The sequence below is a fragment of the Magnolia sinica genome, chromosome 6, assembly GCF_029962835.1.
Source record: "Magnolia sinica isolate HGM2019 chromosome 6, MsV1, whole genome shotgun sequence".
Taxonomy (NCBI): domain Eukaryota; kingdom Viridiplantae; phylum Streptophyta; class Magnoliopsida; order Magnoliales; family Magnoliaceae; genus Magnolia; species Magnolia sinica.
Window position 1 is genome coordinate 17,730,124 of NC_080578.1, and position 144,179 is coordinate 17,874,302.

General features: G+C 40.7%; 5 protein-coding genes and 1 long non-coding RNA gene across 10 annotated transcripts in view; 3 read left to right on the plus strand and 3 right to left on the minus strand.

The window, feature by feature from the left end:
• Positions 1-15,298: 15,298 nt before the first annotated feature.
• On the minus strand, positions 15,299-17,429 carry LOC131248437 (uncharacterized). Its single transcript, XR_009172230.1, has 3 exons — positions 17,178-17,429; positions 15,661-16,121; positions 15,299-15,542 (listed from the first exon to the last, which is right to left on the minus strand). It is a non-coding gene; the product is annotated as an uncharacterized LOC131248437 (long non-coding RNA).
• A 10-nt stretch (positions 17,430-17,439) lies between these two features.
• LOC131248436 (homeobox-leucine zipper protein HOX32-like) lies at positions 17,440-20,679 on the minus strand. 3 transcript variants are annotated; one of them, XR_009172229.1, is made up of 4 exons: positions 19,132-20,679; positions 18,482-18,538; positions 17,791-18,189; positions 17,440-17,589 (listed from the first exon to the last, which is right to left on the minus strand). XR_009172229.1 is itself a non-coding variant. In XM_058248717.1 (4 exons), exons 1-3 carry the CDS (start codon positions 19,321-19,323, stop codon positions 18,145-18,147), a joined length of 294 nt encoding a protein of 97 aa, XP_058104700.1. In that variant the 5' UTR covers positions 19,324-20,679; the 3' UTR covers positions 17,440-18,025; positions 18,121-18,144. The 3 variants fall into 3 exon arrangements, 2 of the variants coding, with proteins under 2 accessions (XP_058104700.1, XP_058104699.1); XM_058248717.1 differs by having other exon boundaries at positions 17,440-18,025; positions 18,121-18,189; XM_058248716.1 differs by having other exon boundaries at positions 17,440-18,189.
• A 419-nt stretch (positions 20,680-21,098) lies between these two features.
• Positions 21,099-73,672, plus strand: LOC131248439 (cytochrome P450 704C1-like). Of its 2 annotated transcripts, none has more exons than XM_058248720.1 (6): positions 21,099-21,183; positions 68,887-69,102; positions 69,176-69,460; positions 69,880-70,215; positions 71,379-71,582; positions 73,372-73,672. In XM_058248720.1, exons 1-6 carry the CDS (start codon positions 21,127-21,129, stop codon positions 73,549-73,551), a joined length of 1,278 nt encoding a protein of 425 aa, XP_058104703.1. In that variant the 5' UTR covers positions 21,099-21,126; the 3' UTR covers positions 73,552-73,672. The 2 variants fall into 2 exon arrangements, with proteins under 2 accessions (XP_058104703.1, XP_058104702.1); XM_058248719.1 differs by lacking the exon at positions 21,099-21,183 and adding an exon at positions 57,970-58,295.
• A 5,160-nt stretch (positions 73,673-78,832) lies between these two features.
• LOC131248441 (cytochrome P450 704C1-like) lies at positions 78,833-90,991 on the plus strand. Its single transcript, XM_058248723.1, has 6 exons — positions 78,833-79,160; positions 86,052-86,267; positions 86,341-86,620; positions 87,028-87,377; positions 88,571-88,774; positions 90,603-90,991. Exons 1-6 carry the CDS (start codon positions 78,867-78,869, stop codon positions 90,780-90,782), a joined length of 1,524 nt encoding a protein of 507 aa, XP_058104706.1. The 5' UTR covers positions 78,833-78,866; the 3' UTR covers positions 90,783-90,991.
• Positions 90,992-126,527: 35,536 nt separating this feature from the next.
• On the plus strand, positions 126,528-132,087 carry LOC131248438 (cytochrome P450 704C1-like). Its single transcript, XM_058248718.1, has 6 exons — positions 126,528-126,906; positions 128,420-128,635; positions 128,708-128,992; positions 129,808-130,143; positions 130,536-130,739; positions 131,392-132,087. The coding sequence occupies exons 1-6, from the start codon at positions 126,610-126,612 to the stop codon at positions 131,569-131,571; spliced, it is 1,518 nt and encodes a 505-aa protein (XP_058104701.1). The 5' UTR covers positions 126,528-126,609; the 3' UTR covers positions 131,572-132,087.
• LOC131248440 (uncharacterized) overlaps positions 131,210-144,179 on the minus strand; it is a 20,336-nt gene continuing 7,366 nt past the window's right edge. Inside the window, exons 4-6 of one of the 2 annotated variants that reach the window (XM_058248722.1) lie at positions 133,076-133,199; positions 132,548-132,700; positions 131,210-131,558 (exon numbers count right to left, since the gene is read on the minus strand). In XM_058248722.1, coding sequence (XP_058104705.1) covers positions 132,566-132,700; positions 133,076-133,199 — 259 coding nt within the window. In that variant the 3' untranslated portion in view covers positions 131,210-131,558; positions 132,548-132,565. The remainder of the gene's footprint in view (positions 131,559-132,547; positions 132,701-133,075; positions 133,200-144,179) is intronic. The other variant, XM_058248721.1, reaches the window with a different exon arrangement.

Consider the following 144,179-nt stretch of genomic DNA (forward strand, 5'->3'; position numbering starts at 1 on the left):
ATATGAAATTTGTTTTTACTCTTCATTCGTATCTTTGTGACCCTATGAATAGATTTGATGAAAAATAAACATTATGGTGGGCCCTACAAATTGTTTAACGGTGAAAATCATTATCTCCGCTGCTATTTATGGTGTGGTCCACATGATCTTTGGATATGATTCGTTTCTTTGATAATTCTCTAAAATGATCTCTAAAAATAGATGAACGGTGTAGATATAATAAATACATCACTATGGGGCCCATAAAACTTTGATCTCCTTTGAATAGTCAGTGCTTGTCTTTGCACAACACGTGCCTACAGCAGCTGTATCGCTGGTGTGTGGTACACCAGCCATTCCACTTCCATTATTTTAATGTAGGGCAAGAGCCAAAAAATGAGCAAAATCCAGATCTCCAGTGGACCACACTACAAAATAGAGCGGGGAGAGTGATGCCCATCTTTAAAAACTTCTAAAAGGCCACAAGTTTTGTGTTTTTCCTTCTTCCATGTCTGTGTTAACTTGTGAACAGGTTGGATTTCAAATAAGCATCATGGTGGGCCTTAGGTTTCAACAGTGGGGATCACTCTCCCACCACACTAGTGAATTTTATATGCCTCATTCTTTGTCTTATACCCTAAAATGATATCTCAAAATGGATGGATGGTGTGGATACAACACACACATCATAGTGGGGCATATGGAACTTGGTGACGTCACATCAGTAGGAGTCTCCCTACTCAACTAGTTGGTACCTAATCCGCGTCCATCGCGTGCTACCGCAGACCTTCTCTAGCTGGGAACGGGCAAGAGCTTTGAGTGGCCATCGTGATGTATGGGTCTTATACACACCGTCCATCCAATTTTTAGTATCATTTTAGATTATAAACCAGAAATGAGGCTTATCCCAAGTTCAAGTGGACCACACCACAGAAAGTTGTGATAATAATTTTCACCGTTGAAACTTTTATAGGGCCCACTGTGATGTTTATTTTCCATCCAACCTATTCATAAAGTTACATAATCAGGATGAAGAGAAAACACAAATATCAGCTCCATCCAAAACTTCCGTGGCCCCTGAGAAGTTTTGAATGGTAAAAGTTTAATTCCCTTTTTGTAATCCACTTGAGCTTGTATTTGTCTCAATTTTATGTTTATATCATAAAATGATATGAAATAGTAGATGGACGGTATAGATAAGACCCATACATCACCGTGGCCACTCAAAGCTCTTGCCCGTTCTAGGTGAAGAGACAGGCGGGTTAGGATGCAATCCGCGTCCTAGCCAATCCACCTCCAAGATGAACGCTATGGGTGATGGTGACGTATGTGTCTTATATAATCCGTTTTTACTGGGTCATATAGGGTATGAGTCCAAAATGAGCAATGGAAGCTGATTGCCGATGGATGGCCCTTACCCATGACGTGGCCCAAGTCCTATGGAGCCTACCATAATGTATGCATTTTATCCATGCCCTCCATTCACTCTGTGGGCTCATTTTATTATACGAACCCAAAAATTATGCACATCCAAAGCTTAAGTAGACCACACCATATAAAATAGTAGGGATTGAACATCCACTATTGAAAATTTCTTGAAAGCCATCGTAATATTTTATTTGCCATTCAACATGTTCCAAAGGTCATATTGTAAACAAAGAGAAGACAATCCTCTTTTGATTTCATTGTATTTGAGACAACCCTAAAGAGTTGAATATGTAAAGATCTACAATCATCTATACAAGGTAAATGATAAAAACAGAATCTATACATGGAAATTAGCTATACAAGGCATGTTTCCTGTCTAACATGAAAATTAACTATACGAGGCATGTTTCCTATCTAACGTGGAAATTAGCTATACAAGGCATGTTTCTTGTCTAACACATATAGACCTAGATGAGAGTTTGATCCAAAACTTTTGTAGCCCCAGGAAGTTTTCAAGGGGGGACGTCCAATTCTCCTTCTTTTTTTTTGTGGTGTGGATCATTTTTGATCTTAGTCCCTAAAATGAGTAGGAAAATAAATTAATGGAGAACATGGATAAAAACATGTATCATGGCGGCCCCCACAAAAGTTTAGGGCACATGATGCCCGGGAGAGTGCTAATGACAATGACATTGATAAACCTTTTTAAGGCCTACAGCTATGTTTATTTGTCATCCAACCTGCTAATAAAGTCACACAAATATGGATGAAGAGAAAACACACAATATTGGTTTTAGCTTAATCTAAAACTTGTGCCCTAAAAAGTTTTCAATGGCACACATTGAATTTCCACTGTTTCCTTTGGTGTAGTCCACTTGACTTGAGGGTATGAGCCAAAAGTAAGATAGGTCCCAAACTTGAGTAGACCACAAAGTGGGGAATTAAATGGTAACCGTTCAAAACTTCCCAAAAGCTGCATAAGTTTTGGCCAAGCTGATATTTTGTTTTCACTTCATCCACATCCATGTGAAGTCACACAAATATGGACGAAGAGAAAACACACAATATTGGTTTTAGCTTGATCTAAAACTTGTGCCCTACAAAGTTTTCAATGGCACACATTGAATTTCCACTGTTTCCTTTGGTGTAGTCCACTTGACTCGAGGGTATGAGCCAAAAGTAAGATAGGTCCCAGACTCGAGTAGACCACAAAGTGGGGAATTAAATGCTAACCGTTCAAAACTTCCTAAAAGCTGCATGAGTTTTGGCCAAGCTGATATTTTGTTTTCACTTCATCCACATCCATGTGACCTTATGAATATAGGTTGGATGACAAATAAACATCACAGGAAGTGCTAAGAAGGTTTCAACGATGGGTGTTATTATCACCGCTACTTTTTGTGGTATGATGCAGACATTAGTGGTGCACCCTTTAGAGTGTATCAGAGAAGGAGGCGCCGCCGACAGAGTACCAGATCGGAGGAGTTGATGTGGATGGACCATGGGTCCATTGGACCCATTTTCTGCCACACTATGAGTGCATGAGCGGCATGACCGCACCCCGACCATAGATCCATGGGTCGGATTTCATACCTTACCACACGGGTGTTCACTCCGACCATAGATCCATAAGTCGGATTTCACAACCTACCACATAGGTGTTTTAATTTTAGTCTTTTTTGTTCTTTTTCTTGTTTCAGGGGCTTTATTGCAACTTTCTTTATTTTTCGTCTTTTGTTATTTTTCTTGTTTCCATGGGCTTTAGTGCACTTTTACTTTTTTCCATAGCTTATATATACATTGTGAGAAACTATATTTTCATTATTATTGAATGAATAGAAATTTGTCTTTTTTCTTCCTCTTTATTCAAGATATTAGGGTTTCAAAATTGGCCCTTGGGTGTTGAGGATTCCACCCCGATTTCAGATTTCCTTCTTTATAAGATCTTCGGGGTGCAGGAAAAGGTAAGAATCATCATCCTCTTCTTTTGACGGCAAAAGGACATATACCTTCTTCATCTTAAACCCCTCATCACCCCTTTCATTCATCTTTGTATATCCCCTTTCTAGTTCGAACGAAAAAGAGGGATATACAAGGAGGTGACGAGCCAGCTGTCAAGGAGGTGGGTGTCCAGTCTTACATCGGAAACGGAGAGCCTAAGATCTTGGTTTATATGTGGGGCTTCGACCTTAAGGGTAAGACGTGTTTTGCGGGTGGTTCGTTAACCGCTTTCGCCTGCGAGAACAAAGCCGTGAAGGTGGACATTGTGCCAGCCAAAGCGGACAATATCTTACCGGAGGGGCCGGGGTGTTACAAATGGTATCAGAGCGAGGGCGCTCTCTCTCCCGAGGTGGGATGAGTCCCTGCCCAGCCGGGTTGGTGACGAGCCAACTGTCAAGGAGGTGGGTGTCCAGTCCCACATCGGAAAGGGAGAGCCTAAGATCTTGGTCTATATGTGGGGCTTCGACCTTAAGGGTAAGACGCGTTTTGCGGGTGGTTCGCTAACCGCTTCCGCCTGCGAGAACAAAGCCGTGAAGGTGGACATTGTGCCAGCTAAAGCAGACAATATCTTACCGGAGAGGTCGGGGTGTTACAAATGGTATTAGAGCGATGACGCTCTATCTCTCGAGGTGGGGTGAGTTCTTGCCCAGCCGGGTTGGTGACGAGCTAGCTATTAAGGAGGTGGGTATTCAGTCCCACATTGGAAAGGGAGAGCCTAAGATCTTAGTGTATATGTGGGGCTTCGACCTTAAGGGTAAGACGCGTTCTACCAGTAGTTTGTTAACCACTTCCGCTGTGTAGGAACAAAACCGTGAGGGTGGACATTGTGCCAATCCGAAGCGGCCAATATCAATCCTTGATTGGAAAGACGCGTTTTGCGGGTGGTTCGCTAATTGCTTCTGCCTGCGAGAACAAAGTCGTGAAGGTGGACATTGTACCAGCCAAAGCGGACTATCTTACCGGAGGGGTCGGGGTGTTACAGGCGCACCGCCCCCTGCATCCCCGATGGCTCTGTATAAAGGTCATATTTTGTTAAGTTTAGTCAACTCTCTTTCCTAGGTTTTGTTGAGTCCCCCATATAGATCTAGGTCATATAAGGTAGTTGCGTTGCACTGGTATCATCGTTTTTACCCCTTTCTTGTACATAGATATATGACCATTCACTTGTCATTCCTGGTGTATGCCCATGAGCACTGGTCGTGGGTTCGGTCTCCATTATACCATGTACTCCGATTAATTTACTAAGGCTATGGAGGGTTTAACTAAAAGAATGGATCAACAATTTCAAACCTTGAGGGATAATATCGCGCAACAGTTTGCGCATCAGGATGGTAGGTTCACACGTCTAGAGGAGAGAGTTGTGCGTCTAGAAGCTGGTATTCCAACCGCTACTATAGGTGGAGCCTAAGCGACCACTGACACTGGAGTTGTCGATCAGTTCTAAGTTGTGAACCCTGATTTGCCTAGGGATGGTTTGGGCTCAAATCAGGCCCGTCAGCCTAGCAATAAACATGATGGGGTGTATCCACTACCACCCATGCACAATCGTGATCCTGTTCTTTATGCTCAATGGGAGGGCCATGATGGGGTGCATAGTCAGCACCTCCAAAGATATCATGAGCATGAGGATTCTGCTTCTAGGGTCATGAAGGGCATCAAGGTTGATTCCCCAAGTTTTGATGGGAGATTAGACCCCAAAGTTTTTTTTACTGGTTAGCAGACATGGACCACTTCTTTGAGTGTTACGGTCTGCCAGACCCACGACGAGTAGGGTTCGTTAAGATGAAATTGGTGGGCCAAGAAAAACTATATTGGGGGAATGTGTAGCGTCGCTGTGAGTGATCTGGAGAAGAGCCAGTTCTCTTTTGGATTGAGATGAAAGAGTTGTTGCGAGAGAAGTATGTTCTCCTTTCTTACAGGCAAAAGTTGTTGGATCAATGACATATTTTGCACTAAGGATCCATGATGGTGATGGAATACATCGCAAAGTTTGATGAATATATGATGAGGTGTGATGTGGATGAGGAACCTGCTGTGGTTCTCTCCCATTTCTATATGGGCCTCAGGCTTGAGCTTCAGCAGGGAGCTCACGCTTCACATGGTCACCGGTCTGAAACATGCTTACCAGATGGTGCAAGAACTAGAGCACTGTGTGCGCTAATCCAATGTGAGGGGGATTGATTTTTGACCTACTATGCCTAGAGTAGCTCCGTAGGGAGTGAGACCTTAGGTCGGAATCCAACTCAAAGCTCAACCTAGTACACAACCAGTCAACAAAAATTGAAGTAATAATATGGCTGGACCAAGTACTAGGCCCACGATGCGAGGGCAGTGCTGCCGCTGTGGTGGCATGGGTCACATCGCTGCCGAGTGTTCAAATAAGGGTGGACGCATTTCCTTTGTTTTCAAACACCCTAAAGAAGAAGAAGTGGTAGATAAAGTTGATGGTGACCGGGGTGATGATGAGATCATTATCCCCTCCCTTGACCCAGTTAGTGATGCCGATGATGATATTGTGTAGACTATCCTACTTGCAGTGGTGAGGTGCGCCTTGACCCAGATAAAGGAAAGTGATGATTGGTGCAGAACCACCATTTTCCACACTTACACCAAGTGCGGAGAAAAGAGCTGCATAGTGATCATAGACAGTGGGAGTTGTGAGAATGTAGTTTCTTCAATTACTTTGAGTCGCCTGGGGTTGAAGCCAGTCCCTCACCCCAACCCATACAAAGTTTCTTTAGTGGATGCGACATCCGGCCCTCCCTGTAACCCAGTGATGCCTTGTTCCAATTGAGTTTGGACCATACACGGACAAGTTATGGTTTATGTGGTCACGATGGACATTGGCCATATCATCTTGGGAAGGTCATGGCTCTATGACAAAGATGTCACAATATTCAAGCATACGAATAATTGTATATTTAAGCGTGAAGGAAAGAAGCTTGTCTTGAGCCCACTCCCTCCCAAATCGTCAATAGGAGCGAAAGATGTTGCATCCCCAAGCGGTCCTAAGAGTTAAAGGGCGCCTCAGTTGAAATCTCTCCACATCATAGATGTTAAGGAGTTTGAGAGAGAGACTAAGGCGGGGACTGCGGTGTATGGCCTACTGGCTAGGTAGAGTACACCTGAGGTTGCTATAGGAATACCACAGGAGGCTCGTCTGGTCCTAGAGGAGTTTAGGGATGTCTTCCCTAGGGACTTTCTAGACAAGCTTCCACCGATGCGAGACATTCAACATGCAATAAATCTCGTCCCAGGGGCGACCCTACCAAACTTCCCTCACTATAGAATGAACCCCACCAAGCATGTTGAGTTGACGAGGCAAGTAGATGAATTGCTTAAAAAGGGATTCATTTGTGAGAGTCTGAGCCCCTGCGCCATGCCCGTGCTTCTTACGCCCAAGAAAGATGGCACGTGGTGCTTGTGTGTTGATAGTAAAGTCATAAACAAGATCACTGTCAAGTATCGATTTCCCATCCTGAGGCTTGATGACATGCTTGACATGATGAACACCTCTACTATCTTCTCAAAAATTGACCTCAAGAGTGGTTATCACTAAATTTGTGTTCGCCCGGGAGATGAATGGAAAACTGCCTTCAAGACGAAGGACGGGTTGTACGAGTGGCTTGTTATGCCCTTCGGGTTAACCAATGCCCCAAGTACGTTTATGAGGGTAATGACCTAGGTGTTACGACCCTTTATGAGCAAGTTTTTGGTTGTGTACTTTGATGATATCCTCATCTATAGTACGTCCCCTAGCCAGCACATCGAGCACTTGAGGCAGGTCTACAACACCTTGCAAGCAGAAAAGCTCTATGCAAACCTCAAAAAATGTTCCTTCTTGACCTCCCATGTTATCTTCCTAGGGTTCGTTGTATCGTCGAAGGGTATGTCTGCTGAGAAAGTCAAGGCCATTGTCAATTGGCCTGAGCTGCGTACCATACACGATGTGCGAATCTTTCATGGCCTAGTAAGGTTCTATTGGTGGTTCATCCGTAGATTTAGCTCGATTATGACTCCCATCACAGATCGCATACGAAAAGGGGAGTTTCAATTGACAAAAGCCGCGACACGGGCTTCTTCGGAATTAAAAAGAAGATGACGGAAGCGCCAATTACGCGTCTACCTGACTTTACCAAAGCCTTTGAGGTAGCGTGTGACGCATCATGAATTGCCATAAGCAAAGTATTAAGTCAAGAGGGATATCCTGTGGCCTTTTTCAGTGAGAAGCTGAGAAGCTGAATGAGGCTAAACAACGTTACTCCACTTATGACAAGGAGTTCTATGTGGTTGTGCAATCATTGCGCCATTGGTGCCATTATTTATTACCGCAAGAATTCATCTTGTTATCTGATCATGAGGCCTTGAAATATTTGAGCTCTTAAAAGAAGTTGAGCCCTAGGCATGCCAAGTAGGCACAATTTCTTCAATAGTACACGTTGCTTAAGCACAAGACTGGAAAAGAGAATAAGGTTGCTGACGCGCTTAGCCGTCGAATCATGATGCTGCAGTCCATGAGCATTGAAGTTACAGGCTTTGAGCAACTCAAGGATGAGTACTCAAACTGTTCTAATTTTGGGATCATTTATGTGTCATTGTCTAGTGACCCGCCCTCGAGGAGTGTGGAGTTCGTCCTTACAGATGGATATTTTTTTAGAGGGGACAAGCTCTGTATCTCATGCAAATCCCTTTGCTCGTAAACTAGAAAATGGCAGCGTCGAACACGTCAACTACCGAAGTAGATGAAGCAAAATACAAGTTTATATACTCCTTTGCCAGTTCTACATGCCCTGTGGCAAGATGTTAGTATGGACTTCATGCTTGGGCTTCCCAAGACTATTCGTAAGCATGACTCCATACTCATGGTTGTTGATCAATTTTTTAAGATGGCCCATTTCCTATCCTGTTATAAGACCTCTTATGCCTCCCACATTGCTAAGTTATTCTTTCAGGAGGTTGTGCGACTCCATGGAGTACCTAGATCCATCATGTCTGACAGAGATACTAGATTCACTAATTATTTTTGGAAGACTCTCTGACATCTTTTGGGTACGAGGCTCCAGTTTTTTTCAGCATATCATCTCAGTCAGATGGTCAAATAGAGGTAGTGAACCGTAGCCTAGGGAATTCGTTAAGATGTCTGGTTGAAGACCACAACAGGACCTGGAACATTGTTCTTCCCACAACAGAGTTCACGTATAATTCTTCAATGAACAGGTCCACAGGAATGAGCCCGTTTAAAATTGTTTTAGGTCTTAGACTCTGAGCCCCCATAGATTTGATCCCCATGGCTACCCCACAGCGTCCGTCAGAGTTAGGAGAGTCTTTCGCCTAGCATATACATGCATTGCATAGTGAGATCAGGAGGAAGATTAATTCAAGTAATGAATATTATAAACTTTCTGCTAACACTTATAAGAGATTTAGGGAATTTCAACTTGGAGATGACGTCATGGTTTGTATTAGGTCTGATTGGTTTCCACCTGAATCAGTGAAGAAGCTTTATGCCTGTAGCATAGGCCCACATAAAATTATGAAAAGGTTGGGGTCTAATGCTTATGTTGTTAATATCCTTACTACCATGGGCATCAGTTCCACATTTAATGTGGAAGATATAGTTCCCTTTCACGAACCATTACCTCTATCCACTGGTTCCCCTGTTTCTTCCTAGACCCCCCTATATATGGACATTGGTCACAACCTAATCTTCCTGTACCTATCTTACATTCTCTTCCACCTACACCGAGAAGAGACGAGATCGATGAAATTTTGGACTCCGAGGCGGTTTCCACTCGTTCTGGGGGTTTTCAGAAATTCCTAGTCAAATGGAGGAACATGCCCATTATAGATAACTCTTAGATCATAGAAGCAGAGTTGCAGCGTATTGACCCCGATTTGCTCGAGAGATACGAGAGGTCACTTTTGCCAGTGGCGAATTCTTCCTACCCGGGGAGAATTGATGTGGACATCAGTGGTGCACCCTTCAGAGTGTACCAGAGGAGGAGGAGTTGCCGACAGAGTACCAGAGCGGATGAGTTAATGTGGATGGACGATGAGTCGATTGGACCCACTTTCTGATGCGCTACAAGTGTAGGAGAGGCATGACAACAGTTTGACCATAAATTCATGGGCCGAATTTCATACTCTACCACATGGGTGTTCACCCCGACCGTATATCAATGGGTCAGATTTCACACCTTACCACACATGTGTTTTAGTTTTAGACTTTTTTATTCTTTTTCTTGTTTCAGGGGCTTTATTGCAACTTTCTTTATTTTTATTTTTTTGGTTATTTTTCTTGTTTCCATGGGCTTTAGTGCACTTTTGCTTTTTCCATAGCTTATATATACGTTGTGAGAAACCCTATTTTCATTATTATTGAATGAATAGAAATTCGTCTCTTTTCTTCCTCTTTATTCAAGAGATTAAAATTTCAAGATTGGCCCTTGGGTGTTGAAGATTCCATTCCGATTTCAGGTTTTCTTTTTCTAAGATCTTCGGGGTGCAGGAAAAGGTAAGAATTATCTTCATTCTTTTCTTTTAACGCCAAAATAACCTATATCTTCTTCATCTCGAACCCCTCATCCTTCACCCCTTTCGTTCCTCTCTGGACATCCCATTTCTAGTTCGAACGGAAAAGAGGGATGGTTAATCAGTAGAATTAGATCCAAGCTTAATCGTGGATTGACTCATGCTAGATCTAAGATATCCACATATCCCGAGGTCCTCCCTTCTTACTGTTTACGTGATCTTATGCTAGGAGCAGGATCATGACGGAATAACATCATCTTTGTGTTGAGATTTACCTAATCTCTTTGATTGAAAACAGTTAGTTAATTGGTATATTTATTTGAATATTCTTTAATCTGATTATACATGCATCTAGGGTTAGGTCATCACATGTCCTGTATCATGGTATCATCCACTTGAATCTTAGATCCGCTCATTTTAGGGCTTATACCCCAAAATAACCTCAAAAATGAAAGGACAGCGTGGATAAAACTCATATGTCATGGTAGGTTCTATAGTAAACCGAGAGGAGCAGAAAGCTTTTGTGTATTTGAGACAACTCAAAGGGTTAAATATATAGAGATTACAGCATCTATACAAGGAAAGTAATAAAATCAAAATCCTCTACCTATGGAAACCAACTATACAAGGTATGCTAGCTATACAAGGCATATTTCAGTCTGTCTAACATCTATTGAGCCCTGTCTTGGCCGAGTCTGTTCAGGTGGGGGAAGGACACAATCCACTTCCCCCAAAATAGGCCCGCCATTAGGTGGGCCTCACGTTTAGCTTGTTTTTCCCACAAAAGGCTGGTAGATTTATTGCTGATAAGCAGATTGCCTATGACCTCGATTGAAGGGGTCCACCATGATATTTGTGAGAAATTCATCTAATCCATCCATTATGAAAGCTCATGTAGGTCAACAGTGATGAATGTTTATACGTCATCTAAATGGTTCATAAGGTCATTACCACTCTAATGAACTGAAAACAAAAAAATATTAGCCTGATTTAAAACTTCTACGGCTCCACGAATGTTTCACCAGTGAGCATTCAATCCCCATTGTTTCCTGTCTTGTGGCCCGCATGAGTTTTGAATCTACCTCATTTTTTGCTCATGTCCTAACTTGAGCTGGCAAAATAGATGGACATGATGGATTCCTAAAAAAATCATGGCGGCCCCACCTAGTTTTGGTCACAAGCAATCCACACCACAAAACTTTGGATCCTTGAATTCAACAATCCTGAATTTGCTAATCAACATTCCAATTGAATTGCCTGTTAAAACAGAGCCTAAAATGCTCCAGATCTTTGAGCCCTCCATGTTGTATGCGAGAAATCCAGTCTGTTCGTCAAGTGATGACTTTATTTAAACCATGCATACAAAAGATCAGTGACTAGAGAAAAAAAATTCATGCATGACAGACCATTTGGGGAGAACGTAACATTGCACTTAACCTTGTTAACTTCACGATTTGTGGCCTGCCTGAAGTTTGTATCAGGTTGATTTTTGTATAATTCCCTGCACCGTGGCAAGTCACACTAGATGAATGGTTTTGATAAAAGATATACACCATGTTGATGCAGAACTTCCCATCCCATTGTCCTTGTTGTGTGACCCACTTGAGCTGTAGATCTTTCTGTTTTTTTAGCTCCAGGGCCTAGAATCAATGAACATACCTAATGGACGAAATGGAGTTCACATATACAACATGGTGGCTCCAAAAGAACTTGGGTGCTGCAAATGATTCAGGTCCCATCACCTTCCTCGCCAAACTAATCGAAAGCAGGTGGGCCACACTCGCAAAAAGGATTAAGAAGGACACCTGTCCTAATTCAACATAGATATGTTGCCATCTAATGATTAAGTTAGCTTGTCTTTTGACAGCACATAGTAGTGATCTGACTGATTAGCAGGCTGCAACCCTAATGCCTGTGTGACATTCATTGCTTGCGTCAGTTGTGACCCTTCATGTTAGGACCTAGCCAAAAAATCAGACTGACCCATAACACAAAAAAAAAAAAGGGAATGGGAGGCTAAAGGGAGAACCAAAATATTGGACTGCTACAAGAATAAAGTGTGCCAAACGGAAACATCGGCGTGCATTTTGAACTGTTTGGCCTGGCCTAATGGGACTACCCTATTTATTTTTATTTTTATTTTGTCTAGCCCAAGCCTAGCCCATTGAAAGCCCTACTCATTTGGTGGGCTTTTTGCATGTCAGTACATGAGATCTGTGTGAGGACAATATAGATTAATAAGATCTATTCAAGTGCCTCAATACATTAACACCTCATTTGGCACCTTAGATTTATTGGTAAATTGGTGTATTTCAAATCTAAATAGCTGCTTTTTGCATTTCTCAACATTGGATTTAGAGGTAAATGGAATTGGAGGTTTTTAAAATATATATTTTTGGTGTGTTTTGAAATCTTAGCAAAATGTCGAGATTCCACTGAAATCCAAAGGAAATGACTTTTATGCTCTTTCTAAGAGTTGGAGACTCACTTGTAAGAAAGGTGCCTCTAGGTTACACTGGACACATGGCATGCTAATGATATTCAAAACAATCCAATTATCATTTGCAACACTAAAATCACATCAATAGAATGACCTGAACAATCTAAACGTTGGGCATCTAAATGGATGGTTAAAAATTGTTAGGGAGTCACTTGTTTGTGATCCTTGCATTGTGGCCTACTCAAGGCTTGGAATTTCTTCTTCTTTGGCCAAAGTATATATTTTAATGGGCTTATTACAATTATTCTATCAAATCTCTCTCTCTCTCTCTCTCTCTCTCTCTCTCACACACACACACACACACACACACACACACACACACACACACTAATTTGAGAATGTACTGATGAATTCCAATGCCTTCTAAATATAAGCTTTGAAACCAAAGATTTGGATTCCAATGCATTTCAACTAAACACAAAATGAGCATTCAGAATGATTTAATTGAGAATATGGTCTTTGAGGAAGTGGAGTTACAAACATGATTTGTGTAGCTGAGTCTAATTAGCTCAGATAGGACTCATATGATGCTACTGCTGCTCATGAGGATGCGGCCTACGACAATGCTCTGTGGGGAGAGATCCATCCATGACACTCATGATACTATTAGGTTATGGAGTTCTAGCTGCATGGGGTCATGACCCTGATAGAATGGTAAAGAACAAAGAACTTAAGATTGCCTCATAAACAGTGACTCTTTCCAAGCACAAGTGATCCATGATGGGCTATAGCATTTCATTTAATTTTTTCATAAAGGCACCTTCCACTTCTAGTGATCTAGAGTGTTCATCTGCTGGGCCTGACCATAGATGGGCAATTAGACTGAATTTCACCTATTGTGAACAATATGAGCCATTAAATGCTTACAAATTGCATATGGACTGTTGATGGCATTTTGGTTTCAACCATCTGTTTGCTGGTAAAAAATCTGACCAATGGGTATTTCTTTTTGTTGCATTGCCCATCATGGTGACCCCACCACTTGAATGTTTCGGAAAAATGAAACAAGACCCAACATGGGTGAGTTCTGGCCCACACTGATATTTCTTCTGTTCATGTATGTAGGCATGTGAAGGTTGGTCCCCTAATGAAGCTGCGGGTCCATTTTCAATGCCAGTTAGATGACCGAAAAAACCAAAACATAAGATCTTGTTCAATCTCTACTTTGGAGGATTGGATTGCGATTGAAACCGTTCATCCTGTTCAGTCCACCACTGATTTATCAATGTCATGTATGTGTATCATGTGCCCTGGGTGGTCTAGTCCTATGCTCAGTAGTGGGCTCCATCCTTGGTGGTGTGAAAAAAGAAAAATATGAGCTTTTTGACTTGGAGTTCTTGCAATACAAAAGGGATAAAAGAAGAGAAAGGAAAAGAGAAATGAGTTTTTGTAGAAGAAGACGATTAAGAGCTCTCAATAATCAAAATCTTCATCTGGGGTTCATGAGAATTAATTTATAGTGTGAGGTCCTTTCTTTCTTGGAATCTTTGTTTCATTTTAAATTGATGAGAAAATTCATCTCTTTTGTTTGCCTGTATCCATTTTTGGTGATGAAATTGTATATCCAAAAGCGATCGTTCTTTTGATGCTGAAATCATTTAGTTGGGACTAAAGAAGATTTAAATAATCAATTATTATAGTATGGTAGATTTGGCTGAAATAGCTCCCATGGTTTTTTTCCTTCAAATGGAAAGGTTTTCCACAAAATATTTCTCTCTTGCACTCTACTTATTTAATTATTTGCCTACTTGTGTAGGAGGTGATTATCATCCCTTAATCCTTCTATATTACTCTAATTTACACAGAAAGAAAAGGTGTGTGGTTTCCTAACACAGAATCCCAATATCACACTAATTGGAGAAACCATTTCTAGAAAATCTGGGTGATGGTTCATACTTCCATGTGAATTTATATAATTGGAAGGTTGGTATTATCCAAGTTGCACATTTTGGCCATTTGATGAACGGTTATAGTAGGCCAACAAAGGAAGATAGCAAGCTACGGTTTCTCCACCAAACTTTCTTGCTTCGTTTAACAATGGATATGCAAGTGAGTGTCAAAATTATAAGTATCCATCTACTTGGAAGATTTGTTACAATCATGATTTTCATGCATTGGTAGCACCTATTCATGAAATCAACGTTGGATTTGATATTCAAGGTTGGATTTAGCACTAAGTTGGACTTTGTGACAATTGAGCAATGAAGGGAATAGATTTTTTGAGGCTTTCAATGTGTCGAGCGCGCTTTGTCACTATGCTAATCCATCATGTTAAAATGCCTATCCTTGAATTTCCAGATTTCTACGATTTGAATATAAAAATCATGAAATGTCCAAAGTTGTAAAAGAAGAATATAAAGGAAGAACAGAGAATCACCAATGAAAAATCGCGTTGCTTGTCATTTACCTTGTACAAGGAGAATATTTTGTTACTCTAGTAGGGCATGAAGTATGATACGCAGTCACTTATAGCTTAGAAATTACAGAGGTGGAATACATATAATTCAAAATAAACTAATGAGTACCACAATCTAGTCTATTTAATTTAAATATCCACTACACCAAAATTCCTCTTTTGGAATGGTTTAAAACCGTTCTAAACTATTTAGGAACGGTTCTCAACCGTTCCTGAAATAGGACGTCGCAAAAAATTAGGGACGGTTGAAAACCGTCGCAAATTCCATTTCTAAATTTCCAGATGGTCTTTTTTCTTATTTAGGAACGGTTTTAAACCAAAAAACCGTGCAACTACGAGCAAAAGCCTGCATCAATAGGAAAGATTCACCAAAATGCACAAAAAAAATGTCATGCTTTTTTGGGGCTTACTAATAGAACATCATCATTCAAAAAAATAAAAAATAAAAATAAAAAATATAGAACAAATACTTGAAGGGTTCCGATGCCAACTGCAGACCTCATCCGTCCATCTTCACCTTCACCAGCTTCCGTAACTCCCTAGTGCAAGGGATAATCCCACCCTTCCGGCAACAAGTAAACGGTATGCTTGAACCATGATCATTGGGTTGCTTGCTTTCATTGAGAAGACAAAATTATGGAAGTCCAACTTCCGGCAAATCCTGGCAAATTCAAAAGCAGATTCAACCTGTTTCAAGATAATGGACAAGCATGACATCAACAACATTGAATATTGGAAGGAGGTACGATAAAGGCTGAACACAAGCTCAAAAGCCTTTACAGAATGGGAGGGCCTAGAAATTTACCATTCCCCTTGGAGAATCACCATAGTAGCTCATGATACGGTCAGAAAGGCTTCTGTGATTTGTTCCAATGTGCATTGCTCTTCCATACTTCTTACATTCCCAACCAATGGAGAGAACCTATTTAACAAGGCAAACAATGACAAATTCAGTGCCAGAAAACAATTAAAAGGCTGACATGTAAATATGCCATGTAAAAGTGCGTTGTGTGGTCGACCAGCTCAATATATGTAGTGAGAGTTGTCGGGCAAAAATTTGCATGCAATTAGTTTTGGAATTGCCAAAACTATGCATTATTGAAGCACATGGGACTCTCCCTCTCCGCATGCATGGCACATGCCAATCTACTGCTGTAAACTCCAACCAAGACTAAATGAGTGATTTGACCTGCTCAATATGCTCAAGCTCCTTCTGATAATCATCTTCTGTGTACTCCAGCTGCTCAAATTGGGCTCGCCTGTCAGCTGCAAGCAGCTGTCTCAGTGAGTGAAGGAAGCCAATGATCTATGAATAGTTGATGACTAGTACACATTCAGAAATACAAATGAAAGGGGAAGCATTAGGTTCAATTTGATGTCCACTAATTCAATTAGTCGGATAATCAAATACGTGTAATTTCTGGTTCCTGATACATCCCAACTGAGACTCATAAATTGGACAGTTTAATTTGACTTGTATCCCATCTTCAATTTCAAAGTATGCAATTTGAAAGTGTCCATGTATCATCCATCAGACAACCAGAGTATCAAAGCAATAAGAGAATATTGTGCCAGGCTTGCTTAGAAGAGCATGATAAAAAATAAGAAAAAGAAGAAAGCAACATAGACATGCTTAGGCCCAACCACTATAAGTGAATTGAAGAGTTTACATTTAAACTATTCAACTTCATCATTTCTGAAATCTGCGGGAAGATCTAAAGATGGCCTTTATGGTTCAAACTTGAAGTGATGATGCATAATGCCCACTTATGTTTCCTTACACAATGAGAACTTCAATATCATAAGTAGTTAAAACATTCAACTGAAGTAGTAATTTAAACAAACTATGTTATTTATTTATTTATTTTCCCTTGAGCAAGCAGTATCTGATGATCATAATGTTAGAAAGAAGCCACCCATCAGGCCAATCCACTCATGAAACAGGTCATAATGTTACAAACAAAAACATGGCTTAGAACAATATGGGTATTTTTAAAAAAAAAAAATTTTTAAAAATTTGGGAATTGAAAAGGTAGAAAGTAAATGGAGGGTGGGCCCTTGAAATGAGCTCCCTAATCTGATTGAAGGGTGCAATTCAAAAGTCTAGATAGGCCCTTACATGAGCTCCCTAATCTGATTGAAAATAAAGGCAATTACCAAAGATTGGTATGATTTTTTTTTATTTGTTTTTTGTAAGGTTCAGATTGGTAGAATCTGATCTGCAACAATATTAAAAGAACTGTTAAAAGAACCATATGTATCACATTTTAAGCCCTCCAACAGGATTCAGTATTCAACCAATAACATGGGTAAAAGAAGTACCTGAGTGCAATAACCAAGTTTCTTATCTATTCCCCATCCATGTTGTTGCCCACCAAAAAGAAAAAGAAAAAATGTATTGATTCATGGGAAGATGAAGCTGCAACAACCTAAAACAAACAAAGAACTGTTAAAATAGAATAGCCATCCACAACAAAGAAACAAAAACAAGGAAATGTATTTGTTTCCTTTTCTTGCAATGAATCATTAAGGTACAATTTCAAAGAAAGGACAAATCTTCTTTGGTATAAGCACGAACAAACCACATTGAAAGTGACTCCAACACTGATTCCAAGCATAAGAATTGGTCGGAAAAGCAATGCCAAGTCATAGTCTATGACGGGCCTATCTAGAGTTGGATGCCTTGGCTTAAGATTGTAATAGACAGTTGAGGCTGCTGCTCCCATGATCGTACCTGTTCAAACAGAGGCCAGGACCTCAGCACTTGCATTAGGCAGTTCAACAAATATCTCCAGCCTGAAATTTGGATTGAAAAATCTTCCATCTATTTTTTATGGTCCATTTAGGACTAGTTACCTAGAATGGCTCAAGCAACATACAAATGAAACACCTACATAAAAACCCAGTACATTTAGGTCCAGTGGGGACTGAGTACCTAAAACCGGTTGCATTGACGGCAGAAGCCATGTCTTGCATCTGGAGAAGAGCCTGACAGGTTGGCAGATATAGATCAAACAACTAAATGCAGGCAGTCTAGGAGCATAAGCATGCATGTAATAACTATAGAGTTCCAAACAACCAGGACCCCAGAAAGAAAACCTGATTTTTGGCACGTAACATACAAGCTTAGTGACAACTCCAAAAGGATGCACTAGCTGAAGCAGATCACTCTGAAAAACAGAAACAGGTGCAAAGGCAACAACTATGAAGACAAATTGCAATTAGAGTTTCGATGCTCAAAATAAAAAGAGATGGTTTGAAATACCTCAGATATTTCATGGCCAATGTTTCAGACATGAATAACCTTAGAAGGCTCTGTCATCTTAGCAGAACCCTGCAGCAAGCAAAATGGCAGAGAATCTAAGAATTTCACTATTTAGTATTTACATACAGGTAAAATATAGTATTGACGGAAAACCATGAAATGTCTTAACTGGCTGAAAATAATCAAAATGCATTTAACCCAAAACCTTGAAATGTTCACTAAGTCTAGCAAACAAGGGCATAAAAACTCTCTATAGATGCTTTCTAATCAATTCAAAATTTTCAAAAGTGGTCATTGCCATTTTTATTTTTTTTTCGGAAATAGGATTCCAATTTCCAAAGTTAAGAAAACCAAAACTTACCTTTGTAGGAGTGGTAACCACAGACTCGCAACTTGTGTCTGTAGTGGCTACAGAAGCCTGCAGAAAAGTATCTATAATTAGAGAACTCCACATAAAGAAACCCAATACATACTAAAAGAAAGAGGATCCATAAACTGGCTTCTTATTCTACCATATACCATAGTCAAGAGAATCATGATAATTTTTCCGCTATAAAGAGAAAACAATCCTTATTTGCCATTATCTATCTTAACAGGAAACCTCTTGATCATGGAATTTAGAAGATCTCACGTGCTATAAAACCAGAAAAGAAAACCATCCAATTGATTCTGCTTATAAATTTTCACAAATAATGCTTATGGTAACTTGTAATTGGCCAAAATAATTTGCACATATTGAACTCAAAACTAAATTTCTCTGCGAGTGGGGCAAAGTTCCTCTAAATCTCAACACAGATAATATGAATCAGCGTAACTGTAACATGCTTAGATTGAAGAAAGAACTAAAAATTGTCTAATGATGGTTACAGAAAGTACCCTTGCATGAGTAGAATCCTAAATGCTTGAATCAATGAGTAGAATCCTCTGGCACTGTAAATAAGGTCTGGAGAAAAACAGCGAAAAGAAACAAAAAGAAGGTAACAGGTAAAAGCCTGTGATGAGAGAATTTACATTTTGCAGTTGCTGCCGCATGTACCCGTTCTCATAAACCAGCTGTGAGACCTGTTTCTGCAGGTGATCATTTACCTCCATCAACAGCTTGTTCATAGCTGTCAGTTTCCTGTTAACAGTCTGAAGTCTAGAAGCCTCTTTCCTCCGCTTCTCGCAGCACCTGCAAAAACCAAGACCATCTTCAAAATCCATGTGGGTTGTCAATTGTCATGTGACCTAAGCCATGCATCAGGAGGGGCCTGAGGGTCTGCTTGACCTGGCCCAAAAATCAGCCTGTTCACCTCATTCAGGTGGGTGAGAATGCAGAGCCTAATCAGTTGACAGTCTGACACCTTCTAAAATTTGGAAATGGGACAATGATCCACCATCTGGAACATTCAGAAGGAGGGTCCCACTTATGGTAGGCGGCTGTATCTAACCACTTTCTGTCATTCCGATTCCCATGCATCACCAACCATCCATTTCTCTGTGTATTGGGATCAAAACCAAAGGTTTCAATGAGACGGTCATGTAGACAATCAAGCAAACGTGTTCCACAACTGAGCTAAAAATGAACAAATCCCCATAGTTGGCGGCCAAACTGGTAATCACCCAATGGACAGAATCATTCAATCACCATAATTTTCGGACATCATCCACAGGTAAGAGAAGGGTTTGCAACTTGAGGAACTTCCATGAATCCCTCTCCAGAACAGCTTTCCTCTTGGGAGGGGGGATGAGATCTGATGGTTTCAACCATCAGGGATTCCCAGTTTAGATTTGTCCCGTTGGCCGTTGCACCTAGCCACAAGGGGGATCCTGATCTTTGTAATTTGTTGATGAAACATGCAGATTCACACACCTGGATACCGCAGGTCACATACTCCAATGTGATAGGCCTAAAATGAATTCGGGCCATTTATTAGACAGGCTCCACTTGGGTACATGAGCTATTGTACCCAAAATCAGGCCAGTCCATGAATCAGGTGGGTCAATCCTGTAGCGATGAACGTGGACAGTTTGCTAACTTTTTAACCATCCAATTTTGGTATGCAGGTAGCCCACCAGGAAACTTTAAGGTGCCATCGCCATTCTTTCAACAGAACTGCTACTGACTTGTTCCCACCACAGTTTTTTTTTTTTTAAAGGTAATAAGAATTAACAAAACTCACTAGATTATAATCTGTGTTTCTTTGTTCTTTCTGGTGAAAGTTCAAGCTAACAAATGATTTCAGACTAAGCATAACACAAAATCAGAGTTCCTCACATACTCAAAATGAGAAAGTCACTACGCCTACAATGAATTTTGATGTTGAGACCCACCTAAGATCTCGGAACAAAGTTGAGCTTACCAAAGACATGGAGAATGGCGACAAATGCTATGAACCCGATGCTCATGATGAGGACGGTGTTGGGTGTCATCTTGCGGCCCGCAGTGTCATCCGTGTAGAACTGGAGCATGGTGTTGACACTCGCCCCTGCTGTTGTCCCACCCCCGCCAGCCCTCCTACGCAAGCTTGCAGCTGCTGCTGCACTGCCCCTTGGAGGTGCCATTTCTATTTAGGTCTGCAAGAGACTAGAGCGGAAGGAAACATGGGTGGTAATTTCCATTTCTAAGGATTTCTCACGGAGTTTCCCCGAATCCACGGGGGATAAAATAGAAATAATTTCTAATAAATTCGCATATAAATTGATTAATGATAATAAAAATGAATTACAATCCTTTAATTAGTGAACTTAAACCGAGCTGTGGAGAGAAAAGGGGATGGTGTTATATTTTAAAATATTATAAAACTACATCTGTAAGACCTAATGGGCTCAGCCGGTCTGATGGGCTGGTGTACGTGGTCTAAGCTGAGCTCAGCCCTCGGGCATGATACTTCAACCCAAGCCTAGCCTGAAAGCCCAATGGGCCAGTTTGGTCTATTGACTGACCTATCTACTATTTCTTATACCACAGGCAGGATGAAATTCCTGTGTGGTGAGGATGCCGACGTTTTCTGGCAGGAAAGATGGATGGACGATGATGGGACTTTCCAGCCGAAAAGCCCTTTCAAATTCACAGCCTTCCAGGTTAGCAGCACATGCCCTCATGTTCCTAACATTAGCTTCGACTGTTCTGTTGGTCATTGTGTTTAGTTTAAGAGGTCTGACAGCAAGGTTCACCAATTTAGCCTAGAGATGAATAAAGTAAAGTATTCTAATAGCACAATTAAATCCCAATCACAAAAACTCTAAATTTAACATGGAAAATCCTTTCAGAAAAAAAAAAAAAAACTACGGCACAAAGCGATAGATATGTACCATAAAAAGCAGAAAATTACAAGAGATAGGGTTTATCCAATTCGAACAAGGCTCGAATCACCCAAACTATAACCCTTGAAACTCTAAGAACGAATTAGAAAGCTATGAGGTACCCCTATTCCTGATTACACACATGCGCGTGCGCACATACAATATATATATATATATATATATATATATACACACATCCATATATAACCTTTAGGTGAATCACAATCGAAATAGGAAATAAATCCCGCACTTATGCAATACTGTATAATTCTGCGCACATGTTCGATAAGATTTCGATGGCATCGACGACCTGTCGATGGTATCGAATCCCTTCGATGTCATCGAAATAAACACCAAAACGTCCTAATGACAAAACATCTATTTTCCAAATTTTCTCGATTATACTTCAATGGGACTTCGATGTCATTGATGACTCATCGACGGCATCATACCCATTTTGATGGTATCGAGTAGGACACCTAAAGTGTCCAGCAATAAATTATGCAATTTCTGGATTTTTCCGATGACATCGAGTAACCTTCGATGCCAACGAAGCCCGCTCGATGGCATTGACAAACAAGTTGATTTACAAATTTAAGACATCAATCAACAGTAGGTGGGCCATGAGCAAAAATTTTCCATGGTTGGACAAATCTAAACCATCTGATGGATTTGATTTTCTAAACAAAGCGTATTGTGAATTCGTGGTTGTAGCTGGTCATTCATCGTATAAGCCTCTACAAAAAGGATAATTTATAGTGATTTTTGTTACACTATTTAAATGGTCTGGATTGTCTGGTCAGTGTAATTAGGTGTGTGACCCTTGGTGGGTTTCCCCCAGTGAATGAACCATTTGCATCATCATACACATAAACGGTCGTGGGCGTGGAATGATGGTTGGATCACCTTTGTGGATGTGCTCAATCAAAACTGTCCAAATTGCAGTCCCTCCCCTGAAGATGGGGCACATCCCAATAGCCACAGAAATCAGATGATCCTAACCTATCAAATACACATGCCCATTGAATTCAAACCATACATCAACAATATTTTTGTTTCTATCCATCCATCTGATGGTAACCTAGATCCTTTGATGGCTGAAAAAGTGGGCCCCACCTGTAAAATAATAGATGGACCACAATTCAGTGATCAGGTTGAAATGATAATCTTGGCTATTGATAGTTTCAGTTGAATTTGATTCCAATTTTTCCAATTCGACAGTTCGATCTGTGATTTATCATTCATGGATGTTGATAAGATCTTTCCATTTAGCAGCACTTTAGGATGGCATAGCCTTAACGTCAATGGCGAGGTTCAAACGAGGAAAGGCTTAGGTGGATCATCTCTCTTAATGTGGGTCCCATGATGCAAGCACGTCAGGTGGGCCTGAGTGCCACTTTGGCCAACTTAGAGGTCAGCTATACGCATGGGAGTCTTAGATGTTGTCTTGGATTTTTTATTTTTAATTTTTAATTTTAACGATCCCATGAATGTCCACCAATAGGTAGTCGGATCATCAAATAGGCATGACTTTTGGTTCATGATACATCTAAAATTTAATTTAATTTACTTGTATTCGATGCATGCAATTCTTGAGAAAATTTTAAATGCTCGTATATTGTTCATCACACTCTGCTAGAGCATCAATCTTTTTAATTTATTTTCTATTTCCTTTTATTTTTTATTACTATCATTTTAAATTTTTGGTAATTTTTCATGCTACTCTTCACCAAAGCTTTAGAGAGCGGATTAGGTGAGACCCCGTGATGCAGGGATGAACGTGATGAGGTCAATCACTGTCTTCCTCAAGGATAACTACTCCGAATTCACGGAGCTCCTCTGGACTCCTCATAGAAACTTTTCAAATCCACGAGAAAAGAAAGCAAGAAAATAGAAATAAATTCTAATAAATTCAAAATTTAATTGATGAATGAAATAAACGAGTTCACATCTCTTTAAATAGGGATAGCAAGAAATGAGAGAGAAATCAGAAGCAAATTATAAGTAAAACTCCCTAAAATTTGTAACTTACTATAAATAGTATTCTCCTAATTATTCTAAGCACTTTCATGTTGGACACAACTCCTAAAGTCCAACGGACGAAGAGTTATAATCAAACTAAAGCTTACTATTTATAGTAAAAACGGAACTAAACATGAAATTTGGGGGTCGATACGATGGAATCTCACAAATTCGGCATGGGTTGTGTCAGGTTGGTTAGCTAAAGTAGCTCGTCCTACCCCAAAATCATAAATAGTACGTCAAGTAACTCGTTTCGGTTTGCGAGATATGTTTGTTTTAAGGTTTCGACAATCTTAATGACTTCTGCCTCTGATCGGGCCTTCTCTGGTCCATCTTGGACATGAAAGTGTCCGCGACCCGCTCTACATTAGTCCCTCCACTTCAAAAGAACTCGTCCTCGAGTTCTCGTGCTGATTCCGTTCATGATAGTACGTCTGGTGCACCGTAACGATACCCGGATCAAAAGTTATGATCAATTTACAGTCCACTGCCTTTTGGTCCAACCATGTTAGGAATGTATCTGTAACACTTTCTATATTAGACCCCTCCTCTTACAAAAAACTCGTCATTGAGTTACTCAAGGGATTTGGTTCATGATTCTGAGATAACTTTTAATGCTGATGTTTATTAGCCATTTTCTTGTACTTGGCATTAGACTCTTTAGTTAACACAACATGTGTACTCATGCTCTCCTTGACTTGGATAGTATGGATTAGTTTCTGCACTTCTACCTTTAAGATCTCACATTCCTTCTGATAATGTGAGCAATTAGGCAGACTTATCCCTCTGACAAGATTAATGTGGTTTTGTAAATCTCGTATGTGAGGCAATTTATAAGGGAGTTCATCGAGCACAATTGCCTTGAACTCCTGTAACACTGGTTTCAAATCCCTTAGGATGTATATTCTTTCTTTTCAATTAATGCATATATATCTCTTGTTTTCTAAGATTGTTTAATAAAAGCCTGTTCAGTTGTGAGAGACTGTTCCTCAACTTTAGAAGTCTTGGGTTGGTTCTCCGTTCCCATAAAGATGAGGCCAATCTTTCTACCATCTTTAGTAAATATAAACGTGTTATCCCGACCTCTTTGCGTAGCAATAACATCAATATTATTTTTCCATGGTCGACCAAGTAACATATGACAAACTTCTATATCGATTATGTCACAAAGTACTTGATCTTATAATTTTTACTAATTAAAAATGAGATAATGCATTGTTCAGTTACCTTTGTTTTGTTGACCTCATTGATCCATCCAACCGTGTACGAAGATAAATGCTTTTATTTTTCCAGTTGCAACTTTTGCACTATTATTTTCCACACGAGATTCTCATTGCTTCTGACATTGATGATCACATTACAGACTTTTTGACTTATAGTGCACCTCGTTCGAAAGATGTTGTCTCGCTGTAATTCTATTTCTACCTTTGGCATGTATAACGGCTTCCTCATGATCAAAGTGGTGGCCTGCGATTTACAATCATCTAATGGTGCTTTGTAGAAATCGGGGTTGTGTCGTCCAGCTACCATGGGCGGTTGAGCATCACTTTGAGCTTAGGGCGGAATTAGTGCATCTGCAATACGGTTGAAGGTTGCCTACAACCCTTGCATAGTCAACTGTCTCTTCTGGTGGAAAGCTTCCATTTTTTCCGAAAGATAATGAATCCCTGTATCACCGTCTACAAGATTTTTGTTCATACCTTCGTTGTTTGCCATAGGCTTGAGGAGAATTCTCGCTTTGATACCACTTGACGCGGGGATGAACGTGATGAGGTCGATCATCGTCTTCCTCAAGGATTACTATTCCGAATCCACGTAACTTTTTTGGACTCCTCACAGAGACTTCTAGAATCCACAAGGAAAAGAAATTGAAATAATTTTAAGATATATGAAAAAAAACTTCTTGAATAATTGATTGATAGATATAAAAATGAATTTACAACCCTTTAAATAAGGATATCAAGGCTTAAAGAAGTTTAGGAATTAAACTATAACTAAAACTCCCTAGAATTCGTAACGTACTATAAATAGTAAATTTACTATTTATATTAAGTGGTTTAACCATATTATTCTCCTAATTTTTCTAAACACTTTTCATACTTTTCATGTTGGGCACAACTCTTAAAGCCCAACGGATGAAGAGTTATAATCAAACTAAAGCTTACTATTTATAGTAAAAATGGAATTAAATATTGAATTTTGCCGTCGATATGATGAAATTTAGCAAATTCCGCGTGGGCTAGCTCGTCCTACCCCAAAATCATATATGCTACGTCGAGTAACTCATTCCGATTTGCGAGATATGTCTGTTTTAAGGTTCTGACGATCTTGATGACTTCTGCCTTTGATCGGGCCTTCTCTAATTCATCTTGGACATGAAAGTGTCCACGACCCGCTCTACATCACCCCGGCCTCACCCAAGAAGGTACGACCCTTACCACGGGGCCCACCTTGATGTATGTATTATCTATCCACTTAGTCCATCCATTTTTTGAGATCATTTTAGGAAATTATACCAAAAATTAAGCCGATCCAATTATCAAGTGGACCATACCATAAGAAACAGTGGTGATTGACCTCCCTACCATTAAAAATTCCTAGGGCGCAACTTAATGTTTCCGTAGTGTTTATTTATTTATAAGGTCACATAAGCCAGGATGAAGGGGGGAAAAAATATCAGCTTGATTCAAAACTTTTGTGTCCCATTAATGGTCATTCAACACTTTCCTTAATGATATGGTCCACCTGATGATCGTATCTGTTTCATTTTATGGATAATGTTATAAAATGATCTGAAAAACGGATGGACAGCGTGAATAAATAATACATACATCAAGGTGGGCCCCACGGTAAGGTCCACACGTCTTGCGGCCTAATCATATCTCAAAACTTAAAAGGGGAATTACTGAATACTCTGGCAGAGCAGGATGGTTGATACGCGGACAGCTGGGATTTGTGTGCTTGGCATGGTTCACCTACTTGTTTACCTACTTGTTTCTACCATGGTTTGCCATGGTTCAAAAACATTTCACATGACAACCCTAGCCATCCCCTTTTCTCACCGTTCGCTCTTGAGTGGTGACCGTTAACTTTCCTTTTTCTTTTATCCATCTTGGATGACATTTCATCCATTGGGCCGTGCATGATAACGCCCACTGCTTACATAATCCGAATGCACTGCTCCAGAGCTTGTTCAACAAAAAGCTTTGTATGGCCACTGTAATTTCTGTGTGGCATATGCTCTGTACATCTTTGTGCCAGCTCATATTAAGACACCTACTAATGTAGAGTGGGTCGCGGACACTTTCATGTCCAAGATGGACCAGAGAAGGCCCGATTAGAGGCAGAAGTCATCAAAACCATCAAGACCTTAAAATAGACATCTGGCAAACCAGAATGAGTTGCTCGACCTATAGTAGGGTTGCCCACGCTGAATTTGCAAAATTCCATCATATCGACGGCCAAATTTCATGTTTAGTTTCATTTTTAATATAAATAGTAAGTTTTAGTTTGATTATAACTCTTCTGCTTTAGGAGTAGTGTCCAACCTAAAAAGTGCTTAGAATAATTAGGAGAATAACATAGGATACTATAAAAGTAAATTTACTATTTATATTAAGTTTTTAGGGAGTTTTAGTTATAGTTTGCTTCCGATTTCTCTCTCATTGCTTGGTATCCCTATTTAAGGGTTGTGAACCTGTTTATTTCATTCATCAATTAAAATTAAAATTTATTAGAATTTATTTTTATTTTCTTACTTTCTTTCCTTGTGGATTCAAGAAGTATCTGTGAGGAGTCCAAAAAAGCTTCATGGATTCGGAGTAATTATCCTTGAGGAAGACAGATATCGAGCCTGTCACGTTCATCCCTGCGTCACCCACCTACAAACCATGGTTATCCAAAACTCAAGTAGGCCATACACCAAAGAGGGAAAATTGGTATGGGATGCCTATCATTGAAACCTTCTCAAGGCCCACCGGAAATTTGGAATATTAGGCTGATATTTGGTTATTCCCTTCATCTTGGTGGACTAACCTTATGAACAAGTTGGATGGCAAACAAATAATATACCAGGCATGATCAATAGTGGACACTTCCATCTCCATTGTTTTGTGTGTTGTGGCTTATTTGACTGTAGTATCAGCTTGATTTTTGAGCTGATGTCCTAATATAAGCTTGCAAAAGAGATAAGCGAAGTGGATGTCATACACCATGGTTGCCCATAGATCTTTTCGTTGCACAAGCTCATTTTCTAGGCAACCCATGCAATAAGAGAAATTATGGGATCTATGTGTACGTGGCGTCCACCCTGTCCATCATTTGTGCCTCTTTATGCTAAGACGTCAGCTCAATAATTAGGGAGATCCAAAACTGAAGTGGGCCACCATTGAAGTCTTATTAAGGCCTAGAGAAGTTTAGAGGGTCAGGCTGATATTTGTATTTTCCCTTTGGATTACTGGGCGGGAATCACCTTACGAAGGGGTTAGATGTTAGTCCCGTCCTAATTTTTTTCTGTGATGTGGCACACCTGAGTTTGGAATATGCGTCTAGGTGGACCTTGCCACAAGAAACAGTCATGATTGAATGCTCAGCATTAAAAACTTCATGGATTCCACCGGAATCTTCATGGCTGTTTAGGGCACGTTTGAATTTAGTTAATTATTACCATTTCTTGTTTGAAAAATAGGAGAGTATTTATGCCTTGAAAACCGATTTAAAAAGACTTATAAATTTGTGAGCCGACTGTAACATATGTGGCATATCAACTCTTTTATTTTGGGGCATGCGACAAAAATTAAATAGATACAAATATCAAGTAGCTCGCACCAAAGGAAACAATCGTCTTAAAATATTTACCGTTAAAGTTGTTCTCTTTGTGGGTCCACATTGATGTTTATTGGTCATCTAACTGATTTATAAGGTCACACAAACATTAAAAAAGGAAAAAAAAATATATAAAAAACTTCTTGGGGTCTCAAAAAGTTTTTAATTATAGGTGTTCAATTCTCATTGTTTCATATGGTGTGGTCCACTTGAGATTTGGATCTGCTTCATTTTTAGGCTCATGTCCTAAAATCAGATGGCAGGCTGATAGACGATGTGGATAAACCACATACATCATGGTGGGCCTCACATTTTGTAACGCCCCGAAAATTGGCACCTGAGTACATATACTCCGATCCCAAGTTCCTAGGAATTAACTTAATAAAATGCACATGCGTCCAAATTCAGATTCAACTTTATTTCACACATAGATAATCAGAGTTACACAATTTAATTTAATAGAACCAAAGCGAGGCGAAGATAATAAAAATCAATAAACATAGGGTTAAGAGTCAAAATACAGTTCTAATAGTGATGGTCGCCTAAAATGGGGATTATACAAGTCACAATGAACAAACAATAAAATTTACACATAAAGCACGAGTTTTAACATATACATGCACAAAATTAAGTAAACGAAAGGACTTTCAACTTCGTCCGACGCTCCCAAGGTATTACGACGAAAGTGTAAGCCGATCCAAGCCTATCCACCGGATGCCTCGCTAGTATCTGCATCAATAATATTGCCTTTAAAACACCATTTCAGGTGGGAGTTAGTAGCTAAATCAACGGTTCCATTAGTTCTAAGTTACACATGTTATCAACCCAATCAGTGCAGGTAATGATAAAATAAGAAAACAAATATTTTCTAAATACTCTTGTTAAGTGTGCATATGAAGATATGATATGATGCATGCTCTCACCATTCAACACTCCCTCAACATGCGACTTCGACCACCTGGTTCGCAAATGACAACACTTCCTCAATATGCGACTTTAACGTCTGTTTCGCCATATTCTAAACTAATGCGATGCGATAAATGATCATGTTAGCCGATTAATTATTAAGTTCAATTCATCCAGCATATTAGCGAAGCTAGGATACCGATCTTATATCACGAGTCCTTATTTAGATTACGTGCCTCGTTGTCACACGTAGTGACTCCTTACCAGTGTCCATTGATCCAAATTTAGGTGTCACCCGTTTATCTCACAAATCAACAATTCTAAAGGTACGGTATGATACCTAAATGTATGAGGATTAACCTGGTATGGTCGTCACCCAAATCGGGTATGATCAGTCAGTACAGCTGACCAACACGCTGCCCCGACTGACTGGAGTGCTATTTTCGAAGGGGGTCCGGATTAAACGGCTCACCCCAACCCACACTCGGACCAAAACCCGGATGAACAGTTATCGGGCGTTAAAGAGGTGTGGGCTTATCACATAAAACTAAATTACTACAAGGAAAATGGCCTATCACCCAATTTCATTCACACCCAGGTCGTTCGAACGGTACTTTGGCACAGAATCATCGGCCAGGTATTTTGATGGAGGCCATTCGAACAATGATTTATCACCTCCATCAGCGCTCACTGGTCATTATGGGGAGACTCATCACCTCAGCATAGGCCGACAGCTCGGACACGGTGTCCCATACCACTATGCCCGGCTCATGAGTCTTAGTTGTTCACTGGTCACTACGGGGAGGCTTGTCACTCTAGCGTAGGCCGACAGCTTAGACACAGTATCTCATACCACCATGCCCGGCTTATGACTCTTAGTGGGATCGTATTGCACTAACGGTTATGAATGGACACGTCCATTGGGAACCAGGTATCCTAAATTCCATTTAGTCGTGTCATACATTGTGAATAAACATGATCAGCCAGCTAGTGAGCTAATTTGATTGACCTGAGAGAACCATGACGCAACCGGCATTGGGTGCAAGGATCCCGTGTAGCCCGGCTACTGTCGGTCATCCGTGTTTAACCTGGATTGATTGAACAAGCCTAGGGTGACCACCTTAACTTGGGTCACCCCTTAGTTTGGGCGATTTACCGACTGACCCAATATCTTAAGTAATTCTAAATATCGCTAAGAGCTAACAATTCATTAGGAAATCACATTAAGATTTCATATGTAACCTAAATTTAACAACACAACTACCTATGCATTTCATTGAACATGTGAGCATCAATAACATAACACCATCACTTAGGCACTTCATCAAACGCGTGAGCATTAATAAAAACCAAATATTCACCTAGGCATTCCATCAAATATGTGAGCATCAACAAAATAACACATTCATTCACTTAGGCATTCTATCAAACATATGGGCATCCATAACCAAGTAATAATATGTGTTGTGATCAAATCAATGTGTGAACATGTTAGCGTACACCAACCTATTTATAAACAATAAAATCATTAATTGAGACCCTTAAGGGTCGATAAATGGAAACCTAGTGTAACACCCCGGGTTTTCAGGGGCTATGTAAGAACTTGACTCCCGAATTTTCAGGTGTCACGGGTGCCTTAATGGGCTTCAGATTTGAATTACATTTAGATGATCTCATAAATAATGGAGAGTTTAGCCATGCATGAAACATAAATTAGTCATAAAGTAGTATCAAGTGCCACTAATTATAAAAATATTCAAACCACAAATCCAAAGTCATCGAAATAGGAAACTAGTCCCACCCATACATGACCCAAAGTGATTAGAGCCCTAGCCCATACCCCAAGGTAGCCCGAACTCAGACTAGAAGGATTCACCAAAAGTCTGGAAGCAGGGAAGCTCCTCTTCCTCATCCATGCTCACCTCGCTCAGCTCGTCGAGCTCCGCCTCACCTGCATCTAGTAAAGAGTCTGGTTGATGTTTTAAAACACCGTCCCAGAGTGGGAGTGAGTAGCTAATTCAGTGGGTACCATTAGCCATAAGTTACATCAAATAACAATTCCATGATGAATTTAATAAAAAATATAAATTCATAAATTACTAACTAGTCTTTGTTAATGCGTATGCATAAGTTATGTATGATGCATGACCTCACCCACAATACTCCCTTAAGCGACTTCGTTTCACGGTCGCGCATGACTAACACTCCCTCATTGCGACCTCAACTGCCGAGTCGTCAAATCCTAGCTAATGCGATACATGAATAATATTACCAAGTATTTAGTTAATTCCGTTCATCCAGCAGGTTGGGGAAACTGGTACATCTCGACGATATCAATGCCCTCATCCATTTACGAGGCCTGGACCCCTCATTGCGCGAGGCTAGGACCTCGCGATCCTTGATCTCATTGGGGCCCCCACCCCTGATTGTAAGCACGTGGGGAGTGCTGGAAAGCGGGATCACTCGCGGTCATTACGGGGAGGCTCGTCACCCCAGCGTAGGCTGACAGCTCGGACACAGTGTCTCATTCCACCATGCCCGGCTCACGAGACTATGGATCAGTTTGTAGCTGTTGTCAGTGGGCGTCAGTGGGCAAGGGGTGTTCCAAATTCCAAACAGGTGTGAGCAAATATGGTTAATAAGCATGGTTGGTCAGTCGGTGGACTAGACTGCTCAAGTTCAGGCGAGTACATAACGCACAACATCGGGTGCAAGCAACCCGTATAGTCCCACTACTGTCGCACATTCGTGTCCGCCCATATCAGTCAGTCTGGTCACAGGGCGGTCCAACCAATGGGTCCACCCTCACAATTCTCAGTTCCTGACCAACCCAGAGAATGAGTTATATTCAATATCACTTCAACAATTAAGAGTTCATCTTCTAGCACAAGTGAAATCATACGCACAATACATCGAGCATGAAGTTTCAAGTTGTTAATATAAATGCAAATACTCTTAATAGCATGAGTTAGACGTGTGTGCGTGTGGTGCTGGATTACCGAAGAGACCAAGGACAACACACCACTCATGGTATAAGAATACAATAAGAAATAGTATAATCATACATGTTATAGGGAAAATCATGCAAGAATCAAATATGAGATAATCATGCAATACGAATTTCATGCTCAAAAATATTGAAAACCAAACAAATAGCAATTTATCGTTGTATGGATGTTGGTGAACCTAATATGTAGGTTTTTAGCTAGGTTTTTCCCAAATCATTCATGCACATCACTCTAACATCCACAATCATTAAATTTATTGTAAAATTGGTACTTGGTCACCTAGGGATAATGGTCCGCACCTTGTGACGAACCGCTCGATTTATGGCGTCCGTAGGGTTAGGGTGTTAGGAAATCATCATTGAAATACCTAAATAAGCATACAATCTTGTAAGAATTGGAAGGATTAAACATAAGACCTAAATCTACAAACATAACTCAATACTTACATTCAATCATCGCCGAATTGACACCAATGAAGGACAATGTTGCTATAGAGGAGATGAGAGGGTGAAGGTACACAAACCCTCATGCTTCCAAGCTCTCCCTCTCTCTTTCTCCTCTTTTCTCCTCTTTCTCTTCTCCCTTTCTCCCTTTTTTTCTTGTTGAAATTCGTATGGGAGGAGGGGGTGCCCAAAAGAAGCCCTTATATAGTGTCAGATTTGGTGTAAATGGCCCCAAGGGCTAGGTTTTTACTATACTAGCCCTATAAAAGGGTCTTTCTAACCTCTAGGGCCCACTATGGGGCGTACATATTGATATACACCATAAGATAGTTAACCCTAACGATGATCTACGTATGGATATGATCGACTCGCCATTTGGATGCGCCGATCGACAGATATGATTAGAAGTTTGTTCAATGGTCACCGATGGTCGATTGGGGTCGCAGCTATACGAATATGAGTAGAGAAATATCCTTACTCCATGTGTGAAGTTTGGTCATAAACCGACGGTCTGAAATTCTCAACTTTGCATAAGAGTGGACGACCCAATTCATTTAAATTTCAGTTTCTTTCTTTAGGGTATTTGCACTTCTTATGCACTCGTCTTTTGTTTCAAGTTGAGCGGTTGTTGACAGTACCCAGGTTCGACTCCCGTGATGGACGTCGAGACCAGTAAGACGGACATTATTCTATAATTTTGGAACCAGTGGCCCACCAATGAGTGGTCTAGAGTTTGTTCTGAAAATTGGAGCATTTTGGAATGAATTAGGTATTGAGATTTCTTGTGGACAATGATTAGGGTTTGGATTAACTACATTCATAGTGTGACCTATTTATAGATAGTGAAAGTGGAGATTTGGTCATGATTACTCTAAACCGTCAGTTTTAGGTTAAAAGAGTAACAGGGTTGATTTGGTCTATTAGTTAAGATTCGGGCCTTATCCGACTTGGCTTTGGTTAGATCTTTAATTTAGTTATGATTATCTTGATTAGTTAGCGATGGGTCGATTAGATTTGGGTCTTATGTGAGTAAATCATGGGGCTAAACTTGATATTCAAGTGATCGGGCAGATTTGTTGGCTTCCTACGATTGATTAATCGAACTTGTTCGGTTCTTTACTAGAACCACCCATGTATAAACTAACATTGAGTGCTAATGGTCAGTAAGTGATATTATAAGTTAATTACAAGAAAAATTTCAAGGATTTTTGGAAATCCAAAATAGTGAAAATTCAGGACGTTACACCTAGAAATAATGATCCGCACCTTTAAGAAGGGATCTTCGATTTTGAGCTCCTAGGGTTATGGATTTGAGAAAAATCACAAATTCCTATACATATACCAAGAGCTATATGAGATTTATGTAATTCATTATAGAAAAACCTAGTTAGAAAGTAGAATTTGTTTCTTACCTCCCAATCGCGAGTGAGGCGGATTCCGAAGAGGAAAACGATTGATGCTAGCGTTTGATTGAAAGAAACTAATGAAGGGAAGCACCAAAAACTCCTAACTCTTACTCTCACTCTTCTTTTTTCTCTTTCTCTCTTTCTCTCAGTTGAAAAATGCAAATTCGTATGGTGAGATGGGGTGCCTAAATAAGGCCCTTATATAGTTCCAGAAGTTGTGCAAATCGCCTTAAGGGCTAGGTTTTCATTATACTAGCCCTATGAGAAAGTGTTTCTAATCTCTAGGGTCCATTATGGGGTGTACATGTCGATATACACTATAGGATAGTTAGCCTTAATGATGATCTACATATAGATATGATCGGTCTGCCATTTGGATGCACTGATTAATGGGTATGATCAGAAGTTTGTTCAACAGTCACCGATGGTTGATCGGGGCCGCGTCTATACAGATATGTGTGGGGAAATATTTTTAATTAGTACCTCGACTTTGGCCATGAATTGACGGTAAAAAAGTTACAACTTTGTGAAAAAACAAATAGACTTATTTCACTTAAGTTTTATATAAGGTATTCACACAACCCAAGCACTCGACTTGTGAGTCCAAGTTGAACGATTCGAGATGCGATCTCAGTTCGATGTCCTACGATGGATGTCAAGCCCACTAAGACGAACATATTTCTATAGCCTCGGGTTTAGTGGCCCACTAACAAGTGGTCTAGAACTTGTTTGGATAATCAGGGCATTTTTGGAATGAATTGAGTAGCGAGATTTCTTGCGCACAATTATAAGGGTTTCAATTATCTAAGTTCATAGTATGGCCTATTCGCAACTAGTGAACATAATGATTTGATTATAATCACCATAAACCGTCGGTTCTTAGGCTAAAAGGATACGGGGTTAGTTTGGTTTGTTAATTAAAATATAATTACTAGTTATCACGGATTTTAGTAGGTCTTTATTTAGTTGTAATTGTCTTAACTAATTAATAATAAGTCGGCTAGATTTAGGCTCTATGTGAGCAAATCATGTAGTTAAACTCGATGTTTAAGTAACCGGTCAGATTCGTTAGCTTCCTATGGTTGATTAATCGGATTTGTGCAGTTCTTTACTGGTATACCCGTGTATAAACTAATATTGAGTATTAATGATTGGTAAGTGATAATATAAGTTAATTATATATATATATATATATATATATATATATAATTTCAAGGGTTTTTGGAAATCTAAAACAGTGAAAATCCAAGACATTACACATTTATTTGGCGTCTATAGTCAATTTCAACGTAGAAAAGGCTGGGTCAAACATCAACCTTGGGAGCGATGTGGTAATTAGCTAATTAAATAATTTTTACTTATTTACAAAGTATTTATAAGATATTTGCCAAATGAAACAATTTTTATTTTCCATCCTATCAATAAGGTCATCAATAGAGTTGGGCATGGGACGACTCGACTTGTCCGACTCGTTCAGACCTGACTTGATTCGAACTGAATGGGTAAGTTGGTTTGAATCGAGTAGGCTTCGCCCAATCCGAACTCAAACTGAATCGAGTCCGAGTTACCCAGTAACTCGATCTGGTCAGACTCGACTCAACTCGTATTTAAGTATATATAATAATTTTTAAAAAATCCTAATTTCTAAGTATCTCTAACCCTACTCGCCGCACTCGACCCGATCCCAAGCTCTCTTCCTCCCTCATCCTCCTCCTCTTCCAAGACTGGCAACCACCCACCACCCTCCTCCTCCTCCTCTCTCTCTCCTCTCCACTCCCTCCCTCCCTCTTCTTCCAAGCCCGATGGCCACCTACCACCAGAACCACCTCCTCCTCCGCTCTCTTCTCCTCTCCACTCCTTCCCTCCATCATCTCTCAATCCAATTTGGTGCCAACTCGACTTGACTCGGTATTTTTTACCGGGTCGGACTCGATCCGGATTAGTCTAGGCTAGACCTAGACTCAAATCGGGTCAGGCATGCTAAACTTGGTACCAAGTCGGGTCGAGCTTGGGTTAGGCCTATTTCAAAACCGGATTGAGTCGGGTCAGCCCTAACTCGGTCATACTCGACTCGATGCCCAGCTCTAAATGAAGAGACCACATAAATATCATCTTGATCCAAAGCTTTTGTAGTCCACGAGAAGTTTTTAACAGACAATCACCACCATTTCCTATACTATATTTCATTTGGGATTTGGAATTGCTTTATTTTTAAATCATATCATAAAATGATCTTTCGATACGGATGTGACGCAGGGATGAACGTGATGAGGATAACTACTCCGAATCCACGGAGCTTCACTGGACTCCTCACAGAGACTTCTCGAATCCACGAGGAAAGAAAGCAGAAAATAGAAATAAATTCTAATAAATTCGAAATTGATTAATTGATGACTAAAAACGAGTTCACAACCCTTTAAATAGGGGCACCAAGCAATGGGAAAGAAATTAGAATCAAACTACAACTCAAACTCCTAGAATCCGCGACTTACTATAAATAGTAAACTTACTATTTATAGACGGTCGTGATGTCTACTAGTGCACAAGGTTTTCAGCCAAAAATAGTAAGTGTCCTATTTGGCTTCACCAAACCGTTCTCCTAATTATTCTAAGCTCTTTTCACATTGGGCGCAACTCCTAAAGCCCGACGGATGAAGAGTTATAATCAAACTAAAACTTACTATTTATAGTAAAAACGAAATTAAAACAGGGAAACGACCGTCGATCCAGGGGTTTTTCACAATTTCGGGCTGCGCAACCCAGCGTAGCAGGGTTGGTTGGCTTCAGTAGCTTGTTCTACCCCAAAATCATATATTTTACGGAAGATAACTCATTCCGGATTGCAAGATACGCCCGATTTAAGGTTCGATGGTTTGGATCACTTCTGTCGTCGACCAGGCCTTTTCTGATCCATCTTGGCCATGTAACTGTCCGCGACCCGCTTTACATCAGTCTCCTCCACTTTAAAAGAACTCGTCCTCGAGTTCTCATCATGCTCTGGTTCATGATACTCGATCAGGTCCGCGAATTGAAAGTCTGTGAGATTGCCATGTCATCTGGAAGATCAACAATATAAGCGTTGTCATTGATCTTTCGGATGATTGAGACGGGTCCAATCTTCTTATTTTTCAACTTGTTGTACGTCCCAGTCGGAAATCTCTCTTTGCGCAGATGGACCATAACGCGGTCGCCCACCTCGAACACTTTTTGTCGCCGATGCTTGTCTGCTTGTTCCTTATACTTCTCATTCGTGGCATGTAACTTGGTCTGCACTTTTGCATGGATGCCCATGATCTTGTCTGCCATATGTTCTGCTGCAATGCTCGTGCATGGTTGCTTGGGTAGAGGGACCAAGTCAAGTGTGTGGCGAGGCACTCGTCCGTAGATAATCTAGAATGGTGATCTCCCTGTCGAGCGGTTCACCATGTTGTTGAATGCAAACTCTGCTTGGGACAAGGACAAATCCCACTGCTTCGGTTTTTCTCCTGAAATACAGTGAAAGAGGTTTCCCAATGTGCGATTCACAACTTCGGTCTGCTCATCAGTCTGTGGGTGATAAGCATTGCTGAATTGAAGTCGTATATCGAATCGATTTTATAAAGTCCGCCAAAAGTGGCTAATGATCTTCGTGTCACGATCAGAAGTAATGGTCTTAGGGACCCCGTGTAGTTGAACGACCTCCCTGAAACTAAATTCGCCACGTGTGTTGCATCGAGGGTCTTCTTGCATGGGATAAAGTGCGCCATCTTTGAGAAACGATCTACCACCACGAACACCGAATCCATGCCGGGTTGTGTTCGTGGGAGACCAAGCACGAAGTCCATTGATAAATCCTCCCAAGGACCGTCAGGCACAGGTAACGGGGTGTAGAGGCCCGTATTATGAGATTGTCCCTTGGAGGTCTGACAAACATGACAACGTTGTACAGCTTTTTTCACATCGCGTACTAATTGCAGCCAGTAATACCGCTCTTCCACAAGAGCTCGCGTCTTGTCTCGTCCCAGGTGTCCACCAAGGCCACCTTCATGTAGCTCCTGAATAATCTGCTCCCTCAGAGAACTTTGGGGGATGCACAATCGATTCCCTTTGAAGAGAAAATCATCCTGCATATGAAGGTCACCCAGTGACCTTCTTGACACTTCATCCAAGAATTTTTGAAGTCCTCATCCTCGGCATACAGCTCCTTGAGACAGTCGAAGCCGACTGCCTCGTTGCTCATTGTAACTAGTAGTGATGCACGACGGCTAAGTGCATCAGCCACCTTGTTCTGCTGCCCTGACTTGTGCTTCAGAATGAACGTGAATTTCTGTAAAAACGCAACCCATCTAGCATGCACACGATTCACGTTGGTCTGACTATTAATAAACTTTAATGCTTGATGGTCAGTGTACAAAACAAACTCTCTTTGAATCAGATAACTCCGCCAATGTCGCAGCGCCTGAACAACTACATACAACTCAAGCTCATAAGTCGACCACTTCTTTCGGGCTTCGCTGAGCTTCTCGCTGTAGAAGGCTACCGGCCTGCCTTCCTGTGATAATACTCCCCCAATTTCGACGTATGAAGCGTCACACTCAACCTCAAATAGTTTGTCGAAATTAGGAAGCACCAAGACCGGTGTGTAGACAAACGATGCTTGATCTCATGAAAGCTCTTATCAGCTTTATCGGTCCACTGGAACAGTCCTTTTTTCATGCAATCTGTTATAGGTGTGACTATGGTGCTAAAATCTCGCACAAATCGACGATAGAAAGTCGCTAACTCGTGAAAACTCCTCACCTCATGAATGTTTGTCGGGATCGGCCATTCTCTAATAGCTCGCACCTTTTCATTGTCCACACGAATGCCTGTGGACGTTACAACAAATCCTAGAAATAACAGGCTGTCAGTTAAAAAACTACACTTCTTCAAGTTGAGGTACAACTTGTTAATTTATAGGACCTGTAGCACCTGCCTGAGATGTTTCCTGTGCTCCGCTTCATCCTAGCTATATATCAATATGTCATCAAAATATACTACCACAAATCGGCCAGTGAACGGTTTTAGAACTTGATTCATCAAACGCATAAAAGTACTTGGTGCGTTCGATAGGCCGAAGGCCATGACCAGCTACTCATATAACCCTTCCTTGGTCTTGAATGCCGTTTTCTACTCATCACCGGGTCGAATACGAATCTGATGGTACCCGCTCCTTAGATCTAGTTTAGAAAACACCTTGACCCCTTCTAACATATCGAACATGTCGTCCAACCATGGTATTGGGAACCAATATTTGATGGTAATTTTGTTGATTGCTCGGCTGTCGACACACATGCGCCAGCTTCCATATTTTTTTGGCGTTAATAATGCTGGTACGACACATGGGCTCATGCTCTCTCTCAAGAGACCCTTACGGATCAATTCCTCCACTTGCCCCTGAAGTATCTCACACTCCTTCGGACTTATCCAATAATGAGCGCGATTGGGCAGGCTAGCCCCAGGGACGAGGTCTATGTGATGTTGGATGTCCCTCATGGGGGGCAATCCATCAGGTAAATCCTCAGGCCAGACTTCTTTGAATTCGTTTAGCAACAGTCTTAAACTTAAAGGGATGTTTGAGGGTTCCTCTTCCTCGCCCTTCACTACTACGGCGTATACCTCGCCAGTTTCCTTGGATTCCTCCATGAAATCCCGAATGGTCAAGAGGAAACTCCTCTCCGCTTTAGAGGCTTCAGGGTGGTTCTCTGGTGCCATAGGGGCAATGATTATTTTTCGACTATCCTTAACGAATACGTAGACATTATCTCGTCCCCGATGGGTCGCATCACGGTCCGACTGCCAGGGCCGACCAAGTAACATATGACAAGCTTCCATATCGACCACGTCACAAAGTATTTGATCCTTATAATTTTTGACAATTGAAAACGAGATAGTGCATTGTTCAGTTACCTTGGTCTCATTCACTTTTTTTTATCCAGCCAATTGAGTATGGGGAAGGATGTTTCATCGTTGGTAGCTGCAACTTGTCCACCATTACTCTCGAGACGATGTTTTCGCTACTACCACTGTTTATGATCACATCACAGACCTTTCCGTTGACGGTGCACCGAGTACGAAATATATTGTGTCGTTGTGGATGTAATTCCTTTCGTGGGGCATACAGTAATCGCCTCACAACTAGAAATTTGCCACGATCCTCGCCTGTCACTTCATCGCCACCTGCTATTTCTTCAGTGGTTTGTTCATGTTCATCAAAGCGATAGTCTTCTTCTGCTGCCTCATCTTCAGTGCCCCCTTCGTTTATAGTCAAGTGTGCTGCGGGACGTTGAGGACAAGTGTTTGATAAGTGGCCTGGTTGGCCACAGGGTAGCAATTGTTCGATCTTGGCCGAATATAAGGATTTGGAATCCTACTCGGACCCGCTATTGTGGGTGCTGCACGTTGAGGTCTGGATGAGCCGCTCCCCGTATCACGGTTTGCGGTTGTAGGAAGTTGAGGTACTGGATCTTTTCCTCGTGACAGCACTGAGTCCTGTGTGGGACCCGTCATGGGAGGTCAATTTGAAGGATATGGACGAGCAGGAGCTCTTGCAAGTTGTGTTTCTGCCCTACCCGCCAATTGAACTACTTCATCCACGGTCCCGACTGGGTACATCTGAACTCGGTCCTGAATTATCGGTCGCAACACACCTATAAATCGTGCCACCTTCTGTGACTCAGATTCTGACAGATCGTTTCGTGTAGCCAACCGTTGAAATTCTTCAGTGTAATCTGTGACAGTTCGATTTCCTTGTCTGTAATTTTGATATTGCTGGAATAATATTTGCTCATAATCATTGGGGAGAAATCGTAATCAAAGAAGACGTCTCATCCGTGGCCATGATGAGATGAGCGCCTTGTTCTGGCGGGCTCGTGAGAGTTATAATTGTTCCCACCATGCAGAAACACCAGATTTTAATTTAAACGCTACCAATTTTACCCTTTTATGATCTGGCACGTCCATGTAATCAAAATATCTCTCTACTTCGGCTAGCCAATCAAGAAAATCATGACTCGTTTTCCAAAACCCGAGTGTTAACCTTAAAGGATGGTCGTATAATATTTTTCTTTTATCGGAGTAAGCAGATGAGCGTAGAGTGGACAAGTAGCATAAAGGGAAATTTCAATTTTCATTTAGAATATACAAGTGCCTGCCAAAATGACTTATACAAACCAATGTCTCCAATATTAACAAATACAAGAATTACATGATCTAATACATGAGAAATAATAGAAAGCATATAAATATAAGCCGCAAGATCACACAACTCCTCCAAGCATACAGTCATGCATTCCTAGTGATCGTACCCTGCTCCTTATCAAGTCTGAACATGCATATCACTTAAGCCACCTGTATTTCCTGTACGGTTTTATATTTGTGGATGAGTGGCCAACTCAGTGTGAATTTCCCTCAAGATTACACACCGCCGCATTAGGTAAGAAATAGTATAAAACATATAGACAACCAAAACGAGTAAATGCCGTCTTGTTAGATGCATGGATGCATGAATGTAATGATCGACCGGGTAAAACATCCAGAGGTCTATGCCGGGTAAAACATCCGACAATGTCCTGAAAAACATCGGCAAACATTGGGTCAATGGATAAGATCGGTCATCGCCAACATTCTATCGCAGGGCATGATAATAGTCAATATCATCAACATGACGGTCATAAGCGCAAATTCGAGTCGCAGGCAAAGTGATCCAAGTCAATATCGTCATCGAATGACTGGTCATAAGCGCAAGCGTAATCGCAGGGCCGAGTGATCCAAGTCATCGAAATATGCCATGTATGCATGATTAGCCAAGTCATTATTAATCCATTTACAACCACCCAATTTAGGTAAGCTCAAAGGTCACTATGGGAAGCACATGGCCCAGCGTAGGCCGGCTCGGGCATAGTGTCCCATTGCCACCATCCCCGGCCCATGAGACTACCACCTTAGGATGTTTAATGGAACCCCATCGACTAGTGACCAATCACATTACAATATATGGGGCTTACCATCGCATGGTTGCACAGAATAAAACATCGAACCCATATAGGGAAATACTAGAACAAAGCCACATAGGGCGATATCAAAGTAGGCCACATAGGGCGAGTATCAGAACTGTGAGATAAAAGACCATCCTTGAAAGCCATTTGACACAACAACCTTAGATGGTAGGCCCACATCAATGGTCCATCTAGACCACCGCTCAATAACCACCAAGTCGAAGGTCCATTACGATCACAACTTGTCAAGTTACATCCCAAGTATGGGTGTACATTCATATGTGGGAATTTTCCACTAATGTACCAATTTAAGTTCCATAAGCAATCCACAAGCATGAACAGTTATACAGGATGATCATAAAGCATATAATACAACAATTCAATTTTCACTAGATAACACATGTGATTATAAAGAGAGATATTAATTATGAACTTAAATAACAACTATAACTTAAGCTAATGAGAAGATGGAAAGCTCAAAGGGAAGAATCATCACCAGACAAGTTGTAGGGCATCCTTTGGAGCTAGTGTCTCTGCGTCACTTGAACAGATTCCTAGAGAAATCCCTTGCATTAGCTAATAAGTTCTAAGATTCTAGGACGCCCTAGTTGGTCGAATGGCCCAAATCATGATGGTTTGGTGTTTTATTTGGGAGGGTACAAGCCTAATAATACTTGTCCCAATAAGTGGGCACAAGATACAGTTACCTAGTTGGTGGGGTCCATTTCAAGACGGGCAGATAAGCATTTATATCATGGAGGGACCCCCATATGTGGCCCACTGCCATATAGATGAGCTTGCCCACTATATACATCCCATAGTATATCTGTGTATACATTATGTACAATATATTTGCATCATGCAGTATACATGTATACATTACATACGTAGCACATGGCATATATATACATATATATATATATATATATATATATATATATATATATATATATATATATATACATACCTTATATATCCGAGGTATGTATCGATGCCATATAATGTATACACCACATACATAACATCTCACGGGGTATACATGTACACACAGTATACAGTACATATGCATCACACAATGTATCCCTATATCCGTTATGTATTTGATATTGAAACCTACAGTACGTACGTACATATATATGTGTATTATACATGTATCACACGAGTTCTATGTGGACGGTGTGGATGTGTGTCCAGGCACACCACATTCAGACCCCGGGACGGTCTGTATCCAGCGTGCACAAAAGTGGGTCCCACACATGTAAGACTCACCATGCAAATATAAATATACGTGCGTTCCTTCACACTTGTGACATGGGTTCTGAATCCGAACGGTCCATAAGATGTGGAATCCCAAGAAACCCTGGGAGGTAAATTTTCATCCCGATCTAAGATTCTGGTGGGCCATAGCAAAGATAAATGCACTTTCAAGGGAAGAAACTGTTTGCATTAACCATGGCCCACCTAAGTTTCGGTTCAACGTAAAAATGGGAACCAGGGGGTTTTATGAGGTTCTGCTCCAAGTGGACCATTCAGATTTTCCAGATTCATCAGCCATGGGGAGATCTTGAAATTTTGCAGTGGCTTACGTGAACTGACATATTTTCACTCCCTGGTGCATGCATGCACCGCCAATTTACTTCACGTGTGGGTCCTGCGTAAACATGGGTGTCAAATCAAAACGGTCCATAAGATGTGGAATCCCAAGAAACCTCAGGGCGTGAGTTTTCACCATGACCCAAGATTCTGGTGGGCCATAGCAAGAATAATTTCAATTTAAAGGAAGAAACTGTTTTCATTCCTTGCGGCCCACCGAAGTTTCGGTTTAAAGTAAAATTTAAAACCAAGGGGTTTTATGAGGTGCTGCTTCATGTGGACCATTCGGATTTCCCAGACTCATCATAGCTGATGAGATCTCAACTTTTTGCAACCAGTTTACGTGAACAGCGTTCGGCGTCCTCTGCTTCCACGTCCTGGTGCACGCACACCACTTATGCACTTCACATGTGGGCTTTTTGAGGGACGTCCAGCCCAGGGATCTTTGCAATGCCCTTGATGGACGGTTGAGGTGGATCCTGACCTCAGGGTGGGTCTATGACCAGTGCAAGCCATCAGTACATTGGTGGGGCCTACAGTCAGCATAGGGCCCCTGGTTGGTGCAGCCCACTGTCATTTTGGGTGAGGCCCACCTGCAATTTGCAGGGCCCAACGCCAGACAGCCCAACAGCCTTCAGACGTGGAAACCGTCTTCCAACTGCATGTTGTTGGAGTGGTTCCTAGCCCTGATTTTCAGCATGAACGTGGTCCGATCTTGACCGTTATTTAATCCCAAGCTGGGACCATTTGGGTCGTGGATCGACTTCAAGCAGGGCCTGATGAAAACCTTATCTGGAATGCAACTCGGCAGCAGCTGAAAGAGCTGGTTCCAGTCCATCTTCACCACCATTGACGAGCCATGATTGCTCAATTGGGAAGACAACCATTGCTTGGCTTGTCTTCACACAACCAGGGCTCTTGCTAGGCTTCATTCTCCACTGCCATCAAGGCCCGTAGTCTGTCTGAAACCCAACCATTGTTTGGCCGTTTCCAGCTCCCAAACAGGGAATCCTATTGTTTTTCTTAACTGTTTCACAACCATTGAATGGCTGGTCTCCAACCCGAACCCGAGCTAGTTTCGAAGCTCTACAGAGAGCTCAAAATAAAGCTCCAAATGGACCTGTTTGAAGCACGCTTCCTGTTCCAAAACAGAGCTCTGCATGACTACATTTGGTCCTGGTTTTAGCTCAGAACCAAGGCCATTGATTGGCCTAGTTCCTGCTTGAAACAGGGTTTCAGTTGGGTTGGATTTCAGCCCAGAACAGGTCTGAGACTGGGTTGTCTTCTAGCCTATCTCTTGGTCTGATTTTAGCCATTACTTGGCTAATCTCTGACCCGAGTTACAGCCATCGTTCGATTCCAGGTGTGCACCACTACTAGCTAATGCTACAAAGGAGAAAAAAATGAGAAACAACCTAAGGAAAAGCTATCAGGAAATGAGAAATGGACAAGACAAAAATGTTTTCCCCCCGGAATGGTTGTAGCCTATCTCACCTTCCCATACTCTCAGCTCCCAACTCCCTGTTTGCTACAAAGGAATAAAAAATGAGAAACAACCTAAGGAAAAGCTATCAGGAAATGAGAAATGGACAAGACAAAAATGTTTTCCCCCCGGAATGGTTGTAGCCTATCTCACCTTCTCACATTCTCAGCTCCCAACTCCCTGTTTCTCCTACACTCTCTCCTTCTCACTTGGTGCGAATTCAAGGGCTATACTAACCTCATTTTATAGTCAGCGAGAGAGAGATGGACGGCTGTGATCGTCCTTATCGTGGACGGCCGAGCTTAGCCCTTCCCAAAGGGGAAGTCGGTTTCTCTCTCTCTCTCTCACTGCAGGTTCTTGGTCGGGTGATTTATAGGCTCAAATGGACGGTGGCGTTCAATCTCCTTCGTCCGTTTACAAATGGTCAAACGGCTATACCGTTTTAATCGTGTGGGTCCCATGAAGGATTTGAACGGTTTACAAAGCTCGGAAAGCGATCAGGGTGGCCCACTTATAGGGTTGAAGTAGGTCGGTTTAAAACAGAGAGAGAAAGGCGGGAGATATTTCTTATTTGCAAAAGTGCTTGGTCCTAGTGTGGCTCGTGTACCAACGTCCTTAGTGCACATGCACCATGTAGGGGCCCGCTGAGATGTCAGTATAATAATCCATACCGTCCATTCTCATTGGGAACCCTAGTGACCCTGGCCTATTTCAGGTCAATGGTGAGACCCAGGTGGGCCGTGCCAACCAGATCTTAACCCTTAACGGATGATTATAATTGTTCTGGTGGTCAGATTTACCCCATATCAATCGTCAACAGTTAAAGTGGCCCTATGAGTTGTCTACCTCTTCAAGATTTCTTACTGCCCATATAATACTTATAATTTTATTTTATTTCATTTATTTTGTTATGTGTATACATGTATTTATATCATTTTTATATTTATTATTATTATTGTCTGCACACTATATATATAATTCATGATGTGGGCCACACTGTAGGTCATTAGGAGTTAGGACTAAACCAATCCAACGATTGGATTGCCTAGTATTTTATTATTGATAACCCTAGGGGTCCTAATGAATGTTTTAGGTGAGATTTGGGAGTTGAATAGAAAAGATCTTTCTACGGGGCGTTCCGATGAATGGTGGATCTTGTGATTTTGATCCCTACATTGGTTTCATACAGATCAATTGTACTAAATAGGTGTATGATGAGATGTCATCACACTTAAGATTATACAAATAAGATTTTCATTTATTTAAATACAGTTTAACTTGTGATAGTCAAATGGACAGATTGATTCTAAATCTTATTATGATGTTGTGAGTTGTCATAGTCTAAAATCTAAGGGTTTAAGATGGATATATAGATTGAGAGTTGTTGGATAGTGACGTGTAAGGTAAATTATGTGGGTAATTGCATATATGTAAGCTAATTTGGATCTACGTGGTGACACCCGAGTACTGAAAGTATGGGGTGTTACACTCGATCCAACGAAGCACTTTTGGTAATAAACCGTTAAAACTAGGAAGTTCAGCCTTACCTCGATAGTCTCTTTCAGCACGATCTAGAAGATCACCTCCATGGATTGGTTGTCGAGCAAAACCCTCATTAAGGTCCTCGTCGCTAGAATTTGAATCATCTGTTGTAGCCCTACGGTTTGCCACTGTTAGTGCTTTACGAAAATCGGGGTTGTGTCGTACAGCAACCATGGGTGGTGGAGCACCGCCTAGGGCTCGGGGTGGAAGTAGCGCTTTCCTATAGCCCTTGCATGGTCAACTGACTCTCCCGGTGGAAAGCTTCCATTCTTTTCGAAAGATAACGAATCCCTGAATCACCGTCCACAGGATTTTGATTCATACCTTCGTTGTTTGCTATCGACCCGAGGGAAATCCTCGCTCTGATACCAATTGACACAGGGATGAACGTGATGAGGATAACTACTCCGAATCCACGGAGCTTCTCTGGACTCCTCACAGAGACTTCTCAAATCCACGAGGAAAGAAAGCAGAAAATAGAAATAAATTCTAATAAATTCGAAATTGATTAATTGATGACTAAAAATGAGTTCACAACCCTTTAAATAGGGGTACCAAGCAATGGGAAAGAAATTAGAATCAAACTACAACTCAAACTCCTAGAATCCGCGACTTACTATAAATAGTAAACTTACTATTTATAGACGGTCGTGATGTCTACTAGTGCGCAAGGTTTTCGGCCAAAAATAGTAAGTGTCCTATTTGGCTTCACCAAACCGTTCTCCTAATTATTCTAAGCTCTTTTCACGTTGGGCGCAACTCCTAAAGCCCGACGGATGAAGAGTTATAATCAAACTAAAACTTACTATTTATAGTAAAAACGAAATTAAAATAGGGAAACGACCGTCGATCCAGGGGTTTTTCGCAATTCCAGGCTGCACAACCCAACGTAGCGGGTTGGTTGGCTTCAGTAGCTCGTTCTACCCCAAAATCATATATTTTACATAAGATAACTCATTCCGGATTGCAAGATACGCTCGATTTAAGGTTCGATGGTCTGGATCACTTCTGTCGTCGACCGGGCCTTTTCTGATCCATCTTGGCCATGTAACTGTCCGCGACCCGCTCTACATCAGGATGGATGGTGTGCATGTAGTCACGTACATCACAGTGGCCCCATAGTAAGGGTCCCACCCACCTCCGTGGATATGGGGTTTCACCTAATCTGCTCCCAACAAGTTCATCACAGTCAAACGATGACAGGTTTGTTCTAGAAGATTAGAAAATCTCTTGCAATCTTTTAAGAGGTCTGCGATCATGCTTTGTACTTGTTGTAATGCAATAGGTTGGAATGTTGGAATTGATGGTTTTTTTTTTTTCTTGTACCCAAACGGATTTTCTGATTGTGCTCCCATCGTACGAAGGATGCTTGGAGAAAAACTCTTGAATTGAATATTTTGGTCATTTATTATTATACAAAGGTAATGTTGACCGTTCAAACTTAGGTATTATCAAGAGCCAAATTATCTATGAAGGGTCTGACTCAATATTTAGGTGTGGCCCACCAAGTAAGTGGATCAACATGACCTTCAAGAAGGGAGATCTTCATGGTGGACCGTACTGTTTTTTTATATGGAACCGATGTCCTCCACTAGCGACATGTCAGACGGAAAGAAGGCAAAGGTACCACCCTTTGGTGGCTCCCAGATAGATGGCTAAAGTGAAGATTATCATCAGCTGTTCAAATCCAACGGTCAATATTAGGCGTTTGATAATGCTTCTCTATTAGAGTGGTTCTCGGGGCTACGCTCGGTGAACATTTAGGCCCATAATTTTCCTGACGTCCACACGACATCATTCATTGAATCTACCAAACGGTTGAGATTAAAACACTTTTAGCTGGCGTACCTCAAAACACCCGATCAGACTCGCGTTTAACTCCAATTCCATTGCTAGATCTACCGGTATCTCCCCCACTTTCCCTCATTCCCTCCCCTCTAAAAATGAAATTGATTGTAATGATATGAATGGCCTAGTCATGTATTATATCTACCCTGTCCATCCAATTTGTTATATCATATTAGTACATTAGATTAAGATGTGAGTGGATCCAAAACTCGAGTGTGCTACACGAGAGAAAACAATTGAGATTTAGTGACTACTATTGAAATATTCATTCGGCCACAAAAGCTTCTTATCAGGCATAATTTTTTCTGATTTTACTTCATCCCAACATGAATGATCTTATAAAAGGTTTGGATGACATATAAACATCAACATGGAGCCCAAGAAAGTTTTAAATGGCAGGAAAATCATTCCCCAATTTTCCATCTTGCATGGCCTACTCAAGTTTTGAATTCGCCATATTTTTAGTAGTATGTCCTAAAATGATATGGCAAAACATACAGACCGGATGAATTTCTCCAAGACATCACGGTGGACCCCGGTAGCATCCGAGCAACCACTCCCTACATGCAATGTCAGTGACCAATCCGCTCCTCAATTATCTGGACGAAGATTGCGTCCGAAAAGGATTGGCTATTTCCCATGTGGGTGCTCTGGACCCCAACATGATGTATGCGTCTCATCCATGCCGTCTATCCATTTTTTCAAATAATTTTATAGTATTAACCCAAAACTGAAGTACATCAAAATCTCAAGTGGGCCACATAGTGTTGATTGAACTCTTATTGTTAAAATTTTCCTGGGGCTACAAAAGTTTTTGATCAAGCTGATATTTGTTTTTTGCCTTCATCCAGGTCTGTATGACCTAATTTACAGGTTGGATGTCAAATAAACATTACAGTTGGCCATAGGAGGTTTTCAATGAGACTCAATCACTACTGTTTTCCCATAGTGTGGTCCAACTGAGATTTTGATCTGCCTCATTTATGTGATGAATTATTTAAATGATGTGTAAAAATGAATGGACGGCATGGATAAAATAGGTAGATCATGGTGGGGCCCATTTAGCACCAACCACTAGCCACCTAGATAGAGGCAGCGTCACTGGCCAAAACGGCCGGAGCTTTGAGTGGCTACCGTGATGTATGGGTTGTATCCACATCTTCCATACATTTTTCTCATATCATTTCATGATGTAATCCCAAAAATTAGGCAAGTACAGGACACAATGGGTATTAAATTCTTACCAATGAAAACTTCGTACGGGGCCAAAGAAGTTTTGGATCGAGCTTATATTTGTGCTTTCTCGGAATCTAGGTCCATGATGTAACTTTATGAATGGATTGGATAGCAAATAAACATCACAGTAGGCCTTAAAAAAGTTTCAATATTGAGAACCATTATCACAGCTGCTTCACAGTGGGTTGGAAAGAGTTTGAAATGGATGTGGGATTACGTGGTGTGCCAGACTTCCTACGGGATTCCCACTAGGTGGGGCCCACTATAGTATTTATGCAAAATCCACCACGTTCATCAGTTTTGCAAGATTATTTTAAGGATAGGCCAAGAAATTATCTAAATCCAAACCAGTTGTTAGCATTTGAGTATGTCCCGATAATCATCTAGCCAAAACATTAAGCTGATCCACCACTCATCAGGTGGGCAACATATGCACTTTGTATCAAATCAATGGTCAATGATTGTCCATTGATTTATGTGGTATGGCCTACATGAAGAATTAATCAATCCTATTTATTTATTATGTGCTTTTTTTCCTGGTGGGGCCAACATTTGGAACAACTTGGATGCTCTGCAAACTTGACAAATGGATACTTTGGACGTGATAACTATTATAATAAAGTCAAAGAGCGGTGTGGATGTCATGTAAACACTGTTGACCCAGGAAGGTTTCAAAAAAGGAATTTTCCTACCCAACTTTTACTTCAGTGAGGCCTGCTTGAGTATTGCATACTCCTTACTTTTCGTCTCAAGTCCTAAAATGAGCTAAAAAAAAATTGGTTGAACGGATTAGATTTTTCACAAACATTATAATGGGCTTCCTATGCTTAGGACGCAGTAACTTGCTCCGTACTGCGAAAGGCAGGGAGCGGATTGCGTGCAGACGCAAGGAGGCTGGGTACGGCCAAACCCATGTTTGTGATAAATCTACTCCGTACAGCCGTTTTTCAATATCATTTTAGCATGTTATGCTAAAAATTAGGTGTATACAAAATTCAAGTAAGCCACACTAGAGGAAACAATGTAGATTCAATGAGAACCGTTGAAACATTCTTGCGGCCAGGTTTCAAAGGTAAGTATTTATTTCCCCAGATTTCCCTCTCGTGTGGCCCACTTGAGTTTTGGATCCACCTCATTTTTTATTTTTTATTTTTTTCGTCTTGCCTAAAAATGAGCTCAGAAAACGGATGAACAGGGTAGATTTACCACAAACATGGTGGTGGGCCTCATCCAGCATCCTTGCGCGGGGACTTCAAGCGGAAGGCTTTATCGGGAAATTCGCATACCATAACCTGATTATAGGAACGGGCAGGAGCTTCGATTGGCCACTGTGATTTATGGGTTTTATCGACACCGGCCATCCATTTTTCCTTATCAATTAAGGGCAATATCCCAAAAATGAGGCAGATCCAAAGGTCAAGTGGACCACACCACAAGAAGTAGTTGTGATAATGATTCTCATCGTTGAAACTTTTTAGGGCCCACCATGATGTTTATTTCCCATCCAACCCATTCATAAAGTTACATGGACCTGGATTAAGATAAAACAAAAATATCAGCTTGATCCAAAACTCTTCTGTTACTCAAAAGAAGTTTTCAACAGTAAGAGTTCAATACCTATTGTGTGGTCCACCTATGTCTTGTATTTGCCTAATTTTTCAGATTATACATGAAAATTATACGAAAAAAATGTATAAATGGTGTGGATATAACTCATACATCGAAGTGGCCACTCAAATCACATGAGCAGGGTAGGACGCAATCCGCTTTAGCATAGAGAATCGGAGTGGATTACGTATTAACAACGCATGCAGGAAACTAACAGCGCATGTAGTAAGGTGGCTACTGGGATACTATATAGGGTCCACCATGATGTTTTTGAGAAATCCACCCCATTAATCTGTTCTGCAAGATCATTTTAGGATATACAACAAAAAATGGGTTGGATTCAAAACTTGAGTGGGCCATATGATATGGAGAACTGGAGAAAGACTTTACTATCATTAAAACTTTTCTAGGCTCCACCTTGATGTTTATACACTATCCAAACCATTTATAAGGTCATTATGATAAAGTAAAATAAAAACAAAGTTAGCCTGATAAGAAGCTTTTGTGGCCAAATGAATATTTCAACGGTCGTCATTGAATTTCAATTGTTTCCTTTGTGTAGTACACGCGAGTTTTGGATCCACTCCAATTTTAGTTTAATGCACTAAAATGATATCATAAATTGGATGGATAGGGTGGATATAACACATGACTACGCAATCACCCTTAACATCACTACAGCCAATTTTATTTTTTTGAGTGGAGGTAAGGAGGGAAAGCTAGAGTGATGCCGGTAAATCCGTCGATGAAATTGGGAGAGAGCGCTTACAGAGTGTTTTGAGTCACACACGCTAAAAATGGTTTAATCTCAACCGTTTGGTACATCCAACTAATGATGTTGAGATTATAGAGATTATATCAAATCCACTCCAATCATTATATGACACACTAAAACTTAGGCTTAGGATCCAAAATTCAAGTCCTTCTATCCTTCAAGTAGGCCACACAAACGTAAATAGTTTGGAGGGCGAACTTTTCTTTATCAACTATTTCTAGTTGCGTGGTCCACCTGAAACAAGGATGGACCTGCTTTTTGAACCTTAGCTGTAAGGTGAGGTCACCCTCCTGATGTTCGGGGTAGATTTAAAATTAACACCATGGTGGGCTGACCTGATTGGGCCACTCTTTTTCAAAGTTAGTTTAAATCACTTCTCTACCGGCATTACGAGGATTAATTACCAAAATCACGCCACTTCTCTTGTCTGGCAAGCATTATAAGCATTAATTATCATCTTAAATTACGGAACAGGTATCACAGAGACTCCCACATCTGATTTTCTATGGGCCCACTCTGACATTTATGTGAGATCCACTCTAACCATTATATGTATAATCCAGTTATAGACACAGGGCCAAGAAATTAGGCTGACCTGTGATTCAGATGGCCCACACCAATGGAGGAGGGAGACATCCACCCTCCATTTTTACAGGGCCCATCATGACGAAACCCTGAAATTCATTCCACCCATTAGATGTCACACCAAAACTAAGCATGGGTTAGAAAAATTATGTCCATGCATCATTCATGTGAGCCACACTAGAGGAAATAGTTTGGTGGGTGAACTTTTCCATGTACAATGTTTACAATCGTGTCGTTGACTGAACTAAGGATGGGGATGAAATTTGACACCTTGATCTAATATGGGGTGACTTACTTGATGGTCGGGGTTGATTTTACATTAACAGAGCAATGGGGCCCACCCAAGCCGTGGCATCTTTAACACGCCGAAATGAAATTTGTATGCGGTGGGACCGTTTTCTTTTATTAATTTGGAGGGATTGCTTTCATTAAATGCATGGATACTTGGACGAAAATGGACGCGGATTGTGTCCTATGGCAGGGCTTTGTGGGGACCACTTTGATGTAAGTGTTTTATCTACACTGTTCATAGTTTTTCTCATATCATTTTAAGGTATTAGCCAAAAAAGAGATAGAAAAAAGGCTTAAGTGGACCATAAATTAAGGATTAAACGTCCACCATTAAAAGCTTCTCGGGAGATGGAGAAGTTTCGGATCAAGATGATATATATATATTTTGATTCATCCTCGCCTACATGACATTATGAATATGTTTGATGGTTAAAAAACATCATGGTGGCCCTTAAGTTTCAACCGTGAGTGTCATTGTCACTTTAGCTTCCTTTGGTGTGGCCTATTGGAGATGTGAACCTACCTCTTTTTTTGCATCGTACCTTGAAATGATCCGAGAGAAACTATGAACGGCATGGATAAAGTACTTACATCACGGTCGTCCCCAATAAGTGAGCAAAATGGATGAACAATATAGATATACAACACACACACATAGAGGTAGGCTCCACGTTAAGGGGAACGGATTGGCTACTCCCCCTGACACCAGCCCCGTGGCTGGTGGTCGATGCTCTGTGGGCCCCACCATGATGTACGTGTTTCATCCATTCCGTTAATCCATTTTTACAGATCATTTTATGGCTTTATACAGAAAATGATAGGGATATAAATCTTAGGTGGACCACACACAGGACAAAAATAATGAATGGATATTCACAATTAAAATCCTCCTAAGGCCCACTGTAATGTTTTTTTGACATCCAATCTGCTGATTTGGTTTTAAAGACCCAGATTAAGGGAAAAAATAAATATTAGCTTGATCCAAAACTTTTATGCCCCCAAAACGTTTTTAATGGTCAAAATTCATTCAACACTGTTTCCTGTAATGTGGTCCACTTGAGATTAAGATATACTTCATTTTTTTTATCATACCATAAAATGATATATAAAAATAGATGGACAGCATGGATAACACACATACATTATGGTAGGCCCCACAGAGCACCGACCACATGCCAATGGCTGGTGTCAGGGGGAGTAGCCAATCCGTTCCCCACGTTAAGGGTACCAACCATGCGGCTGGTCTCAAGATTTTAGGAGCGGGTTAGATACTGAACGCTTTAGTGGCTGAAGCCAAAAGAGTTGGCTACTGAGGGAGCGGATTGGGTACTGAACGCTTCGGTAACCAAAACGCTACTGAAGTGATGCGGCAAAACGCCATTGGTTAGATACCAATGGTATGTTCCCTTGGTATAAATGCTACTCCGTTAGATCCGTTAACGGATATTTTTTCCTTTCCGCCGTGCACCACTCGGCCATGAAATCGGATGGTCATTCTGAGAAAATTCAGTTGGGCCCACTTTGAATTTATGTGATTTATCCACACCTTCCATCTGTCTTTCCATCTAATTTTAGGCGTTGAGCTTAAAATTGAAGCTTGTAAAATTCTCAAGTGGACCATACCACAGGAAACATTGGAAATAATGATATCCACTGTTGAAACCTTTCCAGCCCAACAATGATGTTTATTTTTCATCCAAATTGTTCAAAGGATCAAAAAACATGGATGAAGGTAAAAAATAAATATAATCTTGATCCAAAACTTCTGTTGCCCTCAGGAATTTTTCAACGGTATAAATTCAATTCACACTGTTTCCTTTGGTGTGGTCAATTTTAGCCTTTTATATGCTTAGGTTTTGAGCTAAGGCCCTAAAATTATTTTATAAAATGGATGGACAGACTGGATAAAATATATAAATCACGGAGGACCCCACAGAGTTTACTTACGCAATCCGCTTCCCTCGGCCACGTACCGTTAAACTTTACATTGCCTTTTTTTTTCTGGACGCGGATTTCTTCCTGCGCTGAGAAATCCTCCTCTTTCATTCATTTTTTTAGCTAATTTAAGGACATGACGCCAAAAATGAACCGTATCCAAAGCTCAAGTGGGCCGTACTAAAGGAAAATGTGGTTAGGGAAATTCCTACTGTTAAAATCTACCTGGGTTCGACAGTAATGTTTACAATCCATCCATACCGTTAATAACTTCATTCCTATTGGGATGAACTGAAATAAAAAATATTAGCATGAGTCAAAACTTCTGTCACCCACAAATATTTCAACTGTGAACGTTCAATTATCACTTTTTTGGCCCACTTGAGGTCTAGAAACTGTTCATTTTTGGCTGTAAGTCTGACTTGAACTCAAAAAACAGATGGACGGGTAGGATTTCTCACAAACATCATGGTGGGCCCCACCTGATTCCCAGCGCAAGAACTTCGTGGAATGTCTTTTGGTAGGAAATCCACGTCCGTGCGTGGCCGAGTGCGTTCACGGCCTAAACGGAAAAACATCCGCCGACGGATCTCCGTTGTAAGGGTATTTATTGAAAGGAAACAGCCGCTTGACATTCAGTAATGGCGTTTTGCCACATCACTTCAGGAGCGTTTTGGCTACTGAAGCGTTCAGTATCCAATCCGCTCCCGGCTACTTAAGTGACCCGGTGAAATACAATGGGTTGAATATCGAGAGCATTTCTTTACAATTAATGCTCTTTTTCTTGGAATTCCGTTAGACGTCTCTCTCTGTCTGCCAGTGCACGCACTCACCACATATGGATAAACGTTTATCTTAAGTCATTTCTTTTCTTAGCTCCCCCTGTTGAAGTGACGTCACAACTTTTCATGGGAGCCACCACGATGTATGTATTGTATTCACACTGTCCATCCAAGTCGTGATGTCATTTTAGGGCAAAAGACAGAGTGAGAAAGATCAAAATTTCAAGCGCACCCCACTGTAGAAAATAATGGATATTGAACGCCCACTATTAAAACCTCTTTGGGCTACAGAAGCTTTCATCAAGCTAATATTTATGCTTTACCTTATTCTATATTTTTTTTAACTTATAAAAAGGTTGGATCTCAAATAAATATCATGGTCAGCCCCAGGAAGGTTTCAACAGGGGCCGTCACCTCTACTGTTTTCTGTGGTGGGGTCCATTTGAACATTGGATCTACCTTATTCTTTTGCTCACTCCTTGAAATGATCTCGCCAAATGGATGGAGGGTGTTGATACAACACATACACCATAGTGCGGCTCAAAGAACGTGACGACATGACATCGGTGGCAAGACTCGTTACCATCTGGTTCAGTAGCCAACCCGCGTCCCAACTCTATTTTAAGGAATTAAAAATCCCATCCTCTGCAAATTACTAAAATGCGATCACATGAATATTAGCAGTAGTAACATGTCTAAGTGTCACCTACCGTGATGTTTTTGATAAATCTATCCCAGCCATCAGTTTTTCTAGATTATGTTACAACGTGGACCTAACAATGATATTGATCCAAACTTCCAGTGGGCCACGTGATAAGGAAAGGTGAGGATTGAGGTTCCGCCATTGAAATATTCAAGCAGCCACAAAAGTTTTGGATTATATTAATGTTTTTATAATTTGAGTTCATCCCAGTAGGAATGACCTCATGAATCATGTTAATGACATATATAAATCATGGTGGACCCAGGAATTTTCAACCACAGGAATTCCCCCGCTTACTGTTTTCAGCCGTATGGCCCACATGGGTTTTAGATCTGCCTCATTTGTAGGCCTACATTATCAGATATGAAAAAATTGATCGACAATGTGGATTTCTCACAAATATCATGGTGTGCCCACATAGCATGCCGCGGATGGCTTTGGCGGCAATTGGAAACGGAAGTGGTTGGCTTCTGAACCAGACGGATGTTACGTCACCCCTTTCTTTGGGCCTCACTGTAATGTATGTGTTGTATCCACACCATCCATCCATTTGGAGAGATCATTTTAGGGAGTGAGTAAAAGAATTTGGCAGATTCAAAGTTCAAGTGGGCCCCACCACAGAAAACAGTGGGAGGTGACTGCCAACGTTGAAACCTTCCTGGCCGACCATGATGTTTATTTGAGATCCAACCTTTTTATAAGTTAAAAAAGAAATGGAATAAGGTAAAGCATAAATATTAGCTTGATTGAAAGCTTCCGTGGCCTAAAGAGGTTTTAATGGTAGGTGTTCAATCTCCGTTATTTTCTATGATAGGGTGCATTTGAAATTTGGATCTTTCTCACTCTCTGGATTATGCTCTAAAATGACATCACGAAATGGATGGACGGTGTGGATACAATACATACATCATGGTGGCGCCGCTTCAGTACTGAAATGACTAACGTTTACTGGTAGAGTGCGTCCACTGGCAAAAGAAGAGAGATGCACTGGCAAACGGAGAGAGACGTTGCTAAAAGTGCGTGAACTGGCAAATGGAAAGAGACGGTTACGGGAATTCCAAGGAAAAGAGCATTAATGGAAAAGTAAGATGCTCTTGATATTCAACCAATTGTATTTCAGTACTGAAGCGTTCAGTATCTAATCCGCTCCCCAAGGTACTAGCCAAGTCATGCCTGACCGTGGGACCAACCGTGATGCATGTGTTGTATATCTATTCCGTCCATCAGTTTTTAAAGCCTTAAATTTAAGACATGATACGAGATGAAACAGATCCAAATCTCAAGTGGACCACACCACATGAAAAAGTGGTCTTTGAACATCCACCATTAAAAAATTCCCAAGGCCCACCTTATTTTTTATTTGCCATTTTTACATGAGGTAGGCCCCACGGTTAGGGCCTCACCCATTAAGCTTTTACCCCAGCCTCACCTAATATGCGCCCTCGAACTTTGACCATGGCCCCCACATGTCAGAACTAAAAAACAGATACAAAGACTCAGGTTTTCGACTATATAATTCCTCTTGCGAGGGTGACTGCTACTGTTACAAGATCTCCTCTTCTTCTTCTTTATCACTCCCCAAAGCCTTCTCATGGAGTTCTATGCTTTCATCTCCCTTCTTATAGTTCTACTACTATCTCTCCTACTCTTGAAAGGATTCTTCCTTGGATCGTTTACAGAAAGCAAGAGGAAGCCATACTATCCCATATCCACCAGTGTCTTCCAACGGTTATATAATTTTGGGAGGCTGCACCATTACCAGACAGACCTTGCTCACAGGCATAAAAACTTCAGGGTCGTCGCCATCGGCCACAGCGATATCTTCACCACTGACCCCGCCAACGTCGAATACATACTCAAAACCAACTTCAGCAACTATGTCAAGGTAAAGAAAATCTTAGCATTCATCTCATTCTTCTTTGGAGTTGGGAGTTTGCATGAAGAGCAGTTTTATTTGAGAACTCGCCTGATTAACTCGGTGAGTCATCCGAGACTACTTGGGTTTGATCGTCGTTCAAAAAGTCGTAACTTCGACTTGATCAATTTGGTCGTAACTTCGATTTGATAAATAAATTGATAATTTAGTTTTGTGATTAATGTTCTAAGTAGCTTTATATATATATATATATATATATATATATATATATATATATATATATATATATATATGGAAAAGGTACTGTGCGGTCTAGCGCATGCGAGCTCAATATAAGGTCGAGACGTTTCTTGTTTTCCAACCGTTCGAGTGCTTTAGAAAAAGGCAAAATGAATGATGCCGTTACCAAGTTTTGTGAGCCCCACCAAGATGTATTGGTTGTATCTATACCGTCTGTCCATTTGTAAAGATCATTTTAGAACATGAGCCCAAAACTTTAAAAGCAGATCCACAGCTTAAATGAACCACACCAAAGAAAGAAGTGGGGACAATGATGCCACCATTGAAATATTCCAAGGGCCACCATGATGTTTATTTTCCATCCAACCTGTTCATAATGTCACACAGATCAACACGAAGGGGCAAACAAATATCAGCCTAATCCAAAACTTTTGTGGGCCTCAAAAAATTCTCAATGATAAGCATTCAATCCCCATCGTTTTCTATGTTGTGGTCAACTTTAGATTTGAATCTATCTTATTTTAGAGCTAATGCCCTAAGATGATCTCGCCAGATGAGAAGACGGTGTGGATTTAACACTCACATTATGGTATTGCCCATGGAACTTGTTAAGGGTAACATACTACCAAGGCCGGTAGTTTGTGGCACACCTACCATTCAGACAGTATGATCGGTATAAGTGAGGCTCAACTTGATTTTTGTATTCTATATCTACGTCCTCCATCCGTTTTGGAAGATCATTTTAGGACATGAACTCAAAAATGAAGAAGACCTAAAGCTCAGGTGGACCATACTACTGGAAACAGTGGTGATTGAATGCTTTACCATTAAAAACTTCCTAGGCCACAATAATGTTTACATAACACTTATTTTTCATTCAACTTGTTGATAAGGTCGTATAAACTCAAATGAAGTGAATATATATATATATATATATATATATATATATATATATATATATATATATATATATATATATATATATATATATCAGCTTGATCAAAACTTATGTGACCCATTAATTGTCAATCATTACAGTTTCTTATGATATGATCCATCTGAGAATTGAATTCATATCCTAAAATGTTATATAAAAACAGATGGGCGGTGTGGATATAGAATACACACATCAAGGTAGGCCCATGGTAAAGCTACACCGTCTTGGGTGGGGCTACACCTAATCTGCTATCCACATGAGCGGAAGCGGATTTCCTGCCAAAGGCTTTGACAAAAAGGCACCGGAAAGAAATGCCTACTGTTAAGACCTTCATCGGCTCCATTTTGATGTTTATACGATATCCAAACTGTTTGCAAGGTAATCACTGGGATGAACTAAAAATACAAAAAAACTTGGCCCGATACAAATTTTTTGGAATGTTTAGGGGTGGTTGTTCAATCCCCGTTGTTTTCTCTTGTGTGGCCCATTTGAGTCTTGAATCCAATTCATTTTTGGTCTTATATTCTAAAATGATATCATAAAACGGATGAACGGGATGGATTTATGATAACATTACGACGAACTCCACCTAGGCTCATAGCACAAAAAACTTCATGTTAGAAGGAAATCTTGTCCGCTTGTTGCCATCACCAAGTTCTGTGGTCCCCACCATGATGTTAGTGTTATATCAACACTGTCCATCCATTTGGAGAGATTATTTTGGGGCATTAGCTCAAAAATGAGGCAGATCCAAAGTTCAAGTAGACCATAATATAAAAAGCAGTGGGGATTGAATGCCTACCATTGAGAGCTTCTTGGGGGCTGCTAAAGTTTTGGATCAAGCTTACATTTGTTTTGACCTTTCATCCCAGTCTGTGTGACATTATGAATAGGTTGAACAACAAATAAATATCATGGTGAGGCCTTAGGAAGGTTTCAACGGAGGGCATCATTCACTGTGATATGGTTCATTTTAGCTTGGATATGCTTTTTTATTGGGCTTATGACCTAAAATGATCTCTCCAAGAGAATGGACCGTGTTCTAACACATATATCATGGTGGGCCTACAAAACTTGATGACGAGCACCTGTTCAAATCATGCAATCTGCTTGCAACCCAATCCGCATGAGCCTTAGTAGGCGAACTGAATAGTAAGCTGATAAACATCAATTATGTAGCGTTGGTTTTATCGGCTTTGCCTTTATCTAAAGCTCTCACATCTCCACCGTGTAGTTTTCAAATTTGTCATTGAATGGTTGGAATACAAGACACACTTTAACCTTATATTAAGCTTGCATGCGCTCGATCGCACAGTACCATTTCCCATATATATATATATATATATATATATGGAAAATGTTCTATACGGTTGAGCTCATGGGAACTTCCCATGAGGTCGAGTTGTGTGGGCCCCATTGTGATGCGTGTCGACCATCAACACTATGCATTTGATGGGTCCCCTTTAAATTATGCGATATCCCAAAAATCAGTCAAATACGGAACTCAAATGGGCCATACCATCTAAAATCATGTGAAGACATGCCTAAAACATATAAAAGCACTTGGTAGGGCCCACCTGAAATTTGGATGCATCTGAAACTTGGTTTGACCCCTCATCGAAGTGGGTCACACATAATGGATGGGCTAGATTTGTGAACCACATCTCGGTGGGCCCAACAAATGATTATGAATGTTTTAATAGGGATAACCCCTCTCAACTTTTGTATGTGGTGTGGCCCACAAAAGTTACGAATTGACTTTATTTTTAAGCCCTAGTCCCACCATGGAATGGTGCATCTGACTGATGGGGTAGATGTTCAACATGCATCACGGTGGGACCCACACTGCTTGACCTCATGGGAAGTTCCCATGAACTTCCCCTGAGGTCGAGCTGTGTGGGTCCCACCATGATGCGTGTTGAACATCTACCCCATCAACCAGATGCACAGTTCTATGGTGGGCCACGGGCTTAAAATCAAGTCAATTTATGACTTGGGTGGGCCACACCACATAAAACAGTTGAGAGGGGTTACCCTCCATTAAAACATTCATAATCATTTGTTGGGCCCACCGAGATGTGGTTCACAAATCCAGCTCATCCATTATGTGCGTCCCACTTGGATGAGGGATCAGACCAAGTTTCAGGTGCATCCAAATTTCAGGTGGGCCCAACGAAGTGCTTTTTATGTTTTAGACATGTCTTCACATGATTTTAGATTATATGGCCCACCTGAGTTCCGTATACAGTTGATTTTTGGGATATCCCATAATTTAAAGGGGACCCATCAAATGCACAATGTTGATGGTCGACACGCATCACGGTGGGGCCGACACAGCTCGACCTCATGGGAAGTTCCCATGAGCTCGATCGCACGGAACCTTTTCCATCAAAACTCGGGAACCAGACTCACAAAATTTTCGGCTGTTAAATCCGGTGCCGACAGCCTCCGTAGTACCCCATTCTCGGCTTTCAGCTCCCATGCGCTAGGTTCTGATCCCGGAATCATACAAGGAACATTTTTAGGGTGATTTTTATTTTTATTTTTATTTTTTTGTAAAGAAGCATAATCACAAGTGTAGTCAAGTCACCAAAACATCATCACCACATATCTACTAATATAATATTTGAGTACAGTGCTGAAAGGGAAACACATCATATAGTAAAATTCCAAAAGATTGGGCACGGACTCCTGCCTCAATGTTGCTGCAGTCTTAACATAACCTGCATGTGTGTATATATATACACATATATATAGCTGTGTGGGCCCCACTGTGATGCGTGTCGACCATCAACACCGTGCATTTGATGGGTCCCCATTAAATTATGGGATATCCCAAAAATAAGCCGTATACGAAACTCAGGTGGGCCATACAATCTAAAATCATGTGAAGACATGCCTAAAACATATAAAAGCACTTGGTAGGGCCCACATAAAATTTGGATGCATCTGAAACTTGGTTTGACCCCCTCATCCAAGTGGGGCACACATAATGGATGGGCTGGATTTGTGAACCATAGCTTGGTGGGCCCAAAATATGATTATGAATGTTTTAATGGGAGGGTAACCCCTCTCAACTTTTGTACGTGGTGTGGCCCACAAAAGTCATTGATTGACTTGATTTTTAAAATCGAGGCCCACCATGGAATGGTGCATTTGACTAATGGGGTAGATGTTCGACACGATGGGGCCCACATAGCTCGACCTCATGGGAAATTCCCATGAGAGAGAGAGAGCATTTCTCATATATATATATATATATGTGTGTGTGTGTGTGTGAGTAATGCTCACACACAACTAGTTGGACATTGCATTTTGGTCCAACTAGCCATGCATTTAATGAAGGCATTCCCTCTTAATTAACGAAAGTAAATGCTTCCACCGCATACTAATTTCATTTCGGCATGGTAAAGGGGCCACGGCTTGGGTGGGCCCCATTGTTCTGTTAATGTAAAATCAACCCCAACCATCAAGTATGTCACCCCATATTAGATAAAGATCTCAAATTTCATTCCCATCCTTAGTTCAGGTCAACAACACTATTGGAAACATTGTACATGGAAAGGTTCACTCACTAAACTATTTCCTTTGTTGTGGCTCACATGAATCATGTATGGACCTGACTTTTGGAACCCAGGCTTAGTTTTGGTGCGACATCTAATGGATGGAATGGATTTTACAGTTTCGTCATGATAGGCCTTGTAAAAATTGAAGGTGGATGTCTCCCTCCTAAATATTCCCATTGGTGTGGCCCATCTGAATCACGGGCTAGCCTAATTTCTTGGCTCCACGTCTATAACTGGATTATACATATAATAGTCGGAGTGGATCTCACATACATATCAGAGAAGCCCATAGAAAATCAGATGTGGGAGTCCTTCTGGTACCTGTTCCCAACACACTACCTCTTGGCGTAATGCTCATAATGCTTGGTAGAGAAGAGAAGTAGCATTATTTTGGTAATTAATCCTCATAATGCCAGTAGAGAAGTGATTTAAACTAACTTCGAGAAAGAGTGGCCCATTCGGATCTGCCCACTATGGTGTTAATTTTAAATCTACCTTGAACGTCCGCTGGGTGACCTCACCTTACACTTAAGGTTCAAAAAGCAGGTCCATCTTTGTTTCAGGTGGACCACGCAGCTGGAAATAGTTGTTAAAGAAATGCTTACCCTCCAAACTATTTACGTTTGTGTGGCCTATTTGAAAGATAGATGGACTTAAATTTTGGGCCCCTAGGCCTAAGTTTTAGTGTGACATCTAATGATTGGAGTGGATTTGATATAATCTTTATGATGGGCCCTGTGAAAATCAAAGGTGGACGTCTCTATTCCAACTATTTTCCTCAGTGTGGTCCACCTGAATCACAGACAGGCTTGATTTTTAGGTTCTGTACTTGACATAAGATTACACATCAAATGGTTGGAGTAGATCACACATACACATCAACGTGAGCCCCATAAAAAATCAAGATAGAGCGTCCGTTGAAATTCTTTTTTCCATAAAAGTCCAAGTCAGAGTACCTTTTAATGTCCAGCTAGCACACATCATCCAACCTTTTATGTAAATATGACATCCAACCCATCTAATAGGTTGTTCCATTACAAGCATTACTTTTTGTAAATCACCACAATAACCATGTATATAAGCCAGTAGGCTAAACACAATTTGGTTGATTTTAATGGTGGGAATTTCTATCTTAACTATTTACCATGGTGTAGCCCAATCGAGTGTTGAATCTACCTTAGTTTTACGCCCTTGTAAAACATGAGGTGGCCCACATGATGGACGGAATGGATCTACTCAACATGAATTCTTTCCTTCTAGGTCTGCGGAAGCAATGCCCCGTTACCCTTAAGAAGGTCATTAAACTTTATACTAATATTTGGAAAGAGGAGATCGTGTGAAGGAAGAGTAAATGTAGGATGGGCTGTATGCTATTATAGATTTGGACCATCCAACTCAAAAGTAGATCCATGCATTAGATAAATTGCACGTCAACATGCCGGCAAAAAAGAATTTGATGATCTTATGATCAATCATGTCAAATACTTACCAAAAGTGTTGGTTGTTAGTAAAACATATATATATATATATATATATATATATATATATATATATATATATATAGAGAGAGAGAGAGAGAGAGAGAGAGAGAGAGCCATGCTCACCTATGCACCTATGCACGTGTGCACCTTTGCACACATGTCATGGGTGTTGAATCCGAACGGTCCATAAGATGCAGAATCCCATAAAACTTGAGGAGGTGAAGTTTCACTCTGATCTAAGATTCTGGTGGGCTATAGGAAAGAGAAATTCAAATCAAGGGAAGAAATTGTTTGCATTTTTCATGGCCCACCGAAGTTTTGGATCAAAGTAAAAATTCGTAAGAAGGGGTTTAATGAAGTTCTGCTTCATGTGGACGTTCAGATTTGCTAGACTCATCAGATATGATGAGTTCTCAAAAAAGTTCGTATGTAATACGTACAAACTGGTTGGCAGATGAGTGTTTCCGTGTGTGTGTCTATATATATATATATATATATATATATATATATATATATATATATATATATATATATATATATATATATATATATATATATATATAAACTTCCCATGAGGTCTAAGTTGTGTTGGCCCATCGTGATGCGTGTCAAACATCTACCCCATTAGTCAGATGCACCATTCCATGGTGGGCCTAAGACTTAAAAATCAAGTCAATCCGTCACTTTTGTGTGCCACACCTCATACAAAAGTTGAGAGGGGCTACCATCCATTAAAACATTCATAATCATTTGTCGGGCCCACCAAGGTGTTGTAACAAATCCAGCCCACCCATTATGTGTGTCCCACTTGGATGAGGGGTCATACTAAGTTTCAGATGCATCCAAATTTCAGGTGGACCCCACCAAGTGTTTTGCTCCACCACATAGAATGGTCAATATCAAGGTGGGCCAACATAATGCATGGTTCACATCAAAGGTGGGCCCCACATGATCGATGACCCACATCAAAGTGTGGCCTACATGATGGATGGTTGACATCAAAGGCAACCATATTAAAGGTGGGGCCCCATATGATAAATGGTTCACATTAAGGTAGGCCCACATAATGGACAGAGTGGGACTCATGTGACAGATAACCCACAGTATGGCCAGTGTGATAGATAGTCCACTTCAAGTAAGTCTCACCTAATGGATGGTTCACATTTATATAAGGTCTGGCATGATAGACAACCTAATCCAAAGGGGTTCACCACGATGGATGATCCACATAGAAGGTATGCCCCACATGATGGATGACCCACATTAAAGGTGGGCCCACATGATGGATGGCCCACATCAAAATGTTGCTCAACATAATGGACGACCCACATCAAGTGGGCTCCATCTAATGGATTGCCCACATCAAGTGTGGCCCCACTTGATGGATGACTCACATCAGTGTGACCCCACATAAAGGAAAATTAATATTGATGGTGGGCCTCACATGATGGATGACCTACATCAAGGTGGGCCCCACAATGGATGATCCATACCATAAATTGTCCTCTAATGATGAATGGTCCACATCCAAGGCAGGGCCCTTATGATGGATGGGCCACTTTAAATGTTTGATCCATGTGGACGTTACGTCAAAGGTTGGCTTCACGTGTTGGGTAATCCACATCCAATGTCTAACATGATAGACCGCCAACATCCAAGGTGAGAGGCATGAATGACAACACCTACTCTTGAAAGCAGTTCTTATTTGAATGTTTTTCCAAATGTAATTATTCTAAATAAAAGCTTTTTTGGATATGAAAAAATAATTTTACCAAGCAAGCTTATTGTACGATAAAAGCGTTAGTACAAAAAAGTCTTATTAGAATAGCTCTTATTTAAAATGCTCTTACTAGATTAGATAAGAAATGCCAAATGAGCCTTTAGATTAGTGAGGTAGCTTATTAAAAGCCTTTTCTAACAAGATATCTTATGCCCTCTCTCATTTCATTAGGGGCTTATTCCTCCCTAATAAAGTGGGGCTGGGGGCTTTAAGAGAGTCATGATTTTCTCTTCATCTAGTTATAGCCAGTCTGGAGTCTGTATAGCATGTGATATGATAGGCAGCTGGGCCTTTTTTTTTGGTTTGCTAGTGTCCGCCGGAAGGTCTTTGTAATTTCTCTGCTGGTTCAATATATATCAATGTGTGTGTGTGCACATTTTTTTTAACACACGCACACACACCCCACACACTCACGCAGGTGGAATTTCACCACCTATGGGTACTCGAACCATTGACTGGGAGTTGAAACTCCTAAGAGTCTACCACCTGGGTAAGAGTAAGGACCGGGTGGTAGACTATTTCACTCTGACCAACAGGTGTGACGTATCACGGTAGGCCTAGGGATTAAAAATAAAGTCAATCTTGGACTTGTGTAGGCCACGCCACATACAAAAGTTGAGAGGGGTTACCCTCTATTAAAACATTCATAATCATTTTTTGGGCCCACCGAGATGTGGTTCACAAATCCAGCCCATCCATTATGTATGCCCCACTTGGATGAGGGGTCAGAACAAGTTTCAGATGCCTCCAAATTTCAGATGGGCCCCACCAAGTGCTTTTATATGTTTTAGGCATGTCTTCACATGATTTTAGATGGTATGGCCCACTTCAGTTTAGTGTATGGTTGATTTTTGGGATATCCCATAATTTAAAGGGCACCCATCAAATGCACGGTATTGACGTTTGACATACATCATGGTGGGGCCCACACAGCTCGACCTCATGGGAAGTTCCCATGAGCTCAACCGCATAGAACCTTTCCCTATCTGGACCGCTTTGAACTCCAAATTACATCTCAAACTCAATGTAGGTACGACTAGCATGCACTAGTACTACATCGCAACGATGACTGAAGGCGGATTACGACATGATCCGTTATACAGGAGGTGTAGCTGACCTCACCCTTGTCCAGTAACCATTCTGAATAGGGTAAGAGTAGCATGAGATAATCAGATCATCAAACTTCGTGTAGGAACTTCAAGGGGGCTTACATCGAGATAGGTCGAACCCCTGGATGCCAATGGAGCATGTACAGTAAGGTTGCTGAGTGCACGATTTGTGTTCTTCCCGAAACGAATATGAATTGGATGGTTTAGCTCTCCCTCAGAATGAGAAGGTCCACCAAACGAAACTGTGGCCCGGCCCATGTACCAGTTAGTGGGAGATAACTATTGCAGCTCTGCTATACATAGCTAGCTCAACTCTCTCCGAGACCCTTTCCTCTCTCTCTCTCTCTCTCTCTCTCTATATATATATATATATATATAAAAGGTCTGTGTATGAGGCATGCTCACTTGCGCACCTGTGCACAATTATACATGTGTCATGGGACTCTAATCTGTCCATGTGATGCGGCATCCTATGGACCGTTCAGATCAAGGGACCATGACATGTGCGCAGAGGTGCACAGGTGTGCGGGTGAGCATGCCTCTCTCTCTCTCTCTAGAAAGCATTACAAAATTAGTAGGGATAACTTAAAATAGAGAAATAGTAGGGATATATGTATTTATATTATAATTAGATGTGTTGGACTTTAATTTTCCCCTCAGGCAAACCTCTAATTACTGTAATGAAATTGATGACACAGTAGTTCTCATTGACTCGACCGGACGAGTCGGACTCTGCAGGGGTTTGAATACTGATAGTGAGTCAGATCTTGGCTTCTGATTTTGTCTCCATATGGGCACTTCCATGTTGCGTTAGATGGGTTTTCAGCTTTGATCTTGACCTTATTATCTGTGGCGCACGGCTTCGATGGATTCCCTGATCCACCGTGGTGCGTAGGACCCGACTGTGAGGCCCACCTTGATCTATATGACTACATCCACACCGTCCATCTTTATTGAAAACTCATTTTAGGGCATGATCCCAAAAATGAAGCAATCCAAATCTCAGATGGAACTTAGTACAGGAAACAGTACAGTAGTAATTGCCCATTAAAAACTTCTCGTGGGCCAAAAAAGCTTTAGATCAAGATGATATTTGTGTAGTCTCTTCGTATAGGTCTTTGTGACCTTATCAACAGGTTGGATGGCAAATAAACATTCTGGTGGTCTCCATGAAGTTTTTAACGGTGGGGATTCAATCACGACTTTTTCCTGTGGTGTGGTCCACATAAGATTTGGGCATGCTTCATTACTGAGACAGCACACTAAAATGAGCTTTGAAAATGGTTGGACGGTGTGGATTTAAAACATATACATCACTATGAGCCCCGCAGTTGGGGGTCCCGCCCACCTAATCCACTCCCTTATCAGTGCGACAAGGGAGAGTTATTCTGGACCCAACCAGCTCAACCGTAAACTGGTTTTAGTCGGCGACTTAACTCTGAGTTGACTAACTGAGTTTCTAAAAGACTAGCTCATTCTTGCATCAGGGAACATATCACTATGATAAACTGAGTGACCTCTTAGGCGATGGGATTTTCACAGTCGATGGCGAAAAATGGCGCCGCCAAAGGAAGATAGCCAGCTATGAATTCTCCACCAAAGTCTTGAGGGATTTCAGTAGCCTTGTCTTTCGAAGCAATGCTGCGAAGCTCGCTCATGTTATTTCCAATGCCGCAACCTCCAATCAAACAATGGATATCCAAGTGAGTATCAAAATTATAAGTATCAGTTCTACTTACAGGATCAGCTACAATCATGATTTCTATCCAATGGCAGGATTTGTTCATGAAATCGACGCTGGATTCAATATTCAAGGTTGGGTTTGGCACTGAATTGAATAGTCTATGTGGCTCTAGCGAAGAAGCGAGTAGATTTGCTGAGGCATTCGATGATTCGAGCGAGCTGATATTTAGGCGATACGTTGATCCATTGTGGAAGCTCAAGAAGCGCTTCAATATTGGATCAGAAGCAATGCTTAATAAGAAAAGGAAAGTGATCGACGAATTCGTTTATAAGCTGATTAATAGTAAGAAGAAGCAACTTTCTGGAGGACAAGATTCTGTAAGTTAAATTGCTAAATTCATAAGAGTTTTCTAGGGTGTCTGCGAAATAGCGATAATTACATGGAAATTTTTGTGTTTGGGTACTTGGAAATACTTGGGATTGAGTTCTTGTTGAAATCAATTTTCATTGGTTGTTTTGAAATTTGTTAAAGTTCCCTTGATATACATTGATACACCATTCTCTAATGACTCCAGCTTTTAGAGGAAGTGGTGATTTTATATGATATCAGGGCAGAAATTCTTGTGTTCAAATCCCGAGAGCAGCAAATATGCCTCGGTGTAGTATATTCTTCCACATTTTCACAAATACTTACATCATTGGCACATCTTCTATGAAACGCCTTTCGATTTATGCAAATCACTACGCATTTCTGAATTATGATAATTCAATTCTCTTTTGAACACATGAAATGGCAGATGAAGAAAGAAGACATCTTGTCAAGGTTTCTAGTACTGAGTCATGAGGACCCTGAAAACATAAACGATCGCTACTTGAGAGACATAATCCTGAATTTCATAATCGCCGGCAAAGACACAACGGCTCTCACCCTCTCATGGTTCTTTTACATGCTTTGTAAGTACCCTGCCATACAGGAAAAGATTGCTCGGGAAGTGGAAGAAGCTACACAGGCAAAAGATACAGTATCCATTGATGAATTCACCACAAGGGTCACAGAAGAAGCACTCAGTAAAATGCACTATCTCCATGCCGCTCTAACTGAGACTCTCAGACTCTATCCTCCGGTTCCAGTGGTAGCTTTCACTATAATCTTCTAAGATGTATTCCATAGCTTTTCATGACGTGCTAGATCTTGGACATTCATCAGGCAGGTCCCACCTTGTATTTGTTGTGACTAAAATCAGGCTGATTTAATCACCACATTCAATATGGATGACTTGTCGAAATTGGGCTGATTCAACTGAGTCCTGAATTAACCCAGAAAACCAGGTCCAAGTCGACGGCCATCCGGTTTCTCCAACCAGCCTATGACTGGCTGAGTCGACTCAGGCGGCTCCCATGTTTACCCACTGGGTTTGTAAACCATGACTGATGTAGAGCAGGTCGTGGATAATTTCATGGCCAAGATGGACCAGAGAAGACTCGATCAGAGGTTGACGTAATCCGGACCATTAGAACCTTAAAACAAACATATCTCACAAACCAGAATGAGTTATTTAATGTATCATATGTGATTTTGAGGTAAGAGAAGCTACTTTAGCCAACCAAGCCCTCTACGCCAGGTTGCCCATACCGAATTTGTGAGATTCCAAAATATTGACGGTCTAAAATCTATTTTATTTCCATTTTTACTATTTATAGTAAGTTTTAGTTTGATCATAACTTTTGATCCATTGAGTTTTAGGAGTCGTGCCCAACATGAAAAGTTCTTAGAAAAATTAGGAGAATAACGCAGTTAGGCTAAATTGGACACTTACTATTTTTGACCGAAAACCATGAAGTCTAGTGGAAATCATGACTGTCTGTAGATAGTAAGTTATGATTTTAAGGAGTTTGAATTATAGTTTGATTAAAAACTTCTTCCTAGGTTTGATATCACCATTTCTCATTTTTATTATCAATCAATTTATTTTAAAATTATTAGATATAATTTTCTATTTTTTCCCTCCTACATTTGAGGAATCTCTGTAAGGAGTCCAGCTAAGCTCCATGGATTTGGAGCAATTATCCCCTGAGGAAGACGGTGCTTGACCTTGTCACGTCCATCCCTGTGTCAATGACCCACCTGACCGTTGGATTAGCATGATTTTCAAGCCAAGACACATGCACAGTAACACACACCTGATGGACAACCCAGATCAAGCACATGCGTCTCACATTGGCATGTGTGAGGATTCATTAGTAGCCACGCCAATGAATAGTTGATGATATCGATTTTGTAACATTTCCTTTGTAGGATGGGAAATTCTGTCTATCAGATGACACCTTACCAGACGGATTCGCCATTAAAGGGGGAGACTCAATTACATACGGGCCTTATGCCATGGGCAGGATGAAGTTCATATGGGGTGAGGATGCAGAGGTTTTCCGGCCAGAAAGATGGATCGACGATGATGGTATTTTCCAGCCCGAAAGCCCTTTCAAATTCACAGCTTTCCAGGTTAGTAGCACATGAAGTCATGTTCCTAAATTCTTTTAGGCCTCCTTTTGTCACTGTGTTTAGTTTAAGAGGTCTATTAGCAAGGTTCACCAGTTTAACGAGAGAAGGAGGCACTTTGCACGTTTCTACCATCATGGTTCTAAAAGTCACTGACTCGACTCGAATTTGTAACTCGTCCGAGTCAAGTTGACTCGGCAAGCCGATGAGAAACTCACTCATAGGTGTGAGTCAGCTGAGTTTCTGAAAGAGTCGATGCTTGTATGAGAACCAACACCCTTAATCAGTGAAGTGAATGTGAATTTGGTCTTTGGTTATTTTATTTTATTTTATTTTATATATCTACAAACTTTTACCGCTATAAATATTTTACTGTAACAATTAAATATTGAGTCGTGTAAAGACTATCCAGTCTCAACTCGATCTGACGGGCCATTGAGTTGAGTTTTTGAATTTTTGAACTATCTCTACCATACACACGGCACGCTTTCTTGGGAGTTAAGGACTGTTGCATCACGTTGCAGGGGTGGGCCATGTCCACAACAAGCAATGGTTGGAGGATCCAATCCCCCAAATGAAGAATGGGGAACAGCCCAATGACCATAAGAAAGAGATGATACTACCCGATATTTATTTCACGGACGGGAGTGTGTGTGTGTGTATGCGCACCTACACACATGTGCACCTTTGTACACGTGTCATGGGTGTCTAATCCGAACGGTCCATGTGATGCGGAATCCCATGAAACCCCGAGGGACAAATTTTGACCCTGATCTAAAATTATAGTGGGACATAGCAAAGAGAAATGCAAATCAAGGGAGGAAACTGTTTTCATTTTTCAGGGCCCACCAAAATTTTGGATAAAAGTAAAAATTGGGTTCGACGGGTTTCATGAGGTGCTACTTCACGTGGACTGTTCAGATTTTGGATTCACATCACGTATGATGAGTTCTTGAAAAAGCTTGCATGAGTTTAGTGTGAAGTGGTGTGCAGCAGAGCATTCAGCACGGCGCGCGCACACGCACGTATATATAGAGAGAGAGAGTAATGCTTACCTGCCCACCAGTTCTTATGAGAGAGAGTAATGCTCACCTCCCCACCGGTTCTTATGAGTGAGAACCTTTTCAGAACTTGTCTCACTTGATGTGAGCACAAAATTTGAACGGTCCATGTGATGCAGCACCCTATGAATCAAGGGCTCCACTCTTACCTTATCCAAAACTTTGGTAAGATCCCTTTTACCACGGCTCACCAAAGTTTTGAATCGGGTGAATGTTGGGCCTTAAAGATTCCACGGGGGTGCTACATCAAATTGGCAGTTCAGGGTTTACCCTGTCTGACATGGGAGACGAGTTCTAAAAAAGTTTTCATGAGTTCTAGTGAGAACTGGTAGAACTGGGAGGCTCAGAACTAGTGGAACTGATGGGCTGGTGAGAATTCCTATATATATATATATATAGAGAGAGAGAGAGAGAGAGAGAGAGAGAGGGCTGGTGAGCATTCCTATATATATATATATATATAGAGAGAGAGAGAGAGAGAGAGAGAGAGAGAGAGAGAGAGAGAGAGAGAGAGATTCATTACAGGTGCATGCAATTACTCATAAGCCACATGTACTGCATAAAACATGCAGGTGAATCGATACTGTATTTATGAGTAGCAAACCCACTACATTAGCCGTTCTTCCCGATATTTTGTTTCTAACCATCCTCAGGTGGCTGAAACGACACATCATTTCTTTTGCATTGGGCATCATGTAACACAACCCATATCTTCTTTTACTGATAAACAGGCAGGACCCCGCATTTGTTTGGGGAAGGAATTCGCGTATAGACAGATGAAGATCTTCGCAGCAATCCTACTCCGCTTCTTCAGGTTCGAGCTCAATGACGAGAAGAAGGTTGTCAAATACAGAACCATGCTAACTCTCCACATCGACCAAGGCCTTTACGTTCGAGCCTATCACGCATGATGGCCGCATGCAGAGATGGTAGGATCGCCAGAGTCTTCCATCTTCTGGACACTGTAGTAGATGGGCCGCTTTGGTAGATTATATGTATGGGTAAAACGTCTTCCATGGTTGTCTGGATGTTATCAATAAGCAGAAGGTATGAAAAAGGTTCAGTAATAAACACAGTTTACTGTTTCATTTTATGCAAAAATATCACTTTTAATTTTATAGATAATTTTGTTGTAGCTCTCCACCAAAACTCAACCTCATTTCGTTGTCCAAACCCTATGGGCCGCACCATGATGCCAGCTACAGCCCCATATGTCTTTTACACTCATAAGAATCAGGTAAGAGAGAATATTGGGAGCTATTTATACTTTGGCCATGAATGATGCTTGATATACACTCTATTAGACACCATTTGGTGGTGGCAATGGGGTCAGGTTTGGGCTGGACCAAGTCACTGACACTTACGATCCAAACCTGACTTGAAAAAAAAATAAAAAAATTGGTTGGGCCCAGGCCCGCTTGATCTGACCAGACCCAACCAAAGCCCCACTTAAAAAAGTTGTTTGGCAAGGCTCGACCTGATGGGACTAGTTCGCACCAGCCCCACAACGAACACACCTGGAGGCCAAGTGAACCCCTTTGGACTGGACAGCAGCGTCTACCAGAACAGCACCCTGCAAAACCTTTCACACGAAGAGAGAAATTCTTGGAGGTAAAGAGGTATGCTAGATCCACCTAGCCCAAACTTTCTATGACCTGGGAGATCTAAGTAAATTCCATGCTAGATCCACCCTGAGGATAAGGGCCAAAAAGGAGAGTTCGAACCCTCAGATGTGCAAAAACCAGCCTTGAAGATGAAGTCAATCACATCTTCAGGGTGCAAATTGAAGACCGGGGGGGGGGGTGGGGGGCGCATCCAGAAAATGGAAAACCTTTAGGGGCAGCAATGCCTTAGATATTGGGGATGAAATTAGGTGCTGAATAAGGCCCAACCCAGTATAGTTGTCACACCATAGACTGCATTTGCCTGTTCCAAGTTTCCACTACACTTGTGACTCCACTATCAGGAATAAATTCCTGATTCTCTTCCATAATGGGGACGCGATGATGGATGTGCGGGAGAGACCTCTGTTAGACAGCTCAGGACCATGTTTCGCTGCCATAAAACCACTCTAAAGACTGCCCTTCTCCCTGTATTTGATCGCCCAAGCCATCTTCATACGGAAGGCCTTCATAACATTTAACAATTTTCTGATACCCAGACGCCCTTCATTAGTAGGAAGTGCAATCGAATCCCAGTTACACGAGTGCAACTTCTTCTTTCCATTCGACCAACCCCCAAAAAAAAAAATTTGCCATACAATTATCCAGGGACTTCCAAAACCTGGGTGGGCAGGTGAGCTGCAGCTACGGAGTGGACTAGGATGCTCCCTAGCACGTGTTTTACCAGAACAACTCTCCCAGCCTGAGAGAAACACCTAAACTGCCAACCCCTGATGCAGCTGTCAATTTTCTCAATAAGAGGAAGAAACATGCTAGATTTCATTCTACCTGTAACCATAGGAACCTCAAGATACGATAGAGGGGCTGACGATTTTGCAATTCCAAGCAATCTCTCGATGGTTCTAGCGCTAGGAGATGGAAGCTTGTCAGTGCAGAAGAAGGCGCTCATGTGGAGGTTAATTCTCTATCCCAAGGTTGCTTGGTAGGAATCCAAAAACTCCTTTGTAGTTTTAAGCGATGGCGATCCCCTGTTGAGGAAAAGAAGTATATCATCTGCATACAATAGGTGGGTAACAAATGGGCACCCTCTCTTGATCTTGAAAGGGAGACAACAACCCTGGGCTACTGAGGATCTGAGAACTCTACTTAAAACTTCTGCTAAGATAATAAAAAGACTGGAGGAGAGTAGATCTCCTTGCCTAAGCCCTCTGGTCGATTTGAAAAAATCAAATGGAATACCGCTAACTAGTATAGAAAACTAGCAATTCACCCAACATTTCTCCACCAAGTTCACCTAAAAAGGGGCGAATCGAAATCGAAACAAAACCTATTTTAGGAAATCCCAATCGAGCCTATTATAGGCCTTCTCCATGTCTAGCTTAAGGACAATATTACCTCCATAAACTTTTCTATTAAGTTCCCGAAACAATTCCTAGGATAGGGCTATGTTTTTTTGCGATAGAACGATTTTGGATGAAAGCCCCTTCTCTTGCGAGATCAACGAAGGAAGGACGTTACTCAGTATAGAAGCAATAATTTTGGAAATGATCTTATAGAAGCAATTACAAGGCTAATTGGGCGAAATCCAACAGTTTCTTAGGTGAACCCAGCTTGGTAGATATAATTCAATACAAGAGCTTTTAGTTATTGTCTATTCGCCATCGAGAAAAACCCTTGGTATAAATGGCTAAGATTATTCGAGGCAAAAGTTCCAATGCATGGGAGCAAACTGTCTTTTAAAATTTAACGGCGTTAGACTCTTGTATTAGTTTTCCACTGTTTAAAACATTAAATAATAATAATAATAAAATAAATAAATAAATAAAAATAATAAATCTGTTAAGCATAACATAGGAGTATAGCCCCATTTTAAAAGAACTGATCATATGCAGGCACATAAAGAGAACTGTTTTACCCCAGTTTATGTAGGACACCCCTAGCATTAAAATGATAGGCCCACCACTAAGTTCACTTAGCACAAAAATCAGATGGATCCCTTGGCCAGATGGGTCACACCTTTGAATCAATGGCCTATTGAGGGTCCGACTCAACATTTAGGTGTGGCCCACCAAATAAGTAGATCAACATGACCTTCAAGAAAGGAGATCTTCATTTTAAAAGGTGGTGGGCCCTACTGTTTTTAATGGAATGATTGTCCTCCACTAGTGACGTGTCGGACGGAAAGAAGGCAACGGTACACCATTCGTTTGGTGGCTCCCAAATAGATGGCTAGAGTGAAGATTATCATCAGCAGTTCAAATCCAACAGTCAAAATTAGGCGTTTGATAATGCTTCAAAAAGATTATTAAAATTAGCCATTGAATCTGGGTCATCTTCCGATGATCAGAACCGTTTATATGATCAAGTCTCGCTTTGTACAATGGACAATTGAATTATTGAACCCTTCAAGCTATTTTGGTCTGCACATGAATGGTCACCATAAAATTATTCAATATAAGAGTTTTTACGGATATCTTCCATCTAGGGCAACCCTATCATATAAACAGTCCGAATCACAGAAAAATTCCAAATCCAATGGCTAGAGTCCCTGTCTTATTGCAATACTTCAGGCCTTGTTAGTCTAACAAGTGGTGGTAAACAGAAACTGCAGTCTACCACCCATGGTAGATGTAGTCGCAAATCCGTGATTCTAGGACCGTTAGAGTGGGCAAAATAAACGTCTCGTCATCCCTTACTTAAGATTGCATGGCCAATGTCTTGACTGCGGTTTAATATCTGCGTGGGTTGAATGGCTAGGATAGACCAACTCCAACCGGTGAAAATCTGATCCGTGGCCCATTGATAGTGAATCTCTCCGTGTAAACTCATTAGGTTTATCCAATTAATTTTATTAGTCAGTCATGGCCCATCCATGATGGCCCCATGAGATGGATTGTCAAGATTTCTGCCTGCGAAGATAGTCTATGGACGAGATTTGCTAGAAATATTTTAAATTAAGAGATTTTTTATTTCATAAATCTATGTCATTAAACTAGGGAAATTATTTGATACTCTTGAAAGGGTTGAAATATTCTAAAATAAGAGTCTTTTGTTTTTTATTTTATTCTATAAATCTCATGTCATTAAACTAAGAAAATTATTTGATACTCTTGCACCGTATTATGCTTGATACACAGCTGCCCAGAAATTGCATATATGTTATACATTGGCACAACCGCTTAAATTGTCGAAACCACCGTAACTAAGTTACAATACCAAAATAAGATTAGTTTAACAATCCTAACCTCTAATTCATGGACGCTGTTTTATCCAATTATGACCATTGGATATTTTTCATTTTATCTAATATATGCCTACCCATCTGATAATCGGATAGTCAAATAAGTGTTATTTTTGAGTTATGATATATCTAAACCAGACTGAATCCATAATCGGCGGTTCAATTTTTGAAATGTAAAAGGCCTGCGCATCATCCATCACGCTCTGCCCGAGCATCAAAGATTTTTATTATAAACTAACACCGGCCGGCACGCTTATTTTAAATAATGAAACAGGATATAGTGCACGTCGGATAACTTGTAGGAAATGGTACCGCAACAGTTGCTAATAAGACGGTGGTTACAACGATCAATCTCAACGGACCAATTGATATCCAGCAACTGGATGTGCCACTTGCCAATACTAAGAAGTTCCAACGGATGGGTGTTTTAAATCATAACATCTACAGCCTTTGAACTATTTCTGGCCGTTCAAAATAAGGTAACTGATCCAATGGCTACAAAATTTCTGAGCCACGTTGGATTTGAAGTATGAATCATTCAGTAGATGGCCCTAGCCGTCATGATCCATTCATGTAGTGGAGAATTTCGTTCAAACCCCATCTGAAGGGGGGAGCGGATTAGGTGGGGCCTCACCCAACACAGTGCGGTCCTGACCGTGGAACCTGCCTTGATGTATGGGTAGAATATTCAAGCGGTCCATCCGTTTTTCCAGCCAATTTTAGGACATGAGCCCAAAAGTGTAGATAAGGAGAGTGGATTAGGTGCAGGCTACACTCACCAAATACGGTGTGCCCTTGTTGTGGGGCCCACCTTCATGTATGTGTATCCATGCGGTCCATCCGTTTTTTCAGATTATTTTAGGTATGAGACCAAAACTGAGGTAAATCCAAATATCATGTGGACCACACTACAGGAAACAGTGTGATGAACCATTAAAAACTACTTGTGGGCCAAGGAAGTTTTGTATCAATCTGATATTTATTTGCCCCCTTCGTCCAGGTCTGTTTTACCCTATCAACAGGTAGGATGCAAAATAAATATTATGATAGCGCCAGGAAGTTTTTAATGGTGGCGTTCAATCACCACCGTTTTTTGTAGTGTGGTCCACATCAGATTTGTATCTATTTCACTTTTGGGCTCATTCCTAAATTGAGCTTTCAAAAATTGGTGGACGGCATGGATATAGGACACATACATCAAGGTGGGCTCCCGTGAAGGCCGCACCCAATCCGTTCCCTTTTAAAGTTTCAATTTTAGATATGAACTTCGACTATATAATTCCTCTTGCGAGGGTGACTGCTACTGTTACAAGATCTCCTCCTCTTCTTCTTCTTCTTCTTTATCACTCCCCAAAGCCTTCTCATGGAGTTCTATGCTTTCATCTCCCTTCTTATAATTCTACTACTATCTCTCCCACTCTTTAAAGGATTCTTCCTTGGATCGTTTACAGAAAGCAAGAAGAAGCGTTACTATCCCATATCCAGCAGTGTATTCCATCAGTTATATAATTTTGGGAGGCTGCACCATTACCTGACAGACCTTGCTCACAGGTATAAAAGCTTCAGGGTCATAGCCATCGGCCACAGCGAGATCTACACCACCGACCCCACCAACGTCGAATACATACTCAAAACCAACTTCAGCAACTATGCCAAGGTAAAGAAAATCTTAGCATCCATCTCATTCTTATTTGGAATTGGGAGTTTGCATGAAGAGTAGTTTTGTTTGAGAACTCACCGAATTAACCCGGTGAGTCATCTGAGACTACTTGGGTTTGATCGTGGTTCAAAAAGTCGTGACTTCGACTTGATAAATAAATTGATAATGTAGTTTTGTAATCAATGTAATAACTTTATATATATATATATATATATATATATATATATATATATATATATATGAGAAATGCTCACACACAACTAGTTGGACAATTTAAATTGGTCCAACTAGTTGTGCATTAAATGTAAAAAAATTATTATTTTTATCCATATATAATGTACCACATGTGAGGATATGTGACATTAAGTCTTACATAAGTATGATGAAAATTATATGTCATAAATCCAATCTGCTCATCAAATAGGACCCACTAATAAAATTTTATATATTAAAAATTAGTAAATAATCATCACCACCAGGGCCACACATGTAAGTTGAATTTGAACTATTGAAATAGATTTCTTACAGCTTAACTTTCTTGTAGATAATATTATACTATTTATCATTAAAAAAATAATATTTTATCATTCACATACTTATAAAGGACCCTACTTAATTAACGGACCGGATTTTCAATATATGTGGCGCATCATACGAATACATAACACGTGTACAACTTCTTTGGCCATCCCATTTTCTTTGTAAATATTTCTCTTCTTCCTTTCTCTCTCTTCATTTAATGCTTTTTTTTTTTTAAGAACTTGTTTAATGCTTTATCCCTTACGTATGGAAAGGAAACAAGTCTTTAGCCTAGAAAGGGCTATGTGGGGCCCACCATGATCTTTGGATTCTATCCAAGCCCACCTTCCATTTTTTTATATTATTTTAGGGCATGAACCCAAACGAGGCAAATCTAAGGCATAAGAGGATCACCATGATCGATGGGCCTTACTCTCTTTTTTATTTATCCTCTAAAATCAAGCCGATGTTTGTGTTTCCTCACATCCAGGTTTGTGAGACCAAATCACCTAGTTGGATGGAAAATATACATTGTAACGGGCCTTATAAAGTTTTCAATGGTGAGCATTCAATCAATACTATTTCTTATGGTGTGGTCCACTTGGAGTCTAGATCTGGTTTATTTTTAAGATCATGTCCCACTGTGATATGGAAAAATGGATGGACCGCGTGGACAAAACACATGCATTATAAGGGCCACATAGCACCTCTAGTGCCGACTTCAGTATTAAACAACACTGCGGAATCCGAGTCCTTTTTTTGAAGTTTCATATCCATCGGTTTGGACTATATATCAAGGTCCAACCACTAGTAACTTCCAACCTTTCATGTTTATATGACATCTAAACCCTCTAATAGGTTGACCATCATAAGAATCACCTTTTTTCATAACTCCTTAATATCTAGTTGTATGGTCATCACTTACCAACGTATACTTATTGTTTTATATGGTGTGGACCACTTAATAGGTAAATACTAACAATCATTGTAACGAATGCTCCTCATGTTGGGGTGAAACTATTGAAAGGGTTAGATTTTATATGCACTTAATACTTTAAAATCTATCATACGCTTAACAGTAGATTATAGCCCAACTAATTTTAACTAAACAGTTATTTCTCTTGGAATTGTATCACTTTTACGGTAACCTAGGGATAAACTTACAGATTACGGATGTACACTTAACCTTAATTTTTTATGAGATATATATTGAAATGTATGTGTGATCTACTCCGATCATTACATGCATCTAGAAAAGAAAGTCGATCTGTGACTCAAGTGAGCTATACCAAGGGAAATAATTTGGAGAGTTACGTCCACCCTTAATCTTTATAGGGCCCACCATGATGATTATCTGAAATCCACTCCAACCATTAAACATTAGTCTTGACTCCCAAAAATCAAGCCCATATATGATTCAACTAGGCTAAACCAAGGGAAACCGTTGGAGGGTGAGCTTTCATTGTACACTATTCCAATTATGTGGTCCACCTAACCTACGGATGGGGATTATTTCCGGTCTCTAGGTCTAACATGGTGTGACTCACCTAATGGTTGGAGTGGATTTCTCATTAGTACTATGGTGGGCCCACCCAGGCTAACAACTTGTTTACTCTTCAAAATAACTTTCCTGTGGTCGTTATTTATTACCATTAATTAGCACTCAAATCCGCAACTAGTTGGATCGTCTAACTAGTTGTGTGTGAGCATTACTCTCTCTCTCTCTCTCTCTCTCTCTCTCTCTCTCTCTCTCTCTATATATATATATATATATATATATATATATATATATATATGGGAAAAGGTACTATGCGCTCAACCTCACGATAAGCTCCTGTGAGGTCGAGCTGTGTGGGCCCCACCGTGATACGTGTCGACCATCAACACCATGCATTTGATGGGTCCCCTTTAAATTATGGGATATCCCAAAAATCAGCCGTATACGGAACTCAGGTGGGCCATACCATCTAAAATCATGTGAAGACACCGTTAAAACATATAAAAGCACTTGGTGGGGCCCAACTGAAATTTGCATGTGTCTGAAACTTCGTTTGAACCCTCATCCAAGTGGGACACACATAATGGATGGGTTGGATTTGCAAACCACATCTCAATGGGCCCAAAAAATGATTATGAATGTTTTAATGGTGCACGGCCCCTCTCCACTTCTGTATGTGGTGTGGTCCAACAAGTCACGGATTGACTTGATTTTTGAGACCTAGGCCCAAGATGGAATGGTGCATCTGACTGATGGGGTAGATGTTCCAAACGCATCACGGTGGGGCCCACATAGCTCGACCTCATGGGACGGACTCGTGAGGTCGAGCGCATAGTACCTTTTCCCTATATATATATATATATATATATATATATATATATATATATATATATATATATATATATATATAAACATTACAATGGACCCAAAAAGTTTTTAATGGTGGGCTTTCAATACAATCACTATTGTTTTCTTCTGGTGTGTTCCCATGGAGATTTGGATCTGTCTCATTTTTTAACCCATCCCTAAAATAATAATTCAAAATGGATGGACAGTGTGGGTAAAACATGTACATCACTGTAGGACCCATAGATCACGTTCAGTGGCATGTGCAATCCGCTTCTAATTTTTGCTGGTTAAACATCTTGACTCAGTTTGAGTTGACTGAGTCAATGGCGATTCCAAGCCGACTTCACAAAGTGCAGGCACAAAGTTGTATTTTCAGAGTCTACAAGACAATTCGGCCGAAAACCCAGCCAAGCAGGCTGACCTGGTCGAGTTTAAGTAGAATTTCTGAATTTTAAAAATATGGGTTTTGAGTCTGGAGTTAGAGGAGCCATCATGAATAAAATTCATTAGATGAGAGTCGTCACTTAAAGAGTTGAAGGTTCTCTTGATTTTAATTTTTCCCTGTGGAGTAGGTGAGTCAGATTTTAACAGTATTCTTCTTGCCAAAACAACACGCCTGTGCCAGATTTTAACTTTTCACAAGGTTTTTATTTTTTTTGTTAGCTTGTTAGTTCACCCACTGTAAGTTCACACTTCAGTGTTAGCCACCCCCACTTCATAAGGTTTGTCACACAGAGTAGATTTTGTAGCCTAGTGTACAAAACAAACTAATGGCTAGAAAAAATAAGCTGTCCCTAAGTAGGGTTGTTCCGGATGTTGTGGCCCACACAATGTTACATGATGCACGAAACAAGTTGGTGACTAGAAATGTTTTGTTTTGTTTGTCCATTTGTTGTGTATGTTGTGGCCAACGTGAAAGAAAGTGCCTGACTTTTTCTGCTCTAAGTGTTAATTTTTCTAGAATCTAATCAACGGTCATAATTCTATAAGTTAGGATTGTGAAACTCTTACATGTACAATGATATCAACTAAAAAATCACTGGCTAGAAATTAGATTGGCTATGTACTATGAGTCATGCTGATCCAATGATCTGTAACACACTTATAAGTGGTTGGACTTGATATGAACAGTTGCTATTATGGTTTAACGCATCCTTGCATAGTAGACACCCATGGTTGACCTTGTCCCTAATTCTCATCTAAGTGTGTGCTTAGATATGGATAGTGTTATATTTTTCTCACTCGGATAGATATGGCTAAAGTCTATCTTATTTATAGACTTGGCCTCCCTTCTCATTATAGAAACTAAGTTGTATATGAATTTTTTTTTTGATCTGTATATGTTAGCCTTCATTTTTTTTTCTGCATCTTGGTATCGATCCGTAGTGGGAGTGGCTAACAGTGAAGTATCAATTGACAGTGGGGTGTACTAACAAGCTGACAAAAAAAAACCCTTCATTTAATATGAATGATCAATATCAAAGTGGGCATACATAATGGGCAACTAACATCAAAGGCAAGCCCCATATGATGGATAGCCCACATAAAAGCATGGCTTCGCATGATAGACAATCCACATCAAGCGGACCCCACATGATGGACGGTCCACATTAAAGGTAAGACCCCAATGATGGATGGTAGACATTGAAGGTGGACCCACATGATGGAAAGTTGACATCAAAGGAGGGCCCACATGATGAATGGCCCATATTGAAGGTGGGGCCCCACCTAGTGGACAGTTCACATCAAAGGTTGGACCCACATGATGAATGGTGGGCATTGAAGGTGGGCTTACATGATGGAAAGTTGCCATCAAAGGTGGGCCCAAATGATGAATGACTCATATCAAAGGTGGGGCCCGACATGATGAATGGTCGATATCAAGGTGGGCCAACATAATGCATGGCTCACATCAAAGGTGGGCCCCACATGATAGATGACCCACATCAAAGTGTGGCCCACATGATGGATGGTTGACATCAAAGGCAACCCATATTGAAGGTGGGGCCCACATGATAAATAATTCACATTGAGGTGGGTCACATAATGGACAGAGTGGGACTCATGTGACAGATAATCCACATCAAAGTATGGCCAATGTGATGGATAATCCACTTCAAGCGGGTCCCACCCGATGGATGGTTCATATTTAACGTCTGGCATAATAGACAACCTATATCCGAGGGGGTTCACCACAATGGATGATCCACATGGAAGGTATGCCCCACATGATGGATGGCCCACATTAAAGGTGGGCCCACATGATGGATGGCCCACATCAAAGTGTTACTCTACATGATGGACGACCCACATCAAGTGGGCTCCATCTGATGGATGGCCCACATTAAGTGTGGCCCCATTTGATGGATGACTCAAGTCAGTGTGACCCCACATAAAGGACAATTAATATTGATGGTGGGCCTCACATGATGGATGACCTACATCAAGGCAGGCCCCACAATGGATGATCCACACCATAAGTTGTCCCCTAATGATGAACGGTTCACATCCAAGGCGGGCCCCTTATGATGGATGGGTCCACTTCGAATGTTTGATCCATGTGGATGTTTTACGTCAAAGGTTGGCTCCGCATGTTGGGTAATACACATCCAATGTCTAACATGATAGCCGGCCAACATCCAAGGTGAGAGGCATGAATGACAACACCTACACTTGAAAACAGTTCTTATTTGAATGTTTTCCCAAATGTAATTATTTTAAATAAAAGCTCTTTTGGGATTTGAAAAAAAAAAAGATTTTAACAAGCAAGCTTATTGTGCAATAAGAGCTACTACAAAAAGTCTTATTAGAATAACTCTTGTTTAAAAAGCTCTTAACTAGATTAGATAAGAGATGCCAAATGGACCCTTAGATTAGTGAGGAAGCTTATTACAAGCCTTTTATAACAAGATATCGACTGTAATCTCTATAATAATTAAGTGTGTGTACACGTATGAGGCATGCTCACATGCGCAACTGTGCACGTGCGCACCTTTATACACGTGTCATGGGACTCTAATCTGAACGGTCCATGTGATGCGGCATCCCATGGACCGTTCGGATCAAAGGACAATGACATGTGCCCAAAGGTGCACAGGTGAGCATGCCTCTCTCTCTCTCTAAGAAAGTATTACAAAATTAGTAGGGATAACTTAAATTAGAGAAATAATAGGGATATATGTATTTATATTATGATTAGATGTGTTGGACTTTAATTTTTCCTTCAGGCAAACTTCTAATTACTGTAATGAAATTGATGACAGTAGTTCTCATTGACTCGGACGAGTCGGACTCAGGGGTTTGAATACTGATTGTGAGTCAGATCTTCGCTTCTGATTTTGGATCCATCTGGGCACTTCCATGTTGGTTTAGATGGGTTTTCAGTTTTGATCTTGACCTTATTATCTGTGGGGCGCGGCTTCGGTGGATTCCTGATCCACCGTGATGCGTGGGACCCGACCGTGAGGCCCATCTTGATGTATAAGACTACATCCACACCGTCCATCTTTATTGAAAACTCATTTTAGTGCATGATCCAGAAAGTGAAGCAGATCCAAATGTCACATATACCATAGTACAAGAGACAGTATAGTAGCAATTGGCCATTAAAAACTTTTCCTGGGCCATAAAAGCTTTGGATCAAGATGATATTTGTGTAGTCTCTTCCTATAGGTCTTTGTGACCTTATCAACAGGTTGGATGGCAAATAAACATTCTAGTGGAATCCAGAAAGTTTTTAATGGTGGAGATTCAATCATGACTATTTCCTGTGGTGTGGTCCACCTAAGACTTGGTCATGCTTCATTTTTGAGGTCATGCACTAAAATGAGCTTTGAAAATGGTTGGACGGTGTGGATTTAAGATACATACATCACTATGAGCCCCACAGTCGGGGGTCCCACCCACCAAATCCACTCCCTTATCGGTGCGATAAGGGAGAGTTATTCTGCACCCAACCAACTCAACCGTAACTCTGAGTTGACTCACTGAGTTTCTAAGAGACTAGCTCATTCTTGCATCAGGGAACACATCACTATGATATACTGAGTGGCCTCTTAGGCGATGGGATTTTCGCAGTTGATGGCGAAAAATGGCGCCATCAAAGGAAGATAGCCAGCTATGAATTCTCCACCAAAGTCTTGAGGGATTTCAGTAGCCTTGTCTTTCGAAGCAATGCTGCGAAGCATGCTCATGTTGTTTTCGATGCCGCAACCTCCAATCAAACAATGGATATCCAAGTGAGTATCAAAATTACAAGTATCAGTTCTACTTACAGGATCAGCTACAATCATGATTTCTATCCACTGGCAGGATTTGTTCATGAAATCGACGCTGGATTCAATATTCGAGGTTGGGTTTGGCACTGAATTGAATAGTCTATGTGGCTCTAGCGAAGAAGCGAGTCGATTTGCTGAGGCATTTGATGATTCGAGTGAGCTGATATTTAGGCGATACGTTGATCCATTCTGGAAGCTCAAGAAGCGCTTCAATATTGGATCAGAAGCAGTGCTTAATAAGAAAAGGAAAGTGATCGACGAATTTGTTTATAAGCTGATTAATAGTAAGAAGAAGCAACTTTCTGGAGGACAAGATTCCGTAAGTTAAATTGCTAAATTCATAAGAGTTTTCTAGGGTGTCTGTGAAATAGCGATAATTACATGGAAATTTGTGTTTGGATACTTGGAAATACTTGGAATTGGGTTCTTAGTGAAATCCATTTTCTCTGGTTGTTTTGAAATTTGTTAAAGTTCCCTTGATATACATTGATACACCATCCTCTAACGACTCCAGCTTTTAGAGAAAGTGGTGATTTTACATAATATCAGAGCAGAAATTCTCTGTTCAAATCCCAAGAGCAGCAAATATGCCTCGGTGTAAGATATTCTTCCACATTTTCACATATACTTGCATCATTGGCACATCTTCTATGAAACGCCTTTCGATTTATGCAAATCACTATGCATTTCTGAATTATGATAATTCAATTCTCTTTTGAACACTTGAAATGGCAGATGAAGAAGGAAGACATCTTGTCAAGGTTTCTAGTACTGAGTCATGAGGACCCTGAAAACATAACCGATCGCTACTTGAGAGACATAATCCTGAATTTCATAATCGCGGGCAAAGACACAACGGCTCTCACCCTCTCATGGTTCTTTTACATGCTTTGTAAGTACCCTGCCATACAGGAAAAGATCGCTTGGGAAGTGGAAGAAGCAACACAGGCAAAAGATACAGTATCCATTGATGAATTCACCACAAGGGTCACAGAAGAAGCACTCGGCAAAATGCACTATCTCCATGCCGCTCTAACTGAGACTCTCAGACTCTATCCTCCAGTTCCAGTGGTAGCTTTCACTATAATCTGCTAAGATGTATTCCATAGCTTTTCATAACATGCTAGATCTTGGACATTCATCAGGCAGGTCCCGCCTTGTATATGTTGTGACCAAAATCAGGCTGATTTAATCACCACATTCAATATGGATGACTTGTCGAAATTGGGCTGATTCAACTGAGTCCTGAGTTAACCCAGAAAACCAGGTTCAAGTCGAGGGCTATCCGGTTTCTCCAACCAGCCTATGACTGGCTGAGTCCACCCGGGCGGCTCTCATGTTTACCCACTGGGTTTGTAAACCATGATTGATGTAGAGTGGGTCACGGATGGTTTTTTTTTTTTTTTTTTTGAAATTGGAGAATTTCATTTCAATGGCAACTATGCTGGACCAGAGGAAGCCCAATCGGAGGCGAAAGTGATCCGGACAGTCAAAACCTTAAAACATGCATATCTCACAAACTGGCATGAGTTATTCGACGTACCACATATGATTTTGGGGTAGGAGAAGCTACTTTAGCCAACCAAGCCCACTACAACATGTTGCCCATACCGAATTTGCAAGATTCCATCATATCAACAGTCAAATCAATTTTATTTCCATTTTTTACTATTCATAGTAAGTTTTACCTCGATCATAACTTTTGATCCATTGAGTTTTAGGAATCGTGCCCAACATGAAAAGTGCTTAGAAAAATTAGGGGAATAAGGCCAAATTGCACACTTACTATTTTTGGCAAAAAACCCATAAAGTCTAGTAGAAATCATGACCATCCATAGATAGTAAGTTTACTATTTATAGTAAGTCATCATTTTAAAGAGTTTCAGTTGTAGTTTGATTCCGAAGCTTCTTCCTAGATTTGATATCACTAATTCTTGTTTTTATTATCAATCAATTTATTTTGAAATTATTAGAAATTATTTTCTATTTTTTTCCCTCGTATATTCGAGGAATCTCCATAAGGAGTCCCGATAAGCTCCATGGATTCGGAGCAATCATTCCCTGAGGAATATGATGCTCAACCTCGTCACGTCCATCCTTGAGGATTAGCATGATTTTCAAGCCAAGACACATGCGCAGTAACACACACCTGATGGACAACCCAGATCAAGCACATGCGTCTCACATTGGCATGTGTGAGGATTCACGAGTAGCCACGCCAATGAATAGTTGATGATATCGATTTTGTAACATTCCCTTTGTAGGATGGGAAGTTCTGTCTATCAGATGACACCTTACCGGACGGATTCGACATTAAAAGGGGAGACTTGGTTGCATACGTGCCTTATGCCATGGGCAGGATGAAGTTCATATGGAGTGAGGATGCAGAGGTTTTCCGGCCAGAAAGATGGATCGACGATGATGGTATTTTCCAGCCCGAAAGCTCTTTCAAATTCACAGCTTTCCAGGTTAGTAGCACATGAACTCATGTTCCTAAATTCTTTTAGGCCTCTTTTGTCACTGTGTTTAGTTTAAGAGGTCTATTAGCAAGGTTCACGAGTTTAACGAGAGAGGCACGTTGCACGTTTCTACCATCATGGTTCTAAAACTCACTGACTCGACTCGAATTTGGAACTCGTCCGAGTCAATTTGACTCGGCGAGTCGATGAGAAACTCACTCTTAGGTGTGAGTCAGCTGAGTTTCTGAAATAGTTGATGCTTGTATGAGAACCAACACCCTTAATCAGTGAAGTGAATGTGAATTTGTCTTTGTTTCTTTTATTTTATTTTATATATCTACAGATTTTTACCACTATAAATATTTTACTGTAACTATAAAATATTGAGTCATGTAAAGATTATCCAGTCTTCAAGTCAACCCGATCTGACTGGACATTGAGTTGAGTTTTTGAGTTTTTGAACTATCGCTAGTATACACACGGCACGCTTTTTTGGGAGTTAAGGACTATTGCATCACCTTGCAGGGGTGGGCCATGTCCACAACTAGCAATGGACGATGGTTGGCGCATCCAATCCCCCAAATGAAGATGGGGAACAGCCCAATAACCATAAGAATTAGATAATCCTAATTCCTAACCGATTGATTATACACACGGGAGAGAAACACTACAAGTTTATGAGGATTCGTGAGAACTTTTTCTGAACTCATCTCCCATGGTGTGAGTGCAAAATCTGAATAGTGTGTGTGTCTATATATATATATATATATATATATATATATATAGTGTGTGTGTGTGTGTGGGGGGTCTCCTGCGCACTATACCGCAGGAAACCTTCTGCGCACTAAATTACCATGGGTCATGCCAACTTAAACAAGTGTGCAATAAGTGAGCCTTGTCATGATGTGTTCCTGTGATCCACTCTGACGATTCAGTCTGTGATATCAATTGAACCGTAGGGTGTAAAAAATATGTCTGATTTATGATTTACTGGGCCACAAAACAGAAAACAGTAGCTGAGGAGAAGCCTACCTTTGAATTTTTACGGGGCCCACAATAATGTTTATGTGAAATCAATTTCATCGATTAATTGCCTTGTAGAGGTTAAAGCATGGAGACCAAACATTAGACCCATACCTCACGTATGTGGATCACACCAAGTGAAATGATTTTGATAGTGGGTTTCCCTGCACGATTTTCACTCATGTGGCTTCCTAGAGTTATAGATGTGGCTGACATTGAATCAATATCCCTAAATTATCATCTTGACCCATTATGGTTAGAGTGGATTTTACATACATGTCAAGCTGGGCCCACCTTCAGTTGACCCTATATTGGTTGGGACGTTGTCGTAGGCTGTGATCCACATTCTGTGACCAATATCATCTGCCTAACAGGTGGTAGGTGCTAGTCGGCCCAACAATAATGTATGTGTTTAATCCAAGCCGTCCATCTATCTTGCCAGCTGAATGTATGGCATGATGCAAAAAATGAGTCAAATTCAAATATCAAGTGGACCATGTCACAAGAAAGATTACTGGAAAGCCCACAATTAAAATATTCTTTGGGCCAACGTAAGTTTTGGATCAAGCTGATATTTGTATTTTCCCTTCAGTTGTCTTTGTGATCTAATCAATAGGTTGGATGCAAACCAGGTGAATCGATCGATACTATATTTATGAGTAGCAAACCCACGACAGTAGCCGTTCTTCCCAACCAATATTTTGTTTCTAACCATCATCAGAGCCCAAGTCCTCAGGTGGCTGAAACGACACATCATTTCTTTTGCATTGACCATCATGTAACACAACCCACATCTTCTTTGACTGATAAACAGGCAGGACCCCGCATTTGTTTGGGGAAGGAATTCGCGTATAGACAGATGAAGATCTTCGCAGCAGTCCTGCTCCGTTTCTTCAGGTTCAAGCTCAATGACGAGAAGAAGGTTGTCAAATACAGAACCATGCTAACTCTCCACATCGACCAAGGCCTTTACGTTCGAGCCTATCACGCATGATGGCCCTCATGCAGAGATAGTAGGATGGCCAGAGTCTTCCATCTTCTGGATACTAAATGGGCCGCTTTAGTAGATTATATGTATGGGTAAAACGTCGAATTTCATGGTAGTCTAGATTTTATCAATGTTAAGCAGAAGGTATGTAAAAGGTTCAGTAATAAACACAGTTTACTGTTTCATTTTATGCAAAAATATCTTCTTCTTTTTTATATAGATTTTTTGTGGTAGCTCTCCACCAAAACTCAACCTTATTTCATTGTCGAAACTCTATGGGCCCCACCATGATGCCAGTTACAGTCCCATATGTCTTTTACACTCATAAGAATCAGGTAACAGAGAATATTGGGAGCTATTTATACTTTGGCCATGAATGATGCTTGATATACACTATTAGACACTATGCCTGGTATACATTTGGTGGTGACAATGGGTCAGGTTTGGGCTGGACCAAGTTACTGACACTTTAGGCCCAAACCTGACTTGAAAAAAATTGGTTGGGCCCAGGCCGGCCCGCTCGATCTGACCCAGCCCAGCCAAAGCCCAACTTTAAAAAATTGTTTGGCAAGGCTCGACCTGATCGAACCCAACCCAAAATTTGATTAAGACTATTTCCCCTTTAATTTTCCTAATCAATCCACTTATCGAGTGGACCACGCAGGCACGAAGAAATAAACATTTTAGAAGAATGAAACCAATGTTCCACATTCAAGATAAATGGTTGCCTATCCGAGGATTAGAAGGACATATTTGCAGATTTATAAGTCACATCAAGCCTGGGTTGTGTTGATCAGGCTAAAATGACTTGAGGCCAAGCCCGACCCGTATTGATTGGGCCATGCATGTGCCAGGTCCTGCAAATCGCCCCTAGACTCCCTAGAACAAAGTCCTTTTCGCTGTTAAAATGGGTCAGACCCTCCTAAGGCTAGATCAAATTAAATATGGATGGGTCTGTCATGATTGTTGTATTTGATATCTTAAATCTAGTTAGATACAGAGTCCGTTGATGTCATCGACAAACTGTTCGATGTCACCTTCGATGGCATCGAACAGTGCTTGATTCCATTAAGATTTTCTTGTTTTTCTCCAGTTGGTCACTGGACTATCATGGCATTCTTTCGATGCCATCAGAGTTTGTTTGATGGCACTTTCGATGCCATCGAACATGTCTTGATGCAATCGAGAATTTTTGAAAAATCATGTTTTGTCTCTGGACAGTTGATATATTATTTTAATGTCATTGATGTGGCTTCGATGCCATCGGAGGATTAGTTTCGATGTCCAATTTTGTTTGTGATTCTTCCATAGCTTATAAATATGGGTGTAAACGGGATTGGGAGGCATTTCTAAGGTTTTTAATTCGTCCAAGGATTTCGAAGGGTGTAGCAAGGGTGAGATTCAAGATTGTTCGAATCGGGTAATCTCTTTCTCTTCTTAATTTCTGCTTTCATAGTTCCATCTGTCGCTTTGTGCTGTAGTTTTTTCTCGCAAGGATTTTTTCACATTAAAATCGTTGTGTTATCTTTGTGTTTTCTTGGTGTAATTGGATTGCTTATTTTAATTCACCTATGTGATCTTCCGCAGTCCCCCAACAATATTTACAGAGGTTTGAATTTAATTATTAAATCAACTTTAATATCTTCAATTAGTGAATGCATGTAATGTTTGACACAAGGGTTGTAATAAGCCCACTAAAATATATGCTTTGCCCGAAAATGATGAAATTTCAAGTCTCAGATGGGCCACAAGCACAATATCATGTTTGAATGAGTAACCAACAATTTTTTAAGTATTGATTTACATGAAAAATGTTTGGACGGCGCTAATCATCATATTAAAGCAATTATAGTGATGCAATTGATAATCTAATAGTTTTGGGATATCGTTAGTGGGCCTTGTGCCCAATAGAGTAATAGCCTAGCGACACACATGTTACACATGCAACTCAACTCTTGGAAGGATTTTAGATGTAATCCAAGCTTTCAGAATGGATTTGAAATTCCCTCTTTGAGGGGATTTGAAACCCCTGGATTTGAAATCCCCTTAAATCCCCCCAAATCCATGGTGCCAATCAGCCCTTAAAGAACCTCAGAGAACTATAAAATCCATGGATTTTAGAACCCCCTAGATTTGAAACCCTTTGGATTTGGAACCCCCTGGATTAGAAATCCTCTTATTGTGTTTGGCAGCCTAAATTTAAAATCAACTTTAATCCAAAAGTAGCTATGCATAGTATATTTACAGGGGTTTGAATTTAATTACTAAATCAACTTTAATATCTCTAATTAGTGAACGTATCTATTGTTTGACACGATAGTTGTAATAAGCCTGCTGGAATATATACTTGGCCCGAAAATGATGAAATTCTAAGTCCCAAATGGGTCACATGCACAAGATCACATCTAAGTGGCTAACCAACGATTTTTAACCATTGATTTACATGGGCAATGTTTGGAAGGCATTGATCATCTTATTAAAGTAATTATATTGATGCAATTGATAATCTGATTATTTTGGGATATCATTAGTGAGCCATGTGTCCAATAAATTAATAGTCTAGTGACACACATGTTGTACATGCAACTCTTAGAAAGGTAATCTAAACTTGCCCGTTGCTTTATGGTGCCAAACAACCAAGAGATTTAAAACCCCCTCAAATCCCCCCCAAATCCATGGTGCCAAACGACCATAAGGGCCTATTTGGATACTACCAAATAAGTAGCCTTTTTAACTTACATAAGTTAATAAATTATTTTTCTTAAATAAGCTAATTTGGTTATGAAATTTAAATAAATAGTCTGTTAAAAAAGTAATTTATTTTTATAAGTTACTGTTTTTTTATTGCTTTTCAACTTTCAAATGTAACTTATATCTTTTATTTTCATTATTGTCACAACAACTTAAAAAATTATTTAAAGGAATATGCTCTCTGTAGCCATGAACCTCTTCTAGTTCCACGAGATTGGAAAATCATCCAATAAATGGGTAGATGATCTAGTGGGCCCCATATGACGATGACCCATATCGGGTGGCCCCACATGATGGATGATCCACGTTAAATATACGCCTCTAATGATGATGGCCCACATCCAAGGTGAGCCCCGCATGATGGGCAACCCACATCAAAGATGGGCTCCACATCATGGACAATTAATAATGGTGGGTCCCACATGATGGATGATCCATATCAAGGTGGGCCCCACATGATGAACTATCCACATCAAAGGTCAACCTAATGATGAGTGGTGTCCAAGGTAGGTCCTGCATGATGTACGGGTCACTTCGGAGGTGGCCCCACCTGATGGACTGTCCACATCAAAGGTGGACCCCACATGATGGGCGGTGGATATTGAAATGGGCCCATATGATGGACAATAACATTGATGGTAAGCCCCACGTAATGAATGACTAACATCAAAGTTGGGCCCTACCTAACGAACTGTGCACATTAAAAGTCAGCCCCTAATGATGAATGGCCCACAACCAAGGTGGGCCCTAGTGATGGATGGCTACATCAAAGGTGTGGCCCATACAATGAATGATTCACATCAAAGGTTGGCCCCACATGATGGACGATGATTTTGATGGGAACCAAACGGACTTTAGAAAAATTACTTATGATGTTGAAACCAAACATACTTTTCTACTTTTTAGATAATAAATATATTATTTACCAAACATACTTATCTACCAAGATAAGCTAGGTATGGCATAAGTAGCTTATCTAAAGTAAATTAGATCCAAACTCCCTGATGTAGAGCAGGTCACAGATAATATCATGGCCAAGATGGACAATAAAAGGCTTGATTGGAGGTGGAAGTGATCCGGACTATCAGAACCTTAAAACTGGCATTTCTCACAAACTAGAATAAGTTATTTGACGTACTGTATATGATTTTGGGGTAGGAGAAGCTACTTTAGCCAACCAACCCCTTTATGTTGGGTTGCCCACACTGAATTTGTGAGATCCCATCAGATCGATGGTTTAAAAAAAAAAACAATCCCTTTGATTTCCATTTTCACTATTTATAGTAAGTTTTAGTTAATTGTAACTTTTGATCCATTAAGTTTTAGGAGTTGTGTCCAATATGAAAAGTGCTTAGAAAAATTAGGAGAATAACATGATTAAGCCAAATTGGACACTTACTATTTTTGACCAAAAACCATGAATTCTAGTCGAAATCATGACCCATGTATAAATAGTAAGTTTACTATTTATAGTAATTCCCAATTTTAGAGAGTTTGAGTTGGAGTTTGATTTGAAACTTCATATAAATATTTGAGGGATTGTAAACTCATTTTTTATTATCATCTAGTTTATTTTGAATTTTATTAGAATTTATTTCTATTTTTTATCTCTCTAGATTCGAGGATGCTCTGTGAGGAGCCCATATAAGCTCTGCAGATTCGGTGTGACCTTGTCACGACCATCCTTGCGTCACTCTCCCTAAGTGTGCTGTGTGCATGTATCTCTAGCACATATTCCACCCCCTCCTGCTGTTATAAGGCAGCTCATATTCACGTATAAGGAACTCACAAAGATTCTGTCTTCCTCATGTATAAAATTTAGTAAGAGTGGGTTTTCCGTTAATTGAGGCCCAGTCCCCTACATCTGTCATGTTATAAGCTATTCTACAATTCGGTGTGTGCCCCACACGTGATGGAGGGCTCGCATCCATTCTGTTTATAAGCTGCACCCTTCAAGTACATAATGCATACCAAAATCAGGTTCATCCAAAGGAGGTGGGTCACAGATCAAGGAACAGTTGGGATATGGATGCTCACCATTAAAACTTTTCAAATTGTGTGTGGGGCTTACATGTTTTCTGTATGCGATCCAATCCATTTTATAAGATCCACCCTACCAAGATGAATTGATATCCCAGAAATTAGCCCATTCTCAAAACTCTGGTGGGCCACGCCTAGTCATTCTAGAGGTTTTAGGCACTGGTTTACATGGGTTCCCTCACTTTTTTTTCTTTTTTATTTTTTTTACACATGACCCCGACACACACACACCCACGCACGCCATAGTAGGATTTCACCACCTATGGATATCGAACCCAAGACTTCACTTGAGTGTTAGATCGGCCTGATTTTTGAGCTCGAATGAAAATATAAGTGAGTGTGTAGACGATGGATGGAGCTGATCGCATGCACACATCACACTAGGTTTCGTATATTCTACAGCTGAGGCGGAGTCTCCACAACACTAATTTTGAAAGTTAAGTAAGAATAAGATATATTTTTTCTTCAATAGGTAGCTTCATTGATAATAACTACTTTATTCCTTTCCTTCATTGATACTAACTACTTTAGTACTTCTAGAGAGTATGGTCATCCACGCATACGTATAACTATAGTGCATGTGTTAATATGCACATGCGTCATTCTTGGCCGTTCGAACTGTTGTTGGACCCACTTAGATATGAAACTTCATTAGAAAATCAACAAAAACCATTTTGTTGAATTTGGACAGTTGATATTCATTTTCATAAACCATTAGATTTTACAGTTCCAAGATTGTCTGGTCTCGGGTGGTAACAGATTGACAATGGACCCCCACAATGTGGACCGACAGATCCAAATTTGGCGAGTGTGACATGACACACCTTTTTATAGGCCAATGTATCATACATGTAGACCATCCAAATTGTGATAAGGTTGGCCCTTGGCATATAAGTAAACATCAAGCTAATCATCGTAATGACAGAAAATATATGTATAAAATACAGGGCTTATCTCTCTTCTACTATTCTCTCACATTAATAAATATCCTACAAAATAATGGAATCTCTTTTTATCTATACTCCTTTTTATAGACCATAGCAGAGAGCATGTAACACAAACCTAATTGAATAAGCTTTTTATTTCAGCAAGGAGAAAGAGAGGGAGATGGTCCAACACAACCAATGGCTGCCGTCCTCGTCCCAACTCTACTCTATGGTGTGTATTACCTGAGGTTGGACCGGCCGATCTAATTTTATATTTCCATACATACGAGGCTACAAGGCAGGAATCTGATCAAGGTGTCAATCTTATACACATTTTCCCCGACATGAAAGCTAGGTGGGACCAACATAATGTTTATATGACATCTACGCTCTCCATCACTTGTGCTAGATTGTTTAGGGCCTGAACTAAAAAAAATTAGGCAGAAAAGAGACTCAAATGGGCCACACCAAAGGAAACAGTGGAAAGGAGGATGCTCACCACTAAAGCCATCCTGCAACCTGCAATGATGATTATATGTCATCCTGACCATTCATAAGGGGTAAAAACAAACATTATCCTGATCAAAGACTTCAATGGCCCCAAAAAGATTTCAATGAGACTTGGATTCCGTAGTGACCCTCCAGCACTGAGGTCGGTACTGATGGGTGCTATGGCCCCACAATGATGTATGTGTTTTACCCGTCCTATTCATAAAATTTTCCAGCTCATTTTGGGCGGTTAGTTCAAAAATCAGCCAGATCCAAATCTTAGGTGGACCACACCACAGTAAACAATGGTGATTGAACAGCCACCATAAAAAACTTACTAAGGTCCACAAAAATTTTGGGTCAAGATGATATTTGTGTTTTCTCTTCATCCAGATCTGTGTGACCTAATCAACAGGTTGGATGACAATTAAATATTATAGTGTACCCTAGGGAGTTTTTAATTGTGGATGTTCAATCACCACTGTTTCCTGTAATGTGGTCTAGTTAATTAAGAATTAGATCTGCCTCATTTTTAGGCTCATACTATAAATTGAGCTGGAAAAAATAGATGGATGGCATAGATAAAACATGTCCACCATGGTGGACCCATAGGAGACGTCGGTAGTTGAGGGGTCACTACTCAGTTTCAATGGCAGGCACGCCATCCCACTTTTTTGTGGCACTGCTTACTTGAATTTTTGTGTCTGCCTGATATTAGGCGGATTTTACAACGACATCACGGAGGGGTCCACACACTCATTGAGCGGCTCACAACTGAGCCCTTGCATCCAGATGCAAGCTGTGACTTCTTTTGAAAATTTGAGTTGTAGCATGTCACATTCATCATTAGTACAGGACGGCTGGGATAATTTAATTGGCGTGACTGCTGTTTCGTGCCCCTCATCTACCTCATTTAAGCTTTATTTCAATGAATCATCATGGGCCACAAGAATCCTATCCAACCATTTCATATGCAAACCATGCGTACATGACCTAATCAACAGGTTGGATGACAATTAAATATTATAGTGTACCCTAGGGAGTTTTTAATTGTGGATGTTCAATCACCACTGTTTCCTGTAATGTGGTCTAGTTAATTAAGAATTAGATCTGCCTCATTTTTAGGCTCATACTATAAATTTAGCTGGGAAAAATAGATGGATGGCATAGATAAAACCTGTCCACCATTGTGGACCCATAGGAGACGTCGGTAGTTGAGGGGTCACTACTCAGTTTCAATGTCAAGCACGCAATCCCTCTTTTTTATGGCACTGCTTACTTGAATTTTTGTGTCTGCCTGATATTAGGCGGATTTTACAACGACATCACGGAGGGGTCCACACACTCATTGAGCGGCTCACAACTGAGCCCTTGCATCCAGATGCAAGCTGTGACTTCTTTTGAAAATTTGAGTTGTAGCATGTCACATTCATCATTAGTACAGGACGGCTGGGGTAATTTAATTGGCGTGACTGCTGTTTCGTGCCCCTCATCTACCTCATTTAAGCTTTATTTCAATGAATCATCATGGGCCACAAGAATCCTATCCAACCATTTCATATGCAAACCATGCGTACATGACCTAATCAACAGGTTGGATGACAATTAAATATTATAGTGTACCCTAGGGAGTTTTTAATTGTGGATGTTCAATCACCACTGTTTCCTGTAATGTGGTCTAGTTAATTAGGAATTAGATCAACCTCATTTTTAGGCTCAAACTATAAATTGAGCTGGAAAAAATAGATGGATGGCATAGATAAAACATGTCCACCGTGGTGGACCCATAGGAGACGTCGGTAGTTGAGGGGTCACTACTCTGTTTCAATGGCAGGCACGCCATCCCACTTTTTTGTGGCACTGCTTACTTGAATTTTTGTGTCTGCCTGATATTATGCGGATTTTACAACGACATCACAGAGGGGTTGACACACTCATTGAGCGGCTCACAACTGAGCCCTTGCATCCAGATGCAAGCTGTGACTTCTTTTGAAAATTTGAGTTGTAGCATGTCACATTCATCATTAGTACAGGACGGCTGGGATAATTTACTTGGCGTGACTGCTGTTTCGTGCCCCTCATCTACCTCATTTAAGCTTTATTTCAATGAATCAGCATGGGCCACAAGAATCCTATCCAACCATTTCATATGCAAACCATGCGTACATGACCTAATCAACAGGTTGGAAGACAATTAAATATTATAGTGTACCCTAGGGAGTTTTTAATTGTGGATATTCAATCACCACGGTTTCCTGTAATGTGGTCTAGTTAATTAAGAATTAGATCTGCCTCATTTTTAGGCTCATACTATAAATTTAACTGGAAAAAATAGATGGAAGGCATAGATAAAACATGTCCACCATGGTGGACCCATAGGAGACGTCGGTAGTTGAGGGGTCACTACTCAGTTTCAATGGCAGGCACGCCATCCCACTTTTTTATGGCACTGCTTACTTGAATTTTTGTGTCTGCCTGATATTAGGCGGATTTTACAACGACATCACAGAGGGGTCCACACACTCATTGAGCGGCTCACAACTGAGCCCTTGCATCCAGATGCAAGCTGTGACTTCTTTTGAAAATTTGAGTTGTAGCATGTCACATTCATCATTAGTACAGGACGGCTGGGATAATTTAATTGGCGTGACTGCTGTTTCGTGCCCCTCATCTACCTCATTTAAGCTTTATTTCAATGAATCATCATGGGCCACAAGAATCCTATCCAACCATTTCATATGCAAACCATGCGTACATGACCTAATCAACAGGTTGGATGACAATTAAATATTATAGTGTACCCTAGGGAGTTTTTAATTGTGGAAGTTCAATCACCACTGTTTCCTGTAATGTGGTCTAGTTAATTAAGAATTAGATCTGCCTCGTTTTTAGGCTCATACTATAAATTTAGCTGAAAAAAATAGATGGATGGCATAGATAAAACATGTCGACCATGGTGGACCCATAGGAGACATCGGTAGTTGAGGGGTCACTACTCAGTTTCAATGGCAAGCACGCCATCCCTCTTTTTTGTGGCACTGCTTACTTGAATTTTTGTGTCTGCCTGATATTAGGCGGATTTTACAACGACATCACGGAGGGGTCCACACACTCATTGAGCGGCTCACAACTGAGCCCTTGCATCCAGATGCAAGCTGTGACTTCTTTTGAAAATTTGAGTTGTAGCATGTCACATTCATCATTAGTACAGGACGGCTGGGATAATTTAATTGGCGTGACTGCTGTTTCGTGCCCCTCATCTACCTCATTTAAGCTTTATTTCAATGAATCATCATGGGCCACAAGAATCCTATCCAACCATTTCATATGCAAACCATGCGTACATGACCTAATCAACAGGTTGGATGACAATTAAATATTATAGTGTACCCTAGGGAGTTTTTAATTGTGGATGTTCAATCACCACTGTTTCCTGTAATGTGGTCTAGTTAATTAAGAATTAGATCTGCCTCATTTTTAGGCTCATACTATAAATTGAGCTGGAAAAAATAGATGGATGGCATAGATAAAACATGTCCACCATGGTGGACCCATAGGAGACGTCGGTAGTTGAGGGGTCACTACTCAGTTTCAATGGCAAGCACGCCATCCCTCTTTTTTGTGGCACTGCTTACTTGAATTTTTGTGTCTGCCTGATATTAGGCGGATTTTACAACGACATCACAGAGGGGTCCACACACTCATTGAGCGGCTCACAACTGAGCCCTTGCATCCAGATGCAAGCTGTGACTTCTTTTGAAAATTTGAATTGTAGCATGTCACATTCATCATTAGTGCAGGACGGCTGGGATAATTTAATTGGCGTGACTGCTGTTTCGTGCCCCTCATCTACCTCATTTAAGCTTTATTTCAATGAATCATCATGGGCCACAAGAATCCTATCCACCCATTTCATATGCAAACCATGCGTACATGACCTAATCAACAGGTTGGATGACAATTAAATATTATAGTGTACCTTAGGGAGTTTTTAATTATGGAAGTTCAATCACCACTGTTTCCTGTAATGTGGTCTAGTTAATTAAGAATTAGATCTGCCTCATTTTTAGGCTCATACTATAAATTTAGCTGGAAAAAATAGATGGATGGCATAGATAAAACATGTCCACCATGGTGGACCCATAGGAGACGTCGGTAGTTAAGGGGTCACTACTCAGTTTCAATGGCAAGAACGCCATCCCACTTTTTTGTGGCACTGCTTACTTGAATTTTTGTGTCTGCCTGATATTAGGCGGATTTTACAACGACATCACGGAGGGGTCCACACACTCATTGAGCGGCTCACAACTGAGCCCTTGCATCCAGATGCAAGCTGTGACTTCTTTTGAAAATTTTAGTTGTAGCATGTCACATTCATCATTAGTATAGGACGGCTGGGATAATTTAATTGGCGTGACTGTTGTTTCGTGCCCCTCATCTACCTCATTTAAGCTTTATTTCAATGAATCATCATGGGCCACAAGAATCCTATCCAACCATTTCATATGCAAACCATGCGCACAATACCTAATCAACAGATTGGATGACAATTAAATATTATTGTGTACCCTAGGGAGTTTTTAATTGTGGATGTTCAATCACCACTGTTTCTTGTAATGTGGTCTAGTTAATTAAGAATTAGATCTGCCTCATTTTTAGGCTCATACTATAAATTTAGTTGGAAAAAATAGATGGATGGCATAGATAAATCATGTCCACCATGGTGGACCCATAGGAGACGTCGGTAGTTGAGGGGTCACTACTCAGTTTCAATGGCAAGCACGCCATCCCTCTTTCCTGTGGCACTGCTTACTTGAATTTTTGTGTCTGCCAGATATTAGGTGGATTTTACAACGACATCACGGAAGGGTCCACACACTCATTGCGCGGCTCACAACTGAGCCCTTGCATCCAGATGAAAGCTGTGACTTCTTTCGAAAATTTGAGTTGTAGCATGTCACATTCATCATTAGTGCAGGACGGCTGGGATAATTTAATTGGCGTGACTGATGTTTCGTGCCCCTCATCTACCTCATTTAAGCTTTATTTCAATGAATCATCATGGGCCACAAGAATTCTATCCAACCATTTCATATGCAAACCATGCGTACATGACCTAATCAACAGGTTGGATGACAATTAAATATTATAGTGTACCCTAGGGAGTTTTTAATTGTGGAAGTTCAATCACCACTGTTTCCTGTAATGTGGTCTAGTTAATTAAAAATTAGATCTGCCTCATTTTTAGGCTCATACTATAAATTTAGCTGGAAAAAATAGATGGATGGCATAGATAAAACATGTCGACCATGGTGGACCCATAGGAGACGTCGGTAGTTGAGGGGTCACTACTCAGTTTCAATGGCAAGCACGCCATCCCACTTTTTTGTGGCACTGCTTACTTGAATTTTTGTCTCTGCCTGATATTAGGCGGATTTTACAACGACATCACGGAGGGGTCCACACACTCATTGGGCGGCTCACAACTGAGGCCTTGCATGCAGATGCAAGCTGTGACTTCTTTTGAAAATTTGAGTTGTAGATGTCACATTCATCATTAGTACAGGACGGCTGGGATAATTTAATTGGCGTGACTGATGTTTCGTGCCCCTCATCTACCTCATTTAAGCTTTATTTCAATGAATCATCATGGGCCACAAGAATCCTATCCAACCATTTCATATGCAAACCATGCGTACATGACCTAATCAACAGGTTGGATGACAATTAAATATTATAGTGTACCCTAGGGAGTTTTTAATTGTGGATGTTCAATCACCACCGTTTCCTGTAATGTGGTCTAGTTAATTAAGAATTAGATCAGCCTCATTTTTAGGCCCATACCATAAATTGAGCTGGAAAAAATAGATGGATGGCATAGATAAAACATGTCCACCATGGCGGACCCATAGGAGCCGTCGGTAGTTGAGGGGTCACTACTCTGTTTCAATGGCAGGCACGCCATCCCTCTTTTTTGTGGCACTGCTTACTTGAATTTTTGTGTCTGCCTTATATTAGACGGATTTTACAACGACATCACGGAGGGGTCTACACACTCCTTGAGCGGCTCACAACTGAGCCCTTGCATCCAGATGCAAGCTGTGACTTCTTTTGGAAATTTGAGTTGTAGCATGTCACATTCATCATTAGTACAGGACGGCTGGGATAATTTAATTGGCGTGACTGCTGTTTCGTGCCCCTCATCTACCTCATTTAAGCTTTATTTCAATGAATCATCATGGGCCACAAGAAGCCTATCCAACCATTTCATATGCAAACCATGCGTAGATGACCTAATCAACAGGTTAGATGACAAGTAAATATTATAGTGTACCCTAGGGAGTTTTTAATTGTGGATGTTCAATCACCACTGTTTCCTGTAATGTGGTCTAGTTAATTAAGAATTAGATCTGCCTCATTTTTAGGCTCATACTATAAATTTAGCTGGGAAAAATAGATGGATAGCATAGATAAAACATGTCCACCATGCTGGACCCATAGGAGACGTCGGTAGTTGAGGGGTCACTACTCAGTTTCAATGGCAAGCACGCCATCCCTCTTTTTTATGGCACTGCTTACTTGAATTTTTGTGTCTGCCTGATATTAGGCGGATTTTACAACGACATCACGAAGGGGTCCACACACTCATTGAGCGGCTCACAACTGAGCCCTTGCATCCAGATGCAAGCTGTGACTTCTTTTGAAAATTTGAGTTGTAGCATGTCACATTCATCATTAGTACAGGACGGCTGGGATAATTTAATTGGCGTGTCTGGTGTTTCGTGCCCCTCATCTACCTCATTTAAGCTTTATTTCAATGAATCATCGTGGGCCATAAGAATCCTATCCAACCATTTCATATGCAAACCATGCGTACATGACCTAATCAACAGGTTGGATGACAATTAAATATTATAGTGTACCCTAGGGAGTTTTTAATTGTAGAAGTTCAATCACCACTCTTTCCTCTAATGTGGTCTAGTTAATTAAGAATTAGATCTGCCTCATTTTTAGGCTCATACTATAAATTTAGTTGGAAAAAATAGATGGATGGCATAGATAAATCATGTCCACCATGGTGGACCCATAGGAGACGTCGGTAGTTGAGGGGTCACTACTCAGTTTCATTGGCAAGCACGCCATCCCTCTTTTTTGTGGCACTGCTTGCTTGAATTTTTGTGTCTGCCTGATATTAGGCGGATTTTACAACGACATCACGGAGGGGTCCACACACTCATTGAGCGGCTCACAACTGAGCCCTTGCATCCAGATGCAAGCTGTGACTTCTTTTGAAAATTTGAGTTGTAGCATGTCACATTCATCATTAGTGCTGGACGGCTGGGATAATTTAATTGGCGTGACTGCTGTTTCGTGCCCCTCATCTACCTCATTTAAGCTTTATTTCAATGAATCATCATGGGCCACAAGAATCCTATCCAACCATTTCATATGCAAACCATGCGTACATGACCTAATCAACAGGTTGGATGACAATTAAATATTATAGTGTACCCTAGGGAGTTTTTAATTGTGGATGTTCAATCACCACTGTTTCCTGTAATGTGGTCTAGTTAATTAAGAATTAGATCTGCCTCATTTTTAGGCTCATACTATAAATTTATTTGGAAAAAATAGATGGATGGCATAGATAAATCATGTCCACCATGGTGGACCCATAGGAGACATCGGTAGTTGAGGGGTCACTACTCAGTTTCATTGGCAAGCACGCCATCCATCTTTTTTGTGGCACTGCTTGCTTGAATTTTTGTGTCTGCCTGATATTAGGCGGATTTTACAACGACATCACGGAGGGGTCCACACACTCATTGAGCGGCTCACAACTGAGCCCTTGCATCCAGATGCAAGCTGTGACTTCTTTTGAAAATTTGAGTTGTAGCATGTCACATTCATCATTAGTACAGGACGGCTGGGATAATTTAATTGGCGTGACTGCTGTTTCGTGCCCCTCATCTACCTCATTTAAGCTTTATTTCAATGAATCATCATGGGCCACAAGAATCCTATCCAACCATTTCATATGCAAACCATGCGTACATGACCTAATCAACAGGTTGGATGACAATTAAATATTATACTGTACCCTAGGTAGTTTTTAATCGTGGAAGTTCAATCACCACTGTTTCGTGTAATGTGGTCTAGTTAATTAAGAATTAGATCTGCCTCATTTTTAGGCTCATACTATAAATTTAGCTGGAAAAAATAGATGGATGCAATAGATAAAACATGTCCACCATGGTGGACCCATAGGAGACGTCGGTAGTTGAGGGGTCACTACTCAGTTTCAATGGCAAGCACGCCATCCCTCTTTTTTGTGGCACTGCTTACTTGAATTTTTGTGTCTGCCTGATATTAGGCGGATTTTACAACGACATCACGAAGGGGTCCACACACTCATTGAGCAGCTCACAACTGAGCCCTTGCATCCAGATGCAAGCTGTGACTTCTTTTGAAAATTTGAGTTGTACCATGTCACATTCATCATTAGTACAGGACGGCTGGGATAATTTAATTGCCGTGACTGCTGTTTCGTGCACCTCATCTACCTCATTTAAGCTTTATTTCAATGAATCATCATGGGCCACAAGAATCCTATCCAACAATTTCGTACGCAAACCATGCGTACATGACCTAATCAACAGGTTGGATGACAATTAAATATTATAGTGTACCCTAGGGAGTTTTTAATTGTGGATGTTCAATCACCACTGTTTCCTGTAATGTGGTCTAGTTAATTAAGAATTAGATTAGCCTCATTTTTAGGCTCATACTATAAATTGAGCTGGAAAAAATAGATGGATGGCATATGTAAAACATGTCCACCATGGTGGACCCATAGGAGACGTCGGTAGTTGAGGGGTCACTACTCAGTTTCAATGGCAGGCACGCCATCCCACTTTTTTGTGGGACTTCTTACTTGAATTTTTGTGTCTGCCTGATATTAGGCGGATTTTACAACAACATCACGGAGGGGTCCACACACTCATTGAGCGGCTCACAACTGAGCCCTTGCATCCAGATGCAAGCTGTGACTTCTTTTGAAAATTTGAGTTGTAGCATGTCACATTCATCATTAGTACAGGACGGCTGGGATAATTTAATTGGTGTGACTGCTGTTTCGTGCCCCTCATCTACCTCATTTAAGCTTTATTTCAATGAATCATCATGGGCTACAAGAATCCTATCCAACCATTTCATATGCAAACCATGCGCACATGACCTAATCAACAGGTTGGATGACAATTAAATATTATAGTGTACCCTAGTTAGTTTTTAATTGTGGATGTTCAATCACCACTGTTGCCTGTAATGTGGTCTAGTTAATTAAGAATTAGATCTGCCTCATTTTTAGGCTCATACTATAAATTTAGCTGGAAAAAATAGATGGATGGCATAGATAAAACATGTCCACCATGGTGGACCCATAGGAGACGTCGGTAGTTGAGTGGTCATTACTCAGTTTCAATGGCAGGCACGCCATCCCACTTTTTTTGTGGCACTGCTTACTTGAATTTTTGTGTCTGCTCGATATTAGGCGGATTTTACAACGACATCTCGGAGGGGTCCACACACTCATTGAGCGGCTCACAACTGAGCCCTTACATCCAGATGCAAGCTTTGACTTCTTTTGAAAATTTGAGTTGTAGCATGTCACATTCATCATTAGTACAGGACAGCTGGGATAATTTAAATGGCGTGACATTTGTTTTGTGCCCCTCATCTACCTCATTTAATCTTTATTTCAATGAATCATCATGGGCCCCAAGAATCCTATCCAACCATTTCATATGCAAACCATGCGTACATGACCTAATCAACAGGTTAGATGACAATTAAATATTATAGTGTACCCAAGGGAGTTTTTAATTGTGGATGTTCAATCACCACTGTTTCCTGTAATGTGGTCTAGTTAATTAAGAATTAGATCTGCCTCGTTTTTAGGCTCATACTATAAATTGAGCTGGAAAAAATAGTTGGATGGCATAGATAAAACATGTCCACCATGGTGGACCCATAGGAGGCGTCGGTAGTTGAGGGGTCACTACTCAGTTTCAATGGCAGGCTCGCCATCCCTCTTTTTTGTGGCACTGCTTACTTGAATTTTTATGTCTGCCTAATATTAGGCGGATTTTACAACGACATCACGGAGGGGTCCACACACTCATTGAGCGGCTCACAACTGAGCCCTTACATCCAGATGCAAGCTTTGACTTCTTTTGAAAATTTGAGTTGTAGCATGTCACATTCATCATTAGTACAGGACAGCTGGGATAATTTAAATGGCGTGACATTTGTTTTGTGCCCCTCATCTACCTCATTTAATCTTTATTTCAATGAATCATCATGGGCCACAAGAATCCTATCCAACCATTTCATATGCAAACCATGCGCACATGACCTAATCAACAGGTTGGATGACAATTAAATATTATAGTGTACCCTAGGGAGTTTTTAATTGTGGATGTTCAATCACCACTGTTTCCTGTAATGTGGTCTAGTTAATTAAGAATTGGATCTGCCTCATTTTTAGGCTCATACTATAAATTTAGCTGGAAAAAATAGATGGATGGCATAGATAAAACATGTCCACCATGGTGGACCCATAGGAGACGTCGGTACTTTAGTGGTCACTACTCAGTTTCAACGGCAGGCACGCCATCCCACTTTTTTGTGGCACTGCTTACTTGAATTTTTGTGTCTGCCTGATATTAGGCGGATTTTACAACGACATCACGGAGGGGTCCACACACTCATTGAGCGGCTCACAACTGAGCCCTTGCATCCAGATGCAAGCTGTGACTTCTTTTGAAAATTTGAGTTGTAGCATGTCACATTCATCATTAGTACAGGACGGCTAGGATAATTTAATTGGCGTGACTGCTGTTTCGTGCCCCTCATCTACCTCATTTAAGCTTTATTTCAATGAATCATCATGGGCCCCAAGAATCCTATCCAACCATTTCATATGCAAACCATGCGTACATGACCTATTCAACAGGTTGGATGACAATTAAATATTATAGTGTACCCTAGGGAGTTTTTAACTGTGGATGTTCAATCACCACTATTTCCTGTAATGTGGTCTAGTTAATTAAGAATTAGATCTGCCTCATTTTTAGGCTCATACTATAAATTTAGCAGGAAAAATAGATGGATGGCATAGATAAAACATGTCCACCATGGTGGACCCATAGGAGACGTCGGTAGTTGAGGGGTCACTACTTAGTTTCAATGGCAAGCACGCCATCCCACTTTTTTATGGCACAGCTTACTTGAATTTTTGTGTCTGCCTAATATTAGGCGGATTTTACAACGACATCACGGAGGGGTCCACACACTCATTGAGCGGCTCACAACTGAGCCCTTGCATCCAGATGCAAGCTGTGACTTCTTTTGAAAATTTGAGTTGTAGCATGTCCCATTCATCATTAGTACAGGACGGCTCGGATAATTTAATTGGCGTGACTGCTGTTTCGTGCCCCTCATCTACCTCATTTAAGCTTTATTTCAATGAATCATCATGGGCCACAAGAATCCTATCCAACCATTTCATATGCAAACCATGCGCACATGACCTAATCAGCAGGTTGGATGACAATTAAATATTATAGTGTACCCTAGGGAGTTTTTAATTGTGGATGTTCAATCACCACTGTTTCCTGTAATGTGGTCTAGTTAATTAAGAATTAGATCCGCCTCATTTTTAGGCTCATACTATAAATTGAGCTGGAAAAAATAGATGGATGGCATAGATAAAACATGTCCACCATGGTGGACCCATAAGAGACGTCGGTAGTTGAGGGATCACTACTCAGTTTCAATGGCAGGCACGCCATCCCACTTTTTTGTGGCACTGCTTACTTGAATTTTTGTGTCTGCCTGAGATTAGGTGGATTTTACAACGACATCACGGAGGGGTCCACACACTCATTGAGCGGCTCACAACTGAGCCCTTGCATCCAGATGCAAGCTGTGACTTCTTTTGAAAATTTGAGTTGTAGCATGCCACATTCATCAATAGTACAGGACGGCTGGGATAATTTAATTGGCGTGATTGCTGTTTCGTGCCCCTCATCTACCTCATTTAAGCTTTATTTCAATGAATCATCATGGGCCACAGGAATCCTATCCAACCATTTCATATGCAAACCATGCATACATGACCTAATCAACAGGTTGGATGACAATTAAATATTAGAGTGTACCCTAGGGAGTTTTTAATTGTGCATGTTCAATCACCACTGTTTCCTGTAATGTGGTCTAGTTAATTAAGAATTAGATCTGCCTCATTTTTAGGCTCATACTATAAATTTAGTTGGAAAAAATAGATGGATGGCATAGATAAATCATGTCCACCATGGTGGACCCATAGGAGACGTCGGTAGTTGAGGGGTCACTACTCAGTTTCATTGGCAAGCACGCCATCCCTCTTTTTTGTGGCACTGCTTGCTTGAATTTTTGTGTCTGCCTGATATTAGGCGGATTTTACAACGACATCACGGAGGGGTCTACACACTCATTGAGCGGCTCACAACTGAGCCCTTGCATCCAGATGCAAGCTGTGACTTCTTTTGGAAATTTGAGTTGGAGCATGTCACATTCATCATTAGTACAGGACGGCTGGGATAATTTAATTGGCGTGACTGCTGTTTCGTGCCCCTCATCTACCTCATTTAAGCTTTATTTCAATGAATCATCATGGGCCACAAGAATCCTATCCAACCATTTCATATGCAAACCATGCGTACATGACCTAATCAACAGGTTGGATGACAATTAAATATTATAGTGTACCCTAGGTAGTTTTTAATCGTGGAAGTTCAATCACCACTGTTTCGTGTAATGTGGTCTAGTTAATTAAGAATTAGATCTGCCTCATTTTTAGGCTCATACTATAAATTTAGCTGGAAAAAATAGATGGATGCAATAGATAAAACATGTCCACCATGGTGGACCCATAGGAGACGTCGGTAGTTGAGGGGTCACTACTCAGTTTCAATGGCAAGCACGCCATCCCTCTTTTTTGTGGCACTGCTTACTTGAATTTTTGTGTCTGCCTGATATTAGGCGGATTTTACAACGACATCACGAAGGGGTCCACACACTCATTGAGCAGCTCACAACTGAGCCCTTGCATCCAGATGCAAGCTGTGACTTCTTTTGAAAATTTGAGTTGTACCATGTCACATTCATCATTAGTACAGGACGGCTGGGATAATTTAATTGCCGTGACTGCTGTTTCGTGCCCCTCATCTACCTCATTTAAGCTTTATTTCAATGAATCATCATGGGCCACAAGATTCCTATCCAACCATTTCATATGCAAACCATGCGTACATGACCTAATCAACAGGTTGGATGACAATTAAATATTATAGTGTACCCTAGGGAGTTTTTAATTGTGGATGTTCAATCACCACTGTTTCCTGTAATGTGGTCTAGTTAATTAGGAATTAGATCAACCTCATTTTTAGGCTCAAACTATAAATTGAGCTGGAAAAAATAGATGGATGGCATAGATAAAACATGTCCACCGTGGTGGACCCATAGGAGACGTCGGTAGTTGAGGGGTCACTACTCTGTTTCAATGGCAGGCACGCCATCCCACTTTTTTGTGGCACTGCTTACTTGAATTTTTGTGTCTGCCTGATATTATGCGGATTTTACAACGACATCACAGAGGGGTTGACACACTCATTGAGCGGCTCACAACTGAGCCCTTGCATCCAGATGCAAGCTGTGACTTCTTTTGAAAATTTGAGTTGTAGCATGTCACATTCATCATTAGTACAGGACGGCTGGGATAATTTACTTGGCGTGACTGCTGTTTCGTGCCCCTCATCTACCTCATTTAAGCTTTATTTCAATGAATCAGCATGGGCCACAAGAATCCTATCCAACCATCTCATACGCAAACCATGCGTACATGACCCAATGCACAGGTTGGATAACAATTAAAGATTATAGTGTACCCTAGGGAGTTTTTAATTGTGGATGTTCAATCACCACTGTTTCCTGTAATGTGGTCTAGTTAATTAAGAATTAGATCTGCCTCATTTTTAGGCTCATACTATAAATTTAGCTGGAAAAAATAGATGGATGGCATAGATAAAACATGTCCACCATGGTGGACCCATAGGAGACGTCGGTAGTTGAGTGGTCATTACTCAGTTTCAATGGCAGGCACGCCATCCCACTTTTTTTGTGGCACTGCTTACTTGAATTTTTGTGTCTGCTCGATATTAGGCGGATTTTACAACGACATCTCGGAGGGGTCCACACACTCATTGAGCGGCTCACAACTGAGCCCTTACATCTAGATGCAAGCTTTGACTTCTTTTGAAAATTTGAGTTGTAGCATGTCACATTCATCATTAGTACAGGACAGCTGGGATAATTTAAATGGCGTGACATTTGTTTCGTGCCCCTCATCTACCTCATTTAATCTTTATTTCAATGAATCATCATGGGCCCCAAGAATCCTATCCAACCATTTCATATGCAAACCATGCGTACATGACCTAATCAACAGGTTAGATGACAATTAAATATTATAGTGTACCCTAGGGAGTTTTTAATTGTGGATGTTCAATCACCACTGTTTCCTGTAATGTGGTCTAGTTAATTAAGAATTAGATCTGCCTCGTTTTTAGGCTCATACTATAAATTGAGCTGGAAAAAATAGTTGGATGGCATAGATAAAACATGTCCACCATGGTGGACCCATAGGAGGCGTCGGTAGTTGAGGGGTCACTACTCAGTTTCAATGGCAGGCTCGCCATCCCTCTTTTTTGTGGCACTGCTTACTTGAATTTTTATGTCTGCCTAATATTAGGCGGATTTTACAACGACATCACGGAGGGGTCCACACACTCATTGAGCGGCTCACAACTGAGCCCTTGCATCCAGATGCAAGCTGTGACTTCTTTTGAAAATTTGAGTTGTAGCATGTCACATTCATCATTAGTACAGGACGGCTGGGATAATTTAATTGGCGTGACTGCTGTTTCGTGCCCCTCATCTACCTCATTTAAGCTTTATTTCAATGAATCATCATGGGCCACAAGAATCCTATCCAACCATTTCATATGCAAACCATGCGCACATGACCTAATCAACAGGTTGGATGACAATTAAATATTATAGTGTACCCTAGGGAGTTTTTAATTGTGGATGTTCAATCACCACTGTTTCCTGTAATGTGGTCTAGTTAATTAAGAATTAGATCTGCCTCATTTTTAGGCTCATACTATAAATTTAACTGGAAAAAATAGATGGAAGGCATAGATAAAACATGTCCACCATGGTGGACCCATAGGAGACGTCGGTAGTTGAGGGGTCACTACTCAGTTTCAATGGCAGGCACGCCATCCCACTTTTTTGTGGCACTGCTTACTTGAATTTTTGTGTCTGCCTGATATTAGGCGGATTTTACAACGACATCACGGAGGGGTCCACACACTCATTGAGCGGCTCACAACTGAGCCCTTGCATCCAGATGCAAGCTGTGACTTCTTTTGAAAATTTGAGTTGTAGCATGTCACATTCATCATTAGTACAGGACGGCTAGGATAATTTAATTGGCGTGACTGCTGTTTCGTGCCCCTCATCTACCTCATTTAAGCTTTATTTCAATGAATCATCATGGGCCACAAGAATCCTATCCAACCATTTCATATGCAAACCATGCGTACATGACCTAATCAACAGGTTGGATGACAATTAAATATTATAATGTACCCTAGGGAGTTTTTAATTGTGGATGTTCAATCACCACTGTTTCCTGTAATGTGGTCTAGTTAATTAAGAATTAGATCAGCCTCATTTTTTGGCTCATACTATAAATTTAGCTGGGAAAAATAGATGGATGGCATAGATAAAACCTGTCCACTATGGTGGACCCATAGGAGACGTCGGTAGTTGAGGGGTCACTACTCAGTTTGTATGGCAGGCTCGCCATCCCTCTTTTTTGTGGCACTGCTTACTTGAATTTTTATGTCTGCCTGATATTAGGCGGATTTTACAACGACATCACGGAGGGGTCCACACACTCATTGAGCGGCTCACAACTAAGCCCTTGCATCCAGATGCAAGCTGTGACTTGTTTTGAAAATTTGAGTTGTAGCATGTCACATTCATCATTAGTACAGGACGGCTGGGATAATTTAATTGGCGTGACTGCTGTTTCGTACCCCTCATTTACCTCATTTAAGCTTTATTTCAATGAATCATCATGGGCCACAAGAATCCTATCCAACCATTTCATATGCAAACCATGCGTACATGACCTAATCAACAGGTTGGATGACAATTAAATATTATTGCGTGCCCTAGGGTGTTTTTAATTGTGGATGTTCAATCACCACTGTTTCCTGTAATGTGGTCTAGTTAATTAAGAATTAGATCTGCCTCATTTTTAGGTTCATACTATAAATTTAGCTGGTAAAAATAGATGGATAGCATAGATAAAACATGTCCACCATGGTGGACCCATAGGAGACGTCGGTAGTTGAGGGGTCACTACTTAGTTTCAATGGCAGGCACGCCATCCCTCTTTTTTGTGGCACTGCTTACTTGAATTTTTGTGTCTGCCTGATATTAGGTGAATTTTACAACGACATCACGGAGGGGTCCACACACTCATTGAGCGGCTCACAACTGAGCCCTTGCATCCAGATGCAAGCTGTGACTTCTTTTGAAAATTTGAGTTGTAGCATGTCACATTCATCATTAGTACAGGACGGCTGGGATAATTTAATTCGCATGACTGCTGTTTCTTACCCCTCATCTACCTCATTTAAGCTTTATTTCAATGAATCATCATGGGCCACAAGAATCCTATCCAACCATTTCATATGCAAACCATGCGTACATGACCTATTCAACAGGTTGGATGACAATTAAATATTATAGTGTACCCTAGGGAGTTTTTAACTGTGGATGTTAAATCACCACTGTTTCCTGTAATGTGGTCTAGTTAATTAAGAATTAGATCTGCCTCATTTTTAGGCTCATACTATAAATTTAGCAGGAAAAATAGATGGATGGCATAGATAAAACATGTCCACCATGGTGGACCCATAGGAGACGTCGGTAGTTGAGGGGTCACTACTCAGTTTCAATGGCTGGCACGCCATCCCTCTTTTTTGTGGCACTGCTTACTTGAATTTTTGTGTCTGCTTGATATTAGGCGGATTTTACAACGACAACACGGAGGGGTCCACACACTCATTAAGCGGCTCACAACTGAGCCCTTGCATCCAGATGCAAGCTGTGACTTCTTTTGTAAATTTGAGTTGTAGCATGTCACATTCATCATTAGTACAGGACGGCTGGGATAAATTAATTGGCGCGACTGCTGTTTCGTGCCCCTCATCTACCTCATTTAAGCTTTATTTCAATGAATCATCATGGGCCACAAGAATCCTATCCAACCATTTCATATGCAAACCATGCGTACATGACCTAATCAACAAGTTGGATGACAATTAAATATTATAGTGTACCCTAGGGAGTTTTTAATTGTGGATGTTCAATCACCACTGTTTCCTGTAATGTGGTCTAGTTAATTAAGAATTAGATCTGCCTCATTTTTAGGCTCATACTATAAATTGAGCTGGAAAAAATAGATGGATGGCATAGATAAAACATGTCCACCATGGTGGACCCATAGGAGACGTCGGTAGTTGAGGGGTCACTACTCAGTTTCAATGGCAGGCACGCCATCCCACTTTTTTGTGGCACTGCTTACTTGAATTTTTGTGTCTGCCTGATATTAGGTGGATTTTACAACGACATCACGGAGGGGTCCACACACTCATTTTGCGGCTCACAACTGAGCCCTTGTATCCAGATGCAAGCTGTGACTTCTTTTGAAAATTTGAGTTGTAGCATGTCACATTCATCATTAGTACAGGATGGCTGGGATAATTTAATTGGCGTGACTGCTGTTTCGTGCCCCTCATCTACCTCATTTAAGCTTTATTTCAATGAATCATCATGGGCCACAAGAATGATAATTTAATTGGCGTGACTGCTGTTTCGTGCCCCTCATCTACCTCATTTAAGCTTTATTTCAATGAATCATCATGGGCCACAAGAATCCTATCCAGCCATTTCATATGCAAACCATGCGCACATGACCTAATCAACAGGTTGGATGACAATTAAATATTATAGTGTACCCTAGGGAGTTTTTAATTGTGGATGTTCAATCACCACTGTTTCCTGTAATGTGGTCTAGTTAATTAAGAATTGGATCTGCCTCATTTTTAGGATCATACTATAAATTGAGCTGGAAAAAATAGATGGATGGCATAGATAAAACATGTCCACTATGGTGTACCCATAGGAGACGTCAGTAGTTGAGTGGTCACTACTCAGTTTCAATGGCAGGCACGCCATCCCACTTTTTTGTGGAACTGCTTACTTGAATTTTTGTGTCTGCCTGATATTAGGCGGATTTTACAACGACATGACAGAGGGGTCCACACACTCATTGAGCGGCTCACCACTAAGCCCTTGCATCCAGATGCAAGCTGTGACTTCTTTTGAAAATTTGAGTTGTAGCATGTCACATTCATCATTAGTACAGGACGGCTGGGATAATTTAATTGGCGTGACTGCTGTTTCGTGCCCCTCATCTACCTCATTTAAGCTTTATTTCAATGAATCATCATGGGCCCCAAGAATCCTATCCAACCATTTCATATGCAAACCATGCGTACATGACCTAATCAACAGGTTGGATGACAATTAAATATTATAGTGTACCCTATGGAGTTTTTAATTGTGGATGTTCAATCACCACTGTTTCCTGTAATGTGGTCTAGTTAATTAAGAATTAGATCTGCCTCATTTTTGGCTCATACTATAAATTTAGCTGGAAAAAATAAATGGATGGCATAGATAAAACATGTCCACCATGGTGGACCCATAGGAGACGTCGGTAGTTGAGGGGTCACTACTCAGTTTCAATGGCAAGCACGCCATCCCTCTTTTTTGTGGCACTGCTTACTTGAATTTTTGTGTCTGCCTGATATTATGCGGATTTTACAACGACATCACGGAGGGGTCCACACACTCATTGAGCGGCTCACAACTGAGCCCTTGCATCCAGATGCAAGCTGTGACTTCTTTTGAAAATTTGAGTTGTAGCATGTCACATTCATCATTAGTACAGGACGGCTGGGATAATTTAATTGGCGTGACTACTGTTTCGTGCCGCTCATCTACCTCATTTAAGCTTTATTTCAATGAATCATCATCGGCCACAAGAATCCTATCCAACCATTTCCTATGCAAACCATGCGTACATGACAATTAAATCATCCCAGGAGACAAAAGATTATGGGTACCTATCGTGACCATGGGGCCCACCTTGATTAATGAGTTGTATATCCACACCGTCCATTTGTTTTTCCAGTTCATTTTAAGACATGAACCAAAAACTGAAGTAGATCAAATATTAGGTGGACCACACCCCTGGAAAGAATGGTGATTGACCATTAAAAACTTATCACGGGCAACAAAAGTTTTGAATCAAGCTGATATTTGTATATTTCAGGTTTGTTTGACCTTATTAAAAGGTTTGGATGGCAAATAAGCATCATGGTGGGCCCTAGAAAGTTTTTAATGTAGGCATTCAATCACCCATTGTTTCTTATGGTGTGGTACACTTGGGATTTAGATTTGCTCATATTATTGAATGCCCACAACTGAAAACTCCTTAGAGACCACAAAAGTTTTGGATCAAGCTAGCTTATATTTGTATTTTCCTTTATTGGCGGAAAAATATGATAAGTCAGATGAGTCGGCTTATGGAGTGGACTAACTATATTAACATAGCTCGGACTCCTCAGGCGCCAAGCCTGACCGATGCATACATGTTCAGAACGTCGAAAGAAGAGACATGGCCCGGGTTTACCAGGCGCTAAGCCTGACCGAGGCCTACATGTCCCGAGCCAAAGGGCGAGACTCCATGGAGGCCAATGCACCTTTATGGACACTTAAGAGGTCTTTCAGAGGTAACTTCAGGCCTACTTCATACATCGATCGGCTGCAAACCGGGCCTTGGCCCAGCGTCAACCCAACTTATCTTTTAGGTCGACCATGGGTCGACCATCAGTCAATAAAGAGTCGATCATGGGTCGACTGACTACACTGATTGAAGATCGGCATCCACGACCCGCCGACGATTGGTAAGAGAGGGAGATGCCTAGCGTAAGCCGTCCGAATACACTGGTGTTCGAAATCGATGAATGGTCGGCCGAGCCTCGGTCAGCCAAATCTCAAATATTATTGCCTCTTACGGAACTAGAGCCAAGCCAAGAAGACGGCTCAATCTCATTCCGAGATCTTCGAAAGATAAACTCTGATCCCAAAAATCTAGGGGATTAAAGATCATAAAATCCTTTAAGATATCGATCAATCCCTTCAGGGAAAGTTCTATACGCCATGGGATTACGTTGCCTCTATAAATAGAGGACCTACCCACGGTAAAAGGTACGAATACACATCCACTTCTTACCCCTAAATCTTTACCATAAGACCCAAATTCCAGGCCTGACTTAGGCATCAGAGGGTCCCCTGAACTAGTCAGGGTCTCCTTTGTCCTCTTCCTGTGCAGACACCAGATACTCAAGTGCTGAAAGGTGGGTGAGCCGAAAAACTGCATTAACACCCTTCATCTAGGTACACGTGATCTTACTAATAGATTGATGGCAAATAAGACATCACAATAAGCTTATATTTGTTTTTTCCCTTCATCAAAGTCTGTGTGACATTATGAACAAGTTCAAATAAGACATCATGGTGAGCTTAGAAAGTTCTAAACGATGGGCATTCAATTCCCACTGTTTTCTGTGAAGCTTTGGATATGTGTCATTTTTTTAGCTTATGCCCTAAAATGAGTTGGCAAAACAATTGAACAAAGTGGATAAAACGCATATATTAGGGTCGCCCTCATAGAGCTTGGGCAATAAACTTTCCTAGTTTCGAGGATGCTGCAGGGCTCTAGGCATTAAGGCAACCACTACCTTTGTTCTCATAAATGTTGACTAGATTTAGAATATCTTGTGATAATATATCATGAGATTTTCAAATTTTAAGATAATATTTTACTTTTCACTATCTATTTTAATAAAATAAGTATTTAAAAGGTTAAATTAAATCACTTTTACTCATAATTAAAAATTTTAAAATTACTTATCATCATCGAAGTCTGAAGTACTCTTACTGATTGGACCACATAGTTACAATACACTCGGGCCTGTGTCTTAATGCTGAACTTTTGTACTTAACAACCATTTTATGTCAAAATTTTTCCATGATAGGAGTCTATCTTAATGGGGAATCAAGAATGCACTCCGTAATATTTTTTTTTTTTTAATCCAAAATTGTCCTATGTGACAAAGATTTTCTCCCTTGCGTTATACACATCCTAATTTTTAACATGGAGCACTTCTCTGAACCCACCATGATTTATGTGTTAGATCCACACCGTCTATCAACTTTTATATTATTCTAAAGTGTGATCTGAAAAAAGATGCACATCCAAAGCTCAAGTCAACCACACCACATAAAGTAGTGGGACATGAACGACTATCATTAAAACCTTCCTGATGTCCACCATGAAGCTTATTTGCCATCAAATCTCTTTATAAGGTCACACAGATCTGGATGAAGGAAAAACACAGAAATCAGCTTGATCAGAGCCTTATGTGGCCTCAAGAAGTTTTTAATGATAGGCACCCAATTCCTACAATTTCTTGTAGTGTGGCCCACTTAAGCCTTAGATTTGCCTCGTTTTTTATATTAATTTTTAAAATAATATAAAAAATGAATGGACGGTACGGATAAAACATATATATCATAGTAGGCCCCACAAAGCCCTCAATTATCTATATTTAGGTAGATCTTGGTGGAGTAGTACCTAATCCCCTCCCACACTTGGGGTGCAAATTATGTGCAAATGTCTTTCGCAAGAAGTTCTTGCGTTGGAATCTTAGGTGGAGCCCACCGTTATGTTTGTGATAAATCTAATCTGTACATTCAAGTTTTGAGATCATTTTAGGACTTGAGACAAAAAATGAGGAGGATACAAGACTTAAGTGGACCGCACTAAAGGAAAAGGTGGGTAGGAAAATTCCTATCATTGAAACCTTTTCAGGGTCGACAATGATGTTTACATGCCATTAATACTGTTCATACTGTCATTCCTAGTGAGATGAACTTACCATAAATATTAGCATGATTGAAAACTTCTATAGCCCCACGAATACTTAAATTATGGGTGTCCAATCCTCACATTTTTTGCCCATTTGAGTATTGGATACGACTCATTTTTAGCACTATGTCATAAAATGATCTCACAAAAAGGATGGACAGGGTGGATTTCACACAAACATCACAGTAGGCCCCAACTAGATTTCCAGCAGTGGACTTCCTAAGAAAGGCTTTCTCATGAAATCCGGCTCACACCTGAGGACGTGGTTTGGCCAGTGATGGTGCCCATAGCTGGGTGGCTAGTGGCGGTGCTCTGTGGGCCCACCAGGATGTATGTGTTTCATCTTCACCATTCATCCATTTTTCCAGATTATTAAATAGATCATTGATATATAATAATAATAATAATAATTTAAAAAAATGAGGCATATATAAACCTCAGGTGGACCACAACAAAGGAAAACAATAGTGATTAAGCACCCACCATCAAAAATCTCTTAGTGACCATTGTAATGTTTATTTGACCTCAAACCTGTTGATTAGGTCATAAAGACTTGGATTGAAGGGAAAAACAAATATCAACTGGATCCAAAACTTTTGTGGGCCCAATAAGTTTTTAATGGTGAGCAATCAATCAACAATTAATGTTTGTGACACAAAAGCTTTGGATCATTTAAAAATTCTTTTGGGCCACAAAAGCTTTAGATCATGTTGATATTTGTGTCATCTCTTCATCTAGCTGCTTGTGACATTTTCAATAGGTTTGATGACAAATAAACATTTTAGTAAAATTTATGGAGTTTTTAAAGGTAGGGATTTGATCACAATTGTTTCATATGGGTAAATGTGTCAAATTAATATATTTCAAACTTTTCAGACGTTGGTTAACAAACAAGTTATTTTAAATTCACTATTAATTTTCCGACTTCAGATTCAGACTTTGGATTTCAGATTTAACAAACAGGCCCTTAGCCAACAACTAATTTTCAGCCTGTTATAAAGTGCAAGTGAAATCCAACCGTTTGGATACAGTGACCCCACCATAACCTAGCTAGTGCAAAAACAAGCACTATCCATTCATTAAGTAAGCCATACCGTGAAATTAATTTGTAGACATTGATGATAGAAAAATACAAGTGTGGTTGATTCACCTAAAACATTGATCTGAAAATTTCAAAATTATTTCAATCGATCAACTCTAACCATGCAAATATAATTAAAAATGTACGAACAAGACACATTCAATGAAGGAAAGGTCAATAATCCAATGGCTAGGATCTTCTAATTTGAGGAATTTTCGGTCCATTCGTGATCAGGGCCATCTACAAACTGAGTTTCGCATGTTAGGAATTGCCTGAGTGGAAGCCAATAGGAAACTCGGCCTCTATTATTTCATATTATTTTGAGCGAGTTTCTCTTAATAATATTTCAAGAAAAGGTAAAAATCTAAAAATCTCAGGCAAAATTCTCAATCCGAGAAATTGCCAAGTGATTTTGTGAGTATGGCTACAGTCCACGTCTACCACTGCATATTATACGCTGGCAAGTCATCCACCATACAAGTGACACCAACATACATCAATGCATGACGTTTGAATATCACCACATTGAAGCGATCTCAACCATCCGATTGGTAGCCAGCAGTTCAAATCAAACAGGCAAAATCAGGTGGTTAAGGGTGCTTTTCGATTGATGTGATTTATGGCCAATGCTCGGTGAACCAACAGAGTACTTTATGTGGTAGTGGACGACTTAGCGTGCTCTCTAATAAAGGGACTATTCCTCAGTGATCCGGGACTATCAATATCGCGGGCTACCGTTTGGGACATTGTTTACACTCATTTTCAAAACCCTTACCCGGAACAATGGAAAGCTGTCATGTGTTTACACTATAGCCATGGTACTCATGAAAATCATTTTCACCCGCCTGAAGATGTATTGATTTAATCTTTATTCAGTGACACATATTTCGTTATTAATGTTGTGCACCTATCCTTATTCAGTGATATCGGGAATAGACCGTCGCATGCCATGTGACTGCAATTAGTGAGCCGACAGTTTGATCGATCAATTGACCCGGCTGTTCGATCGATTGAGGCCGTCCAAAACTATCCCGAGATCAATCCATATAATTCGGGGCTCACTCAATTGATCTACAAGGATGGTGGATCGATCAAATCCCTATTTCACGTATAGATTTAAGACATCTCATACCATCATAGACTTAAATGGTCTGTACCATGTAAATTTAGATGTAAATTTACATGAAACTGATATTTGTATTTTACCTTCATCCAGATCTCTTTGACCTTACCAACGGTTTGGATGGAACCAAAAAAAATAATTACGGGTCTGCTTACATTTGGCCTGTGGAAGTTTTTATTGGTTGGCGTTCAATCATCAATGTTTCATGCGGTATGGTCCACCTGAGAAATGAATCAGTTTAAATTTTGATGGTTGGCATTCAATCATCAATGTTTCATGTGGTATGGCCCACCTGAGAAATGGATCAGCTTAAATTTTGGGACCACATTCTAAAATGGGCTGGAAAAACGGATGGACGGCGTAGATAGACAACACGAGTTCGGCCCCGCAGTGAGGGTAACAGCCGTGTTACCTGGGTAACACGTCTGTCATTCGCTTCTGGACAAATCTGCCAACGCCAATAATGCATGGGAGCCTGTAAACCGGACAATCTCTATTTCTCTCTCTCAACAGTAGAGAAATCTCCTGACATGGATTGTGTCATCCGTCTGATGATGGGTCAGGGACTCAGGGCATGCCTGCCCCCACACGCACATGGGAGATGATGTCGTAAAATATTGATTTTATAAATATATATTTCAAAATAAAAAATAATAATATAATATATAAAAAAAGGTTTGAAAAATATCTTTTTGTGGGTTTTTAAGAATAATCTCATATGAGAAAGGGAAGATAAGATTTTGTGGTTTAAATGAAAATAGTGGAGTATTATAAAATTTGCTTACCTAGTTCAAGGACTATGGACATTGTGTGTTCTAGTGCTACACTGGAACACCCGCGCGCTCGCGTTGGGACTCGGGCTCAGTCTCGGTCTCGGTCTCGGGCTTGGGCTCGATGCGAGGGTTTGGGCATGTGAGCCAGTATGGCTGTAGAGGCGCTAGTGGCACACTTCGCATGTCCGCATCGTGTTGCAGAAGGTCGCTCCTTCGTGACCTTGAGTGAACTGAAGTGAGACGTGTGCAAGTCGCGGTGAGACCAAGTGGCTAAGGCGGATGGCTGGCTGAAAGGGAGAGTCCTCTAGCATATATAGAGAGGCCGAAAAGAACTGTTGTAGCAAAACCTATAACAGTTGTGCCATTAGTGAAGGGTTCAGCTGTAATTGCTGTATGGCTAGCCCAACAGCTAGAAAACGGCTAGCTGTTATCTCACAACAGTCAGCATGCAGCAATCTTAATGGGTCATGCACAACAGTCAGAAAATGGCCATAAAATGGCTAGTTTTCTCCAACAGCTAGAAAACGGTCATGAGATTTATTTCCCTAGACCATAACTCCCAGCCACCATAGCCTATAAAAGGAGGGCCTGGATGGGTTTTCAATCCATCTCTCAACCCACTCCAACAGACCCATATGAACTGAGACAGCCCACTACTCCTCTCCTATACTCCAGTGATTCCAGCAAGACAGCAAAGGTTGAACCTTTGCTTGAAGAACAGACCAACGGTGTGGTCTAGAACGATTCAACTGAACCAGTGGCTGAAGAACTGACCAATGCAATGGTCTAAATTAAATATTCTTATTCTTTCTTTTCTTCTGGGATTTTTCTTTTGTATTTCTGTCAGATTGTATAACAGAGTTCCATTTGGTGGGCCTTCGTGTTTGCTAAACGCAGACTCACACCAGGCTCGTCGTATCCTAGAAGCGGTTTGCCTGTAACCTATCAGCATACTCAATTCACTTGAGTAGAGGCAAATAACGCTTTAAGAACAGCATTTCGGACGTGTTTCAGCCTGTCTTTAGTTCTGATCATCGTGATTTTTCGGTTTCCATATTTTACAAAAATATTTTATTTCGTATAATTTTCAACAGATCATACAATAGAACCGGTAGAACCTGAATGTGTAGATAGCACATTCAAATGTTGCTTCCTGTGCAATGGATGGAGGATGCTTCAAATGCACATCCATCTAACCAGTAAATCCTTAATAAACAAAAATAGTTCAACGGTTACCATTCTGATCTATCACCAAATTCTCTACAACACCTGTTTTGCGTATCTACGTGAAACACCCCAGATGTTTTTAAATGTAAATCCACTCCGTCCATCAGGTGAAGACCCATCTCTAAACTGTAGATTCAATAGATCATCCGATTAAAAAAAAAAATACTCTGATTGGTCACACCATTGGAAACAATGTGAAATTGCTGGTAAAACGTCTCAGTTCGGGGGACCAGTTGATATTTGGATCAGGCTCGTTTTGTATATATTTTCACTTCATCCCACTTGATTAACAGGTTTGATGAAAGATACATACCACGGTGGCCCCACACATATACCTATGGCTGGGCATCCCATCCTCATTGTCCCATGTGGTGTGACCCATATAAGTTACGGATCTCACTGATTTTTCCCATATAGGCCTCATAGCGAGGATAAAACCTGATGGGCCGATTGGATTTTACCTATATAACATGCTAGATTCCATAAGCTTTACCATTTTACGGGTTGCCTAGAACAGGTGTTGCAGAGGATTGGGTCCTTACTCTTACTCCGGTGGTAGACTCTCAAGAGTTTCAACACCCGGTTGAGGGTTGGAGTACCCATAGGTGGCGAAATTCCACTACGGTGCGATTCTGTGGTGTGTGTGCGTGTGTAAGGAAAAAATACGGTGTGATTCTGTGGTGTGTGTGCGTGTGTAAGGAAAAAAAAAAAAAAGGTGTTGGAGAGGATTCGATTTGGAAAATCCAGGAAAAGTGATGATTAGATTTTTAAACACTTGTGATTTTTCACACATAGGCCATCCATGATACATAACACTAGATGGACGGCTCTGATTGATGGATCGCCGTGGAACGGATGTTTTGCAGAGTATACTCGGGTTTTCAGCTCTGAAAAATGCAGTCCACAGTTTTCAGACCCGGGTCATTGATTTAATGGGTATGATCATGGATGGACAATGTCCCAAAAATATCATGGATGGCATAATCTTAGCTGTAGATTTCTGACCTGAAAATGAACGGTCCAGATTCAATTGATAAAGCCTATATCAGAAGCCAAGGATCCCTCACACCGCGACTAGTTTATAGCACGTCACCCAAGGTAGGATGCTGCAGTGATGGAAGCGGATTGGTTCCTGCCCCGGCCCGTGCACTCGCGGACCACTAGAATATATCAGGCGCCGTATCGAACCCTCCAGACACGTGCACAATAATTACATAACCACCATCGCTCCGTCTTTCACCGGATACCAAACAAAGGCAATGGTCATGATGAGGCATTGACCGTCATTTTCCAGGCTCCTCACACCAGCTATATAATCCCTGTATTGACGTCAGCAAGTTCGGTAAGCATTGACCGCCATTTTCCAGGCTCCTCACACCAGCTATATAATCGCTGTATTGACGGCAGCAAGATCCGCAAGATCTGTAGTTCTGATCGTGAGGTATGTATTATATCCGAACCGTTTATCCATTTGGTGAGCTGGTCTTAAGGCTTTGATGAAAAATAAGATGGATTTAGCTATCAAGTAGGCAACATTGCAAAAAATAAATCTAAGTCTCAAGTGACCTTATGAACAGATTGGATGGATTATGAACAATATGGTAGGCCTTATAAATGTTTTAACGGTGAAAATCATTACCTCCACGGCTCTTTGTGGTGTGGTCTAGATGATCTTTGAATATGATTCATTTTTTGGATAATGCTCTAAAATGATCTCTAAAATTATATGATCAGTGTATATATAATAAATACATCTTTGTGGGGCCCACGTAACTTTGATCTCCGTTGTACGGTTTGTACAACTCGAAGCTGGGGAGTGTCAGCAGTCATCTTCTCAAGACACGTAACTTCAGCAGCTGGTGTGTGGTACACGTACCGATAGCAGCTATGTACCTACAACACAACACGTACCTAAGATTAGCATTATTATTGCACAATGATTACATGTATGAAAATACCATGTATGGTAGCCATCTAATCCCATGTTTGAGATAAATTTTTCGCTACATTAAAACATTAGATCAAGCGAAATCATGTTTGGTAGAAAGTATAATCAACAGACCAAATTCATAGAGTATGTCATTCACTTATATACATATACAGCCAGAATGTTAGATGTAAACAGTGTATCTATATGGATGACATTGCAGATAAACACATGCATCAATGTGAAGCCCACATGTATAGTAAATTTCAAAATCCATGAAAACCCTGCATGAAACTAAATGCAATTCTATGACTAAATGCAAATCCATCCCAGGTAATCCCAACCTTTCCTATTCTGTCCAAATGTTGGATAGAGATGCACGACCAGATGCAATTTTATCCCCCCTAATCCCATCTAATACCCTGTGCCAAGCGCTCCTAAAATTCACGCAGTTGGAAGCTAGGAGAGGCCCACTGTCATGTTTTTTCATAAATCTATCCCATCCATCCGTTTTGCCAAACTCATGTTAAGATATGGCCCCAACGAGCCGGATCCAATACTCAAGTGGGCCACGTGACAGGAAGAGCTAGGGAGGGAGATGAATACAGCTGGTACCTTCCTAAGTCCACTTACATGTTTATAATGCATCCAAACCGTTCATAAGGTCAATACCACCGGGATGAACTGGAAACACAAAAACATTAGCTTTGTTTCATCGATGGTTGTTCAATCCTGACTGTTTCTTGTAATGTGGCCCACTCGAGTTTTGGATCTATCCATTCCTAACATGAGCTTTCAAAATGGATGGATCGGGTGGATCTCTCACAAACATCATGCTGGACCTCAACTAGCTTCCGACCGCAGTAAGCTCCTACGGTCGGTGGTGGCCGGGCCTGGTGTAAGTCTCGGGCCGCATTTCATACTGTTCAGGCCGGGCCTTCGGGTTGTCCTAATTCAAAACTCTAATATGCAGGCCCGAGCCGGGCCCATTGATACCCTAGTCGCCAGCAATCCGCGTCGGGTGCATCCCACGTGTGGATTTCCGAGTAATGGGACCCTGTAATCTGTGATATTCAGTCCATCCGCGGTAGGCCGCATGTAACGGTCTACATTACTGAACCATGGGCCCCACTTCTCGCAATTAAGAATCCAGTGCTATGCGACTCATCTTATCTTCTTTTTTTAAAAAGTCTTCAACCATTCGAGGATCTCATCTTCTTCTTCTTCATCCTCCCACCCAAGCCTTTTTCATGAAGCTCATCTATACTTATATCTCTCTTCTCATAAGTCTACTACTCTCTCTACTACTCTTGAAAGGATTCTTCCTTGGATGGTTTACAGAAAGGAAGAAGAAGCAATACCATCCAATATCCAGCACTGTCTTCCATCAGCTCTTGAATTTTGGGAGGCTGCACCATTACCACACAGACCTTGCGCGCAGGCATACAACCTTCAGGCTCTTTGGAGTCGGCAACAGCGAGATCTACACCGCCAACCCAGCCAACGTTGAATACATGCTCAAAACCAACTTCACTAACTATGCTAAGGTATACCTGATCTCAATGTCCATCTCTATCTTCTTGGGAGTTTGGTGTGGGCATGAAGAGTTGTTTTGTTTGAGAACTCGCCGGCCAACTCAGAACTAGCCCGAGTTGACTCAGTCTGGTCAGGGTCTGAGTAATGAGTTGGAATGTAGAGCCCTGTCCATCCACGTGCAACCACATGTGCCAATATGGTACACCTGTGTGAAATTTGAATTTTCCATAGGGTCGGTCACACAGATCAGGCTTCTGGCCTAAAAGATCAAGCCATTTCGCTCCACACATCGAAATGGGTATAGCATAGGTGGCATGCATGCAAGCTAATCATGCCTTAGTCTTATATTATCAGTGATAACGATTTACCATTTATGGCAGCGGTGAGCTCCTATACAAGCCAACCATACGTAAGTCCTATATTATCAGCGATGGTGATTTATCATGACCTTTGTGTATTCATCAGACACACTGAACAATTGTCATTGGGGGTCATTGTGTATATTTTAGAGATCACAAATCTTTTTCACCAAAACTGAAATACCAATGTCACTGAAATAGAATAATAAAACTACATATGGGCATGATTCATTTTTTTACAGATTTTGCTTTACTTTAGGTTAAGAAAATTTTCCATTTCCATAAAGATAAACTAAAGTGAACGAAATCAATCTATGAACCCATCCCCCCCCCCCCCCCCCCAAAATCGTTACATTGATTTTCAATTATTCATTGGAGCCTGATGCAAAATAAAAGCAATTAAGTCCAAATAAAATACATAAGGGAACGTAATATAGGGGTGAGTAGATAAAGTGAAGATCATTGTCTTCTTCTTAAGAGTAGTTATTAAATCCATAAGAAAAGAGAAATCTCTCAAAGACGATAAATAAAAGTGAAATCATTAAAACATGATTTCTCTAAATAACCCCTAAATTGAAGTAAAGATTTTGGACTAAATTCTAATTTGACCTCTAAAATGATTGAATTTTATAAAGACAATTACAGGCGTAGAATTCGTTGATAGCTTTTCAACAATATATTATACAAGCAAAATGAATAACCGATCATAAAATTAGGCTAAAGAGTCCATAGTGTATGATTAGGCTGTTTTTGGCTCAATTTCTTTCGACCCTGTCTGTTTAAGAAGTCACCGGCCATCTGTTCTACATCAGAAAGAGCCTGACTATCTGGGCTAGAAGACCTGATGAAAGGCTCAAATCTTGCACACATGGATTGGATAAAACACTAATTACTGTAATGAAATTGTTGATAATTGTTTTCATTACCACATTAGAGTTGATCTCAGGAATTTGGATGTTGGTCCCAATCCAGATCTTGGCTTGGACTCATCTCTTCTCAAGTTGGGTCAGATGGGTTCTCTGTTTTGATTTTTCATCTTACTGTTTGTGCAACAAGTGAGTCATTCTGGACTCGACCAAGTCCTACTTAAAAGCCATTTTACTTTTAGTGACTTCTCCCTGTCGACTCACTGAGTTTCTAACAAACTAGTCAAAGTTTGTAACAGGGAACATATCACTATGATATTCTGAGTGGCCTCTTAGGAGATGGGATTTTTGCAGTTGACGGAGAAAAATGGCGCCACCAAAGGAAGATAGCGAGCTATGAGTTCTCCACCAAAGTCTTGAGGGATTCCAGTAGCGTTGTATTTCGACGCAATGCTGCAAAACTTGCCCACATTGTTTCTGATGCCGCAACCTCCAATCAAGAAATGGATATGCAAGTAAGTATTGAAATTACAAGTGTCATTCTACTTATAAGATTAGATACAATCATGGCTTCCATGCACTGGCAGGATTTGTTCATGAAATCAACACTGGATTCGATATTCAAGGTCGGGTTTGGTTTGGAATTGAACAGTCTATGTGGCTCCAGCGAAGAAGGGAGAAGGTTTGCTGAGGCTTTCGATGAGTCGAGTGTGCTGACATTTTGGCACTATGTTGATCCATTGTGGAAGCTGAAGAAACGTTTCAATATTGGGTCAGAAGCAATGCTTCAGGAGAAAAAGAAATCGATCGATGAATTCGTGTATAAGCTGATTCAAAGCAAGAAGGAGCAAATGTCTGGACAGCGAGATTCGGTAAGTTAAAGGCAATTTTGGGATTTCTACGAGGTGTCGTTTGGACCCCATGGAAATACTTGGACTTGGTTTCTTGTTGAAGTCAATTTCCATCAGATGTTTTGAAATTCTTGAAAGGAGCTAGCTCACAAATTCTGGGGCAATGCATTCCTTTCCAACGGTCATATTTCGAATTCCCCATCTTGTAAATATAGTATAATTCCTGGTGCTAATACCCAAACATGACAAACAAAATTTCTTTCATAAGGATATTCTTTCCTAGAAACAAATTCTTTAGGTCCTTCTAAAAACTTCAAACTCTCCATGGAACTTTTAAAATCATGAAACGTATGCATTCTGGCTTAAAATTTCAAAAATCAGAGAATTACTTTCTTGCTCTGCTCCTAAAATGGCCCTAAGACAAATGCAAAAAATTCAAGCTTCTGTTCTAAATTCAAGGCTCTATTATTTAAAAGAAATGCTAAGGCAGTAAACATGATAAGAGATGAAGATGTCATTCATGGCACTCATGTTAGATTCAGGCCATTCTTCAGGAAGCCAACAACAGACATGCCCTGGTCTAAAATTCAGGCCAGTTGACTCATCAGGTGAGTCGCGCATACTGAAAACTGATTGTTAACGGATCTACAGCTGATTTTGTGAATTTGGACAAGGGCATGTTGACGGACGGCCCCACCTAATGAATGGTCTGTGTCACAAATGCGTGACGTGTGAATGTACATCTACCATGAAACAGCTTGTGATATCTCCTTGCACAAAATTGCTACAGCATTCATGATAATTCAGTTCACTTACACAAACACATTAAATGGCAGATGGAGAAAGAAGACATCTTGTCAAGGTTTCTAGCATTGAGTCATGAGGATCCAGTAAACATGAACGATTGCTACTTGAGAGACATAATACTGAATTTCATAATCGCGGGCAAGGACACAACGGCTCTCACGCTCTCATGGTTTGTTTACATGATTTCCAAGAACACTGTCGTGCAAGAAAAGATCGCTCGAGAGGTAAAAGAAGCAACACATGCACAAGATTCATCATCCATTGATCAATTCACCACAAGCATGAGGGAAGAAGCACTCAACAAGATGCACCATCTCCATGCAGCTCTAACTGAGACTCTCAGACTCTATCCTCCAGTTCCAGTGGTAGGTTTCACTATAATCTGCTAAGAGACATGCCATAGCTTCTTGGGTCGTGCCAGATCTGGGACATCTGTCAAGCAGGTCCCACCAAGAATATCAATATGCAGTCTGAAAATCAGCCTGGTTTAATCACCAGTTGGGCAGTCGTGTATGAAAAGGATGATGATGGTTAAAAAAGACTAACCAAATGTTCCACATTGGAAGCAAACATGGCCCACCTAGGACAGGATTAGCCTGATTTTCAGGCCCAGATCAAACAAACACATCTTACATTTGCATGTGGGTAATCACAAGTAGCCATAGCAGAGTTCAATCGCTACATCTAATAACATATAAAACTTCTTCAATAAATTGCTGATGGCATTCGTATTGATATTCTAATGTTTCTGTTATAGGATGGGAAATTCTGCCTAGCAGATGACACCTTACCAGATGGATTCGAAGTTAGAAAAGGGGACATGGTGGCATACCTACCTTATGCCATGGGCAGGATGAAGTTCATATGGGGTGAGGATGCAGAGGTTTTCCGCCCAGAAAGATGGATCGACGATGATGGCATTTTCCAGCCCGAAAGCCCCTTCAAATTCACGGCCTTCCAGGTTAGCAGCACCTACTCTCATGTTCATTTGCCATTTTCTTAGTCGTTGTGTTTATTTCAAGAACCAGAGATGGGCACTTCGGCATTCTGGCATACACATAGCACATTTTTGTGAGATGAGGACTGTCCGATCAATGTGTAGGTGGACCATCGCAAATTGGTGTTGTAGATGGTCATTTGTCAAAAGGCTCTATAGAAGGATAATTTTCTGTGATTTTTGTTACACTACTTTTTAAATGGTTAGGATTTTCAGGTCTTGGTCTGTGACCCTCAATGGTTTTTCCCAGAGAATGAACCATTTGCATCATCATACACATACGATATAGGAAGTGGCATGACGATTGGATCACCGCATTGTAGATGTGTTCAATCAAAGCTGTCCAAATTGCAGTCCACCCACTGAATATAAGGCATAATAGCCCAATAGCTACACCAATCTGATAATCCTATCAATCAATGCACAGGCACCCATTGAATTTAAACCATCTATAATATGTTTGTTTCTAACCATGCATATGATGGAACCTACATCCTTTAGTGGCTGAAAAAGTGCGTCCCACCGGTAACATTGCTTAATCAAACAAAAAAGACCCACTATTTCTTTTTACTGAACATCATATACCACATCACACGTCTTCGTAACTTGTAAGCAGGCGGGACCACGCATCTGTTTGGGGAAGGAATTTGCGTATAGACAGATGAAGATCTTCGCAGCAGTCCTACTTCATTTCTTCAGGTTCAAGCTCAGTGACAAGAAGAAGACTGTCAAATACAGAACCATGATCACTCTTCACATCGATGAGGGCCTTTATGTTCAAGCCTATCATGCATGAAGTACTACTTTTAAGTCTCATGAAGACTAGTAACAAGGTAATGGGAGCCACATGCAGAGATTGCGGGACAATCAGAAACCTCCATTTCATGGGTGCTAGTGTAGATGGGCCACAGTCCGGTGATGATGTTGAAACGCTTACCGCAACCATCAATATTTCCAGTTGAATTTTGGACTGGTTGAAAATATTTTCCAATGGCCCACATTCAGCTGTAAAAGTTGGTCTAAATTATTAATTCATCTGAGTCTTGGACCATGGATCATCCACAACAAAGGTCTGAGGATGGGCGATTCCAATCATCTGGCCATCTCTCTACATGTAAGTCTCATGAAGCAAACATGCCATGTGAGCCTGAGCGCCAGTTTGGTTATATTATTCTCAAGTATGTTGTGAAATGTCATTGATGGAAGTCTAGATGTTATACTTCCTTTTTTTTGGAAGATAGATGTTATAATGTAAGGAAAATGAATGAAAAGTGTTCAATAATGAAAATGTTTTCAACCACCTGTTTCACTTCATGCAGTCTGATGTATTATTTTTTGTTTGGTAGAATTTCCGGGCCACGTCTCTCCAAAACTCCAAAGAAGATTTATTTCATACTCTGGCAGTGAGTGATACTTAATATGTAGGCACTCGGAAATTGTACATTTGGATACATTAACTCAAATTAAACCATCAAATTGTGGTACCTACCATGGATAGGTCGTGAACTCAAAATCAGATCGATTGGGTTATTGTAAAGATATTTGCTCATTGAATACTGACCATTGGCAAATTCTTTTATTTTTATTTTCTTCAAATTCGACCATCAAATACATATCCATGAATCATGGAGAGTTGGAAAATCAAACCAGTACAAATTTTGGTTGAAGATCTATCCAAGCTAGTGTGCATGATCTTGGATAAACGCATCTTGATTCAAGAATTTTAGGTCCAAAATGACTGTAGAAACAAGACTGCCGAGAAATCTGCATACCCGGAATTACTGCTTGCCTCAAGATAACAGGGTTGGGGTTCCAGGGGGAAGATGGACACCGGGCCTCGAGACCCATCCTTTGCGATTCCTATATGCCTCAACTGCTTGTATACGGAGTCTTTCATGCGATGCACCTTGGATGGTCTTCAATGCCTTCAAACAAACAGAATGCTTACTTTTGACATGCATGTCCACTTCAAAAGCAGAACAAATTGCATTGTATACTTAGATTAGGCCATGTTTGGACACACTATTGAATTGAATTGCAACTTTAAATCATTGGTCCAATGATGCAGAAATAACCAAATTGCAATGACCTTCTCAATATTCATATTGAAGGGTGAGGCTCCTAATTGCGATTATGTTACCTCCAAACTGCATATCTGACTGCCATTTCAGATCTACTTGTTACGAATAGCAACGTGATTGCAATTTGATTCTTTCGTCTTCATTGAACCGATTACTACAATTCAATTCATAGTACATCCAAATAAAACCATAAGCAAGCACTGGAACTCAAAGAAATACCTTGGGAAAATTTAACTTTGGTGGAGCTTCAACAACTTCCCCAAATTTTATTTCCTCACACCCGGGAAAGTCTAGAATTTCTGTCTTTGCCTTCTTATGTTTCTTCTTTCTTTCTTCCAGGTACCTACAGGAATTAGAACCCATGGAAAATGATGGGAAGCGAGATTAATCTTTAAGCATATATCAACTGTGTGTGTCTTGAACTGTGAAAGAAAACAACTGAGACAGAAAGATGAACCCAAAGTGTGTGACCCTCTCACCGACCAATATCACCATCATTATCATAGCCTTATCCTGACTATTTGAGCTCACTTCTTTTTCTTCTTCTTCTTCTTCTTCTTCTTCTTCTTTTTTAAAGGTAATGATTTCATTAAAACACAAGAAAGCAAAAGTGCGAAACAGGAAACAGCCACGAAACGTGACCATATTGTCACTTCACAGAGCCAAACAAAACAAAAAGGATAAAACAAGAAAACACTATCCCCCAAAATAGTTGCCTCCCAGTCAGCTCTTAAGGATGCAAGTGAAGCCCCTGAGATTTCCAGGAGGGCAGGGGCCCACCCCAGGACCAATGATTTGATAGATAGGTACAGAGAGCTGATGGGTAGAGCTCCATCTTCAAATATTTCCTCCCATTCTAAATACTCCAAATAATTTCCAATGGGACCATGGTCCCATCTTGCAACAACATCGGCTGGTGACCTCTTCAAGGCCTAGAAAACTCTAAATAGCCTGAAGAATTGATCCCAAATTGCTCTTTCATCCTGGCAGCGAAGTAAGAGATGCTCAACAGATTCCTCATATTTCCTGCACATGATGAAAATATTGGCTATTGCAATATTCCTCTTTCTGAGGTTATCTATGGTAAGGATCTTGTTGGTGGTGGCTATCCACGCAACCGCTTGAACCCGATGAGGAAAAGGGGGCTATAGGCTTTCCAAATTTTAGCGCACAGTGAGGAGGTTGGTCAGATTCATGCCGCTTCATGAGAACAGATTTGGCAGAGAACTGCCCATTGGATGCCCACTTCCAACCTCATAAAGGATACTCGATGGGTGGGGAGGCTTGGTTTTACACATCATGTTTTGCTAATCATTGCAATCCAAGACCTTATCCTTGACAAGTGAAAGACCCTCTGCATCCCTTCTCACCATCTCAATCCAAGTCTTTTTTCTTCCTCGTCTTTCTTTCAAGCCTTTGAACCCTAATCTTTCATAACAAGGAACTCAATGGCTTCTCATGAGAATAATTTTGAATCCTATTCTTCCCAAGTGCCATTGCCGCATGTACATGAGAGATGTGGATCATTCATCACAGGTGAGTCCTCCTATGCATGTCCGGTGGTGCGAAAGTCAAGCTGGTCTAGTCGGCAGTCATTAAGTGGGCCACACTTCTGGGTGGTTAAAAATGTTTGAACAATCGTAAATGCAAACAAAGGTAAAGCATATGGCTGGCACCGGCCTCATTTTTTGGCATCGGAATTCAGTTTCTATCATAAAAGATAGCTCAATGAAAACTGTGCCTGGCAATATTGACATATCTAGTAAAGTAAGGGAGGGTTTCTGTGCCAAAAAGACCCCTTCACATGATCTACCTTTTCTAATTGTCAAGGGAGCTACTAATGAACCCCAGTGCATGTCTGTTACATTAGAGATACTTCCATCCAATGCAACAGCTGAGCCCCAGTGCATGTCGGTTACATTAGAGATACTTCCATCCAATGCAACAGCATGTGTTCTTTTCCAAGAGGTAGAGCACAGACAAAATACAAAAGAAGAAAATTTTGCAAAAAATAAAAAAGAAACAAAAATAAAAGAAAAAGAAAAAGAAACAAAAATAAAAGAAAAAGAAAAAGAAAAAAAAGGAATTTGCATTTGCACAGCCTAGTGAGTCAGTTACGTCTGAACAAAGTCGATAGCCACAGTAAATACAACCCTATCAAACTAAGTTCTCCTAAAGAGTGACATAGTTCAGCATACGAGTTCAAAGATCTACACAGTCCGACTTAGAGCAGATAACTAATGCAGGCCTACTTAACGAATCACATGAGATAAATGCATGTTCACAACTAATATACCCCAATCAAATGCATATTGAAATTATCAGATCTCTTGTTCTAATGTAGTTAAAATCAATGGACAGTAGAAGGCCCTTGCCTTGACAAACCAGCCATTTTCACAGAATGATTGAAGGCTGATGAATACAGCAAAGAAAAAGACTACAAAGACTAAACAATGGAACAAGCCTTAACAAGAACTGGCTAAGGTTGACAGCTTGTTTCTTTTCCTTGTTTCTTTCAGCAGTAAATAAGCTTCGTTTAGGGCCTGTTTTGAATTGAGGATTCCATGATAGAAAATACATGCATTCTATCATTATAGCATAGGGATGGTGATTGGATATCAACTGCAAAAGGTTAAAGGCCTGCCACCATCGAGTTACGTGCCATCAGATGTAGTTAGGGTACAGTCTATTTGAATACATTGATTGATTCACATGGATTTCTCCTGCCTTTGAGACGACCGTTTGTCTCTACAACTATACCACTGCCCTATATCTCGCCACACACTTCCCCCTCCACGAATAAGCTATTTCCATCTACCATCCCAGGAGACGTCGATCACCATCCATCATCTCCTGCACCTGCGTCGAGAGACTTGAGACGGTCGCATGTCTGCCTGCTCTCATCGATGACCAGAAAGAACTCGGAGTGGGTGATTAACAGTTGCATTCATTCCATGTATAGATCATCGGCTCTACCTTCTCTAATGCACATCAATTTCTCCCACAGATTGCTTGTACATGGAGTCGGCCATATTCCTGAATCCTTTGAATGCGGGCTGCTGCAGAGTGGGTGACGATTGTTTGAAAGTCTCTATCTGCTGCCTCAGAAAGGTCAGCATGCCCTAACCACCATGGGGTTTCTTCTCCTTTTCGTTCCAGATGACAGGGTTGTATGTTACTCGTACTGTTATTTGGTATATTTTGCCCACTCATGTCAACGCCTTTTACCGAAACACATGTTACATGTCTACTGTTACCAGCAACCCATCTTCCAACCCATCGAAAGAAATTGGATACAATCAAGGTATTCCATATCAATAAAGGTGGCAGTAATGGTCACCACCATTACCGATACAGGTATCGGCCGATATAGAGGCATAACGACCGTTAAGACCCATGTAACGGTTGGTTTTTTTTTTTGTTCGAAATATTCTGAATATATATATATATATATAATAGAAAATCCAGAATAATGTAAATATTCCAAATGTGTATTCATTTTTTCTTTTTTGAATATGTTTATGGTAGTATAACGGTCCACTCTTTGGTGAGAGTGTCATATTGGGTTGTGTGGAGAATTTATGAACATGGTTATATATCTCTAATGTTTACACATTACAATCAAGCATTAGAAATAGAAATCGGAAAAAATGGCATGAATACCACTTTTTTCAATTTTTTGAAAACATTGCCCTCGGAGCTTTTATTCACTCAAATCGCTTCAATCTACGGTTTTAATCTTAAAAACTATGGCAAGAGTGGTCAAAATCTGTTTTAGAATGATCTAGGGGAGTTTTTGGAATGAGAAAAGTGAGAAAAAAAAAAAATTAGAGGAGAAAAATAGATTTAAATAGAAAAAAGTTGCAGTTTTTTTTTTTTTTTACCATTACAGGAGTAATGGTTATTACGCCCCGTAGCGGCCGATATGATTCCAAAAAACCAATTCCCCCATTTCACCCCTGCATCGCATCACGGTCACGGCAATTACTTGTACGTATCAGCCTTTATGGCCGTATCATAACGGATATGGGACACTTTGCATACGATTTTCTGTACATGCAAGTAGACGGTGATGGGGGTTATGACAATAATGTGGAGTTTAATTGATTCGAAATCCCATTTCTTCCATGATTTTTACGATTAGCATGTTTCATGGCTACGAAATAGCAAACCCATCTTCCACCCTGCCGGCATAAGTTTGGTGCAGTGTTTTAAATAGCTACGCTATGTCTTCCGCTACATAATGTAGCTTAGCCTTAACGCAATGTAGTTCATGAAAATAGCTTAAGCCACATGTGCATATACTACATGATAATTTGTGCGCACTACATGCTACATCGACTATGCTATACACTACATATCTTACATTACAAGTTATTTTTTGCTACAACATTAAAATCAATTAATGTTTTCAATGATTTGTTACCAAGGTATTTCATAACAGTGGCTATAACGGCCACCACCATTACCTTAAAGATACGGGTTGTAACGACCGTTACAACCCCTGTAATGGCCACTACTGTCTCTCTTTTTTATTGAAAATATATATATATGGAAAAACTGTATCGGCCCCATAATGGACCATTACAGGGAGTTACAACCTTTATAGGGGGTTGTAATAGCTGTTATGGATCATTTTTTCCGTGATGGCTATTATGGCCTTTACGACCCCATAATGTGTAACAGTTGCCACTGTTACCTTTACATAACGGCCGTTAAGGCACACCATGTTTGTTACAATTTTTAAATTTTCAATAAAATTAGTTAATATTTTCGATGCTTTTAGCAAAATAATAAGTAACAAAATTAAATCAGTTTCATTACTCTTTCTTTACCCTTATACTTAATTATTGTCCTCTCCAATTACTTTAGGTTGTGTTTGGTTGCACCAAATATCATGAAATTTTATTAAATTTCATTATTAATCAGTCTAATTTGGTGAAGAATATCATAGATTGGTGTAACCAAGCACAACCTTGATTAAAAATCTAGAAGTTGTGTAGCTTACGCCTCATGCTTCAGAGGGGTGAACGCTACGCTACACGCTATTTGCTATTTAAAACACTGGTTTGGTGAGACTTTATGTACATGCATGCAGACAATGATGGGGGTCACTAAAATATTGTGGAGTTTTACCAATAAAAAATGCCTACTTTTGCATGCTCATTCCAACTGGCATGTTACATGGCTGCAGATACCAACCACCCATCTTACACCTTGTCTACAAAAAATGGGTTCGATTTTGTGTACATGCAAGTAGATGGTGGTGTGGAGAAGAGAGGAGTGAGACTGTGAGAGAGAAGAAGAGAGTTTGGGAAAAATGTTGTGCTTGTACAACATTCCTATAGAGAATGCTAGTGTATTGTGTATGTGGTTAGTGGCTCCTTTTAGTGTAAGTGCATGTGCACACTTCCCTCTTCTCCTACAGTGTACTATATGCTTTATTATAATAAAATATTATGTGTTGGGTAAGGAAGCCTAACACATCATCTCTCCCAAACTCTCATTCTTCTTCTTCTCTCTCTCAAAATTCCTCACATGCTCATCATCAAATCATTCTCTACTTGGTATCAAAGCTTAGATCCAGGCATTCCGCATCCAACAGATTGAGAGGCGACGCGTTGTACGGACACATGAACTCCGTTTGAGCTAAAGTTTAGGGGTTTAATAGATCTTGATTTTAGAAGATTTGTCGTATTTTTTCAAAATTTATTGGTTCATGGTATTTTGGGCGAAATAGAGATTCGAAAATTGGGCCCATCTTCCGTTTTTCTTCAATCTACCTCAAATCGGTAAGCTTTTCTTTGGTTTCTTTCCTCCATGTGGACCGAAATCTTCCTTCCAAGCTACCCATGGTAGATTTTTTACTTAAGATCAATGTTTGAGAGGTTTTTAACCTCAAACGGACGTGCGGCTGGGCCGTTTTTCACTCGGTTATGGCTTTTTTGACTGCGTTTCATGGTATGATTGATATTTGTTTGAGGTTTATTTCTTATTATCTTGAAGGATTGAGTGAGATAGAGTTGTTTGAATCAATCTTTCTTAGCGTAGGGGATCTCTTGGCATAGGTTTATCTCTCTTGGACTCTCCTATGGCTGACAAAGAGCCCTCATCTCTTGGCATAGGGTCTCTTGAATCCAACCCCTTGCAGATTACATCCACTAAGTTGAATGGTGACAACTATCTTCAATGGACACAATCTGTAAAAGTATTTTTAGGAGCCCGTGACAAGTTGTCATATATTTTGGATGATCCCCCAAACTCTACAGATGTTACCTACAAGTCTTGGACAAAGGAGAATTATCAAGTTATTGCATGGTTGTTGAATAGTATGGATTCCTCGATTAGCCACTCAGTGATGTTTTTATCATCGGCTAAAGGTATTTGGGATATGCTTCATGATATGTTCTCGGAATCTCAGAATTTTTCACGGGTATTCTAACTTATTCAAGAAATTGGTCGGTTCCAACAAAACTCCAGATCCTTAAAATATTACTATTCAACGCTTCAGGGTATGTGGGATGAGTTGGATATGTATCAACCTCTTCCTTCTAAATGTAAAGAGGATCATGAACATGCTCATAAGCAACGGGATGATACTCGTATCATGCAGTTCCTAGTTGGGTTGAGTTCTGATTACCTTCATGTTCGAGATCAAGTTGTTTTGCAGGATCATCTTCCCCCATTGATGACAGTCTATGCCATGTGTCAACGTGCTACTGCCTCTACTCTTCCTTCTCATTCATTTGTGCCACCCAAGCGTTCGGCACATCTTGCTGGTGATCAGTCCTCTCTTGGTCTTCGGGCATCATCCTTGAGTTCGAGGCGCATTTCTAGCTTTGGTGGTCGTGGTAGAGGCCGCGAGGGAGATCGCAGTCATGGCAGCCGTAGTCTTCGTGATCGTGGTAGACGTGAACAAGGACGTGATGGTTCCCGCATTTGTTCACATTGCGATGGAACTAATCACACGGTTGATTATTGCTGGCGGCTACATGGTCGTCCTACGTATGCCGCTACTTCTGTTACATCCACGGTTGCTTTTAAGACACAATCTTCTACCTCGACAGCTGAGCAGTCTACTTCAGGGGAGTCTCTTATCATTTCTCGGGCTGCATATGATGCCCTTATGCGGCTTCACATTCGTGATATTCCTGAGTCTTCTCACGCAGCTTCTGCCCAGTCAGGTACTGCCCTTCTTGCGTCATCCTCTCCTACCTCTTGGGTCATCGACTCTGGAGCTTCTTCACATATGACTGGTAAGTGTCAATTCTTTTCTTCTTATTCTCCTTCTCCCACACTCAGTATGTCACAGTCGCAGATGGAACCCAATCTCCCATCTCTGGGATTGGTTCCATCCCTCTCTCTTCTTCCTTGTCTTTGTCCTCAATCTTTCATGTGCCTCGTTTTCCATTAAACTTATTGTCTGTTAGCTCTCTTACTAAATCATTCAATTGTTCCATTACCTTCTTCCCTTCTTATTGTTTGTTTTAGGACCTACAGATAAAGAGAGTGATTGGTAGGGGGCATCAGCGAGAAGGTGTTTATCTTCTCGATGATACACCCATTGCCGCTTCTAGTACCCTTTCTCTAGATCGAGAGTCCATGACTCGGTGGCATTGCTGCTTAAGCCACCCATCCATTGCTAGATTGAGACTTTTGTTTCCCTCCTTACCTGTCACTAAAATATTATGTTGTGATATTTGTGAATTATCTAAACATCATCGTGCTACATTTCCTCCAAGCTCTTCTGGGAGGAAATCTCAACCTTTTCTTCTGGTTCAATCAGATGTCTGGGGACCTGCTCCAGTTACCTCAACTTTTGGATTTAGATATTTTGTTACCTTTATTGATGATTATTCCCGCATGACTTGGATTTATCTTTTGAAATCTAAAAGTGAAGTGTTTGATGCGTTTAAAGTGTTTTATCATGAAGTGTGCACTCAATTTCATTGTTCCATCAAATCCCTCCATTCTGATAATGGGGGGGAATACATGTCTACTGCCTTTCTGTCCTTCTTGCAGGAACGTGGTATTTTATCTAAGACGTCATGTGCTCGCACACCTCAACAAAATGGTATTGCAGAACGAAAGAATCGTCATCTTCTTGAAGTTGCTCGCACCCTTCTGCTTGGTATGCATCTACCTAAACATTTTTGGGGCGATGCTCTTCTCACTGCTACTTTTCTTATTAATCGTATACCCTCACGTATTTTGTCTTACAAATCTTCATTTACTACATTGTATCCTCATGATAATCTATTTCCTCTCCCACCTAAAGTTTTTGGTTGTACATGCTTTGTTCAAATTTTGGATGAGAGTAATGATAAACTTAGCCCCAGGGCAATTAAATGTGTCTTTCTAGGGTATACTCGGGGTCAGAAAGGGTATAAATGCTTTGACCCATTGACTCGCAAGAAATATGTTTCTGTCAATGTAACCTTCTTTGAGGATATTTCTTTTTTCTCTGCTCCAGGCCGATCCCTTTGTGACCTTCTTGCGAGTCAGGGGGAGTATAACTCTTCTCCTTTTTCCACTAGTGATCATGGGAAAACTCCTTCCCTCTATTCAGCATCCTGTTAGTGATATGGGTGAGCCTAAGCCTCTGCGGGTGTATCATTGTCAAGATAAATCTTTACACACTCAGACATCCACCCTTCCGCTCACTTTGGATGTTGGCTCAGGTGACTCTCCTACCTCTAGTTTAGATCTTCTTATTGCCTTGAGCAAAGGGTCACGATCTTGTACTCAACACCCCATTAGTAATTTCGTTTCATATGATCATCTTTCACCGTCTTTTCAGTCGTTTGCAGCTTCCTTTTCATCACAGACTATTCCTAGATCTCTCTCACATGCTCTTCAGAGTCGTGATTGGACAAAGGCGGTGATAGAAGAAATGTCTGCTCTTGATAAGAATCATACTTGGGACCTTGTGCCACTTCCTTTAGGCCATAAACCTGTTGGCTATCAATGGGTTTATACGATCAAGTTTCTTCCAGACGGCTCAATTGACCGCTATAAAGCCCGTCTTGTTGCTAAAGGTTACACACAGACTCATGGTGTGGATTACTTCGAGACATTCTCTTCGATGGCTAAGCTTAATTCGATTCGCATTGTGCTCTCCTTGGCCGTTAATTTATCATGGCCTTTGTTTGAGCTTGATGTTAAGAATGCATTTCTCCATGGGGATCTTACAGAGGAAGTTTACATGCATCAACCTCCTAGCTTTGTTGCTTCTCACAACCCTGCACTTGTATGTCGGTTGAAGAAGGCTCTTTATGGACTCAAACAATCCCCACATGCATGGTTCGAAAAATTTAGTCAGGCTCTCTTGGAGTTTGGCTTTGTTCGTAGTCATGCCGATCGTTCTCTCTTTATATGTCGTCAATCAACGGGCATCATGGTTCTCATTGTCTATGTGGATGATATTGTTCTGTCCAGAGATTTTTTGAAGACCAAGTTTGAGATCAAGGATCTTGGTCCTCTTCACTACTTCCTCGGAATTGAAGTTGCTCGCTCATCATCCAGATTGGTCTTGTCACAACGAAAATATGCACTTGATCTTTTCATGGAAACCGGCATGTTAGGGTGCAAGCCTTCTACCACTCCCATGGATACTTCACAGAAGCTTCGACCAGATGATGGTGCTCTCCTTACTGATCCCGAGATGTATTGACGACTTGTAGGCCGGCTAATTTACCTGACTATTACTCGCCCAGATTTCTCATTTACGGTGGGGGTTGTTAGCCAATTCATGCAAGCTCCCTGTACTTCCCTTCTCACGGCTGTCTACCACATACTTCGGTATTTAAAATCAGCCCCGGGTCTTAGCATCCGCTTTCAGTTGCATGGTCATCTTCATCTTTCTGGCTATTCCGATGCTGATTGTGCAGGTAGTACTTTTGATCACCGCTCTACATCCGGCTTCTATACCTTCCTAGGTGGCAATCTTATAACCTGGAAGAGCAAAAAGCAGCCAGTTGTTGCCCGGCCCTCGGCTGAAGCAGAATATCGTGCTATGGCTCATGCGACGTATGAACTCGTGTGGCTTCGCAACCTTCTTCAAGAACTTGGCTATCCTCCTTCGGATCCTGTTCCTCTTCACTGTGACAACCAAGCGGCCATCCATATTGCTCGTAACCCAGTTTTCCACGAGCGAATCAAGCATATTGAGGTCGAATGTCACTTTATTCGAGAGAAAGTCGCTTCTAAGGAAATCGTCACTCCTTTTGTTCGATCTGGGGATCAACTTGCTTATGTTCTTACAAAGTCTTTGAGTCGAGATGCTCTTCATTGTGTTCGTGACAAGTTGGGCATGATCAACATTTATACTCCAACTTGAGGGGGAGTATAGAAAATGCTAGTGTATTGTGTATGTGGTTAGTGGCCCCTTTTAGTGTAAGTGCATGTGCACACTTCCCTCTTCTCCTGCAGTGTACTATATGCTTTTTTATAATAAAATATTATGTGTTAGGGTAAGGAAGCCTAACACATCATCTCTCTCAAACTCTCCTTCTTCTCTCTCTCAATATTCTCATCTCTTATTCACATTATCATCATCAAATCATTCTTTACTATTCCCACATACATGATGTTTTATTAGAATAGAACATATAGTACACTGTAGGAGAAGAAGAAAGTGTGAACATTCACTTACATTAAAAGAGTATTTAACACACACACTTTACACTAACACTCTCTAGACTACCCCTCAAGTTGGAGCATAGATGTTGATATTTGATAATACCCAACTTGCCACGAACACGATGAAGAGCATCTCGACTTAAAGACTTTGAACGAACATTAGCAAGTTGATCCCTGGATCGAACAAAAGGAGTGGAGATTTCCTTAAAGGCAACTTTCTCCCGAATAAAGTGACAGTCAATCTCAATATGTTTGATGCGCTAATGGAAAACCTGGTTACGAGCAATATGTATGGCCGCTTGGTTATCGCAATGAAGAGAAATAAGAGCCAAAGGAGAATAGCCAAGTTCTTTAAGAAGGGTGAGAAGCCACACGAGCTCACACGTCGCATAAGTCATAGCACAATATTCTGTTTTAGCCGAGGACCGAGAAACAACCGATTGCTTGTTGCTCTTCCATGTGATAAGATTGCCACCTAGGAAGGTACGGAAGCCAGACGTAGAGCGGCAGTCATAGATACTACATACACAATCGGCATCAGAATAGCTAGAAAGATGAAGATGATCATGAGAGTGAAAGTGCCAAGATCCAGGGTTGATTTAAGATACCGAAGTATACGGTATACAGCCATGAGATGTGAAGAACGAGAAGCTTGCATGAATTGGCTAACAACGCCCACCGC

Excerpts from the sequence above, each read along its gene's own strand:
- LOC131248441 (XM_058248723.1), top strand. The coding sequence starts at position 78,867 with ATGGAGTTCTATGCTTTCATCTCCCTTCTTATAATTCTACTACTATCT. Across the intron at positions 86,268-86,340 it reads ATCAAACAATGGATATCCAA|GATTTGTTCATGAAATCGAC; the intron begins GTGAGTATCAAA and ends ATCCACTGGCAG. Across the intron at positions 88,775-90,602 it reads TCAAATTCACAGCTTTCCAG|GCAGGACCCCGCATTTGTTT; the intron begins GTTAGTAGCACA and ends ACTGATAAACAG.
- LOC131248439 (XM_058248719.1), top strand. The coding sequence starts at position 58,002 with ATGGAGTTCTATGCTTTCATCTCCCTTCTTATAGTTCTACTACTATCT. Across the intron at positions 69,461-69,879 it reads TTTCTGGAGGACAAGATTCT|ATGAAGAAAGAAGACATCTT; the intron begins GTAAGTTAAATT and ends ATGAAATGGCAG. Across the intron at positions 71,583-73,371 it reads TCAAATTCACAGCTTTCCAG|GCAGGACCCCGCATTTGTTT; the intron begins GTTAGTAGCACA and ends ACTGATAAACAG.
- LOC131248436 (XM_058248717.1), bottom strand. The coding sequence starts at position 19,323 with ATGGATTTTGAAGATGGTCTTGGTTTTTGCAGGTGCTGCGAGAAGCGG. Across the intron at positions 18,539-19,131 it reads TGCGGCAGCAACTGCAAAAT|GCTTCTGTAGCCACTACAGA; the intron begins GTAAATTCTCTC and ends ACTTTTCTGCAG. Across the intron at positions 18,190-18,481 it reads TGGTTACCACTCCTACAAAG|GGTTCTGCTAAGATGACAGA; the intron begins GTAAGTTTTGGT and ends TGCTTGCTGCAG.
- LOC131248438 (XM_058248718.1), top strand. The coding sequence starts at position 126,610 with ATGAAGCTCATCTATACTTATATCTCTCTTCTCATAAGTCTACTACTC. Across the intron at positions 126,907-128,419 it reads ACTTCACTAACTATGCTAAG|GGAACATATCACTATGATAT; the intron begins GTATACCTGATC and ends AGTTTGTAACAG. Across the intron at positions 128,636-128,707 it reads ATCAAGAAATGGATATGCAA|GATTTGTTCATGAAATCAAC; the intron begins GTAAGTATTGAA and ends ATGCACTGGCAG.